Source organism: Vipera ursinii (assembly GCF_947247035.1).
Source record: "Vipera ursinii genome assembly, chromosome: 1".
NCBI classification, from domain to species: Eukaryota; Metazoa; Chordata; class Lepidosauria; order Squamata; family Viperidae; genus Vipera; species Vipera ursinii.
The window spans coordinates 237,220,099-237,341,532 of NC_139512.1; the positions used below are offsets into that span (position 1 = coordinate 237,220,099).

Genomic DNA, 121,434 nt, shown 5'->3' on the forward strand with positions numbered 1-121,434 from the left:
TTCCTGCCAGTTCATGTTAGGCTCCACTGAATAAATGAAAACTAATTTTAAGCTTGCTTTTGTTAAAGGAAAAGGAAAGGTGCTCAGATGTAGAAATCATTTTATGAACTCTGCAAATGTTATTTTAAGCTTCTGGGGAATCTGACACTTTATGATTTCTTAAAGAGGTCTCTGAGTACAAAGACATAATAGGAGACATAATACACCCACACAGAGAGAGACACACACACAAAAAGGACACCCACAGGGAGGAGAGTATAAGTTTTGGAAATGCTGCCAACACACTGATCAACGGATGAGAGTAGACTTGGCTTCCAATGTCTAGGATGCTCTTCCTGGATGGCAGAGCCTGCATTATTCCCAAAAAGTGGAGGGCAAGAAAAGAGAAGGAAGGTTTGCTTGGCCTGATCAGACCACCAGAACGAAATCCCACAAGAAACTCTTATTTTTCTGGCAATCAAATAAACCTAATTGCTGGAATGCAACCCCCATCCCGGTCCCCACCCTGGCTAGCCCCAGTGAAGTGACAAGGAAATAAGCAAGTCACTGAAGACTGAGTTAAAAATAAACATGGGTGCAGCCAAGAGAAGTAGTTAACTTTAATCATCTCTGGAAGGATCCTTTGGGCTCTTTTCCTTATACCCACGTCACACCTCAAGAATGAAGTTGGCCTGGCCTCCTGTCAGCATCTTGTCCCAAATAATCCTATGAAAACTTGAAGAAAATGAAATGCCTAAAGTGAAACTTCAGAGTTGAAAGGGCAAGCTTTAGAGGTTGTCTCTGGTTTTAGAGCGGCCATGTAAATGTTCATTACTTCTGTGGTGACTGGAAAACTGCCATCTGAGGGGGAGGCATTGTTTTAAGCTTGTCTTTCTGTTCCTGGACAAAGAGATCCCAAAATCCCTTTCTCCACAATGACTGAGGAATGTGCATATCAGCTGTGTAGTCACCGAAAGGGTCACATGCCAAGATGGAAAGGAAATAAACTTGTTCAGGGTTGCTTGGAACAACACAGGAAATACTGGACTGAGCAGTCGGGATTGATCACCCCTCCTGGCTGTCCTGTACTACAGGATTAACCACCTACTTGGATCTGCTTCCCTTTTTTCTCTCTCTCTCCAGTAAATATTTACATTGCATTTTTATGTATTGTTTTTATTCTTTTTTTTTCTGTAGCCTGCCCGGAGTCACTTCTTGTGAGCGGCCACATAAATTTGTTTAGTAAATAAATAAAAGTATTTGACAATTCTTTCCTAACTCTTATTGCAAACAGGTCTATTATCTTACTCACAGAGGTAAATGGGAAGGCCTACCTGTCATGCTGAACGGAAAAACGAGCAAGAAATGGTAGTGGAGAACATTCACTCAAACAACTCCCCCCCCCCCCCCGATAGTTTAGGGAACAAAGAAATGGCCTTTGAAATAGTCAGCAAACATGATGCCTAACTAATGTATTTACTAATATATTTTGTGATTTTAAGTCACAAGAACTAGCCAAGTGCTACGTAGCTATATCTACAATATCTGTTAAGGGAAGAAACTAGAAAGATTGTGCTCTGTAGCTGCCTTCAGATTCTAAGCGTCTGATTCGTAGATGCTGCTCACAGTTTATGTTTATTGCCAGTTTCCTCCATTTCAATCTTTTCCAAAAATTCCGAAGAAAAGTATTTATAATTTAATATATAATTTAAATTTGTTTGATCATATACCAGATAAGCATTTGTCAGGTGCTTCGGTGTGTCATATTGATAGTCCTCGACTTACGACCAGTTGCTTAGAGACTGTTTGAAGTTACCACAGACTCTGCCCCTCCCCCCAAAAGCAAAACAAAACACGTTTTGCCAGTTTCCAGCATTTGCTTCCATTTTTGGTAAAGACTGCCCATTGGATAAAGTGGATTTCCTCAATTACCATGGCGTTTGCTTAATGACTGCTGTAAAAAAAATAATCATAAAATCCGTTTTGTTTGTGTGATGTCCCACTTAACATTCACAATGACTTAGGACTGTAATTCCAGGGTCAATAATCATCATAAGTCTCATAAGGACGACCTGTGCTTAGAATAGTAGCGTATATTGTTTCTGTTAATCTATCTTTGGAGGCCAACCAATAGCACTGCAAACATTAAGTTTTGCTTCTCAGTTTTCAAAATGCTACTATTCTGTACCCTTGATCCAAGTCTAGGTTACTGTATGCTGCAATATATACAATATATGCTACAATATATAAGTGAACAGTTACTCTTAAATCACAGGTTTGAGATCTAACCACAAATATGGATTCGCTGGTAATCTGATAAAATAAGGGCATGGTGGACAAAATTAACTTATTTTTTTAATTCACATGTCAGCCCATCACTACATCTCACCAAAGTATTCTCAGGCAGAAACATTTACATTGTGTTTTATTTGGCAATTTTGTGCCATTTGGTTCTTTTCAAGTTAAAAAAAAAATCCCAGAGATGCCTTTTGGAGGAATCATATGATGCCTATAGGCGTTTTGTTGATTATCTTTGACTTACTTGACACTTCTAAAACTTTTAATGAAGTTGAGCTGCACATAACAGATCAGCATTTTCAACTTTTCCTAGCAGCTTTCTTTACCTTCCTGTAGTCACTCAAAAGGAAGCATTCACTTGAACAGCCACTTTTAGTAGCGTTTCCCCTAATTTCATGTCTTCCAAAAGTATAGGCACAATTCCCAGATTCTCCAGGTGATATGCCCATGCTGGGAATTCAACATATCTGGTAACAAGAAATTTGAGATATTTGATGATCCCCAAGAAGCCAGAGATCTATACAGGATGTATCAAAAGTTAAAACTTTTGGAGCACTGCGTATAGCATCAGATTTAGATAATACAACCTATACTGACTGCACTGAGCAAAGGGCAGATCTTTCCAAAGAATCTTGGATTAATTAAACTGGCATTTTAGGATATAAAAGGAGGCATGAGAGCCAGTCTGGTATAGTGGTTAGTTTCACATTAAAACCTAGGAGTTTTAAAGTGAGTTCTAGTTCCGCCTTAAGCACAAAGCCAGCTGGGTGTCCTTGGCCAGTCATTTCTCAGCCCTAGAAAGAAAGCAGTGACAAACCATTTTGTGAAAATCTTGCCAAGAGAACTGCAGAATATATTTATCAGGTGTCAAAACTGACTTAAGGACAGTTTTGGCACAAACATTTGAAAAGGAGCCACAGGTTCATAAATCTGAAATATGCTTTGAAAACATTTATTTTTTCCCCCTTCATAATGATTGGAGTTATGGTGACTGCAGTAAACTGGTGCCAGAAGGAGCTTCATAGCAGTTTCTTTCTTTTAAATAGAATTGGCCAGTTTAGGGAATTGTTGACTCTGCTTGCACTTTCCCCCACCTGGTTTACTTTTGTCATTTCTCCTAAATTTCAGCCTTCACTCTCCCCAATAAAATCTTACTTTAGAAAGATTTTTCCCATGTGCATGTAGTTCCAATATGTACCATATTGCTTAGAGATAATGTAAGTAAAAGTGGTGTTAAAACAATCACCAAACTTTTTTTTCCATTTCCACCAAGGGAAAGAGTTTTCAACTGAGAAAGGATAATGTTTTTGATGGTGTTATTTTTCCCCACATGAAACCACCTGCAGGAAAAAAAAAATTTCAAACTGGCTATGCATAGTGCTGGTGACCTCTTGTTTCTCTCATAACTCAAAGACATATGTTTATGGAATGTAACATAAACACAAATTACAACATATAAGTTGATGTGTTACTCTCAAGCGTATTACTAAATAATGAATCTCACGCCTTAAAATCTACCTGAAGCATTAACTGCCCTTGGAATAAAACAATGACACTAAAATAATAAAGTACTCCGGAATATTTGGAAACTGGTACAAAATGTGGCAGCATGGGTACTAAATGGTGCCAGCTGCATGACATACTGTATGTGACACTACTACTCTGTGAGCTGCACTGGCTGCTGGTGTGTTTTAAAGTGCAATTCAAGGGGGTGGTTGTTACCTTTAAAACCCTACAAGGGGGAGGGTCTTCAAACTTGGCCCTTTTATGTCTTGTGGACTTCAACTCCCAGAATTCCTCAGCCAGGTATGCTGGCTGAGGAATTCTGGGAGTTGAAGTCCACAAGTCATAAAAGGGTCAAGTTTGAAGACCCCTGGCTTAGCACATATAAAATCTTTATATTCTTGTTGGGTGCATTTTATGATAAGTACAAGTAAGGATGAATCCAAATTACTGCCTTCCTGAAGTTCAGTGAAACTTTACAGCCCATATGCACAGAACAAAGTTTCCTCCAAGGTGTAGACAAAAAGAGAAACTTAAATAACTTTCCTGAGAAAGTTAGTTAACAGTTCAGTTTTTTAGCAAAACGTGTTTCAGAATTATTTATTTGCTGTGGAAATCAAACAAGGTCACTAATACTTTTCAACTGTGTTGTTTTTGAACTTTTATACTGGTACTGGTTTGGCCTCTTGGATATTCATCATTCATCATCATCCAGAGTTTTGACTTGCAAGAAGATGTTCTTTCTCTGCTGCAGCCCCTGCCTTATGGAATATTCTCTTTTTGGAGATTAGAATGGCCCCAAACCTGTTGGCCTTTTGCAAAGCTTTAAGAACCTGATTATGTGCCCAAGTCCTGGGCTTGGAATATGTGAAGAACCCCTTTTATTTGGCTTTACTATTAGTTGGTTAATCATCATTGCTACTGTTTGTACTTATTTACTTTGAGTATGTTTTTATTGTCTTAATCAGGGCTTTTTTTCTCATAGAACGCTCAGAACGGAGTTCCGGCACCTTTTTTGGATGGAACCTTGTAGGGTAGGCAAGGCAGGTTGTATGACATGTATGAGTTCCGGCACCTTTTTCTTTTACAAAAAAAGCACTGGTCTTAATGTTTTTTAGATTGTGTTATAATTTCAGAACTGTAAGCCACCCAGTCATTTGGTTGAATTGAACAGCTATGGATGAATAAATACATAATATATCATGACCCTGGTCCCCACAAAACAGGATGTAGAGAAACTTTTAGGCTAAACAGAACGAGTAAATTTCAAGACCATTATTAGAGTGGGTGTTACTGTATCCCATACCTTAGCCACCTTTAGAGATTAGGAAAGAATATGTTAATTTTAGCAAAGGTTTGTGTGCTCCCATTTATTTTCAGATCAGCTGGGATTAATATTCAATTTAATAATGTGTTCTCATGATACATCATCCCACCGTTTATTTACCTGTTTAATCAGTTGACTGCATTAAACAAATTAGGAGAGAGTGTTGCATTCTGTTCAACACTGTAGAAAGAAGAAATATAGGTAATAAAAATGGTCTCCAGGGTTTTGGGTGCACTGTAGTATTTGTATTTTTTACACTGTTTTTATTTAGACTTATATGTATTATGTTTGTATTATTTGTATTTGAATAAAATAAAAATAGTTTTTTAAAAAAAAACCTGTAGAAATTGACCAGCCTAAGTCTGTACATCTCTTGGAGGCTCCCAATTTGCCCGTCACGTTTAAGTTTGGCTGGGATCCCGTTGGATTACGGCCTCTCTCGCACTAGGAGTCGTGCCTCGTTTCCCTAATTTTTGCAGTAACAATTTCCTGTAGTTCCTCCAGTACGATACACAGAAACCCCTGGATCAAGAGGAATCTTCGCCATCCAACAAGCTGCTTTCAGAGACTTCTCCCAAAGCGAAGGAAGCCAAAGCAAGCCGACTTCTTCTTAACATTTCTCGCCCGTCTTTTTAAGGGATATAACCATGATGGTTGCATTATGATTACGACCATGACTTATCACTTGTTGCTTTTATGTACACTTGAGAGCCTCTGCAGCGGAGACAAATTCCTTGTGTGTCCGATCAGACTTAACCAATAAAGAATTCTAATTCTGTTACGATGTAACTTAGTATTTATTGCACGCTTTTGGGGGGGGGGAGACAAAAGGGAACAGAGCTGTGGACGAATGCCCGCGCGGCTCAGCCGGCTTACATCCATTTCTTCTTCTCCACGATTAAACTATCTGAAGCGCGGTCTGTTCTGACCTAGGATGCCTGTAGAATTCCTGCACAAAAGGGGGGAAATGGAGCGGAAAGTCTTGCACTCCGTTGATGCTCAGGCGGCGTCTCAGAAGTCATAAATCACAGGGCTGGAAGGGACCTTGGAGGTCTTCTAGTCCACCCCCTCCCCCTCCCAAGGCAGGAGTCTTTATAACCAGGCCGGCCAAACGAAGGCCCAATCTTTTCTCGAAAACGAGAATGAAAATCTTTAGGAGCGGGAGAGGGATTTCAACCAGGGGGTCTTCAAACTTGGCCCTTTTATGACTTGTGGACGTCAACTCCCAGAATTCCTCAGCCAATGTGCATGGCTAAAGAATTCTGGGAGTTGAAGTCCACAAGTCACAAAAGGGCCAAGTTTGAAGACCCCTGCCCTAAAACCTTGCAAACGCTCCTTTTTTCTTATCCTGGGAGCAAGGCCGACGGTACCAAGCGACTGCGCATGCTCTGCCCGGCAACCATCGCATGCTTTCCCCCCCCCACCTTCTTTTTCCAGCGTTTGCATTTATTTATCCAGAGTTCTGCACTGCGCGCGCAGTTTCCATCAGCGGTCCAACCACCAGATTTAAGGGGGGGCGGGAAACGGCGGGAGGGGGGGCGCGTGGAGTGCTAAACTTCACTCCTTTGACTGCGCATGCCCAGAAATCCTGAGCAGGACTAAAACCAGCCGCGGCTTCTCTCGGTGCTTCCCTCTCCCTCGGGGCTTTTCCCCTTCCCCCCTCCCTCCCTGTCTTCCGTGAGGTCAGAGGAGACTCCGCCCAATGCAAGCCGGCCTCTGCTCTGAAGACGGCGAGGGCGGAGCTAAGAGAAACCTCCGAGCCGCGCAGCGCTGGAGTTGAGGCGGCATCAGCTGAAGGACGGAGCGACGGTCGCGGCAGGTAAACTTTTGGGGCAGGCGGCGAGCCGAGCTGGAGCCGCAGCCGGAACTCTCGGCCCCTCCTCTCCCTTCTCCCGGCTTGGTCGGCCGGCCGGCGCGGCTTGTCTTTCCTCCCGCTGCCCTCTTTGACATCCCGACTTTTTTTTTTTTGCCCGCCTCTTTCCCGGCCGACGCGTTTCGCCCGGTCTCTTTGCTGCTTGGTTCTTTTCTGGAGTTTCTTCGGATCTTCTTCCTGGATGCTTCTTTTCCTCTCCCTCCCTCCCTCGATATTTCCCCGGGAATTCTGGTTTGAGGTTTCGACAGGTGGAGGTGGGGATGCCCCGAAGAGTTTCAGGAGGTCTTCCCCAAAAAAGCTTCGGAAAAGTTTCTTTTAGTTCGCTTTTAGTCGCGGCACTCTTCAGAATAAGAAGAGGCTGAAGTCTCTACTTATCCTGAAGAGACTGGGCAACCGCTTGTCTGAAAAGATACAAGCTCTCCTGCTTGAGCAGGGGGTTGGACTAGAAGACCTTCAAGGTCCCTTCCAATTCTATTCTGATTCATGATTCAAAAGATCCGCTGGGAAGGGGCATTCACCTTCAAAAGCATCTGTAGCCAGCATATATGTGTATCTATCTATCTATCTATCTATCTATCTATCTATCTATCTATCTATCTATCTATCTATCTATCTATCTATCTATCTATATAATTGGGCTGGGAGAGGCTGTAAAACTTTTTTTTTTTAACCCAGAGAAAAAGTTGAAGTTCTGTTTTGAAAAATAATTTCAATTTTTCCCTCAGTTGCTTCCTTGGAGTAATAAGGTAAGGGAGACATTTAAGACAGAAGAAGAATCTAATCCTCCCAACTAACTGGTATTTGTAATTGAGGTGGAGAGTTTTTTTAAAAAAAGTTTTGTCATATGGCTGTGTCCAGGATTAGGTCCTTCTTAAGTTTAAACTCTTGCAAAATATTAAAAACAGTTTCAGGGTGAGGAGCCAAAGTTATTCAAAGGTTATTTCTTCATAGGGATAGCAACTCACCTATTTATTCCATAAACCAACATACCACTTGAGAACAAATTCAGAATGTGATGATTAGTGTGTAACCTGGGTTGCTGGTGTTAGAAGAAAAATCCTGAGCCTTGACCAGAGCAGACAAAGAAAAAGGAAGAGGAAATGCTTTGGGATTTATTGCAGCCAGGGAAAAGATAGACTTTCTTATCTTGTGCCAGTAGAGCACCAACTTTCTCAAGATATTTAGAAATAGATGTGCTTGCATTGAATGAATGGTGCTTTTCCCCCACTTTGCTTAATATTGTCTCATCTGCTGGAATTAAAAGGCAAGTGTCACGTTTCCTTGTAGACTATGTTCTAAGATGTGATTGACAGAATAAACTTGGCAGTTTAGGGATGACATGGCTCCACACAGAGCAGCTTTCACTGTTGGGATGGGGAGTTACAGCTTGCCTGGTGTTTTGTGAACATCAGAAGAGATGACTTTGTCAGCTCTGTCACAGGAAGAAGGGTGGAATCCAAATGCAAATAGAATGCATGTTGTTGTTTAGGAAATTGTTCATCTGAATACCAGGCTCACTTGAGCACATTCATCTCTAAGTTTGATCTGTTAAGGTGAAAATATCCCATGCATGCATACATACATTTGCATACTTCTGTGTCTGTTCTCTTTTGTGTATAGGAGATAAAATAGCTTGACCAGATATTTTGATGACCTGAGGGATTTAATTAATTACTCCCCATCAAAGGAGTAATTTGTAATATACTGAATATCATATCAAGAACTTTCTCCTTTGAAGGTCTTCATGAGTGGAGTGGAGAGGAGATTTGATGCATGGGAGAATGCTTCAAAACAAAATGGGCTACTCTGACTCCAATTTGGTGTTGATATATCAAGACATAAACTTGGCTTTAGCATCGTGTATGATTCTGTATGAATCCAGTCAGTTATGACTTATTGTTGAAGCAATACAATTAATAATAATTTAATACAATTAAATTTTAATGTCATGTGTTAACCACACCCTGCCTGCATAGCTGTTGATCGATAAGCCAGTGTATTTTGAAGGTACTAGTTTGGGAAAGGCTGAAATATGAGGTCTTTACAGGACAATTGTAATTTGTTGTATAGCACACAGTTGACAAGGTGAGAACCAACTACAGCAGGAAATTCTGTAAGTGTACTTTAAACTGCAAAGATAATTTTGAATTGGATTAATGAAAAAAATAGCTGATAATTATCTTAAATTTGTAACTGTAGTATTTACAATAAAATTAACCAGGTAATTATTTGCAGTTGTTGATATTAACAGTTTAGTCCAGTTTATATAATTCTGATTTCCAAAATTGATGGTATTTTTGTTTGTGCAGTTTTGATTGGCATATAGAAATGGAGCTTCTTAACATATCAGTAAAGTTCTTGTGTTTTCTGTGGCCAGATAACTCTGTTGATGTTGATGTCTCTAAATTCCCTGACCCCCCCCCCCAAACAAATTTCTTATACCCATCTTATTTAGTTTTGAATTAGGTAATTTAAAAATTATACCAGTAAATAAAATATAAGCGTGAAATGTTGTCTTGGAGCTAAAGAGGTATGAAACCACTTCTGTATCTCTCCAAAGTAACAGGACTGCTTTTTTGAACATCTGTTATCCACCTTTTCCCTATCTTCCATGTGACATCCTGGGGTAGCTTTCTCTCCAGTGTGATATTGTCCAACTGTGTTGGATGATAATATATTAAATTTATATTCCATTCAACTTTGAATGTAGTATTTGGAAATTCTGGAACTTCCATATGCCTTCCAACTTATATGGAAGGCATCCGATTGGGAAAGGCTGCTTTTTATATTTATAGAAATTCCAAATAACTTTCTCTTGCTGTTTTAGGTGTTTAGAGTAAAAGTCTTGTATTCTATATGTATGCACAAGAATCCCAAAAGGCTCTGAATGCAGGGCGGGAGTGGTGTGTGCAAAAAGCACACCTGTTACTGTAAAAAACTTGCATGCAGAATTCTCCCTAGAGATACAGGTCCCAGCAAGCAGGTCCCAGCGGTAAAATGACTGGGAATTGCTTTTCTCTTTTGGACAGAAGAAATAAACAAGCACCACCAAAATGTTGCATTAATAGGTTTAGAAGATGAAATATTGTTCAGTTTTTAAACCACAGCTTCAGCAGCTCATGTCTAAATTTGCAATTCATACACCAGGAAAAAAACAAGGCCATTTCTGAAAAGTGAGATAATTTCTCACACAGCTCATGAAACCATTAAGTTGTAAAATGATCCGTGAACCTGATCTGAAATTCAGGAGAGTACAAAGGTTGACATCTGAATGAAGTCTTCTTGTGCTGCAAGTATAACACATTAACAGCCCTTTGAAAAGTGATACTTTGCTCTCCAATCTACTTTCTGGAACAAAAGATCTGCCAACAGCAGAATACTGTTATAAATTCTTGATGGCTATTTGAACATCTGGTGGATCTCTCTCTCCTCCCCCCCTCCCGTTTTGCAGAATTGCACCATTATTTTGATCACAATTCCTAAAATGGATTTTGAAAAAAAGGGGTGTGTCTTTATTGGGAAGTTAACCAGTGGAAACAATGGAAGGGATGATAAATGGTTTCAGTTGCTAATTTCTCTCTAGGTTGAGATTAGGGAAGAATATTGTAAACCTATTTTAAGGCATGTATTTTAGTGTTTTAAGACAAAGAGTTGCTGATTTAATATTCTTGATGTATGAATCCTTTCACAACAGACGCTGTGAAATGGCTTAGTTGTTAGCCTATTGCGTTCTATATTTTAGTTTGTTATATGAAAAACCACAAAACTCTCTTAAGTTGCTGAATACCTATCCAAGAGGCCAAACCAGTACCAGTATAAAAGTTCAAAAACAACACAGTTGAAAAGTATTAGTGACCTTGTTTGATTTCCACAGCAAATAAATAATTCTGAAACACGTTTTGCTAAAAACTGAACTGTTAACTACCGGTAACTTTCTCAGGAAAGTTATTTAAGTTTCTCTTTTTGTCTACACCTTGGAGGAAACTTTGTTCTGTGCATATGGGCTGTAAAGTTTCACTGAACTTCAGGAAGGCAGTAATTTGTATCCATCCTTCCTTGTACTTATCATAAAATGCACCCAACAAGAATATAAAGATTTTATATGTTCTAAGCCAGGGGTCTTCAAACCTGGCCCTTTTATGACTTGTGGACTTCAACTCCCAGAATTCCTCAGCCAGCTTGGAGAGAAAGTTGGATTAGTTTTGGTTTGTAGGATTGTGTAATCCCAGCCGTTGTAGCTTCTTAACAGTGGTTTATGACTTGGCATTTCTGATCTTTTTCAAATGTGCCTTAGTTAGCAAGTTATGGTTAAATTAAGTGGCTTAACAGAAGTGTCACCATGTAAATTGTGCTTAACGCAGAGAGATACGCATTGGAGAGTCTTGCTGCTAACAAATAAGGTGGGGAAAAAGCAGCAAAAAACTTAGGATGTAAGCAGAAACTATTCCAATCTGTAAAGACAGAAGGGCATATCTATGTACCTCCATAACCCTAATCTGAAGTTTGAGAACCAAGCAGAATCAAAATCACTAAGAGAAGCTTTTGCTCAACAACCACAATTGGGACCAGCAACTATGTTGCTAAGCGATACGGTTGTTAAACAAGACATCACATGACCACAACGGATTTACAACTCCACTTCTGCCATAGTCATTAAGCATGACACTATGTGATCATGACTTTTTATTTTCTGCCAGCTTCTCCACTGACTCTGCTTGTCAGAAGCTAGTTATGAGGCATGGAAATGGTGGTGATGTGACTGTGGAATGGTGTGATGGTTGTGAAGTGCCCGAATCTTAATCACGTGACTGTGGGGATACTGCAACAGTTCTATGTGTTGCTTGTAAATTGTGAGCTGATTGTAAAGTTACTTTTTTGGTGCTGTCTTAATTTTGGTTGCTAAACCAGGGCAGTTGTTAATCGAGGATTGCCTTTCCCTCCTTGAGAGTTCGTTTTGAACAATGTGTAAGAGGAGGCATTGGCTGCAAGATGATCAGAGCAGTATCTGATAATCCTTATCAACCATTATCAAAGTGATGACACAAAAGTGCCTGTTATGCTCACTGGATTCTGTGTGGTTATAATGTTAGTTTTTATTTGTGGTGGTGGTGGAGAAGGCTCTCGTGTATTCCTTGGACAGCAAAGATGACCAGCATCACATCAGACATGTCACGGGAAGGCAAAATCACAAAACTGCATCTCACTTATTTTGGCCATGTCATGCAGGGGAATTCACTGGAGAAAGCAATCATGTCTGGAAGAATTAGCGGTAAAAGGAAACCTGGCCACCAAAGAAGACGATGACTGGACTCCGTTAAACTTGACACCAACAAGAGCACAGAAAAAACTCAAGGAAATAGTGCAAGATCTGAAGATGTGGACAGAGCTGGTCCATAGAATCGCCAAGAGTCGGACATGACTGGATAACATCATCCTAATGTTGGCTATAGAAGTTTCCATTCTTCATCAGACGGGCAGGATGGGATCTACCTGAACTTCTACTGCTCCCCTCTCCCTTTAATTAAAGGGCTTCTGGTTAGGCATGAAGGCATCTATTTTGGCTAACAGTCATAGTTGCCACATCATGGCTCAATGTATAATTCAGGTCAATCTGTAGTATTGTTTTTCTCTCTCTACAGAACTGATTAAAATGATGAATCTATAGTGGATGGTTTAATATCTCCCTGTTGGATCACTGCCATCCACCCCCACCACCCCCCTTTTTTTTTGCTGATAGAAGCTATTCTGTTGTATGTGATAACTCTCCCTTTGCTATTGGTAGATGCTGTCCTAACGATGGAAAACTCCACTTGGACTTCACCTTAGGCATTATTTGAAAACCGGGATGTAAAGAACAGCTTCTTTAGAAAGGGAAATAGTTTAATTAAGAGCCACACTCTCTTGCCCCAACCTTTTATCTTTTTTTTTCATTTGTTTTTAAAGATAGGACATATTTGGCAGATGTCTTTCAGACAAGGTCACGTGGCTATCAAAGGTATCTTTGCAAGCTGGAAATAAAGTTATGGGCAGAGGGACAGGGATATACGTTCTGTTTCTGTTGAATGAAGGGACTGATAAAAATGTGCTGACGTATGTGTAAAAAGGAGGCAGCTTTGTTTCAACCTTGGAATTGGCTTAGCTTTTTAAGTCAGGCAAGCTTGTGTTTTCCTCAGTATAAACCAGGGGTGTCAAACTCAATTTCATTGAGGGCCGGCATCAGCATTGCGGTTGCCCTCAGGGGGCCGGGTGGGCGTGGCCTACTGGGTGGGCGTGGCTAGAGTGCGTATGGCCTACTGGGTGGGCGTGGCCAGCTCTACATGGTTCACATCAAGGGTGCCTATGGGGGCCTGGGCAGGAGTGGGACAGATCTGAGGGTCTCTGGCAGAAGGAGGGTCTCTGGGCCAGGGCCAAGGCAGTGGGGGCCGTTCCCTCACTGTTTCCAGGATGGCTTTGCAGGCTGCATGAAACCACTTTGCGGGCTGGATCTGGCCCCCGGGCCTTGTGTTTGATATGTCTGGTATAAACCTTTGAGCAAAATAGCTTCTAAATGGCTTGTAGAGATGGCCCAGAGGTATGCCATGCTTAACATACGTTAAGACTTTGCTCATTTTTTTTCTATAGAGTTCAGGGCTCATTTTTAAAATAGTTATATTATGTTTTTATTGAACCCTTTTTTCAAGTTTGCCTGCATAGAAACTAACCTGGGTTGCTTAGAGATAATGAAAAACAAGCGCACTCTGCTGCACAACAACCTGCAGTTTCATGCTTGTTTCATTATTAAACGTTCTGAAAAATTCATTGGATTAGATGTTTTCATAAAAAAACCACCAGCCATATAAAAAGGAAAGGTTGAAGAAAATAGAATGTAATGTAGCTTCAAATTGGGATTGTACTGGAAAAAGATGAAAAGGACTAAGAATTAAGTTTTCAAAGAATAATTTGTATATATATTAAAACAGTAGATAGATCGTTTGTTCTGCTGGCGGATGGAAATCCTCACTATGATGTAGTTCTTTCTTGTAGTTCTTGGCCAAGTTCTCTCTATCTTATAATAAGTTCAAATTCTGCAATAAGAGATGCCAGATTTTGTCTGCAGTTTATATACTTTCTTTAAATTTGGCAGTTTGCATGATCTTACTTTGCATGACTAAGTTTCTTAGACGTGGGAGAAAAGGATAACAAAATAGAATTTATATTGAAATTTCAAACTTAAACATTGAATAAATGATTGTAAGAGTTAGAATATATTCATATTCTGTAGGAATACACAAAGACACCGTAGAGGCAAAAATGGTTTTAGAAAAATGTTCTTGTCAACTTTAACCACTTTATTTTCGTCTTTAGAAATATATCTATATCTATATATCTATATCTATATCTATCTATATGTACACACACAGAGACATACACGGAGAGAGAGAGAGAGAGAGACAGAGAGAGAGAGAAGAAGGAAAGTTTTGTTAAAAAATTGACTTGTCTCATTTAAGAAGGGTTTACATACTTCCCTTTTTAAGAGCTTCGAGTTAACAAAAACTTTATTGAAACAGGCATAGCTGCAAACTATGCACTCTTTTGAGCAGCTTGGAAGCATATTGTTTATTTAGGTGCTTTGCATGAACATCATAACCCTGGGATTTGGTCATCATTTTTTTGCACTGTCTGCAACAAGCTTCCTGTTTGGTGTAAGTGGAAAGGAATGAGTAGTAAATGTGTACCTGGTTGTTAAGTGATAGCAACATCAGTCACAGTTCTCATTTCTTAAAATTCTTTAGCCTGTATTATGGTATATATAGGAATTTTTCCCCATTTCAGAGTTAGAGCAGTGAAACTGAAAGTGATGTGTGTTAAGAGTTCATTCACTGTAATGTTCATTCATTGGCTGCGCTGTAATAAGGATTCTTTAATCCTGACAGTTACATGTTTTGAGCCATTCTGGCTTGTAAACATCGTGGTGGCTTGGTGTGCTGTGCAAATTTAGGCTGTAGCAATTTTTGATGGTGTGTTGGTTTCTCCAGTAGCCAATCTTAATTTACTGTATTATCTCCCAGCTCTTAATAAGAATTCATTCTAGAACCACGAATAAAGGGACTTAACATTGGTAAATGGGCGTTTGATTTTGGTCTGAATATTTGAAAGTTGGCATTGCTTGTACTTTTCACCTGAAACAGTCGGTAAAGAAGATTGTTTTGGCCTTCCCTTTGGGGCAGTTGTGTTGCTCTGTGCCATGCCCTTATTTTGGTGTAAAGTTTCATATTCAGTAGACAAGGAAGATATTCAGTAACAAATTTAGGCCAGGGATCAAAGACAAAAACACAATCCTAATTTCTCCATAGTAAAACAGCATGGTTTGAATGTAAATCAAGCTTTTCCTGCCTAGTGACTAGTGTGGGGCCAGGTTGACTGACAATTCTGGAAACTGCAATTCTCAATGTGTCTGGAGGAAATGTTTTGAAAATTTTTTTCGTGGAGAGTAGCCCTGTAAATGTGCTGCATTTTACAGCATTTTTCTTTTTTTGTATGCGTGACAATGCGTTGCCATCTTATTTACTGACTTAGCAAATCTTTGGCTTAGTCTGCCAAGTACGGTATATTCTTTTTTTTCTTCTTCTATTCAATAGTGTCCAATTCTTGGAAGCTACCTGGAAAAGTCCCTGAAGTTTTCTTGGAAAGTTTTTTTTTCTTTTTTCAGAAGTAGTTTGCCCTTGCCTACTTTCTAGAGCTGAGAAAAAGCGATTGGTCCAAAATTATCCAGCTGGCTTTGTGCCTAAGGCGGGAGAACCTCATGATCTCCCCGTCTCTAGCTACCAGCCCAAACTGTCTTTCCAAGGGTAATAAGTCAGGTTATATGGCTCTCTTAATGGGGTCTGATAGTGGTTATGGTACAAATTTAAGGCCAATTTCAGCAGTTGACAGTCTACTGACTGTGATGCTTGATAATTTCTGCTAGTAGCTGTTTCTTAGCTTATCTGGTTATTCATTTTCTTTTCCCACTTTTATTTGTTGCTAGAATTACATTTTGCCTTTTTCTTCAGGAGCCCCAGGCGGATGATGGAGAACAGCTTTTCCAGTTTCCCTCTGCAAGGTAGAATGGGCTGACGGACAAAATGACTGACAGGAAGGCACCCAGGGAATCTCCTACAGTCCTAGTCCAGCTCTTTAACTTCAACATCCATTATAGTACACGCTAATCCAGGTTCCTTCTTCGGGGCCTCAAAGATAGAAAAGTGATACCTTGGCCTGGTAAATTTTTAATGAAAGCTGACTAATAGGAGTAGAGAGGAAACTAATGGGCAAATAAAAATGTTAAAACTTTTGAGTTCTCATGGTGTATTGAATTTGACACGGATTTATTTATTGCATTTTCAACATGAAATGCCACTAGGAATGGCATGTAAGTGGGTTTTTTACTAGAGTAAAATTTCAGCAATACATTTGGGCCAAAATAGCTCTTTTTACGTACTATTTATGACAGGCAATGGATTATTAAGGAAAACAGGCACACTGAAACTGCCCTGCTTGTACTGGGTAGAATTACTGAGTAGCGTGCATTAATATTTTTGTGAATTGTTTTGTACACGTGTGCTTTAATGCAGAGGCAGAGTCTAAAAATAAAGTAATGCATCTTCAAGGTGCTAAGGAGGCCGGCCTCGTACGGTCCCTTTGCCCATTCCTGAATGCAGCTCGCTCACCATTTGCACCATGTTGGTCCTTAAAGGTCTGTTTGCATCCCAGGGTTACTCTGTGGCCAGTTAAGCCCAAGAACAGCTTTTGCTGCTCTGCCCTGGAAATGTTTTCTCTCCCTTAGCAACCTAGAACTAAGGAGAAATTTCCTAACAATGAGAACAATTAATCAGTGGAATGGCTTGCCTTCAGAAGTTGTGGCTTCTCCATCACTGGAGGCTTTTAAGAAGAGACTGCACAGCCACTTGCCTGGAATGGTATAGGGTCTCCTGCTTGAGCACGGGGTTGGACTAGAAGATCTCCAAGGTCCCTTCCAACTCCTGTTCTGTTCTGTTCCTTATGCCTGGTTTGAGATATCAGTAGGGCAACCCAGTGCAAACTAGTATGCATGGAGGTGAAGAATGGCCTCAGCTGTTGTGGCCTCCTGATGGTGCTCCTATTGATCCATGCACTGTTCTCTCCTTCCCCAGTCCGTGCTCCCTGCTCATTCTAACTGCTGCTCATTCCTCCTTATGGCAGAAGCCAACCAACTGGACTGGAATGGCTCCTTGAGGTGGCCTCTGCATTGGGGAGCGACTGTTCTCCCAGTTGCTCCAAGGCTGCTGTTCTGGGTCTATAATAGCATCCTAGTTCTTCGTTTTCATTTCAACCGCATTCTGACTCTCAAAATTTTGTTTCTTTCTATCAGCCTGGGACATGAGTGGTACATGTACATTGTGGGGTATGTTTCCATGGGAATGAGCAATAACAAAGAGAAGAAAAGGACACCATGCTTTGCTGCAATAATTACTAGCCCTAATGTCAGCGCTGTTGATTCATTCTCAGATGTCTTTACTCATGCAATTTCGTACGCAGTCAGGTGGTTAATAATTTGGTGACTTTGGATAAATCACTGCAGTTATTGCGAGAAGAATGTATAGAGAAGGGATTCAAGAGCATAATTAGTTAAATCCTGCTTTAAAACTTTAGCCAGCATGGCTCTTGCCAAAGTGGCAAAGGATGATAACTGAAGTCCAATAGATCTACAGTATGATAGGTCAGGAATAGTTAATATAATTTATACCCAAAAGAGTTTACTGCTGTGCATTGGATTGGATAAAAGTAATGCCTCGGTCCTTTTAGGAGACCGTCCTAGGAAGATTATTGCTGGAGGATCCATACATTTTGTGTCATAGTTGATAAATAAAATGCTGTGCAGTTCTTCACCTCCCAAACATCTACGCACGATGTTGTACAACTTGATGTTTTTTCATTTTTTTCTTTGACCCTTCCCACAAGATTCCCTCAGAATTCTTTTTATAAATCCAGTATAGGAAAATTATCCAAGTATTTCTTTTGATTTATTTATTGTGTATCCCTTTTAATTATTAAGACATCAGCCGGTTTGTTTTGTATCTTCAGTGTTACATCTTTTTCCGTGTCATTTTTTCTTTTCTTTTTCTTCTCTCCTATTAACATCGTTTAGACACGCTCTCTCTATCGAGGCAGACTTTTCTATTGACACCATTCAAATTAACTTCTGACTGCATTGTTCAAAAATATCCTTCAATATGTACAATGTGTTTCCTTTTGGGATGGGAAATACAGTAAACAGACAGTTAACGGTTTTGAAGTTTTAGTTGTTGGTTTTACCTGTTAACTAGGTTTCCATATAGTACATAGATGTCAGGCTGACTGGGTTGGGTAAATATTGTTCTAGAAATTTATAAATCGTGTGCCTGTTTCACAAGGAGGAAGGAATTGTTATCTTTAAAGTATATTTTATTTATTTATTTATTTTAATTCCGTTTATATCCCGCCCTTCTCCGAAGACTCAGGGCGGCTTATAAGCTTAGCAGTTTTAATAGTATTTTAATAGTATTTTAATAGTATTCAACCGGGGGAGAATTTATGTATATGTCTGTTTAATTTATTTTATGCACTCTTTTTTGTGTATCTTGCTTAGTTGTTTTTTGTTTTGTATTTTTTTTTTGGAGTTTGTATTTAAATGTTTTAAATAAAAAATAAAAAATTGTGAAAAAATATGTCCAGTGTTAGAATGTTTTGCTTCATTCTGCAATTTTAAGGCAGGTTTACCTGCTCTAATTGTAATCTTTAGTTTTCTCTAGTTCCCCCTAGTGTCCAATCTTTAAAAAACTTATTGTTTTATATTTTTGTAAAAAATGAAAACAAAAGCCAGGGGCAGTGGATTTTGCTTTTCTAACAGGTTTTGCATATCCCCTTGCAAACTCTTAAAATTTGGGAATTTCAAAGACGGTTTCTAATACAGCAGCAGTAGACTGACCAGTAAAAGAAAAGGGGTCTTGTACGTATCTTTTGTAAATGCCAACACAGAAAAGAAACTGGTGTATTTTTTAAAAAAAAAACGGGCTTTTTAATGGCCAACTTCATTTACTTGGATTTTATTTCATTTGGAAGCAGATATATGGAGCATTGGGCTCTGGATTGTTGAATAAGTGTGACAAGGATTCTCTGAGCAAACTCATTCTGGGAATATACAGAGAAGGTAATTTCTATGCAAAATAGCCACAAATTACTTCAGTTCTTTTTATTTATATTGAATATATAGAATTCTTCCCTATCTAATTATGGTTTGTGCTGAATGTGGTTAATTCTTCAGGTGAATTAACAGACTGCTGCTTAGCCAAGGCTTTTGATTGAACTTTTCCTGTTATATTGTATATTGTGGTGGTCCTATTTGAGGGTGCCTTTGAGGGTTTTGTTACCGTAGTTTGTTTTATTGTGGCCCATTTTGGCACTTCTTCTAGTGAAAGGCATCTTAAGCATAAAAATCAATAACATGATACTGTTATTCATACCATGGTTATACTAATCCAACACATATGGGAAGCAAATGTGATTTGAGAATGCTCGCCTTCTAGTTAATGGTGATCTGTTAGCATGGCAATTTAGATTCCTCATTGTCAGGCTGGGAATGAGAGTTGGCCATGAATAATACAAAAAATCTGGTGGAACATTTCTGTTATTGCCCTGGCTTTTCCCCTAAATACCAGCAGAAAGTAACTTTTCAAGCAGAAATGAACAGTGAAATAATTCTGGGTTCCTTCTGAATCTTGATCAGTGTAATTTGTTTTATTTATACTGATTTATTTACACTTAATACTTTATTTATATTTACATTCATATTTGTGCCCCAAAGAAGTGGATTTAGGTAAATCATAAAGACAAACGTCCATCTCTGAGTAAGTATAGTTTAAAAGCCTCTTATGTTTCCTGGATCTCACAAAGAAAAGCATTGGATTCCTACCGGTATAACAATGAAATTACGATAATTTAAAAAGAAAAAAAGACCTATGTTATTCTGGAGAATAATCCAAATCTTACAGACATGTAATTATGTTCTTTTTATAGAATCTTCCTTTATGAGACAGAGAAAGGCTGGAATTGTGAAGTTAACAGATTTCCTTGTACACACAAGGAAAATGAGTGATGTCATCTAAGTGGCTATTTTGGCAAAAGCTGGTGTTGTTATGTAGATAATGTTTTTCCATATATTTTTATTTCCAGACTGGGAATAGCTGCTTAATATATTATCCAGATACAGTGCCATATGTTTGTGCAATTGGGATACTAGCGTGCCAGTTTGCATACAGCAGACTATATTTGTTTTAGCAGGGGAGTACTTGATTGTGTTATGCATAATGGAAGAAGAAGTGTTGTAAGCACACAACACATTTACATAATGTTGAATAGGGGAGCAGATGGATGGGGCAGAATTAAGAGTTTGGGGAAAAAATTTAACAGGACAGGAAGGATTGAAATCATGGAGTAAAGTAGGCAGAACTACTGTTTAGCTAGGGCTGAGATTTTTCTTTTCTTGTATATCTAAAAGGTAGAGGGTGTCCTTTTCAAAAATACATATTTCTTAAAAAAATTAGTTCAAGAGTTTTACACTAATCTTTGGCAATTGTTCCAGAAAAACTGAGCAGTAAAATCACGGGAGCTTTTTGGTATTTGCAGTTGCCTACTGTGTTGCTAAACTATGTCTTGATGTTGCAGGTGACTTAATTTAACAGAGAGCCAGGTAGCTAAATTTTAAATAGATTTTTTAAATTGACTATTTAATTAACAAAATAGTCACTTTGGTTTTGTTACTGTACATCAGGAGGAAGTCTTCCATAATGTGGGCCCTATCCAGATGTAAGAACTGTAGGTTCCAGAATTCTCAGCAACAATTTATTGGCTTCAGAATGCTTGACGTAGAAGTTCAGCATCTGGAGGACATCCAGGCTGGAGAAGTTGGATATAAACCATTACTTGGTCTTTCCCCAGCCCGTTGACTTTCATATGTACTGGTTTATAATCTCATCATTTTCAACCAGAAGAAAGTGAATGATTAGAAGTGGTAGATTTGTATGTTTAATATTTTATTTTCTCTTTGCTCGTCTATCCAGCTTCACTTAAAAGGAAGCAAATTAGTTTTCGGTATAAAGCTGTTCTATGAAGCAGTACAAAGAATAGTAAAATTAATGAAGAAGAACAGGCTTTAATCTAATCCTCAGATTTGTGCTTTAGTCTTTTTATTCCTAATTCCAATGATACAGGAAGGCATACTACATGTTAAAATCTTCCTGGTAGAGGAAGACATACATGTTAATTCCAAGCAAAATATATAATATGATTTGCTGATTAATTTAACAGTATCTAACCAGGTTATTTACAAATAAGTAGGACACAGCCTGAACATGTTAATTATAGTTTTGCAACATCTTTTAATGCCACATAAGACTAGCATAATGTAGAGTCATAAACACTCATTTAAGAAAGAGATGATTAAAATATCCTATAGGCTTTCCTCTTCTTAGAATGAACCTCAAAATTTGAGAACCAAGGTGAATGCAACACAATTACTTTTTAACATTTTACCTTGAGGAAGTTTTCCATAACAGTTTTCTAATATATAATCTTGTTCTCTTGGCACATGAAAAATACTGCATCAGCTCATAGCCCTTGAAGTATTGGCTTATTTTAGAATTAGTAGCCTCATATATCTTGGAATATTGATGGCTTGATGGCTATATATAGCAGAGGATTGTGATTGATGAACCGCACACCAGGAAAGTTTGTCCTTTGTTGGAAAGTGTCAGACAAATGCTAACTGCAAATTATTGCTCTGATAAATTCATGAGTGTAAAATAATTACCTTTTTACCTATGCTTATATATTCCAAGAGAGGGTGTGGACATTTAGTTGTTATGTTATGAATCACAATGAAGTGTGGGCGGAAACTCGAGAATTACTTCTGTGATGTAAACAACATTTCCTCAGAATACCTACCTCATGTTAGCAGACTTGTTTCGGTGTTTAATTGTCCAAGAAAGCCTTACTATCGACATAGGTTAATTCTGTTTATCACAGTACATAATTTGTAGTTTTGCCTTCATTGTGACTTCTCATTTGTCACCTGAAACAATTACATAAATAATTCTCAAAGGATGAAGAAGCTGAGAATTTGTTGACTATGTATCTAAAATAAAATGAAATTGTTTTCAGATGTTTTGAAGGAAAAGATTGGTAGATGTGGTCAGGGAATTGTGACCATAGAAAAGGCCAGTTTAAAACAAGTTTAACTCTTTTAAGGTGGTTTACATATAAATTACAGAGATGCTTCAGTAGATGACAGCACTTGATTTAACCATCTTTTGAAGAAAGACTTTGGATTTATGGCTTTTTCCTCTGCAAAGTGTAAAAATTATTATTATTATTATTATTTATTAAATTTTTATACCGCCCTTCTCCCGAAGGACTCAGGGCGGTGAACAGGGCATATCTTAAAACTACAAAAATACAAAAATTAAAAAAGAATTAAACTATTGCCCACAATAAAAACAATAAAAATATATATAAATATTAAAACCCTAAGTGATTCCCCATCAGGCCAGGCCAGCTTGTTCAAATAAATGGGTCTTTAACCCGCGATGGAAGGAGCGGAGATCCGGTGCCATCCGGAGCTCAACCGGCAGCTGGTTCCACAAAGCCGGAGCGCCCACAGAGAAGGCCCTCCCCCTGGGGGCCACCAGCCGACATTCTCTGACTGGAGGCACCCTGAGGAGGCCCTCTCTGTGGGAACGCACGGGGCGGAGGGGAGTTGACGCCGGCAGCAGGTGGTCCCCGAGGTATTCCGGACCCATGCCATGAAATGAAGACGTTCAGATAGAAAAGACAATAGAAGAATTATAAACAATTGTACATCTTGCTGATTTTAAAAGTATATTGCCATGATGATGATATTTTAATGTATATTTTTAATAAACAATCTTTCCTAATCATTAATTGTCAATTAAAGGAATAAATCTACAAATGTAGTTATCTGCTGCTGATTGCCCTGTCATGGTTCCGACAGATGAAACTCTTTAAAAGAACTTCAAGGCATTGTTTACCTTAAAAAAAACTTATTAGAGAAACAAAGTATAGGCACTACATAGTTAAAGCCAAAAACTGAATCCACCACCACCACCACCCCGCACAAAGTAGCAAAGCACCATTCCCTCCTCCAATTAATAGTCATAAATCACATTCCCCAATTAACTTGGAGCGCAGGCTTTCTCCGCAGGTCTCCAGCCCGCCAAATCTGTATCAGCTCTGGGCGCAATAACCTTGATTCCCACGGCTGAGTTGTTGTTATGACTTACTGGACTCTCATCCACATCCCCCTTCCCAGCATCATCTAACTCTAAAAGCGAAAGAGAAAAGATGGCTAAATTTCCATCTTTTGTCAGAGCAAGAACATCCGATGTTAGCAGCGTGGACATCCCCCCTGAAGTGAAACAGATAAAAAAACAACGTTAGGTTTCACTTATTGCTGTGTTAAGAGATGGTACTTTTTTAATCCCTTCTCTGCTCATATTATAATGTCTGAATTCAGTTTCTCCTTTAAAACTGAATTTGGAAGATGCTCAAGGTTAGAAAGTGATTTTCATTGTTTCATAATGAATCTCAAAAGCCAGTGTGTACAAGAGAATTAGTCCATAGGAGAATTAGTCCATGGTGATCTTAGTAATGGCTAGCTAACCGGCTCAACTAAGCTTTGTTCAGTTAGGTATTGGGAACTTTTGACATCCATCTGGTAATTGTTTTCATATACTTTGTGAGGAATACTTGTGTGACGTGGAATAAGCTGCAGAAGTAGCTGAAATGGCTTCAGTCACATTATTGCTGCTGAAGGTTGTTTAATTCAGTTTGTTCCATTATTTCTTTCAATATTTTTGAGGTTGTACATACAATATGCTTTCCTGTCCTCGCTCATACCAGTTAAAAAAGACTATTCGTAATACCTAAAAGAAATCTACATTTATATTATCTCCCTTTTTTTGGTTTATCGACACCATACCCCCTTGTGGTGTCTTTAAGTATACATGTTTTCCAAGACTGTCTATGGGTGAAAAGTTTATTTAGGGACTGAAGCCATCTCTTGAACAAATAACCGTGGCAAATATCAGAGACTAAAGTTAGCATCAAGTCCTAAAGATAGTTCTTCCACACAGGCTTGCATTTTGTGCTTGTTTTGTTAACTGAACAAGTAGGGAAGCTAGTTGTGGCATGTACAAATCCTAGTTTACTCTTCCTAAATGAAAGCAGATGGAAAAAAAATGCAGTCATCTAATAAACATAGATCTTAATTGCATGATTGCAAAATGAGGCAATTTTATTCCTGTAAGTAATTCTCTAAAGGCCATTGTCACACTAGGGAGGAAACACCTACCATGCTTTTCAGAATTGTAATCTACCTCATGCTGCACTACTACTATTGTTAGATTGTGAATACTACTTTGGTTCATGATGATAAATTGATGTAGCTCTTTATGAGATGTGTACAGTGCTTAGTGACATTTTCCTTAATGTGTTGGTTAAAAGAAAAGTCTGTTTCAATCCAGATGGCTACACATTAGCCAACTGCTTTCTTTAGATGTGGGCAAAGGTCAAAAAATGCATGCAGCAGTTAATAAAACATGCACACACACAATTCTTGCGTTTCTTTCTAATTCTACACATCTCTCAACTCACAGTGCTGACTTCTAAGATTAGATTTTATCAATAAACTTACACATGTACTCTCAGTTACTCAGTTAAGCAAACTCAGCAATTGGACCGGAGCAACATTAATTTTTTAATACTGTCTAGGTAAAAAAACAAACAACTGTTGAAGGGGTAAAAGCATTTGTTTCTATTTTTTTATTTTAATGCTTTACCTTTTTTTCTAGTTTAAATCGCTTGTCTTACACCTCTCAAGGACACAATTCATCATTCAGAATCTAGTCCTTTCTGTCCCCCCCATTGTGCCATGAGGAATCAGCATTTTGGGGATAAATATCTTTCTTGTCTCAGTTTTTGACACATTGAAGATGAGCACATTCAGAATTTGATGAGAGTTGTTTCATAAGGGCATGTGATGAAAGAAACACTTCAGTTAGTCAGAGACTAATGAAAGGGGTGAAGTTTTTAATTGGGAACTTTAAAAAAAAACCAAAAACTTTAAATTCCTTTTGCCTGACCAGTCATTTGTACCTACTGGATTTGAATTTGCATAACTATGATGGCTACTCTTGGGTGTGTATGAAACAGAAAGAGAGAGCACTCATGTTTTCAGTTAACTCAAAGGCAAAAACAGTGTGTGTTTAACACAAACCTGTCTACCTATCTGTCTTTTGTAGAATGTTATTTTGGTGTGCTTCCCTAGCAATGGCTACCCATTGTATTTATACAGCATTTGCATAATGAATTCTGGCAAGAGTTTATAATATCTTTACTGAGGCCTTAGCTGGCAGAAAACTGGGAGATTTATGCACATTAAATTGAAATAACAGCAGAATTTGTAGGGCTTGATGTTTCATAGCTAATAACCAGATTTTTTTCTCTTGAGAAACTTGAGAAATATGCTGAGTCCAAAGATGCCTGCCAGCCTGTGATGACAAAAGTCAAATGCAACTTGTTGAATGTAACGCAGTACAACCTTTTTAATGCTATGTTACAGATGTTAAAATGGCAAAGGTAGCAATTTGCAAAATTATATGTACCAAGCTCTGAGAGGGAATGGATCCTCATGGCGTTATAAAAGTCTGTTTGTGCGGTACCTCCCTAAAATATGCAAACATACTCAATTTTAGGAGAGTGATTAGTTTTAGGGTTTTCTTTGCTTAAAATACTTTTTTAAACTGCATTTAATTAAGTACAAATGGGGAGGGGAGGAAATTGCTTCAGAAGACTCAAATCCCCCGAGCATTTAGAAAGACGTGTCAACGCTATGAGAAATAATTATATGACATTTAAAAAAAATGTTTGCTATTAGAATTGCAAATCTTAGATTAACAGAATCTTGCTTTTCAGTGGCCACAGTATCATTCAGTCGTGCTATTTATGAAAAATAAATAATAAGTTCAAGTACCTTGGACGACAATGCGTGATTGAATAGTATATGGTATGAAAGATCATTAATTAATTGCCTAGTTTAGAAGTGAATTAAAATGTAAACCCTTGCATGTCTATAGTATTTATTTATTTGTTTAACTTATACCCCACATTTCTATAATGGTGCATACTCAAGACAACTAACACAGTTTAAAAATATCATACAAAAATAAAACTATTAAAAATAACAATAAAATAAGGGCTTTAATCACTGAGCAGTTGAAAGGTTGGTGAAACAGATTTGATTCTTACAGCTTTGCTGCACAATGAGATGGGGTGAAACGCAGCTTCTCAGAGAGTGTTGAGTAGTCTGGTCCAAAGCAGGAAAAAGGCAGAGAGGCCCCTTTGACATTTACAGCTGGACAGATGTATGAAAACAACAACAATATCACAACGCTGAGCTGCTACATGAGCAATGAAACTGCACCAGATGCTTTGAAAACAAACAAGATTGTCAGAGTGGATAGTTTTAGAAATAAAGATTTTTTGCACAATTTCCTTTCCCTCAATAGTTCATCAGCCTGAAAAGTAGAAATGTTTGTCCTCTGGATGAAAGAAAGTTAGAGTTTTTTGTTAAAGCGGGTTGAGCATCTAGCAGAACAAGAGAAATATTTCTGCTTGAACTTTCTTTCCTGTGTTGCCTAATAATAGGCACAATGTGTCGTGTGCAGGAAATCAGGAGTCTGAGCAGTTCAAATGAGTATGTAGGTTTGTTGTATGCTAAAGCTCTCTATAAGAATCTGAACTACTAATGGTCAAAGCCAGTTGGCGGTAAATAAGAGTCAATGCAATTCAAGATGGGCTGGACTTAGCTTTCTTGTGGGCGCGAAGGGACTCGAGGCTGATGTCCCCTCCCTTAGATTCAGCCTGGGCTTCTACACAATGTTAGACAATAATACTAGACAACTTGTGACCCTTTTGGCCATTCTTTCCACATATAATGTAGTCTTGTGCCATTTTCCCTCCCCACACAGCCATCGGAAGAGCCCCAGTGAAGCCTCCTCTTTCTCCTTGGCTGACCTAAGGAACTATCTGCCGCTTTGCTAGGGCAAGGGGGAACCAAAGGTGCAGCAGACCTCAAGGAAAATTCTACCTTCGCTCCCCATTGTACTGTCCCTCCAGTAGGCCCTCCCTCCAGGGAGGAAGAGGGCTCATCTATCAATCACCTGCCAGTCTTATCTGCAGGCATCCAGGTTGCTCCTTCATTCTTCCCTTACCAGGCACTGCCATTAAGAGATTTCAGATTTCGGCCTCGGTTCCAAAGCAGCCAATGGCTGCTCATCCATCCCTCGTTGATTCTCACAGGGTCCAAAGGGAGGTGGGAAAGACAGTGAGGACACACCCCTCCTATCTTCCTTTCTTCCACACAACTAATGGGTTTCTGGGAGGTACAGCTGGAAAGCACAACGGTAGTCCTGATGTGGCCACAGCTTTGCCACATTTCAATTCCGTGGGAGTCATGGCTCCCAGATTTTAGATGTATTCTGTAAGCTATGTCATTTGAGCTAAGAAGATTCAAAAATGGTTTCTCTACAATGCACCATTTCATCCAATGGAAGGTTACAAAGTACCAAACAGACACAAAAGTTTTGGTATATATGTGCAATTCATTGCTGGAGGATAATGATACCACATTCTTAAAGAACAAGGTCAAAGGAAGTTCACTTCCAGGTTTCATGTAAGTAGTAGTTTTTTGGTTCTTAATGGCTATTTAGCTCCAAGTAGCTGATCCTAGGGCACATGAAGATTTCTGAATGATTCAAAAGCTTCCGTTGGAAAACAAAACGGAAGAGCTAATCACAATGCATGCTTAAAATGATGCCTTGTGTTCTGTAGAAGTATGAGCCGGCAGTGTGCAGCAGCAACCAAAAAAGCTAACAAAATCCTGGGTTGTATAAACAGAGGCATAGAAGCAAGATCACGAGAAGTACTATTACAGCTTTATAAAACCCCAGTAAGACCACAGCTAGAATACTGCAGCCAATTTTGGTCACCATACCACAAAAAAGATGTTGAAAGTTTGGAAAAAAAATCGAAGAGCAACTAAGATGATCAGGGGCCTGTAGACTAAAACATATGAAGAATAGCTACAGGATTTGGGTCTGGCTAGTCTAAGGAAAAGAATAAATAGGGGAGACATGATAGCAGTGTTCTAGTATCTGAGGGGCTTCCACAAGGCAGAGGGGGGCAGGTTGTTCACCAAAGCACCAGATGGAAGGATGAGAAACAACAGTCGGAAACTGACCAAAGAGAGAAGCAACCTGGAACTAAGGAGAAATTTCCTGACAATGAGGACAATCAACCAGTGTAACAGCTTACCCCCGGAATCATGGGCACTCCATCACAGGAGATTATTAAGAAGAGACTGGACATCCACCTGTCTGAGACGATATAGGTTCTCCTGCTTGAGCAGGGGGCTGGACTAGAAGACCTCCAAGGTCCCTTCCAGTTTCTGTTTCTGTTTCTGTTTCTGTTTCTATTCTATTCTATTCTATTCTATTCTATTCTATTCTATTCTATTCTATTCTATTCTATTCTATTCTATTCTATTCTATTCTATTCTATTCTATTCCTATTCCTATTCCTATTCCTATTCCTATTCCTATTCCTATTCCTATTCCTATTCCTATTCCATTCCTAACTTGGTATGTTTCAACTTGTTGGGGTTGCAGATCCCAGAATTCCCAACCACTGAGGTTTTGTAATCTCTACACATCTGGATGCCAGTCTAGATTAGACAGGCGCATTGTGTCCATCACAATTTTGACAAAAATGAGAAGTAGTAAATGATTGCACTGTAGCCTAATTGGGTACTAGCTCTTCACAATTGGCAGATGTGGTCAGTGGTTAGACTGCCCTTTTCAGAGGTCATTTATACAGATGTTAAACATAGTTAAAATCAGGTTGAAATGGCTTTAAGAAAACCATGGTGTAATTTCAATACTGATTGCCTCACCAACTTAAATGTGTTGGATCTGGAAATAAACAGTCTGCCTAGCTCATGAGAAAAGGAAGCTTCTTGAGTAAATAAATAAATTGTATTTTTTTCAGGCAGCTGACCTTTTTTTACTGTAGGTCTGGTTAAGAGATTATGCATTGTAATTTCAGGGTGTTTGGTGCAACCTACTTAAACATCTGACAGTACGTAATTTAGTAGAACATTCTTTTGGTTTTAGTGGTTGACTCCAATGAATATTGTTCTCCAAGAATGTTGAAAATAAACAACAAGCTGGTGAAAGTTATATTTTTTTCCCAAGGGCCAGTGTACTTTTCAGTATTTTATTAAACTATGATTATTCACAAGGCTGTGACCTTTTCTCTGTCTTTGTTTTGGAAAATAAAGACGCTCAATAGTGTTTTGAATAAGAGAAGACTTTCTGACTTCAATAGCAGCCTTGCAGCTGCTGTGGCTCATAATGCCTGGAGCCCGGAATAAAGATGGGTTTTCAAAAATATTTATAAGAAGATGCAGCCTATATCTGTAGACTTTGACATAAAAAAGTGGTGGCCAGCTGCCAAGTCTGACTGAATGCAGATGTTGTTTGAAAAGATTTGTTTTATCACATGATCAGGATAATAGGGTGTTATGAACTTTTTGGAATGTAGTAAAGGCTTCCACGTTAGCATAAACTAAATTTAAATTCATATTGTGCAGTCCCACATTTTCCAACCCAGATCCTTTGAAATGTTTCGGGACTTCAGCTTGCAAAATTTCAGTGGCCATGCTTGCAGAGAATTGGATTGATAGCCTCAGTTCTTTTTCTGAGATACCCAAACTGCAGGAGGTTGGTGTAGATATGCAGTCTTTTTTGTGTAGTAAAGCAAGCACTGTGTTTTATTACATTGGTTTATGCAAAATTCAATTTTAAGAAGAGAGAATTAAATCCCTTTGTGTTTTGGCAATAGATAACATCAGATTGTTTTTTCTATGCAGAATTTCTGAATTTAATAGTTTTGGAATAAAACTTTGATCTTGAGTGCTGATTGTAGTGGTTTAAGTGGTTTCAATATGCAAAGAGTCAGTGACACATAATAAAATGTAACATTTTTATGTGTTTTTTTTGTAGTTTTCTTATTGGTTTTGGGGTTTTAATTGTTGTGGACTGCCCAGAATCATATAGATGAGTTTGGCAGTTATATAAATTAAATGGATGGATGTACAAACAAAAAAATAATAATCAAGCAACATTTGTTTATTTGATGGGAAGGAGGGTTGCTGATAAAAAACTAAGAACAGTTTATCATATTTAAAACTTTTTGTTTTACTATGCATAATGCATTCTGGACTGGGCCAACTCATCCTGCATATAGACATTAATTATTACATGTTATCCTTTTTTTAAAAAAAACTTATGAATTTTATAAGGTAGCATGGAAAGAGCATGCAAACTTCATTTTAGAAAACAATCCTAAAGGACATGAACAAATACATGAACAAGACATTCTGGATTAATCAAAGTTGAAAGGAAATGCTGATTCTTCTGATTTGAAGATAGCTCCATGGGGTGCATAGAATGCATTTTGGATTCCTGAATGGATTCTTTTTGGCAAGTCACAATTGAAAATCTGTCCTTGCCGTCCTTTCTATGATTTTCCTTCAATAGCTGACAAATAAAACTTGCTATAGGAATACCGAGGGAGCATTCATAAAGAACAAGTATTATTAGAGTGCCCTATATCATACCTAGAGCCTTGATCTCATTGAACCACTTAATAGTAAGCTTTCCCACCTATCAAAATCAGTATTATGCGAGAGCATAATACTGATACATCTGAGAAGTTTGCAAGATTCCTAAACATAGCTATGGCCATTGGAAGCCATTGGATTTGCTCTGTAGCACAGTAAATCCATGTTTTTGCTTTTCCATCTAACCTCTTTCACATTTGTTGACTGCCATATGTCTGGCTCTCCCATCAATGTTTGTACAGAACCTGGATACTCTTCCCAGCATTCTTTATTCCCCGATGTTTGACATAACCACATCATATTGGCTTTTGCTGTGCATTACACACTGCTGTGTATATGTTTTTATATCTTTCTCTAATTATAATATAAGTTCACTGATTTTTTTTAAAAAAATTCTATTGGACTATTGCCACCTATTAAATAAATAAGTAGATTTTTTATAGCCCATGCCTTGTTTTCCATGATAACAGAGTAGAGCAGGGGTGGTAAACTACTGCCGGCCCGTGGGCTGGATGCATCATAGCGAAACCGTGCCCACCCCATTGCCGGCAATGGCAAAAAAAGTCACGATATGTCATGACATGTCATGTGACCTTGCGAGTTTGATACCCCTGGAGTAGAGGATACGTTTCAAAAGCTGTTTTCGGTAGTAAGTCAAAGTAGCAAGCCTATGAGATCCAGCAAACAAGTGTCAACCATGTTTGTGTTTCAGCATCTGTTCTGTCTTGGTCTGGGGAATAGGCATCTTCCCAATGTCCAGGTTGAGCCTCAATATACATAGAATTAAATGTCATGCTTAATTCTGGTGTGTTAGTAAGTGAAAGCTTTCCAGAAACTCAACCCCTTATTCTGGAATTGGCTGTTGACTTTCAGGGATGACTTGGCTGGTATAAATGCTTTGTAGACAAGATAAAAGCCAATTTCAACACAAGATTTGCTTATTGGAGTATGCAGCAATCAGTGCCTATATAAATGTCAGTGCTTCAGGGATTAGTCTCTTTCTCTCCCCCCCCCCCCCCGCCATTCTGAATTGATGTATATTTGGATATGTTCTTTAAAGATCACAGAATGCAACCGGGACTTGTTGACATAATTATTCACTAGTTAAATAATTTCTGCCCCCTGCTATGATAGCTTTATTCCTAAAATTTACTGAGTGCACTGGATATCCAAAACTAAGAATCGTACTACTGTACAGCAGATCAGATCCCTACATTTTTTTTAAAACTTCAGTGGGTCACAATAGCAGGAGTGCATTTCATTGCAATGTCAGTGCAGAAACAGGGCTAGTGTAAGTCAAATTTATGCCTGAAGTGAAAAGCTTAGGTAGCAGAACTCTCACCCATGGTGGTAAAAAAGTGAAAAATGGCATCCAATAAAAGAAAACGTTCTATATCTAATAGGAGCGGTGGAGGCTTGAAGCCAACCCATCCCACAGAATTGTTGCGGGGGGGGGGGAGAAGAGGAGGAATAAAGAGTATTATGTACGTTTGCCACCGTGAGTTACTTATAAAGTAGTAAAGGTGGGATTTTTTTTAAAATTTAAAAAATATCTAATAAATAAAATAAATCTAATTTAGGATTGTCTTCCCTGACTGGCAGCGTTTCTCCAAGATTCTGTCTGTCCTCTTTCTCAGCCCTGTCAGGAAAGTGAACGTGGGGCTTTTAGCAGATGCTCTGTCTCCCAAGGAGGGATTTTTTGCTTTGTACGAGAATTCCCTTGCTGGTTGACAGGATGTCTTTCCTTAGGAAGTGATCGCATTCGCTTTCCCATCCTTGGGGCAGAGAGCCAAAGGCTGATAGGCAGAGGTTTGTGGGAACAAATATAGATCATCTAGTTTTTCCCATTCAGCAAGGAAGGGGGCTGAGCTTGACTTTCAGCTCTGCAAGTGTCTGCTTCTATGAAAGAGAGTGGAGTTGCTTGTCTCCCTCTTTTGAAAGAAAAGTTATTTAGGAACTCATTATGTTAATTGCTATTTAAAATGGCTACAATTCTTCATTTCTCCATATATATATATATATATATATATATATATATATATATATATATATATATATATATATATATATATTATTTATCAATGGGACTTATATCCCGTCCTATCTCCCGAGGGACTCAGGGCGGCTAACAACAACAAAAATTAAAGGTCTCTGTACAGTAAATTAAAATTAAAAATTGGAATAAATTAAAGATTAGAGTTAAAATTGTAAACATAATTAAAATCCCGGTCAGTCCAGGTCAGCCAGGTGGAAAAGGAGTGTTTTGAGGCTGCGGCGAAAGGACTGGAGATCTTGGGCCATTCGAAGCTCAGGGGGGAGCTGGTTCTACAGGGCTGGTGCTCCCACAGAGAAGGCTCTTCCCCTGGGGGTCGCAAGCTGACATTGTCTAGCCGACAGTACCCTGGGGAGGCCTTCTCTGTGTGAGCGTACTGGGCGATGGGAATTCGTTCCCGGCAGCAGATGGTCCTGCAAGTATCCCGGGCCTAAGCCATGTAGGGCTTTAAAGGTAAGTACCAGCACCTTAAATCTCACCCGGAGGGCAACTGGTAGCCAATGTAGCTCACGCAGGAGGGGTGTAATATGGGAGTATCGGGGTGCTCCCATCACTATATATATGGTTAAAACAACTGCCTAATATGCAATCAGCCCAGGTTCGAATCTCAGAAAGGTATGACTGATGAAAACAAATAAGTTTGAAATGCATATCAGTCTCCCTTTAATTCTTTGTTAGCAATCTAAAATTTACACAAATATGAGCTGTCACTGTTGTGACTACTGCCTGTGGATGGCCTTTGGTTAGGCCGAAACAGGAAATAAAGATTTGTCCCATGTTTGGGGCCTAGCAAGGTAATCTAAATAGTTAACAAGCATTTAACACATAACAACAAATATATATATACAAAAACAAGTAAGGTGCAGCTCACAGACAAAAAAACAGTACTTCTTTGGGTGCTGGCTGCGTCCATTAATTACATTAAAATTAGAATAGTTGCAAAAATAAAATGAATGAAATCTTTGCCAGATCTTATGCAAATGTATGGAAATATATCTCAAGGTTGTGTTTCTGAAATATTCTGAAAAGCTGGGAGGCCTTTGAAGTGGGGGGGAAGGGGGCTTCTTGACCATGGAAAATGAACACACTAGAATTAAGTTTCATTTTAGCAGATTTGTGTTTATGATCATATGAAAACAAATGCTAATTGGTTTAACAAACCAGTAGCAGTTCTTGGTCAGCGTGCAATTTAGTTCATAATGCCTGCTTTGTATATAATGAGAAAATCAGGAATTTGACAACATGAGACTGAATTCTTGCCTGTTTTCTGCTTCTGGTTTCGGGTAATGGAATTGGATATATATGGATAAATATGGTCGTTTGTTACAAACCAAGACTACTTTAGCTTAGAGGCATATCATGTCTACCTTACCAACAAACCACTAGGGAAGAAGAGTGACCAGAGATTTTTCATTCAATTTAGAAAATGTGAATCAAATAGAATGAAAGTATGTACAACATCAGATCAGTATTGGCCTGTTACTCTCAAGCAGACTGTTTGTATTTTTGTTAAGTTGGCAAGACTATCTCAGCTGTGCAGTGTGCAAAATCTGTATCAGCATTTTGTTCCTGAGGCATTCCTACAACTGTTGTGGTTTTTCCCCCCCAGTAAAGTTCGCCAACAATAAAACTCAGTTTGGGATGCATTCAACTCAGAAAGAATCAGAGCCTGCCAGAAAAACAAAAGGCAACCTTTTAACTTAAACATGCTGACAGAATGGAACGAGATATACATCAATTGTGAAAAAACAATAGCCGGGATTCAGAAAAACAGGCAAAGTAATATGGAATTGCATTTTTTATCTTTTAAAAATACTGTCTTTTGTTTTTTTGACAGAACTATGTATCACACAGTCATAGTTGTGCTGATCATAACTCTAAAACTTAGATAGCTTGAAAGAACTTGAAGGCAAAAGGTTCCCTAGGTAGAGTGGTTGAAAATTCACTGAACCAGAGAATTAGACTGGGGGAAAAGGGGCTATTACGAGAATGGATGGCTACCATAATCTTTAGTGCTTCATTGAGCTCCCTATAATGCTGAAATAAAGATAGCAACAGTTGCCTAGCTGACTGTAATTCATCCTGTTATTGTCTACATAGTACATGGGGAGCCACTGACTTGTACACATAGTTCTACCTCTTTCCCTTCCCTTTTCTCTATCCATTTTTTTTTCTTTTGTGGAATGAAAATATGTATCGGTTTTTCTGATGTGCCAAATCCCTATGAAGTATCCTTGTTTAGCATTGGCTAATTGGTAAGGAATGGGACGTGGTGGCTCAGTGGGTTAGGACGCTGAGCTTGTCGATCAGATTGGCGGGTTGAATCCCGAGTGCCGCGTAACAGAGTGAGTGCCTGTTACTCGTCCCAGCTTCTGCCAACCTAGCAGTTCGAAAGCACGTAAAAATGCAAGTAGAAAAATAGGGACCACTAAAGTGGGAAGGTAACAGCGTTCCGTGCGCCTTTGGCGTCTAGTCATGCCGGCCACATGACCACGGAGACGTCCTCGGACAAGTGCTGGCTCTTCGGCTTTGAAACGGAGATAAGCACCGGCCCCTAGAGTTGGAAACGACTAGCACGCATGTGCGGGGAAACCTTTACCTTTACCTTTTAATTGGTAAGGACTCAAATTCATTTTGTACGCTCACAGGCAGAATTGCCTTTAAACCAGCGGTCCCCAATCTTTCCGGCTTTGCAGACCAGTGGGGGAAAGAGGGGATGGTTCTCTGCGAGTGGGTGTGCACATGTCCGTGCACTCCCCCCGCTGCTCGTGCAAGGGAAGTTGCACGCATGTGCATGCTCACCTGCCCTTCTGCGGCCACGGCTCAGGGGTTGGGGACTCCTGCTTTAGCCCACTTGAACTTGTTTTGGGGGTGCTGATCAAATTGCTGAAATAAAATAGCTGAGATAGGTAGATTTGGAATTATTTGATTTAAGGACTGAAGAATGGGCTGGTGCCAAGCAGTTCTGATTATGTTTTTTCCCCTTCTTTTACTTTAGCTAAATAAAAAGAATAATTGCTTAAAGTTAGGTACAGAGATCCAACAACTCTTGAGCAAAATCCCTATTTTAGCAATTTCCCCCTTCTACTCAAGCTCAATAAGAGAGTCTGTAATTTAAGAACTGTAATAGTGATCTACAGTGTGTCATGTATGACAGGATATAATGCAATGTATAATTTAACATTTCTAGTGTAATGTTTAAATAAAACTGCAGTTTTATGCCCTTGCATCATCTTCTGTTCCAACAAATTAATCACTTCAGGCTAATTTTATCAAAAGTGAGTGGGTTGGAAATATGATAAATAAATAATAATATGTGTATGGGAAGCACTCGTATTAGATTTGGAGTGCTTGTAAAAACACTCGTGCTGAAAGAAATATGTGATTGGGAATATCATTTTTAGAACTGAATTCTCTCAACTTGTTTTACTTTGGTCTTATGTGTTGGGGTTCTCTTTTTTTGGCTGTCCAAAATTAGAAGTAAAAAGGATCTCCCAGATTAGTAGTGCATTTGAAAATAACCAAGCTCAGCAAGCACCAAGAACTCCACAATTCAACCCTGTGCTACAAATATTCTCTTTTGTTAAAACCAATCTGTTAAATCAGAGACAACCTACTTGTCCATTGAAATTGTCTGTCTCCATTGATGTAATTTGATGGGGCAGCATTCCCCATGAAGGAATATGTCCATGATTTTGGGTCCTCCTGGCTTTGGAGCTCCTAGTGAAATAGCAGGTAGAGGTACTGGCTGCTGTGTCAATTATAGCCCAGCTCGAGACATGCCGATCTTGCTGCAGCCTTCCTCATCATTAATTATTGCAATGCACCCTATGTCGAGTTGCCTTTAAAGTCCACTCAGAAGCTGCAGTTCGGACAGCTGTGTTGCGGTCAGTGTATTGGTTACCAGTAGGCTTTCAAATACACTTTAAAGAACTGGTGCTGGCCTATGAAGCAGGGGGCCCCAACCCCTGGTCCATGGACTGGCACCTGTCCGCGGCACACCAGAAACCAGGCCATGTAAAAAAGCAAAGCCCCATCCATGGGATGCAGGCAGCACATAAAACCACGCCCTTTCCGGTCTGCAGAAAAACCTCTCTCCATGGAACCGGTCCCTGGTGCCCAAAAGGTTGGGGGCTGCTGTTATAAAGCCCTTTTATATCTTGGTGCTAAGCAATCCAGAGGACAGACTTCTCCATTAGAATCAATTGGACCAATTCAGTCCAGCTGAGATAAGTGAGCGGCACCTCCCACTTTAGGATGGCGAAGGAACCTGTGTCTTGGAGATGCATCGGAATAACCTCCCAGTAGGAATAAGGTGGTCTCCCATTTCAGTTTCTTTCTGGAAGCAGCTCGAAATGGAGCTCTTCCGGAGGGCATTTGGCGATGTCACTTTGGCAGAGGTTTATTGATTGGTCCCTTTTTGTGTTTATACATTTCTTTATTTTATGTTTTTACTTTAATCGGAATGGTCATTTTAGTTGTAGTTGGGCATTCCATATCTGTTAATTTCTGGCAGCCCTTTGGGATTGGAGTGGGGCATAATAAATAATTATTTGTAGTAATATATATATATATATTATGCAGAACTTGGGAGGGGGGAATGGGTGAGAGAGGGAATGCTCCTTTAGCACAAGTTTCTCATTTAGTTTTATCTCAGCATGAAGGAATCTTGGCTTCCTCCTTGGACCTGCAATTCATTATCCATTAATGGGAGATTGCTGATGAATTTCAGCTCAATAATACGTTAGTGCTTTGTTGAATGTGGACTAGAGGGGATGTGGGTGGGTTTAAAATGAGTGCACCTTGCTTTATTCTTTTAATGCATTTTAGAATTCCCTCTACCAGGTTTGATCTGATATTACTTGTTTTATATTTTTGACTTTCTTAGCAAATAGGGTGTTGGCATTGCCTGGTCTGCTGCTGAGTAATGTGCCACCATTCATTCCATTGGGTATTGTCTTATTTCTCATTTTAGGGCACTAAGTAGAAATAATTGCATTGGTTATATATATATATATATATATATATATATATATATATATATATATATATATATATATATATATACACATTGTTTTTCAGTTACAAATATTTCTTTTCTTTGTAGGAAATAGTTCCTCAAGATGGAGGACGGGAAGCCTGTTTGGGCTCCACACCCAGCTGATGGGTTTCAAATGGGGAGCATTGTGGATATTGGACCTGACAGCTTAACTATTGAACCTGTAAATCAAAAAGGCAAGGTAGGTTTCTTCAAAAGGCAATTAGTTCTTGTAGAAATTGTTTTACTGAAAGAGAAGATGTTTGCAGGGAAACTAACACAAACTAAACTTAAAGAGAAGAGGAGGAAAGAATAAAAAGTGCAAGAAAAAAGTGAAAATATCACACACACACACACGCATGGACGCACACACACACATTCATACAGAGGTGGCTTCCAACCTTCATCACAATAAGTATAAACAAATCTAGGCTCTTTAGCCTCTATAAAGTTATGAACAAATATTTCTTCATCCCATAACCCATCCCTCGTCTGTAGACAAATGTATTAATTCTTTTTTGTACCATTGCATAAATTTCTTCCAGGCTATCATAAGCTTCTTTTGTTTAATAGCGATTAAACATTTTATAGAGCCAGTCTGATGTAGTGGTTAAACCACAGGTGTCAAACTCAATCATGTCAACATGATGTATTGTGACGTATTCTGACATTTTTTGCCTTTCCGGAGCCAGGGTGGGTGTGGCCTGCGAGTGACGCATCTGGCCCGTGGGCCACCAGTTTGACACCCCTAGGTTAAACCATGAGGCTAGAAACTAGGAGTCTGTGAGTTCTAGCACAAAGTCAGCAGGGTGACCTTGGGTCAATCACTTTATCTCAGTTCTAGGAAGGAGGCGGGGTAAACTACTTTTGTAAAACCTTGCCTGGAAAATTGCAGAGACTTGTCCCAAGATTCTCCAAGAATCAGACACGACCGTTTTTTTTTTTTACATTTAATACCACAGATATAAATGTAGATGCAGATCCGTGCTCAAGACATTTAAAATGAACAAACAACAAAATAATCATCACAATATAGCATGTTTGAGATTTTGCTATTTTACTTTGAAATATTACAATAGATTTCGTGCCCTAATATTTTTTCCTTCTGAAAAAAAAGTTTCTAAATATTAATGTCAATCTCATCTTCTCCACCCAAGAAAAAGAGAAGAATAAAGTTTTTACTGAAAACGTATACAGTATGCACATTCATTTTTATTTTTATTTTTTTTAAATTAAGAATACAGGGTAAATCGCTGTGGAGATTCTCAGTCATCCAGAACTGTTGAAGCTTCTTGGATGAGGAGCGAAATGTTTTCCTCAAGGAAAAAACATTCCAGTTGCCTTTTGTAAAAGAACCTTTGAGTTAAAAATACAGGATTCCCCATTAATCCTGTATTTAATGTGGTTGTCAATTCCAAATGTTGGGTTTAAAAAATATTGATTTTAAATAGGCTGTTATTCTCTCTTTAAAAAAAAATTAAAACATTTACACCTAATCTTACCCTCTGGAGAATTCATGGGTAAGTTGAAGATGTACAGATGAGACAACAGAAATTTTGTTATGCAAACAAAAGCATCTGCTTAACATTGAATGTTGCCCATTAAATGTTGTCTTAAGGGCTGATATTCTATGACTGGGTTTCTCTTTTATGTTTTGAAGCATTTGTGCAACAGTAAAACAACTTGTTCAAGAAACTTAAAATATCAATGAGCAGACAAAATGAAACTTATTAGTATCCTTTTTAGTAGAAAATGAAAAAAAATATGAACATCTCTAGGTGCAATTCATTCTGCTAAAGTATCAGTATTGTGACAGAAATAGGCTTGAAAATGTATTGGGTTATAAGGACTAAGTACAATAGGCTCATTAAGTGTTTTTTTTAAAAAAAATAATGTCCTCCCTAAGTTTGTGTGATTTGTTCTTGAGATGCAACATGGTTGCAAACATTAGAAAACTGAACAGGTTATGCATTTATCATGGTTGTGATTTATTTTGGTATTTTAAGTAACTCAGTGTCCAAAATCAAGGGGGTTTCCCTATGAAACAAGATTTTAAGTTGTCACAGTAGATATAGTTTATAAGGACTTATTGTTATTCTTGTGGCTAACTGTAACCAGCACATTGTGTAATCACATTAATTTATGCATAGAATCCTTTGGGAAGCTGAAGCTAAATGTGTAATTGTGACTGAAAACTGAAGCCATGCTTTGTTCATTTGTTTTTTTCCTTTCTTTATATTGTGATATCACATTTTGCCTTCCATTCCCCTCAGTAATGCTGTGGATGGCATGAAAATAATTGAATGCCCAGAGTTGTCACAAGAGCTCTAGACTAGCATTTTCTGACCTGATGTATTCCAGATATATTGTGAATGCAACTTCTTAAAAGCTCTGGAGAATCTGAGTTAAGGAAGATTATTACATATGTTACCGAGGGAATTATAAATTAGACTGCTATTTTCATTTACACATGATCATCTAGATCAGGGGTAGGCAACCTCAGCTCTTTCATGACTCATGGACTTCAACTCCCAGAATTCCTGAGTCAGCTGATTCAGGAATTCTGGGAGTTGAAGTCCATGAGTCATGAAAGAGCCGAGGTTGCCTACCCCTGATCTAGATACTAGAATGACATGTAGCCTGGTCCCTGTAGCCTGGTCCAAACCTAGGTGGACCTACTAAGTCAGGCATGTCAAAGCATCTGGCCCACGGGCCAGATGCGTCATGCCAAAACCGCGCCCACCCCATTGCCGGCAATGGGGAAAAAGTCGTGATGCCTTGTGCAACGTCACGTGACGTTGCAAGTTTGACATGCCTGTACTAAATGGTTACTTCTCTATGCTTTGTGATAGTAGACTAGTTAGTAATTTGAAGAGCTGGCCTCTTCTTTGAGAACGTCTGTGGAGAAGAGCTGAATTCTGTGATGAAATTAAGTAGAAAAAAAAAATCCACGCACTTGGTATACAAATCTAGGTTTCTTTAGAAGAAAGTGTTCTGTTTTGAATTTGTAAGAAAGAACTTAAAATAAATACATTTTAAAACTAATGCTCAAATTTTTGAACCTGATGAAATAGAGGGAAGTTTAATATGTAGGTCAAGAGGTGATGTTACAGACTTCCTCTCTGAGGAAAGTCTAGTGTTTCTCTAAAGAAGTAATCTCAACTATGGATAAAGAAGGTGATTTAGTAAATTTATAAAGTACTTTAAAATATAAAGCATTGGTATGCATGCTGAAGACATTATTCAAAGGTGGTATGAAAAAATAACATAAGACACAAAGAATATACAAGAATAGTAAAGAGCATAACATAACAAAGAATACTTAACAATACTGAAGAATAAAAGAAAGGCCTTAGGCCTTCAGGAAACTCTGACTGGCTTCTGACTAGCTTCTGTAAGTTCAAAATCATAATTGCTTTCAGTGTCCTCATTCCAGTTGATTTTGCCAAGGACAAGGAAGACAAATTTATCTTATCCTGTTCCTGGAATGGTCTGCCTATTCCTACCAAGGATAGAGCATCCCAAGGTTAAGGAGTATTTATTTATACCAGGTGGCTATAAGACCATCACAAGGTTTTAGGCTGAAGATGAGAAAGATTCGCTTATTGTAGACATGTGTCCTGGAGCAAGAGAAGCCAAAACAAAGTGTATAACCTTTTGGTGGGTAAAATGAATACTTGCTGAGTTCTGTATTGCATACTCAGCCATTATATAGCAATATAAAGTTTATTCATTTATTTATTAATCAAATGTATGTCGTTGCCCATCACACAAGGAGCTACTCTGGGTGGCATATAACAATCAAATAAAACAGCAAAAAAAATAATCATTATAAAAACATAAGAAGCCTTATTAAAAATTAGAATGTTATTATAAATTTAAAATGTACAAATGACATGAGAAACTGAATATATCAACCAAAGTGGAGCTATCTAAGCATGTCATCAATTTTCTAGGACCCTTAGGCCTGGTGACACAATTAGGTCTCGAGGGACTTCTGTATGATTAACGGGGATGGTGCTAACCTGTCTTTGGGGGGAGGAGAATGTTCCATAACACAAGCCCGCCTCTTGGGACCCACCAAATGTAAATCCCTCGCAGATGGTACCCACAACATGTCTTTTCTGCTAGATCTATTGGGATGTAATTGGGGCTGGTGTAATTGGGGAGAGGTGGTCCTACAGATAAGCATGAAACACCTTGAATCTGACCCGGAAGCAGACTGGCAGCTCATGAAACTCATGGAGGAGAGGTGTCACATGTGCTCTTCTAGAAGCACACTTAACTGCCCAGGCAGCTGCATTTTGCATCAGATGAATCTTCCGTATACTTGTCAAGGGCAGCCTTGTGTACAGTGCATTATAGTAGTCCAATATGGAGGTGACTAAGGCAAGTGTGATCAGACCCTCCCAGTCCAGGAAAGGGCGCAGTTGGCATACCACACGAAGCTGTGCAATGGCCCTCCCAGCCATGACTGCCTCCTAATTTTGTTGAGTAGGAGTCGTACGTCTAGAAGGACCCCCAGGTTGTACACTGGGTCTCTGTAAGAGAGAACTGAGAGGCAGAGTGGTGCAGGGGTTAAAACCCAGGTTCAAGTCTTCTCTTAGCCACAGAAACTCTTGGCGTGGCTGCTGCCTTCCTCTCACCCCACCCTACGGCCTAGATTGCTGCTATGGGAAATGTTTGCAGGAGGGAGCGCTGTTTATACTACCTTGACCTCCTGAGGGGAAAAAGTGAGATATAAATCAAATAAATATTCCCAATACAGGAATCCTTATTTCCTAATGCTGGTTATAATTGTCCAATTTCCTGGTCTAAAAAGATGAGGCTGCTTTTGGCTCATGAATTTTGCACATGCTTGTTTGGATCAGATCTGGAACCTCATCTGCACAAGCCGCTTCAAATTTCTTCCGATGGAAGGTGATACTACTTTTTACAAAAGGTCGTTGTCCCCAGTGTAGAGAATGATAGGCAGCTGTTTGAATTCAGGAGCTGACCGAGGATTACTGATGGTTGGGTTTGGTTGGGTTCAAGGAGGATAAATGATCCTATAAGGCACTGAGTAGGACAGTGGTTTCTTGGAGCTGCAGCTTCCTGCATCGTGCAGAAGAGAGAGACTAATGAGAATTAGGTTTTTCAGGCAGGAGAAGGGACCGTTCCTGGATGGGGAACAGCTGCTGGGAGTCCATCAAAGTTTTAAAATCTGAATTAGATGTACAGGTTTATATTATCCTTTCCATTGGTTCCCATCTTATAAATGGTGGTAAACTCTCATGAAACTTCAGGGTTAGACACATCTCTGAATTACACACAGAGGGAAATTGAGATAGGTTCTCGGCACTTGATTATAACAGCCAGGAAATCAAGACAGGGTCATTTGGTTCTCCTGGTTTAATAAGGACTAGAGAAATGTGGCACTTTTCAGATTCCTAGCAGGGTTGGATGAGAACGGAGGGGTGCAAAGGATATTCAGAGTCCCAGGAGTCTCTAGTTTCTGATAATTTCTCTGCATTAGGTATGTACTCCTAAATTCTGAATCACTAGTGGTATAACTACTTTATTTGTACTTTTAAAAATACATATGTACATAGTACATGCTGTGTCAATTTGGCCACATTTACAAAAGTAAGGGTGTGAGTTCTAGTGGTGGAGGCACCAGCTAGAAACAGAGAGACTGTGAGTTCTAGTCCCTCCTTAGGCATAAAAGCCAGCTTGTGCCAGTGACTTCCTTTCAGCCAACCCACCTCATAGGGTTGTAGTTGAGGGGAAAAATAGAAGGATTTCTGCCTTGAGTTACTTATTAAAAAACAATAAATGTGAGATACTGTATAAATAAAAGAATCTTACATTGTTTCTCAGACTTTTAACTAAGATCAAGGGGAGTGATTGGATCAGACAGCACTGTTACCTTGCCAGAAGCTTGAAATTCTGACTGGAGCATTTGTCTCCAATCAGCTAATCTTAAATATACTACTGATTTGGACTCTTGGTGACCATAAGCCTTGGAGCAGTTAAGAACGAGTTAAAAACAGTATTGCTGAGTGAGAATAAAGTCGAAACTCAGTTAGTACTCAGTAGTGATTTATGTGGTAAGTTTCAGAGGTTTGTGCAATACTGTGTGCTAGTATTTATAGTCACAGCAAGTGGTATTACTTGACTGACTTTCTGGGCTTGAAGGTTGAGCCTAGCTATACTTGGATGGGAGACCACAAGGAAATCCTAGGGCAGTGGGTTCAACTGAGAAGTGAATTATCTTTGTAGAAGACGCCATTGGCAAACCAATTTGCATCATCACCAAAAACCATACATGGAAACGTTCAGATGATCACCAGGAGTCAAGTGCAGCTCAGAGACTTTGTCTTTTCTTTTATTTGTTACTTAAGGTGATTTGCCAAACTTCATCAAGCAGCAAAGTACTTTCTCTTGATCATAAATGCAGTGTTCCATAGGCTTGCCAGCTCTTACTTTTATATTTCACTTGCAACTTCCGAAAATGCATGGTTGCATTTCCTGCATTAGAGCCATGGTGGCGCAGTGGTTAGAAAGCAGTATTGCAGGCTAATTCTGCCGACTGCCAGGAGTTCGATCCTCATGGGCTCAAGGTTGACTCAGCCTTCCTGTTCTGAACCAGCCCTCTTCTATCAAACCCCTATTCAAAAGAAGAGACTGGAGAGCGTCCAAGGCTAAAAGGCTTCTGCCAAGATTTAATTACGCAGTTAACAAAAACACTAGAGCTTGTCTTCTCAAGCGGAAAAGTTGCTTTCAGCAACCAGCCCCTCCCCAAACACTCCTTTTATAGAGAGCTCAGGGCGTGGTCTCCCTGTGCCTCCTCCCGAGGAGTCCCATAGCCTTTCTTTGTTTGTTCCTGCTCGACTGCCTCCTGCGTCGGGCGTCCTTGAACAGGGCCAGCTGTGGGTCATCATCCTCCGCACTCTCGGGCTCACGCAGCTGAGAAGAGGTCCCCGGCTGAGGACTCTGCAAAGCCTCCAAACCATCATCAGCCGGTTCGTCTCCCTCCTCCCCCTCATCTGAGTCCTCCGATACATCGGAGCCGACTGTCGGACCCACAGACTGGCCCTGAGTCACAACACTTCCATCCTTCCGAGCTCGGTAAAATGAGGACCCAGATTGTTGAGGACAATGTGCTGACTCTGTAAAACGGCTTCGAGAGGGCTGTAGAGCACTGTGAAGCGGTAAATAGGTCTAAGTGCTATTGCAATATCTTTGCAGGAAAACTGAGCTATTATGCACGAAACTTGCCTTCCTGCAGATTTACACGAAGGTCCTTGCTTGTGTATTACTTCCACTAATAAGGTTTTCTTCAATTTCTCACAGAAACCAATGACTTACATCTTCTTTTCTTTGCCAGACCTTTTTTGCTGCTATCAACCAAGTCTTTCCTGCAGAGGAGGACATTAAGAAGGAAGTGGAGGATAATTGTAAGTGAGCCATGTAAACGTTATATGAGGTGGCAGGGGTTCTGTGCCGATTGAGGCTGCCAAAAGCACAGCTGCTTGCCTCAACCTGGGCCCTTCGCAAATGAATGAGTGTCGCCAGGGGATGTTTTTCAGAAGGGAACCCCTGGGTGATTGGTTTGGCCTTTTGTGTATTTAGAGCAGGGGTCCTCAAACCTCGGGGACCACCTGCTGCCGGCGTCAACCCCCCTCCGCCCTGTGCGTTCCCACAGAGAGGGCCTCCTCAGGGTGCCTCCAGTCAGAGAATGCCGGCTGGTGGCCCCCAGGGGGAGGGCCTTCTCTGTGGGCGCCCCGGCCTTATGGAATGAACTGCCGGTGGAGCTCCGGATGGCACCGGATCTCCGCTCCTTCCGGCGCGGGTTAAAGACCCACCTGTTTGAACAAGCTGGCCTGGCCTGATGGGGAGTTAATTTGGGTTTTTAAATATTTGTATATTTTACTGTTTTATCTTGGGCATTAATTTAATTCTATTTTAACTTTTGTAGTTTTGTACTTTTATTATCTGCCCTGTTCACCGCCCTGAGTCCCTAGGGAGAAGGGCGGTATAAAAATTTAATATAAAAAAAAAAAAAAAACTCGGCCACGTTAAGACTTGTGGACTTCAACTCCCAGAATTCCCCACAAGTCTTAACGTGGCCGAGTTTGAGGACCCCTGATTTAGAGGATGCCATTTGAAACATGTTGAGTCTGAATGAAGAATGTTACTGAAGTGGTGGCAGGAGTCGCATTGTTGGATTAGCCTTAACTATGACTAGAGCCAGTATGGTGTAGTCATTGAGCTGTGGTGGCGCGGTGCAGTAATGCAGGCTAACTCACTGCTCACTCCAGGAGTTTGATTCTGAACAGCTCAAGGTTGACTCAACCTTCCATCCTTCTGAGGTCAGTAAAATGAGGACCCAGATTAGATTGTTGGGGACAATATGCTGACTCTGTAAATCGCTTAGAGAGGGATGTAAAGCACTGTGAAGCAGGACATAAGTCTAAGTGCTATTGCTGTCAGGGACGCCATTGGTACTAGTCTTGCCTTATGCACAAAGCCAGCTGAGCGACCTCGGGGCACTCACTTTCTCTCAGCCTCAGTAAAGGAGGCAAGGGCAAATCACTTCTGGAAAAAGAAAAACCTTGCTAGGAAAACTACAGGAGTCTCCCAGAATTGGATACGATTGAACAGAAGGAAGAAAAAAAATGACTCTGGATTTTTTTCTATAATTCTCTAGCCCTGCCATAGATCCTTGAGCCCTTATGTCACCTCCTCTAAGTCTGCCACAGATTTCTTTCAGGAAAAGTGGTAGGATATGTGGTACTTGCGAAACTATTGTTGTGCTTTCGTTGTAGGTTCACTAATGTATTTAAATGAAGCTACCCTCTTACACAATATAAGAGTTCGCTACAGCAAGGATAGAATTTATGTAAGTATCACCTTAGCTTGTGAAAAATATGGTGGGTTTTTTTTGTCAGAAAGTGAACTATGAAATATGTATTGTTTATTTGGTCAATGACCAGTGAAGATTTTTGAAAAATACAACACCAAAATACTCAGATGAGATAAAATACTATCATAACAAAAATAAAATAACATAAAAATGTGACACAAACTACCATATTGGTGCATTAATTACTATGCAGGTGTAAATCTAAAATATTAAAGTCTACAAAGTAAAATATATCATCTAAAAACAAAATGGCTAGGATGCGTTAAACCTAAAATGATAAAACAGAAGTGATTATTTCTATAACCAGTTATGCCTTATTTTCGGTGGCAACACAGAATTTGACTACTGCACAAAAGATTGTGAATCTTCTAGAAGATGGTTCCCCTAGAAATTGTCTGGTCTCCCTGGAAATGTTCATAGTAGAAGTAGAATATAAGCAGATCTGACTTCCCTGTAGAATTTACAGTGCAAATACATGCAAAATGGCTTTGATCTCTTGTGTCGCCTCATGAGCAGGCATGCTCAGTTAATGGACTTTAGAGTATCTGCCTTGCAGCAGTGCGGATGGAAAGATGTTATGCCTGCTTTGAAAAATCAGCTTGGGGAAAGTTAGATTTGGTAGATATCTTCCAAGTGCTCCTATTTATTCAATTTCACCATGTTAGGGCAGCCTGTTAGCATCAGTCTGAAACTCCATATCCTCTTTATTGTTTGGCTGAGCAGAGTTGTTTGGTGTGGTCATATCCTAAAGAAATTAGGAACGGTGCAGAAAGCCCATATAACATCTAATCCTGCTCTACAGTCTGTTTCCAGGGAGAAGGAAAATCATCTATTAAAACTAGTGTCAGTTCAGCTGGAAGATTTGGATTTTCAGCCAGTAATGTATCCTCTTCCTCCAAGCCCTTATCTGGTTGCAAGCATTCCTGTCTCAAGCCTTAACTGGGCGTTTGCTGTCCTTGGGCCTGTAATTTGGCCTCAAGTGTTTTAATACTGCAGGGATTCATTGTCCTGCACCAAGTATAAAAGAAGTGCTTAATTGCCCTTTTAGACCTAAATTAGTTTCACTATGTGATTCTGGTACATGTTTCAAATGTCTTTAGAGCGGAAAACCTCTCCGAGGTGTTTCCATACAGTATTTCTATACAGTTTCCTGCTCTGATTTCTGTCTTTCTATTTTCCAGGCAAGGGGTCTTCAAACTTGGCCCTTTTATGACTTGTGGACTTCAACTCCCAGAATTCCTCAGCTAGGCACGCTGGCTGAGGAATTTTGGGAGTTGAAGTCCACAAGTCATAAAAGGGCCAGGTTTGAAGACCCCTGCTCCAGGCTGTTGGGGGCCTCTCTTAGCAAAGACCAGAATTTTAGATTTTTCAAAATGGGAACCAGGTGAACTGTAGTACCAAAATATTATTGTTATCGCTCTTTCCAGCCCTAGGGGGAATTGTGAAATTATACAGTAGTGGCATAAACGGTGTAGAGGAGTATAGGATTATTAAGAAGGTGCAAATTGATGTACAATTTGAAAAAAGAGGGGAGAAGAATATGTCTCTGTTGGAGTCCTTTCTGAACTACTGTGCTAGAGAAGGGACCCTTGGGGATTGTATTTCATTCTTAAGATTGTGTTGGAATATAATTTCTGTATTAGAAAGAGCTGGTACCTGTCAAGAGTTTCCCCCCCCCCAAGGCTATTCCTGGAAGTTGTGTCTAAGGCATGTTTAAAATCTAGAAAGGCCACAAAGAGGATGGATTTCTTTCTTTTTTTTTGACAATTATATCTTTCTGCAAGATGATAGAGCACCAGAATGAGGTCTGTTGTTGACCTCCCTTCTCTGAATCCTGCCTGCTCCTCTTGGATTATCCCCCATGTCTCTATCCAGTCTTGGAATTTGTGATTAACTGCTTAGCATATAATTTGCTAACCACACTCAAAAGGCTGATTGGCCTACGTAACGGCATGAATCATTCTTATTGTTCTTATTATAAATTGGGCCAATTATTCCCAGGCTCCAATGTTTTGGAACATAGCTAGTCTTATCTATGCATATAAACAAGGATGCTGATCTGTGAATGTAAACACGGAGGCTAGTAGAGACACCCACCAGCTGGGAATCTGGTTTTAGTATGGAATCATTACAGACAGAATATAATCAACACCTGGAGCCTTATGTTCTTCAGGGATGAGTTAAGGGTTACCTCTTGTACAGAGCCAGGGGGCCAATTTTAAACTTGTCAGGTCGATTTCTTTCTCATTTATGTTACTACCAAGGATCATGTACAACCTTCTGAAATATTCCACCCAAGCTTGAATTGACTGGGGAGATGAGCTGGGCTGGGCTACTGGTTTTCCTAGTCCTCGAGTAGTTTGCCAGAAGAGGGAAGAATCTTTCTTCTTGACTGATTGAATTAGTTTCTGCCAGGTCTCCTTCCTTGCCAGTTTTTTCCTATAGGATTTATTTTATTTATTTTATTTTATTAAACTTATATACCGCCCTTCTCCCGTAGGACTCAGGGCGGTTCACAAGGTTTTTTAAAACAATACAACAAATTACATAGATTAAAAACAATTAAAATGATTAAACTAACCTTGAAACTAAAAACCCCAATAACAATTAAAATACAATTAAAACCCCAGTTAATATTCTCAGTCCAGGCCAGAAAGCTCGAAGAGTCCCGGTGGAATGAGCGAAGGTCAGGGGAAGTCCTAAGCTCTACAGGTAGCTGGTTCCAAAGGGCCGGTGCACCCACAGAGAAGGCCCTCCCCCTGGGTATTGTCTGCCGGCAATCTTTTACCGGCGGTACCCTGAGAAGACCCTCCCTGTGGGAGCGCACAGGATAAAGGGAGCTTGATGCCGGCAGCAGGTGTTCCCTCAGATAACCCGGACCCAAGCCATTTAGGGCTTTATAGGTCATCACCAGCACCTTGAATCTCACCCGGAGGGCAACCGGAAGCCAATGCAGCTCACGGAGTAGAGGTGTTACATAGGAGTATCGGGAAACCCCCATCACAACCTGCACGGCTGCATTCTGCACCAGCTGAAGCCTCCGAGTGGTCCTCAAGGGCAGCCCCATGTAGAAAGCGTTGCAGTAGTCCAATCGGGAGGTCACGAGTGCATGAGTGACTGTGCGCAGGGCATCTCGGTTGAGGTAGGGCCGCAACTGGCATACCAGGCGAACCTGGGCAAAGGCCCCCCTGGTCACAGCTCCTATATGGTCTTCAAAACTGAGCCGCGAATCCAGGAGGACACCCAAGTTGCGAGCCCTATCGACGGGGGGTAACACCTCACCCCCCATCATTAAAGATGGAATGGTTAGTCCGAGATGCCAGTATGCACAGTCACTCAGTCTTGGCCTGATTGAGACGAAGCCTGTTTCTCCCCATCCAGACCTGGACCGCCTCCAGGCAACGAGACATCACGGTGACTAACTAGACTAAACTATCAAGCCTTTAAATTGCTCTTTCTGTACTGTACAATCTGCTTTATGACATGATCTTTTCAACTGTGCAAAATCCCGATAGCAAACCATTTTGGTTGTTACACCCAGTTACCGGATTGTTTCTTTGTCAAAAGCAGATTTCACACTAAAAATTAACAGAACATACAAGTATGGTTTTTGAGACTTGTTCTCTAGTAGCTATGCACAGATTTCTAAGGTTTCTGAGGCTGCTAGCTATTTAGTGACTACTTTTCTAGTTTAATGAAGAGAAGGACGAGGGGTGACATGATAGCAGTGTTCCAATATCTCAGGGGCTGCCACAGAGAAGAGGGAGTCAAGCTATTCTCCAAAGCACCTGAAAGCAAGACAAGAAGCAACGGATGGAAACTAGTCAAGGAGAGAAGCAATCTAGAACTAAGGAGAAACTTCCTGACAGTTAGAACAACTAACCAGTGGAACAATCTGCCTCCAGAAGCGGTGAATGCTCCAACACAGGAAGTATTTTAGAAGAGACTGGACAGCCATTTGTCTTGAAATGGTATAGGGTTTCCTGCCTGAGCAGGGGGTTGGACTAGATGACCTCCAAGGTCCCTTCCAACTTTACTATTATGATTATGATTACTTTCCTTCCATCCATTGTCACAAAACAATTTGGGGAAAAATTACTTTGAACATTCATTTGGTGAGTGGAAGTAATTCATTTTAAAAAACCCCTATGTCATTGCTTAACTGATTAAGAAACAGGACAGCTGTATAACCACTAGACTGATTTTTCACTCTAGCGTTCAGTTTTTATTAAATACATCTACTCAAATTGTGCACGCACATAAGGCGTAACTCATCCTTACATGCAATTCTTTTAGAGGCGCAGTACATTAAAAAGGAAAAGATGCATGCTTGTTTTCCCTTCTGTCAAATGAAGAATCCCATATCACCTCTGATGCGTCCCAGCTCAAACAGCCAGCTTAATATTTTATGGGGCTATTAGATTGCCTGATCATATGTAACAAATTCTGTCTAAATTACACATGGTCCCTGCATCTGCTTTGACAAATGCCAGCTGGGAAATAGAACGAGAAAACTTCTGAAAGATGTCAGAAGCAGGGATACAATTATGCTAAAATTTGTTTTTTCTAATCCTGCCTCTTAAATTCTGCATAGGGCCATTACTCGTTGTTGTTGTTTTTGTAAAGTAAAATAAGTCAGTCTAAAATATGTGTAATTTTGTGTTGATCATAATTTTAAGTTACATGCAATAATATTTCATCCTTGAAAAATGAGCAGAAGTGCTAAAGATTCTTTGTGTGAAAATAATTTTGCTACTGATTAATTTGTAATCGATTTGCCTGTATTGCACTTAATTGTAAGCATGCACTACATAAAAATCACAACTACTAGTACTGATAGTAATTTATTTAAAAGGTTTACAAAACATACCCTTATATATTCGGTGGCATTTTGCACTGTAACTTATCAGCACAAGGAAAGATGCTGTTTAAAATTATTAAACCAATATTACAATAATAAAATAAAAATTGTAACTGGGATTTGGTTCTGACTTCAAGACATTGACCTTGGAAATCCCTCAGAAGTCTGCCCCACGCCCATCGGTAACAGGCCTCCAAAGTTTACAAACAGAAATTCCAAAATCATGTGATTATAACACATTTTGTTGTGGGTTTTCTTTCCAGACTTATGTAGCTAACATCCTGATAGCAGTGAATCCTTACTTTGATATACCAAAACTTTATTCATTAGATGTTATTAAAAAGTATCAAGGCAAATCACTAGGGACGCTGCCGCCTCACGTCTATGCAATTGGTAAGGAACAGATTTCTCTGACTTCCAAATGTGTCAGTATTTTTTATTTTCTGTAGCTTTTATATTGTGTATGATGCTCTTACCTCTTGCTTTTTTACACTGATAAAAATAAGGCAAGATGCTGGAACTGGTGCAGTCGATCCGTATGATTGTGAACAAGTTGTTTGCTTGGATCACAGTTTGCTTTTAAAACTCCAATCTATATGTATTTTACCGTAGTTATTTTTAGGAGAGTAAGGTGTCCCTGTGGGTTTTTACTCCGCCAGTTGTGACCAACTTTAGGGGGCGGTGCTCATCTCTGTTTCTTGAACCAGTGCTGTCCAGAGATGTTTCTGCAGTCATGTGGCCAGCGTCACATCACACTGCAGCACAGAGTGTATGGCGAAACACAGAGTATTTTCACTTTCCCGCATGCTTACATGTGGTACCTATTCGTCTACTTGCATTTACATGCTTTCGAACTGCTAGCTTGGCAGGAGTTGACGCAAGTGATGAGAATTCACTCTGTCTTATGGCGCTTGGGTCTTGAACTGCCGAGCTATAGACCTTTAACTTTCTAAGTAAGACTCAGTGTCTTAAGGAGAGTGCTGTGGTAATACCGAACAGGTAGTCTTGACGTATGATCACAATTGAGCCCCAAATTTTTGTTGCTAAGCAAGACAGTTATTAAGTGAGTTTTGCCCCATTTTACAACCGTTTTTTTGGCCACAGTTCTTAGTAAAGGATCCGGCTTCCCTATTGATTTTGCTTGTCAGGAAGTTAAAGCAAATGATTGATCACATGACCTCGGGGCAGTGTAACCATCAAAAATATGGCCAGTTGCCAGGTGTCCTAATTTTGATCACATGACCATGGAGATGCTACAATGGTCATAAGTATGAAAAATGGGCATATAGTCACTTTTTCCAGTGCCTTTGTAACTTTGAACGGTCACTGAACGAATGATTGTAACTTGAGGACTACCTATATAGTACCAGCATTTTAAGCAGATCTTTTGTGGCACTGTTTTTCTTTTCATTCAAGAAATATAGGTAGCTGCAGACTGGAAATAGAAAATATATTTATTTTTGTGTTTCAAACGTTTACATAGAATAATACAGCGCTTCCCAAACTAATGCAAATATTGATCTCTGCTCTGTCGGAAACTCACTTTGTTGTCCTTTTCAATGTTTGCTTCAGCTGATAAAGCCTTCCGCGACATGAAAGTGCTCAAGATGAGTCAGTCGATCATTGTGTCTGGTGAATCGGGAGCTGGCAAGACAGAAAATACTAAATTTGTTTTACGGTTTGTATCTTCAGCTGAAAGTGTTTCAATTGAATGAGTCATGAGTGAAGCGCGGTCATTTTAATCCAAAGATCTTGAACTCATAATGGGTGTTCTTCCAATACTGAAAACACTTGTGAATGAAATGTGAACAAATTTTAAATCTAAAGAAGTCCTATAACAGAGTTTACAAAGGCTTGTTTGTTTACTTCAAGAATTTATGTGGCCGTACAACTCAACCGGTGTGACTCTGCGGAGATTAATAAGCCCTAAACATGGAATAAAACCAATCATCCATCCATTAAAAGATATGTCAGATGTGACTTCAGTCAATGGTAAATTTAATGGAATAGGCTAAAAACATCCGACAGGAATGTTCCCTAAGCCCAGAAGAAAACAGCCATATCTTGGATCAGTTTTCTAAAGACTAGCAGACCTCTCTTAGGGATATCTTGTTTCCAGACTTTTTCAGGGCCCTTAACCAATACAGAATAATACAAAAGCTACACTGCTCTATTAATTTCTTTCACTTGTATTACACTTAAAACCACTCTTGGATCGGAACACGGAACATTCTGGAGAAGAGTAGGGAGCTCAGAACAAGTCACAGCAGGCATATCCCAAAAGCAACACCGTCTCCTGCCTATAAAAGGACAAAATATTAATAATAATAACAATTTCCTCAGTTTCCTAAGCCGGTTTAGTGCTTAAGGCACCAGGTTAGGAAGCAAGAAAGCTTGAATTCAAGTTCTGCCTTAGCCACAAAAGCCAGGTAGGTGACCTTGGCCCAGTCAGTCTCTCACTCAGCCTAACACACTTCACAGGGTTGTTGTGGGGAAACTAGAAAGAGGAAGGTGTATTGGATATGTTCACCACTTTGAGTTATTTGTAAGAATAATAAAAAGGTGGGATACAAATAAATAAATTTGTATACAGCTCATTTAACTACAAGTATGCTTTATGATTAAAAGTTGAATAAAGACCCTAACAAAAATCGCTAACTGTTTTTTTTTCTTTATAGGTATTTGACTGAATCTTATGGTAGCGGACAAGATATTGATGACAGGATTGTAGAAGGTATTCATATATATATATTTATATTAATTGTGGCTAGTTAAGGAGTAAGCATTTTATGCACTTCATTTCTTTAAGTGAAAGGCTGCAGTGGTGTGTGATATCTCTCATTGGGCTCTGAAGGAAGTAGATGCACCGTTGGGTTGCATCTAGCTAGAAAAACAAGATTCAGGATTTTGGTGCTATAAAATATCAGTGCAGGATTGTTCCTGTGTGATCTGTTTGAAGATAGGGAGTTCAAAAGGTAGTAATAAGGAATCTATTGAAGAAGAGAGGGCGTATAATGTTACTTTTCTTGAAGATGAGAATTGCTATTGCATTTTGGAGGATGGGGTGGGGAGATAGATTTAATATTTTTTTCTTTTCCTTTTAAAAAGTATTAGCCTTCTTCTGTGGTTTACGATGCCATTTTTGTAAGCTTTCTGTCTCAGAACAGCAGGAAATCACACTATTGATTTTTTATGATTGCATTGGAATGGACTCCGGGGACCACAAAAACAGTTTGGGAATCTCTGATTACACATCCCCGAAATCTGGTGTCTAGTTCCATCAGAAAATAGAGGCCAGCATAAGGAGATCATGTTTTCAGGGCAATGAATGCAACCATTGCTGGAAGACGTTTGCCAGCACATTTTTCAATGTGGTCCCAGTTTTATTGTGGAATGAGGAGCGTGGTGAATCAGGTGACCCCTGGAGACATCTAGAAAGTTTTTGTGTCAAGTCTTTGGCACAAGTGTGCAGAAACAGAAGCTTTTTTTCTGAACTTAAAGGCACGTTTTGTACCCAATTCTCTTAGAAGTCTTTTCCGTGTGTTGAATGTATTTGTGGATGTGCGGTATTAGAACAGTTTCTAATACAAAGAGGTCCAAGAAGCATGGAGCTGTTTGTGATTTCTTTGAAGAAGCTATTTGAAATGGGACTTCGTTCAGAAAGCACTGATCTTTGTGGCTTACTTTGGGATCAGAAGCAGGATGTTAACAATAGCTTATTTCAATTTGCTTTCGGGTATCAAGACCTTAAAAGAACGGAAGCTATATAATAAAGGAGGAAAGAATTCTATCACTTTTTCCTTCCCTTATGGCACCACAATTCTTTACTTTGTGACAGAGTAAATACATTCTTTCCAAAGTATTTAGTTCGGCTATTATTAAACTGTACCGGAGGTTACAGTTGAATGAATGATCGGCGTGTGGGTTCACATACACGAGTGGGGTGTGTGTTTGTGTGTTCAGATGAATGAGTGGAAAATTCATGTGTAGGCTTGCTTGAAAAATGCAAAGTCTATGATATGTTCCCTTGCCCTGTGGCAAGATGCATTGAGGCTACCAAGGGCTACTGTAGCCTGAATAGTCCTAACTTTGACGGATTTCATATTGCAAAGCAGTGCTTCTAGTGAAATAATTGAGAATGATATTGCTTAATTACAGCGGAATATATAAGTATCCCATTATCCATGGCACCTATGAAAGTGGCTGACCATTGGACATAATGTCTGAAGCTGCATTCCCAACACTGGTACCCGTAGGTATTTCATTTGGGGGATGGGGAAGCTTGAAATAAATGCCTTATTCAGGTCATCTGCTTTTAATACACATTTGCTCCCATTTTTGTTTTAAGCACATCTTAACCTGCATGGGTGCATTATTACTACAGAAGGACGTACTCATCAAGCCTTTTTGTAGTGTGTGTATATATGTGTTTGTACCTGTAACCATTGAATCTTTGTTTCAGTTTTGTGCATTTTCCTGACAGGTTAGATAGTTTGAAAGGTCACTTCCCAACTCAAACTGTTTTAACTGAAACAGACAATCAACACCCACACACAAAACCTCCCCCCACCCCAGGAAGCTGTGTTTATCTGTGTGATACGCAAATTCAGTAATAGTTTGGATTTTTTGACAAATCTCCTTAACGACCAATTCCTTTCCTAATATTATGTCAGTTACATAATACTACGTGTCTTCCCCCTCAAGGTCCCATCACACTTGGGATTAAAAGAATATTAGATCGGTTTTGAGTTGAAAATCAAACATTACATAGTCCTCTAGTTCCCAAATGAAAAAAAAAAACACGAGAATGGCAGAATTGTTTATTTAAGAAGGGTAGCTAAATAGATTTCTATTGCCACTATGGCAAAATGTAGATAGCCCTCAACTCACAACCATTTCTAATGAAGGAGAATATTTATAGCTCAGGTTTGAAATGAGGGGTCCTTGGTGATCTCTGAGCTTGCTTGCTTTCTTGCAGATGTTTCATTACCTTAACTAGGTAACATCATCAGTGCTAATAAGGAGTGCGGTTTGCTGTCAGTTTGACAGGCAAGACCCCAGAATGTAAACTGACAGCAAACCGCACTCCTTACTAGCACTGATGATGTTACCTACTTAGGGTAATGAAATGTATGCAGGAAAACAAGCAAACTCAGAGAGCGCCAAGGACCCCTCATTACAAACATTTGTTTAGCAGCTGTTCCACGTTACAGTGGCACTGAAAGAAGTGACTGATGTCAGTCCTTGCATTTATGCTTATTACAGCATCCCATGGTCAAGCAATCCAAAATTGGGTCCTTGGCAACCAGCATGTATTTACCATGCTTTCAGGGTCCTGGAATCATGCGATCGCCACTGGCAACCTTTCCATCCGGCTTCTGACAAGCAAAGTCGGTGGGGGAAGCTGGATTTGATTAAACGATTCGCTTAACAACTGCAGCGATTTGCTAAACAACCATGGTAAATTGTAAAATTGGGGGTGACTCACTTATCAGCTTCCTTGCTTAGCAGTGGAATTGCGGTCCCCATTGTGGTTATAACTTGAAGACTCCCCATATAACTGTTTCCGCAGTCTGCTTAATAAAATGCCTGATAGTAGTTCATAGAGGCAGTTTTGATGGCAATGAACAGTCTTGGTGGGTTAGTTTGATCATTTGTAGCTCCTATCAGCCTTCTCCGATCTGCCATCTCCAATTGTCTTGGGTCTCCAGAATTTCCAGGTATTTTAGTGAGGGGTGCTGGCTGGGAATTATGGGAGTTTTAGCTACAGTGGTTCTGGAGAGGGTCACAAAGGTGGGCTCATACCCCTCATACACTAGTTTACATACGTTCTGTAGAAGTCTCCCTTCCTTGCGGTAGCTAAAGCAAATAAAATTACCACGTCCTTAAGCTTATCAGTGTTTGTTTTAGTGGCTCACTTGCAAGCATGCTTGCTTAAGAATACTCTTGTCTTTTGCTGCTGAGCGATGTGGGGACTAAGCTGAATCAGCATAGTCTGGATAGGCTCCAGGCATTTGCTGGTTCTAGGGCCACTGGCTATATCTGTGTCTTGTGGCTGCAGCACCAAAGGTTCACAGCTATCTTCTTCTCCAACATCTGGCAATTTCCTTGGTCTAGGAGGTCACAGGACCCAAGGCTAATTTAGTATCATCTTCTGCTCTCCAGAACAGGGAAATGTATGTGCTTTGCAATTTGTCTCTAGTTGCATTGACCAGATTATTACATGTGGATTATTTTGTTGTTGTTTTCTGCTTCATTTTTGGGCATCCCCAATATGCATGTTCTCTGGCCCATTGCCAATATCTTAACCACCTTTTTGAATTTTTGCTTGAACTGTACATTGAATCAAGTAGGGTTGGTTTATTGCATGCACATATGTTGATGGAATATGTATTTTGAGATAATCTAGCATTATTTTATTAACACAGAAGAGTTAACATGGAGCTATTTAATGCACTTCCAGACAACTCAGTTTGATTTAACATTAGGTTTATTAGGAAAATATTTAATGAAGTGAAACATTGACAGCTGTTAAAATACTTTGTGAAATTTCACAACTAGAAACTAGAAGACCTCCAAGGTTCCTTCCAACTATTCTGTTCTGTTCTGTTCTGTTCTACTCTACTCTACTCTACTCTACTCTACTCTACTCTACTCTACTCTACTCTGATACAGCAAAGGGTAATATTTAAGTGGAAGAATTTCTATGAAGACTGTACAGTAATTGGAACCCAAACTGCTGCATTAGGTGCCCTCACGTAGTGAGAACAGAGAGTCTTCTTCCCTTTAAGATTTGAGGCTTTAATTGACTGATACTCGGTGCTAACTAACTTTAGCTCATCTCCAAAATCTAAGCAGGGCCATGTCTGGTTAATACTTGTGCAGAAAAATAGCAAGGAGAACAGCAAGAGCTTTAGGCAAGATTGTGAAATAAAAAAAGAATCTTGGAGAAGGTAATAATAAACCATTCCCATATTTTAATAAAGAAAACTATACAATATGGACGTTTCCATGAAGTCACCCAGAGTAGAGTTAATCTGAAGGAATTTTTATCTTTAAACATTGAGAGAAGCTTTTGTTTCTTCACACATACAACGGAAGTGATTGTATGAGCCTTTGGTTCATGAGATGGTTTTTCTCGCATTAAGAAAAATATGCTAGTCAACTTCTGTGTGCCTTTTTTTTATTAACACCTATTATTTCAGATGGTTCAGAAAGATCTTCCAAATCTCTGGTCCAGTTTTTCACTGGGTAGAGAGAGTTAGGATTAATGTCTTTATTTCTTTGTTTTGGATATTAAAACATGCTTTTATCCAGGTTTTGTTTCTTAAAATTTTGCTAACCTTGTTTCATTTTTTTACAGCCAATCCACTGCTAGAAGCATTTGGAAATGCAAAGACTGTTCGTAACAATAATAGTAGTCGTTTTGGAAAATTTGTAGAAATCCATTTCAATGCAAAGGTATTTGTATTTCTTCATCTATAGAGGAATTTCCTTTCTTCTCCTTTTGATAGGTTCTATCTGTTCATTTAGCATTTTCTTTCTGCCCTTCTATATGGATCACTCTTATGTCATGTAGTCCATTTTGGATTACAATATGTTGTTTGTTGTTTACAAATTCTTTTAAATTCTGTTTCAGAATTCAGAGGTCTCTAAAGGCAAAATTAGTTTTATAGTATGAATTGCATATCTTTATCATCATTATCATTTCCAATCTCATATCTTCTAGCGACAACTCAAACCTAAATAGAGAAAAGTCAGAAAAAATCTGAATCATATACAATATACTAATTTGCATATATAGACCTGTATACCATCTACCTAGTTTTTTTGATCACTTAAACACCAGTTAGCATAAAGCAACTTTGTTCAATTTGGTGTCCTCTAGATATGTTGGTCTATGCCTCCCAGATAGTTTCTGCCAGCTTGCGACTTTGACCATGCTGGCAGGAAATTGTGGGAACTGTCTAGTCATAACAATAAGCTCATGGCAAAGATGGCAAAGATCTCAGCGTATTTGAAAGACCATTCGCAACAGATATATTGTGGAGTGGAAAAAATGGATTGATTACATCCAGAATAAATATGGGATTAAAAAGTTTCATTTAGCATTTGAATAAGCACTGATGTGATATTTATATTGCTTGTAGTCATTTTATAAGAGTTAAAGTGCAATAGATTTAATAGTTTATTGTTGTTTGCATACGGTAGATTATGATTGTTTCTACTTTTATACCTTGTATTTAGCTCTGGGAAGTCAGGGAGGGGGGAGGGGGAGGGAGGGAGGTGTTGGGGGGGTTGGGAGGGGTCTTGTTTTGTTTTGTTATAAATAAAATATACTGTAAAACTTTTCAATAAAAAAAACCAATAAGCTCATGCCAAGAGATTAATCAAATTGCAGTTTTGGTCTTATGAAGTTAACATTAAACCATTTAAACATTTCATTTACTTGCAAATGTATTTAAGAAACTATGGATTAAAAACTACATATAATGTAATTAAAAATCAAGGTCTTGTGCTTCAGAATCATAATTTTGCCCTTTTTTAACTCTAGAATTCAGTTGTTGGTGGATTTGTGTCACATTATCTCCTGGAGAAATCCAGGATTTGTGTTCAAGGCCCAGAAGAAAGGAATTATCACATATTCTATAGGCTCTGTGCTGGAGCCCCTGAAAATATAAGGGAGAAACTGTACTTAAGTTCACCAGATAACTTTAGGGTGAGTTGATCTAAAGTATTACCATACTGAAAATTCATTTAAACTACTTATAGTGGACACTTAGAGCAGGACTATTCAAATCAATGTGGTTAATGGATTGGAAAAGACATTACATTGTAAATTTGGATCTGTGAATCTGTTGAGCTGAAGCTTGATTTTGGCCCAAACGTGGTTCAGACATTTTGTCATATACAGATAGTCCTTGACTAACCATGGTTTATTTAGTGACCGTTCAAAGTTACAACGGCACTGGAAAAAAGTGACTTATGATTATTTTTCACACTTACGACTGTTGCAGCATCTCCATGGTTCCATGATCAAAATTCGGACGCCTGGCAACTGACTCATATTTATGATGGTTGCAGCATCCCAGGGTCACGTGATTACCTTTTGCGACCTTCTGACGAGCAAAGTCAATGGAGAAGCCAGATTCACTTAACAGCCAGTTACTAACTTAATAATTGCAGTGATTCGGTCCCCAAGCATCTGAAAGGCACCATACCATATATTCCTGTCTTAAATTCTGGAATAGATAATGTAAGATGGTAACTTTGGATAGTGTTAGATATCTTAGAATATTATAATAAACTGATTTATCACAAGCTGCACATTCCTGCTGCTTTTGATATATTGCCAGTTCACCTTTTGTTCACATTTTGCAGTGTTGCCTGGCAACCTGGTTTATTTTAACCAGACTTTATTACAATATGCTAGCTTCGTACTGTAGTGTATGCTTCTCTCTTGGTTTTACAAATCATGATTATGATTGATTATGAGTCTGAGTTAATGTAAACTATGATTAACTTGAGACAAATTCTCTAGTCTGCTTGGGATTGCTCAAAGGAGAAGTGACTCTGGAAAAACACTGGCTTTGCTTCTGTCTCATTGAAGAACACATTATTACAGCATATAACTTTTGACAATGCTAAGTGTTTGAATCTGAATTTGAGTGCCAAGAAAGTGTCTCTGAACCTTAATAATGTAAAGCTCTATAGATTTCAACTCTCAGAATTGTGGCTGGCTGATGAATTCTGGGAATTGAAGTCCACACATCTTAACATTTCTAAGGTTGAGAAACACTGGTGTAGTTCATAGGAAATTAAAACTTTGCATGTTTTACGTTATGCTTAAAATAGTATTTTTAAAGTAGTTTGCAATTCAGTATGTCTGTAGTGAAAAAAATTGCTTTTAATAGCATTATTTTTTTCAAACTCTGCATTGATACTCTTTATTTATCCTGTACAACATCATTTTCTGCAGCTATTTGTTTTTACCAATTTAGCTGAAATAACCTCTGTTAAATGGTTTTCAGGTTCCAGATAATTATTCCCATTAAACTTTTGAATTCACAAAATATCCTACTTTGCTCTTCCAATTTTTTTATGGACCCAGTTTTGGGGCATTGACTGATACAGGAATAGTTGTCTTCACAAATTGAACATAGTCTAGAATGTGAACGGAATGATTGACTAGACTTTTAGCCAAATAATATTGTCTTTGTACATGATGTGTATTCCAGTTTCTTTTATAAGGTTTTGGGTTTTTTTCCAATATAATTTGGCTCTTTGCCAGAGGAACAGAGAGGAGTGGATGTACCCCAGAGAATTAGATAAGAGAACTCTGGGTTGGCGGGGGCACTCATGAAAAAGAAAACAAGGGGCATTTTGCTACTGGAGCCTGATATTGAACATAACCTGTTGAGGTTTTGGTTTGACTGGTATATTTTTCTTTTGTCTTAAAACAGTATTTAAATCGTGGCTGCACTCGCTACTTTGCTACTAAAGAAACTGATAAGCAGATTTTACAGAATCGCAAAAGTCCTGAGGTAAGATACCTATTTCAAATGTTTCTTAGATTCAAATATGGAACTTCATATTTGCTGGCAATATCTTGTTGTACAACTTTTTTCAAGTGCTAAATGCTCAGTGCTGGCAACAGGAGACTGGCTCTGTGTCAAAACTATCACCCACGGTCAGTTAATAGGGTGGATTTGTACAGATATCCACTGCTATTGTGAAGAAGTGTTTCAGATCCTCTTCTTAACAATTTGAACTTGATGAATATTTAGCTGGATTGATTTGTGGGATTTTGTCCATGTGTGGAAATTGTAGCCAAAATTGGCCTCTGTATCTTTTTTTTTAAAAAACAGAATCATAATTAAAAATCCCATTGAATTTTTCCTTCATTGCACAGCGAGTGACATACAGACAAAACGGAAAATGTTTTCATTGTGACCTGAAACAAAACATTGTAGTCCAAAAGTTCTGCTGAACTGTTTGGGATCAGTCATACTCTGGAAGAAATAAGGACATATGAGATGTTTTGGTTTTCAGTTGAAACAAAATATGGAGAGCTCACAGGGCAATTAAGGCAAAGCTGCTTTTCCAGGATCTTGCCTTCCATCTCTCTCTCCCCTCCAATCACCTGCCCCTACGGATGGCTCAGAGTGGAATATCACCCCCACTCCACTCCCAATCTTTTCTTCCCTTCTTCAGCCATGGATGCTGAGGAATTTCCACCTATTCTGTAACCAAAGAAGCATCTCTTTTTTCCATTCTTCCCTCCTCCTTCTTCCCAATCTGAACATGTGTGCCCAGAATGATTGATATTTTTTTTTGTTTGTATACAGAAGAAAACAGAGCAACTCTTAAACCAAAATGTCTGAAACACACATTTCAGTTCAGATAGGGATTGTCCCCAAGCAGCTATTTTGTCTTCCTTCACTCTGTGTCTCTGTCTGTGTCTGTGTCTCTGTCTGTCTGTGTCTCTGTCTCTGTCTCTCTCTCACACTCTCTCTCTCACTCTCTCTCTCTCTCACACATACACGCTAACAAAAATGAAAAAAACAAAGCAATTTTAACAAGGAAAGTACAAAAGGTAAAATAAAAAAGAAAGACGTCAAAAAAGAGAATTAAAAAAAATAAAAAAATCAGAGGCTAATTCAAGATCTTATGTATCTGTCCTTCTACTTTCAGATCTAGAATAAAAGCACAGTATCCATTCTGGATCTAGAGCACTGTGTATAGTCTTCCTCCAAATTTAGGCATGTGTGTGTTTGTTTTTGTTATTAAATTCCTGCTGTCCACATTCATAGTGGTTTTGATCTGAATTGGATTATGCTTAGTAAACAAGGAAAAATAAAGAAAAAGCAAATATGTCTTAGAGGTTTAAAATTACCAAGTAGCTAATAATATCTATTCAAATTCTACTTCAATCAAAGACCATTTTGCAAATGTCTGCTTCCTATCTTAGTCATAACTGACCTTCGCTCATTCCGCCGGGACCTGAAGACCTGGCTCTTCGAGTTTTCTGGCCTGGACTGAGAGTATTAACTGGGGTTTTAATTGTATTTTAATTGTAATTGGGATTTTATTTCAAGGTTAATGTAATCATTTTAATTATTTTTAATTTTTGTAATTTGTTGTATTGTTTTTTAAAAAAACCTTGTGAACCACCCTGAGTGCCACAGGAGAAGGGCAGTATATAAGTCTAATAAAATAAAAATAAAATAAAATAAATAAAGATAGTAAAGCAATAGCTCTAGTCTATACCATTTAACTAAGAGTTTATTTGAACAAGCATTTTGTACTCAAGATGGTCAAATTAACATCAGTTATGGGTACAGCAGGACAGGGAGAACCAATAAACAGGATCTTGACTGAATTTTTTCATACTATTGTCCACAGAGAAGAATCTATATAACATGGGTTTGTCATCTGAAAAGCTAAGCCAGCCTCAGCTTGGTGAATGAAAAATACATCTTTTGTATAATTGATTTGGTCCCCAAGTGAAAGGAACACCTGCATGACAGTAAAAACCTCAATTTGATAAAATTGTTGTGCCAATTGGCCACAATATCTTTTTGGTAGATAGGTAGAATTGTGTAATTCCTCTTTCTGTTCTTCTCCCTCTTTGTATCTCAGAAGATTTGGATGGCATTATGATTGGGGAAGGGAAGAGTTCTAGGTAGTATTATAGAGGTGAAGAGAATAATTATAATTGATTTCCAGTAATGTCAGCTGTCCTAACCTTACTATTATTAATCTGAGAGAATTATATTATTTATTTCCCCTTTGATTCATGTTTCATTAAAATAATAAAAATAGTCAATTAATGTTTGCATTGTTTTTGTCCTTTCCTGTCAGGAAAATGAGGTGATCACTTTGTATAATCTGGGATTTTAATTATTGTGTGGTGTGAGTTTAATAGATGCATGTTAGTCTTTTTCCCCCTTCAGATTCCTAGAACAGTTTTGTTTGGGATTTCATGGGCTTTTCTCCATACTCTTTAAGATGAACAATTATTTTGAGCATGCTCTCTCTGTGCATGTATTAGTTTTGTTTTTTTAGTTAGAATCTTTAGAGCCTCGAGTTGATAGTAATGTGCTCTGTTTGAAATTGAAAAGATAAATATTCAAAACTGTTGGCATGTTTATAAAATATACACTTTGGTAAAACAATGCCATCGTGCTGAAATGAATGCTTGGTTCTGTTTCCAAGGATCATTATTTACTGTCATCTTTCAAATGTTGTGATCTCACATTTCATTCGAGGTATCCATTCCTGGCCTCAGGTAAAGGGTTTTCCCTCCAAAATGATGCTTTAATGGAGCCAGAGCATCAAAAACCCACCACTCAATTTATATGCAAAACCTCCTGTAGGAAAAGTATATTTCTCTGTCAGCCAGTGGAAGAGATGAGCTAGGTAAAGCTTTCTATGTTCCAATCAATTCATTTATTTATTGTGTAAGTAACAATTGTTCGGAATACTTTATATGCAGGCTTGAGGAGCTATATCCTGCAGCTGTGACCCAAAGCACTTAGACTGGGGATATATTACGTATGCAAACAGATTCAGTTGTATTTTTATGAAGTAAAAGCGAGCCAAAACAAACAGGATATGAAGAACAGAAATTTTAAATTCTTCTTAAAATCTCAGGATTTTTAGACAAGATGGGGGCTCTATCCAGAAACAAAACAAACAAAAAACAAACAAACAAGGCGATCTGGGATGAATTTGCAGATCCCCAGATCCCCAATTTTGCATTATGTCATGTTCCTGCCCTCCTGTTACAGTACAGTAGACTCTTCTGTGATGACTCCTTCTTGCTAAATTTGGGACACATTTTGTTCCCCACAGTGCCTTTTTTCATTCATCCCAGATCTCGCTGTTGTTTTTATTTCTCGATAGCTTCCCCATCTTGTCTAAAAATCCTGAGATTTTAAGCAGAACTTAAAATTCCGTTCTTCTTCGTATCCTCTTCTGTTTATTTTGGCTCTCTATAAATCAACAGAAGTATAATTCCTTGTCCCTTTGCATTTACTTAGTACAACTCTTGTTTTTAGTACCAAAAATCAGGTTCCTTGAAGGACCCTCTGCTAGATGACCATGGAGATTTTACCAGAATGTGCACCGCCATGAAGAAGATTGGGCTTAATGATGAAGAGAAGCTGGACCTCTTCCGAGTGGTTGCTGGTGTTTTACATCTGGGGAATATTGATTTTGAAGAAGCTGGCAGCACATCTGGTTAGACTGTTTTGCTGATTTGATGGCACATGATCAATCATTATTTGCATTTCACTGAAAGAGCAGTGCTGAAAGTAGAAATCGTTGCCACTTAATTCTGAAATTGAAAGTTTATTTCCTAGCAAAGATTGAAAATAATTTTTAAAACTATTTGCAATAAGACATGCTAATTCTCTGCTAGTTCTTTCTCCTAAGCTGGGAAAAAGTATATGTAATTAAAAGGGCCAAAACTATTTTTTAATTGCTTGGAGAAATTAAGACAAGTAAAATTACAGATACTGTAATGTATCAAGAGCAAATTCCTGTGTGATTACTATAGAAGAAATTAAGAAGCAACACATAATATAATTGTAAAGTAATTGTAATACATACTTACATATAACATTTATAAGAATCTAGTAAGGTATGCTATATCTTAAGAATAAGAATATAGTAAGTAAACATAGGAAATAATGCACTTGAGTCCTCAACATCATATGAAACCCATGTATTACATGTAAGATACACTGTTGGTTTAGGAAATAATGGTCTCTAAATTGTATCTCTATGGCTTGTTTTACTCCTTACTGTTTTACTCCAAACACATAATTTAAAATAATAATAACAACAACAATGTTGGAAGGGACCTTGGAGGTCATCTAGTCCAACCGCCTGCTCAGGCAGGAAACCCTATACCATTTCAGACAAATGGCTGTCCAGTCTCTTCTTAAAAACTTCCAGTGTTGGAGCATTCACCACTTCTGGAGGCAGGTTGTTCCACTGGTTAATTGTTCTAACTGTCAGGAAGTTTCTCCTTAGTTCCAGGTTGCTTCTCTCCTTGATTAGTTTCCATCCGTTGTTTCTTGTCCTGCTTTCAGGTGCTTTGGAGAATAGCTTGACTCCCTCTTCTTTGTGGCAGCCCCTGAGATATTGGAACACTGCTATCATGTCCCCCCCTCATCCTTCTCTTCATTAAACTAGACATACCCAATTCCAGCAACCATTCCTTATATGTTTTAGCCTCCAGTCCCCTAATTCCCTAGTCCCCTAAATGCTGAGTGAATATTGAAACGAAGGGAATTAGAGAGGTATTTTGACAATGTGGCAGGCCAAAGTGAAAATATGTTTGTAAGATGTACAAATAGAAAGAAACACAGTGGTATCCAAAGAAGATCAATGAATATCATATATCAAGTGTACATTGATTACTTATTTGAAACCACTCCTGATTTTTAAAATATGTATTCTGCTGTTTAAGAGGAACAGGAATAGATAACACTGAGGAGATATAAAATTATCATGACCGCTTGTGCACAGAAATGCTTTTAAATTGAATTTACATTATACCCTGCTCTTCTTGGGAAGTTTTTTTTAATACAGTTTATATGTGGATTCTGATATTTTGGGCAGAGGTTTTTCTTATTACTTCCTCCTTTTTTAATGGACAGTGCTAGGAACTGTACCACAAAACACTTAACAACTTTTCCTTGGTGTTACCACCTTTCATTTTCCTTTGCAGAAAGTCCTACTATATATAACATAATGGATGCTGGGCATGTTTTTTTTTTCATTGGCTTGAATGCCAGTGTTGAAGGTATCCATTAATTCTGTATAATTTCTTAACAGTTGGAGCGTTCAGACAATTTAATAAATGATTGTCGATAAAATCTGTCTAGAAATTGGTGTTAGTTTTGTTCGTGCTTTTCTAAATAGCTTGTACCATATATATATGGAACACACACACACACACACACAGAGAGAGAGAGAGAGAGAGAGAGAGAGAGAGAGAGAGAGAGAGAGAGAGAGAGATACATTCATACATACATACATACCCATATTAGTAAACCTTTTTTACTTTTTTTTATCAGGTGGATGTACACTGAAAAATAAATCTGCCCAGTCTCTGGAATATTGTGCTAAGCTACTTGGCTTGGACGTGGATGATCTCCGTGTTAGTTTAACCACCAGAGTTATGCTGACAACAGCAGGGGGCACCAAAGGGACGGTTATCAAGTAAGTTGCAAGAGAGAACAAGCAAATATTTCTTGCTGTCCTCACCAGGTTTTACTATGACTTGTACCTAAAGTTGTAAGTATCAACTCTAAAATATCTTGTTTGAGCTGTTTTGGAATTATTTAGGGTATAAAAGAAGAGCAAGCCCTCCCTTCCCCTGCCCCGTTTCTGCTTTAAGGTAAATTAGTGTTTTTCTTAAAGTAATATAATATCTGTCGTTATGTAAAATGTTTCCTTTCATCCCAGCGTGTGAGGGAAAATGTATTTTGCATAATAGCAGTAAGGATTTCTTTTACCTGTTAATACTCAACTGTCAAGTATTAGTAGAAGTGAAAATGCCTTACAACGGGGCTCAGCTCAGCTTGAATCCCTATCTATGTTGCAATATTAGTTTAAAAGCAAAGAACAAATGTGAAGTTTATGTTAAGAATAGTCTCATGGCCCCTTGAAGTGTTTTTGCAAATAACTTGTAAACATGCAAATAACCTACAGAGTTATGTTGCTGTCATGCTTCCTGAATGGTGGACCACCCTTAATGGACCACAGGGAAGGACTTCATCTTATTATGAGACAGCTTTTTATCCCTTTAAGCATACCAAATTTGGCTGATGGTTTTTCAATGCATCTTCCAGATTTCATATTTTGATTTTCATGTTCTACTGTATTACCTCTTGCTATAAAACAATATCAGCTGTCTCCCATAACTTATCTCTTTCTAACTTTTGTTTGTATAATTGAAGATTTTTAAGAAGAAAATTAAAAATGAATACAAAGTAATGCAAAGTAAGAAAAAGAAAATAAAGAGGAAAAAATCAAAGGAAAGTAAAGGAGAAATAGAAAAGAAACAAAAAAAAGGGGGGAAAAAAGAAGTAGCTGAAAGCTACACAGAACCAATGGGCTGCCCTTTTGTCATATATAGAATACCAAAATGGGATCCATATTTACAAAACCAGACTTTTCTTTGCGAGAAAATGTTGGGAAGGAAGAGGGGCTGCAAGAAGGAGCAAGAATTATCTTGTGTCTGTTTCACTCATAGAAACATCTTACAGAATTCCACCCATAATGAGGAAGAAATAGGCCAGCAGAACGATCCAAATATTGACAGAATGTATGTCAGAATCAGGAGTGAATGTACCTCCCCAGTGCTGTGTTCTTTTAGCAGTGACCAGTGACCTTAGAAGTGTCCATATTTCTTAATATGTATATCTATATCCATGTATATCTTTAGCTACCAGTCTTTGTTAACAAACCTGTAAAAGTGAATTTCAAGGCCTAGGAGAAATAACTATAAGTCGCATGAGTAGGCCTTTCCTTTCTCTAAATTGCACGTCCCATAAGGAGAGATCCATAATTATGCTTTATTATACATGTCAGTAAACACAAAACAGAAATTTCTGTTGTATTTACCTCATGCTAAGATTTTTTTTTTTGTTTTGCTTTTTTCAAAACAGCCCAGAGTTTAAAATCTTTTCAGGTTGGAAACAATGGTACTGAAACGGAATTGAACCTACATACTGCTAAACATTTTAAGATTCCCATATTATATTAAGAATAGGTTTTTTTCCTCTTTAAACAGTGTACAAACAGTCAATTGAGTGGTTGCATTCACTTTCTACATTTTGTAATTATTTGTAGAACAAATATCTATAGTTGCTGCTAAACTGCACGTATCCGTTAACTTCTGTTTTTTAGCTACTTAATTATTTCTTCTGTTTTAAATTTTATCTACTATTTAATGTAAAATTAAAGTGAGTCAAATGCCATATTTAAAAGATTGGCCATTGACATGAACTTTGAGGATTACAGTGCTGAGCTTCTAAATGCCCCAGGAGGAGTATAGAAAAGAACCTTCTCTCTATTTTTAAGTTAAGATTCTGTCAATGCCAATTACCATAAGATAAATCAAGAGATTATGCATTAAAGCTGTTTGTACTCTAGTGAAATGCAGTTGTAGCCATTTTCTAGTAAGGAGAGGTTTCACTTCCTTGATCTCTTACTTCCAGTAATAGGGAGGGAGCATGGGGTCCATCAGATCACGTTACTCTTTCATAATAAGTAAGTTCGCCTTAAATGAATTAATCAAATTAGAGAAGACAGGCTGCCTTTGGCTCTTAATGGTGGCAGTTGCCCTACAAGCCTTCTACACTTCTTTTTCTGCGCTGACTCAGAGAACAGCACACTGCAGCTTTCCTCAGACTCTTGTCAGCGCATCAGTTCAAATAGGATTGTGGTTTTCAGTAAGCAGGGCTTAAGGTGACTGAAACAGTTCAGGCTGCCGTCCTGAAAGCAGGGAAGGGCAGTGAAAAACAAGTTGCTGGATTCTTTTACTTTTTGGTGCATTACCCAAAATTTGTTAAAAGTGGTTTTTCTTTGGTTAACGATACGGGAACCTATTACCTAATTACAACAGGGATATTTAAGTTGACTTGTTTTACCTACGTTGGTTATAAAGGACTTTTTGATAAGTGGTTTTTGAGTAACGAAGGGCAAAGCTGGTTTAGGGCATACATGTCCTAAAAGTAAGGCTGAGCCAAATATGCTCTCACCTAAGTGTATTTTTCCCTCATGGTTAATGTTTCAGGGGTATTGACCCCTTTTTCGTAGTCAGCTGTTGCGGAGTGGAAGAAAGTAACTCCACAGCACAGATTGGAGCTTGTTTAGTTCCTAGGATTTAGGTAGCAGCAATGCCTTTTCTGAACCTAATTGCCTGCCCTAATTGGGTGTTACCTTTTCCCTCAGAGATCCTACTCACCAAAGTAGATAGTGACTTTAGCACATGGCCCCAGTGAGGCTAATTCAGACAGAAAGAATGTTATCTGAACAGGCACTGATGTAACCTCATTTGCCCTCATTGGCATAGCCACACATTCAAACCTTAATTGCTGTATACAGATAGTCCTTGACTTATGCCCACAATTGGGAACAGAACTTCCATCGCAAAACGAGGTGGTTGTTGATTGAGTCACATCCAATTTTACAACATTTTTTTCTTCGCTGCGGTTGTTCAAAGAATCACTGTGGTCATTAAGTGAGTCACATGGTTGTTAACCGAAGCTGGCTTCCCTCACTGACTTTGCTCGTTGGCAGTTGACTTCTAAAAAATAAGAGGCACTGAAAATAATAGTAAAAAATAAATAAATGACCCTGAAATTAAATGGCAATTTTAAATAAATGGCATGATTGTTGCAATGGCCTGGCATCCATCACATGATCAACATTTGTGACTTTCTCAGTCAATTGCCAAACAACTGGATTTTGATCTGGTGACCGTAGGGACACTGCAATGATCATAAGTGTGAGGACCTGTTGTAAGTCACATTTTTCACTACCATTGTAACTTCAAATGGTCACTAAACGAAGTCGACGGCTACTGTAATGAAAAAAATGAGTCTGGGCTCAGCATCCCGTTAGAACAGAAAATACCAGTGAACTGATTTCTAGCAGTAATCTTTTACGGGTCTCCTGGAAGCCTTTCGAGGTCCTTTGGAAAACATTATCTAGGAAACATTTACCTCAGTCCTCAACAACATTCTTTTGGGACGGTGTATCTTTCTAGCTTTTTCTTCTTCTCCTTTCGAGTTGCTTCTCTGGATTCAGTGTTTCAGCACAAGCTTTTCTTCTACTTTTTTTCATGTTGTTCCAATGTTGCTGGTTCCGTCTTTTTCTCTCCATGCAACCTTTCACTCCTCTGTCAGATGTGAACTGAAATCCTTGTCGGATTATGTGTCCCAAAATTTCTGTCTTGTCAATGATGTCTTAATGTCGCATGCTATTGCATCCATCTGGTTTATTTTAAAGACTTTTTTTTTTCTTTAAAAGGCCACATTTTATCTTATATGATTGGTTTCACAGGAGTGGATTTTTTTAAAAAAAAAGTGGTGTAGAAAAAATAAATGAAAATAAATAGCACTTTTAAATAAACGGCACTGAAATACTATTTCAACACTGCAGAAAAATCAGCAAAATCAGCATTGCAGAAGAAAATCAGTACCATTATTACTGAAGAACAATGCTAATGCTAGGAGATATAGCAGTGACTAACACATCATTCTTTGCTATTTTTTTAGTTTTTCATAAAAAAGAATGAATTTATTTGATTTAGTCTCTCCACATTTCCAGGGAACCTAGAAATAAAATGAGTGACTTCAAAAAAAGTTTCTTCCCTCTGAGGAGGCCTTGATAAGTTGTATGAAAAGTCTTTTCTCTCTCTCCACTCTTCCACCTCCGTATATATAAACATTCCCACAATACAGAGTCTGGATATATGAGAAAGTACAATTTACATAAACTTGTACCCCAGTTCTTATGATAATAGCAGACATGTCAAACACAAGGCCCGGGGGCCGGATCCGGCCCGCGAAGTGGTTTCATGTGGCCCGCGAAACCGTCCTGGAAACAGTGAGGGAACGGCCCTCGCTGCCTTGGCCCTGGCCCAGAGACCCTCCTTCTGCCAGAGACCTTCAGATATGTCCCACTCCTGCCCAGGCCCCCATAGGCACCCTTGATGCCAACGATGTAGAGCTGGCCACGCCCACCCAGTAGGCCATACGCACTCTAGCCACGCCCACCCAGTAGGCCACGCCCACCCAGGCCATACCCACCCGGCCCCCTGAGGGCAACCGCAAAGCTGATGCGGCCCTCAATGAAATTGAGTTTGACACCCCTGATAATAGCCATATTTTTCCACTGTTCATTTGCAACTGCTGAACAGAATAACAGAATAACAAAGTTAGAAGGGACCTTGGAGGTTTTCTAGTCCAACCCGCTTCCCAGGCAGGAAATCGTATACCATTTCAGTTTGGTATCTTTTAGTCTATTTCCTTATTATATAACTTCATCAGGAACTGGGTTGACTAATATGGTAATTTTGCTGCTCTCTGACCTATTGCTAAGGTTTCTTAGATTGGTGTCTAACAAAGACAAGACCTTCCATTAGCTTCTTATGTAATTCTTCCCTTGGAGTTTCACTGTTTTTCTTGTAGTGTTTAGGAGGAAGTTTATCACCTGCCAAAGCTTTGATTGCTGGAATCCCACATAGTTATGTTGAATGCTATTTCTATTAAATATTAAGTTTATTTAAATTTTGACCCTATTATTGTAATCTGCCTTCTTTTCCCCCACAAATATGGAGCGAATTGATAGTAATTATAATACTTTTTTTCCCCTCCAGGGTTCCATTAAAAGTAGAACAAGCAAATAATGCACGTGATGCTTTGGCAAAAACTGTCTATAGTCACCTCTTTGACCATGTGGTAAACAGGGTAAATCAATGTTTCCCATTTGAGACATCGTCTTTTTTCATTGGTGTTCTGGATATTGCAGGTTTTGGTAAGTGTTTTACCTTTTAACTATTCAGACTGTGTGTTTTTCATGTTTACCATTTCTTACAAGAAATCCTGGACATGGAATGACACAATCTGAGAGCCAATTGTAGGTAGCAATTAAAATATTAGTGCTGGATTCGAAATCAGAAGACCCTGAGTTCTAGTCCTCCCTTTAGGCGTCTGGGTGACTTTGGGCCTGTCATTCTCTCTCAGCCCAGCCGTCCACATAGGGTTGTAGTTGTGCTGTCAGTGGGAGAGAGGAGCATTATGTACAGTACCTTGAGTTCTACAAATAATGGTGGGATACTAATCTAATAGTAATAAAAATAATAATGAATTGAAATTAGTTACAGAATGATTTGACTTAAAATGTGTGTCTGAAGTGCACTTCGTAGACAGCCAAATAACGTGGCAGTTTGGAAATGCCTAGATATTTTAGAGATCTTTTCTTAAACCCATTTTTTAAAAAACTGTTTTTAAAAGGAGTGTACTTGACTCAATATGGCCAGCAAAATAGCCAGCCTAGTTCTCTCGATAGCTGTAGCCAACAGCCTCCTAGTAACAGCCACTGTGAGAATAAACTGCTGAACTAGATAGGCAAGGAGTCTGATCCAGCAGGGAAATGCTTATGTACGTATACCTATTTTTGTTTTCTTATGTGTTGCTTATTGTCTGGACATGTTAAGCCTTATAGAGTTTCAAGGTATCAGCCAACAGCTCTAATAAAGAATCCATTCATTTATGCTTCTCATTAAGGCTTTCCCCCCAGCAAATATATGAAAATGGGGAAGAGTACTCTTCATTTAATTCCCCGAATTCTAGCTGCACATAATTTCATGTTTGCTAGAGAGAGATTTCATTCTTGATTAGCTTTCCTTATTCTAGTATCCTCCAAATCTCTTGGTTTTGCAATTTCAAGCATTGCCAGCTGACAGGATGCAATATACCCTATGTAGTAGTAGCAGCAGCTACTACTGTGTAAAGCAGATGCCAGCTGGTTTCAGACTTGCAAATCTATTCTTTAAAAAAAAAGTTGGAATGTACCAGATTGCTAAACGGGGGTAATTTTTTCAAGAAAAAAAATCCAGTCCAGGTTAGCCAAAGCTCTCTTTGCTTCATGTGTGATATAATAAAGAGTTGCTATTATTTAAACTACTGGCTGTCAGAAATCCTTCTTGACCTGCAGCAAATTGAGAGATCTACCAGTGCTTCTAGATCCACCTTCTGCCCACCTCGATGTAGAAGGCCTGATGGTGGAATGCTGTGCTGTAATGGAGCATGAGATGATACTTCTAAAGCTGTCCACCATTTTGTTTTGCAGAATATTTTGAACACAACAGCTTTGAACAGTTTTGCATTAATTACTGTAATGAGAAGCTACAGCAGTTCTTTAATGAAAGGATCCTCAAAGAGGTAATGTAGAACATGCCAAGCAATCAGGAGGTTCAGGAATATGCTGCTCTAATTATGTGTTGATTTTTCTCTTAATCTTGGTCAGCTTCACATGAGAAGAGTTAGAAAATATTACCTACAGCATTGTTAGGAGCTATTTCACTGAATCTCACAGAACTCAGTCATCTCCAAAATAATCCCACATGGCACGCTGCTCTATCCAGGACTTAACACTAAAACACATGCCACATCTTATGACACTCACAGCTTAGCTTGACTTTTCAGCTAGACAGAACATTCAGAGGTCCAGTTTGGCTAGAGTAGAATCTTTATTGTAGACAAAGACATACGCTGTAATTTAATTTAATTTAATTTAATTTATTGAGATTTTTATACCGCCCTTCTCCCAAAGGGACTCAGGGCGGTTCACAGGGCATAAATATAAACACCAATACAAACATTAAAAAATAATTAAATTAATGCCCAAGTTAAAACCAGAATACTAAAACAAACCAATAAAAAACCCAAGTACCCCCAAGTAATTGACTTCTCCCTGGCAATGAGAAGATAAAAATGACTTTTAGAGCCTTGGGATTAAAACTCCTGGCTTCTTCCTTCCCTAATTTATGGATACTTGGCAAAGCCTAATATTCTGGGTGGCTTTGAAGACAAGTGGCTGTTGTGTGTTTACATAATGCCCATCTTTAGCCTGGAAATCACTGATTCTGGTTTCAGTCTTTTACAGCACAGAACTTGCAGCATTCTTTTTCTTCTTATGTGGTGACTTGAAAACTCTTATGTGAACACTTGTTGAGGATTTATGTCTAAGTTGGTGTCATTATTATCTAGTGGCATTTAGAGCACATGTGGAATGCTTGCAAAGTCCTTGAGAACTTGAAAGTGACAATATTCTAGTATACACTACAACAGGGAATGCTGTGTTGCTATTCATTATACCATTAACATTCAAAAGAATCAACTTTATTCATACCTCTATCAATCAGATGAAGGCAGAGTGTTCATGATCCTAAATGTCCAGAAAAAAATAAACATGTTAGACAGGGATATTCATGGCTTTATAAAAAGCTTGAGGGCTTTTTTTTAAAAAAAATAACTTCATTGATTTTCAAAAACACAAGATTAAAAAAGTGTGAAGAAAAAAGATATGAAAAAGAAAAAAGATATGAAAATGAAAAAAAGATATGAAAATGAAAAAAGTCTGAAGGGAAAAGATATGAAAAATAAAAAAGACCAAGAAAGAGATAAGATAGAGGTGCCAAAAGAAAAAGTTAGAAAAATAGAAAAAGAACTTCAGACTTTCTTTGTTACAGATATGGATTAAAAAAAATAAGCTGGAGTTTTTCAAAATAAGTTCCAGCTATTTCAGTTTTGGAGTTTTATGTTCCTAATGTCAAATTGCTTACCACAGTAAAACTGCTCATTACAGCTTTGGAATGACAAGTTCTTTTTGAGTGGAATCAGCTTCATTGGAAATAAGTCACATTGAGTCAGAAGAACAGCAGTGCCATTAACAGAATCTGACATCATGGGCTTGGGTGCTTAATCCCATTGTAGGTGCCACGATCAGACAAGCTATTATAATTCTGTTTCTCTTACAGGAACAAGAACTTTATCAAAAAGAAGGTTTAGGTGTTAATGAAGTACATTATGTGGATAACCAGGACTGTATAGGTATGTAAGTTGAGTACTGGCATAATGTTTATATACAAAGGTTTTATTGATTATGGCTTCTGTTAAAACTATGCAGAGCTACATCTAGTTTGTTTGTTTTTTTTTCTTATTCTTTAAAGCAATTAGGAACAATGACTTGGGGAAACACTACCTACCCCCAGGTTAAATTACTTTGAAAAAAAATACTGTAAATTATATGTTCTGGATGTAGCAAAAAGTCTATATTTTGTGGCTAGAATGGTTGGGTAAGAGAAACCGTAAAAAAGTATTTTTTAAGTTGGATGGAAACATTTTAATGTTTCAACTTGAGTCTTCCCACTAAAATGGATTGGGTCCATCAGGCCACAGCCTGCAGTTAGTAGATTAGCCTGGGCCATTCACCTCAATAGTAGAGAGTTCACTTTAGAGTGTATTAAACAAGTCATAATTTCACAGGCTTAAAAGTCATGTTTCCATGAAGAAGGAGTGAAGGTTCCTGCTTTGTTAACTCAAAGCTCTTTCAGGTCAAAGGCAGAAAGAAGGTTACTTTTTATGACTTTCTACCTGCAGCCCCAGCTGTATTTCTCGTGGTTCTTCTCTCAGACCTCCAAAATATACATTTTATGGCAAAGTCAAGATCAAGAATGGTGTTATTTAGTGGGATCTGAAAAGTGTGCCTTCTCCCTTTCTGTGCCTGCCCAGTGGAACAGAAGATCTGTTTGAGCTTTGGATGTCCATCTCCCTGATAGTCTTCTGTAATGCATTATTTTTCATATATTTAATAATTAAATACATTTATATAGCCATACATTATATGGCCACCCATCTTGCAGATATGGACCTGGAGAGCTAACAAAACAATGTCGGCTGGCGACCCACAAGGGGAGGGCCTTCTCTGTGGGAGCACCAGCCCTCTGGAATCAACTTCCCCTTGAGCTTTGGATGGCCCCGGACCTCCGGTCCTTTCGCCGCGACCTCAAAACTTTTCTCTTCCATCAGGCTGACCTGGATTGATGATGGGTTTTTAAATATGTTTTAATTTTTAACTGTAGTTAATTTATTTTGGGGCTGTTATTTAATTCTTTTTTAATTTTTGTATTATTTTTTTATTGTTGTAAGCCGCCCTGAGTCCTTCGGGAGATAGGGCGGCATATAAGTCCCAAAAATAAATAAATAAATAAATAAATAAATAAATAAATAAATAAATAAATAAATAAATAAATAAAAAAACATTAAAAAGGGGGGAAAAAGCCATGTCAACAAAACATTATAAAAAAATCTAAAAGACGCCGAGAGTCAATCAAGAAAATTTTCAGAAGAACATTTCATAGGTCACCTAATCTACTAACTGCTCAATATGCTGGAGCACTTTTGGTTTTTCAGTGCTTTGTGAAAAGCTGGTAGGGTCAGCCAATCTCATATTATTTTGGGGTATGCCTGAGGACAGGTACTGTGACAGAAAAGCCCTCTTCCTACATCCATTCTTTACTTGAGGAGACTTAGAGGATGTCCCTCTTACTGGACCTGGTGAGACAGATAGCAACCAAAGAGAAGCAATCTTAACAGACAATCTGGCCCCATGCTAGAAAGAGCTTTATAGATGACCACTAACACCTTGAATTCCTTTGGAGGTACACGAGGACTTAGGGAATTAATGCTTGGCTTTTTTTTCTGAGCATTGGACCAAGGAGTTTAGTAAGTCCTTTTTTCAGGGTATTGTGCATATGAATATACTGTATATATTGCCCCAGTCACAAAGTGTCTCTCTGTGTGTGCAGGGGTAGGAGGGGTTGATGATGTTTTATTGTTAATTTTAATTGTTCAACTTACAGAAGTACATCAAGAACCTTCTTGCTGTCAGTACTAATGTATTTCTTGATCACTACTATTCCAGTAAATTCATAAAATGTTTACATTATATAAAGCGTTTCTGTATTTCATGTTATCATAGGTTTTTTTTTGTTCTTTTGATGCATCTATGTAAGTACCTTTGAATAACATTAGAGACATGGGTATTAAATCTTAAAAGTATATTATTTTAGTTGAGAATTTTGTTTAATAATTTGCAAATAATAATTTGCATTTTAAGTAATTTAATGTTAGATAGTCGTCTGCACCTCTTTTGCGAGGCTAAGATTTTTATGGGACATAGAAAGTATAGAAAGTACAACATCAACAGGACACATGCAAGTATTTTCTTTATCATTGCATATTGTTCTTTTTATCATTCAAACAGATTTGATTGAAGGAAAGTTGATAGGAATCCTTGATATTTTGGATGAAGAAAATCGTCTTCCGCAGCCAAGTGATCAACATTTTGCTTCTGTGGTGCATCAGAAACAAAAAGAACATTTCAGGCTATCGGTAGGTTTATTTTTTTAATTTAGATTGGTTCATCTCCAGATAAATCAGCTTATATAATCAGTTGTTTCCTTATTGCATTCTATCACCTTCCCTTTAATTCAGATGCATACATTTCTGGGAACTGCATGGCTCCCTTGTGAACACAGAAAAAGACCGTGCTTTCTTTAAGGAGGTAAAGACAAGTGCAACAAGTCTGCCTACATTCACACAAAAGCAAATGTTTCAAAAAGCAAATACCTGTTTTAAAAACAAATGGCTACACTTCACTAATAGAGAGGATGACTATGGTAGGGAGACAGTGAAAGGGGAAAGTCAGTTCAGTTTGGCGAAGTCCCTGAAATAAAGAATTTTGCGAAGACTTGATTACCATGCCACCCTAGTTGTGAAATTACTTACTTCGTGGCATTCATTGCCACAGCTCCTAAAACAATATTTGTGACAAATTCTTTAGATACCTTTCTACCTACCCATGTGGTGCAAGAGTTTGATGCCAGTCGTGTTATATTAAAGTCTAGATTGGTATATTTCAACCAGAGTAACACAATAGTTTAGATCAGTGTTTTTCAAACTTGACAGCTTTATGAGGTGTGGACTTCAACTTCTGGAGTTTCAAGTTTGAAAAACACTGTGGCTGGTAATAGCCACATATAAATCCATTCTCAACAATGGAAACTCAATGGAAACTCCATAGGTGAGTTTGGGCCAGTAACTCTTCTTCAGTCCAATCCTCATTACTGTTTGGGGGGGAATAAAACAAAGGGGAACCCCTTAAATTTCCAGGGGGAGACCCAGGAGAAGAAATGGAAAAATCAGTCTAAAGAATAAGGAGAAATACAGTCTGGAGCCAATATGGCACTCTTTCCAGTGAGAGATATTTGGGATAGAATGTTTCTCTCTATATAAAGGTAAAATGCTTTGAACATTTAAATATGTAGTGATTAAAGACTGATGAGTTTGGGGTTCAGGTCTACCCTCAGCTGTTGAACCTTGCTGAATAACTTTGAGTCATTCTGTCTCAGTCCCATCTATCTCACAGAGCTATTGTGGCTTTTAAACGAAGGGAGAGTCCCATGTAAGGTGTCCTGAGCTCCTAGAGAAAAAGGCAGGATTGAAATGCAATGTATCAGTAATGAGTAAATATTTATTTGAACAGGCTGGGACTGAGCATTGAAGGGCCCTACATCTTTATGTCTAAAAATGTTGTCATTGAATACTACCTGCAAAATCTACTGTGGATTAGGTGAAGCTATATATACGTTTTAAAGTGAGGTAAACGTGATCCTTTAGGCAGGAAATAGAAATTGTGATGGCAATAGAATCATAGAACAGAACAGAACAGTATAGAGCAGGGGTGTCAAACTCAATTTCACTGAGGGCCGCATCAGCATTGCGGTTGCCCTCAGGGGGCTGGGTGGGTGTGACCAGGGTGGGCGTGGCCTCCTGGGTGGGTGTGGCTAGAGTGCATATGGCCTACTGGGTGGGCGTGGCCAGCTCTACATCGTTCGCATCAAGGGTGCCTATGGGGGCCTGGGCAGGAGTGGGACAGATCTGAGGGTCTCTGGCAGAAGGAGGGTCTCTGGGCCAGGGCCAAGGCAGTGGGGGCCGTTCCCTCACTGTTTCCAGTATGGCTTCGCGGGCCACATGAAACCACTTCGCGGCCAGATCCGGCCCCCGGGCATTGTGTTTGACATGTGTGGTATAGAGCTAGAAGGGACCTTGGAGGTCTCCTAGTCCAGCCCCTTGCTCAAGCAGGAGAACCTATACCATCTCAGATACAGTAAATGACTATCCAGCCTCTGGTTAATTGTCTTCACTGTCAGAAAGTTTCTTCTTAATTCCAGGTTGCTTCTCTCTTTGATCAGTTTCCAGCCATTGTTTCTTGTCCTGCCCTCTGGTGCTTTGGACAATAATGTGACCCCCTCTTCTTTGTGGCAGCCCCTCAAATACTGGAACACTGCTATCATGTCTCCCCTATTTCTTCTTTTCTTTAGACTAGCCAAACCCAAGTCCTGCAGCCGTTCTTTGCATGTTTTAGTCACCAGGCCTTTGATCGTCTTAGTTGCTCTTCTCTGAATTTTTTCCAAACTCTCGACATCTTTTTTGTGATACGGTGACCAAAATTGCCTGCAGTATTCCAGGTGTGGTCTTACTAGGGTTTTATAAAGTGGTATTAATACTTCGTGTGATCTTGATTCTATGCCTCTGTTTATACAACCCAGGATTGTATTAGCTTTTTTGGCTGCTACTGCACACTGTCACATGCAAAGATGGTACTCTGAGGGTTGCCTTCAAAAGGCTCAACAGAAGTTATAGGTGGTCTAAAATGTGTGTGTAAACTGCTGACTTGGGTAGATTGCAGTACGGTTGATCTTGAACTAATTCCAGTGACCACTTTGTAAATTCAGTTCAATTGCCAGTCTTTTTAACATTTAGAGCCTAAACTGCCAGGGATCAGGTTACTAGAAAATCTGTCTTCATTCACATGATTGGATCTGTTTGTTAAGATGTACTTTAAAAGCTCTTAAGATTCCTTTGCCTTTTTCTCTATTTTTATGTATTTAAACTAGTGTGATTTAACAATACTAACTGAGAGCCAATTGAAACCCCTTTAATTAGTATATTCCCTCTGGATGATCTTGCTGCTGGATTTTCTTCACAATTTAGTGATTTTTTTAAAAAAAATTGTCTCATTTTTATTTGTTGTGAGTTCTGGCAGCATTATTGTTAACGTCTGGATATATCTTAAATTATATTTCTTTTGCACTTCAGATACCCAGGAAATCTAAATTGGCTATTCATCGAAATATTCGTGATGATGAGGGATTTATCGTCAGACATTTTGCAGGAGCAGTTTGCTATGAGACGGTAAATTAATGCTGTTGCTCTTTTTTAATTATTTTTTTTAAAAAGAAATGTGTTAATCAACCACTTGTTATTTTTATGGATATTCTATAAATATTTTAAAAATAAGTTAAGTTCTCCCTTTGCAATGAGCATTTGGTATTACACAGCAGTTACTGTCCATAAAATGTGTACTACTGTACTGAAGGACAATCAGGAGATCCCTCTGGAAATTAATTCCCAAATAAATAGGTCACTTGAAAGCATCCATTTTTAAGGGAACTCCTACTCTCTTTTTCAAGGCAAAAGGAAAATGAACAGTGTGGGTCTTGAAGCCTTCCACAAATGCACAATCGTCACCATAGAGCTCCTGTTTCTTCCATTTTTCAGTCTCTGCTCAGGACTAGAGAGATGACCTAAGAACCATCCTTTCTCCAAGTGATAACAGTAAAGGTAGTTCTCGACTTACAGCCATTTGTTTAGTGACTGTTTGAAATTACAACAGCACAAAAAAAAATGACCGTTTTTCAAACATAGGACTGTTGCAGCATCCCCGTGATCAAAATTTGGACACTTGGCAACTAGCAAGTATTTGTGATAGTTGCAGTATTCGGGGGGGCAGGGGCGGGGGGCGGGCATGAGATCACCTTTTGTGACCTGACAAGCAAAGTCAATGGGGAAGGCAGATTCACTTAACAGCCACATTACTAACTTAACAACTCCAGTGAATCACTGAACAAATCTGGCAAGAATGGTCGTAAAGAGGGGCAAAACTCATTTAGCAACTATCTTACTTAACAACAGAAATTTTGGGCTCTATTATGGTCGTAAGTCAAAGAGTACCTGTATGTGTGAGAGCGGTAGCAAATAGTTGTTTCTTTGGTTTATTATAATTCACCAGAAATATAAACTATTTAACTAGGGTTTTCATTATCAAAGGAATAAATTTGCTCATTGTGAGCAATGCCATTTCAATATATAGTTGTTTTAGGAAAAGTAACATTTTGGAGAAAAATACTTGAAAATATTGTAGGAGTAGAACTAAATTAATCTATTGTAGCCAAAAAAATAACAGCCCCTTTGGAAAAGTAACAAATTTTATTATAAGGCTTAAGCTTTTCTGAGCTCACTTCATCAGATGGAGGTATTGGCTGACAGATGTAGAGTTTAAACTGGTGACACAGAGAAAAAACGAAAAGCAAGACAGTTTATATCTGAGACAAATTACAAGTGTCTCACTAATTAACAATTGTATTAAAATCCCATAGGGTTTGTTCAGGCCTTCCGAGATGTTGATGCTTAGGAGTCTTCCATGGAGTGATAGTATTGATGTTTATTTGCCCCAAAACTGCTATTTGAAAATAGAACTGGTCTATTCTTCCACAACCAAACAAACCGCAGAGGTTTTATAGCATTGCTTTTAGAGAGAATGGGTTGTTGCCAATCTCTTTCATATGTGCTTGTTTTAATTCCTATATATGATCTAGAGCAGGGGTGTCAAAATCAATTTCATTGAGGGCTGCATCAGCACTGCGGTTGCCCTCAGGGGGCCGGGTGGGTATGGCCAGGGTGGGCGTGGCCTACTGGGTGGGCGTGGCTACAGTGCATATGGCCTACTGGGTGGGCGTGGCCAGCTCTACATCGTTCGCATCAAGGGTGCCTATGGGGGCCTGGGCAGGAGTGGGACAGATCTGAGGGTCTCTGGCAGAAGGAGGGTCTCTGGGCCAGGGCCAAGGCAGTGGGGGCCGTTCCCTCACTGTTTACAGGATGGCTTCGCGGGCCACATGAAACCACTTCATGGGCTGGATTCGGCCCCCGGGCCTTGTGTTTGACATGTCTGATCTAGAGATAGCTCGAATCTGTATGGTCTCCAGAATGACTTAAATGTTTCTGTTTTTCCTCAGACCCAGTTTGTGGAGAAAAACAACGATGCTTTGCATATGTCTCTGGAGTCCCTTATATGTGAATCCAAAGATAAATTTATCCGACAACTTTTTGAGTCCAACACTAACAACAATAAGGATACTAAGCAAAAAGCCGGAAAACTAAGTTTTATCAGCGTGGGCAACAAATTCAAGGTATGGTAGTTTTATAAGACTGCCCTTAATAGTCCTATAAAAGGAATCCACACACGATAGTGGATTCAGTTTCATTCCAGTTACCTTTGTAGCATCTACTGGAGACCTTTCCCTTATAGTAGGAAATGTTAATGCTGTGACAGGTTTTCTACAGACTCTGCAGATTTGGGGAGACTTGGTTTTTTTGGGAACATTCCAGCTGTACTTAGACTATTTTGCTGGATCAATTTGTAAAGTCCTAGATAGTTTCCCAAACAGTTATTTCATGTATGCCTGTCTTTCCTTCATTCTTTGATCATCTTTTTATGACTAATGAACAAAGGAAATTGTTTCCACGTTATCTTTTGTAATGACGTTCTCTCTTATTTTTGTTGTGCCTTTTTGGATTTTCTTATTGTCCTCTTACTTACTTTTCTATGCAACTCATGGGACTGTTAAAATTCTTCTTGATAATTTTAAATCAAAAATTCAATTCAAATCAATTTTTACTATGGCTTAAAGCTAGCACACTTAGAAATAACCAGACAGACAAGCAAAACACCAACCTATCTACATAAGAATTAAGATATACAGTAATTAAATTAAGAATACAACAATGCTCTTAATTTTTATGCTACAGAAATCATTATCCTCCATGTTGTAAAAGCAAAATTTGCCAACATTATATCTAACATAGAATTCTTATCAACTAAAACAAAAACTTCATAAACATCTTTTGTCCAGCCTTCAGTTGCTGCTAAGGAAGGAAAGCCCAAAGGTGCTTTTTTCCCCCCAAAAGGCAAGTGGTTTTTTCTTTTGAAAATGTTTCACTTCTCATCCAGAATTGAAGAAGCTTCTTGGATGAGAAGCAAAACATTTTCAAAGGAAACACACACACACACACACACACACACACACACACACACACACACAAGTCCAGTTGCCTTTTGAGAAAAAGCACCTTTGGGACAACCACGACCTGGATAAATTGAGAATCTCCATAGACATTGAAGGAAGGAAAAGTTAGCTTGCACCATAGATCTGAATTAAATTCAGAGTGTTAATTCAGCCCACCTGTACCAGGTGTGCATAAGCAGTGCTGTAGGAATTTTAGCAGGCAAAGAGCAGACTGTTAGCACATGCCTTGTACTCCTTAGGAGGTTTGCTATGACTATGCTGCATGTTTTCAGGAGAAATGAGCAATCCTCAAGGACTCGGTTAATAAATACCTCAGCGGTAGAATCACACAAATGACAGGGGCTGTGGAGAACAATTGTTTTGCCAAAGCCAAATGGAAAATGTTCAGTTCAAAGGCTTTCCTCTCCACTATACTGTTACACTGTGTGGCCCTGATTAACTTGCAGGGATGTTCCATTTAAATAGCGAATGCTATCTGTGAAAGCAAAACATGACCAGTTGTTCTAATGCAGCGAGAAGGAAAAAAGAAAAAGAAAAGCACTCTGCTTTTAAGGGCACCGGGAATTTGTTTTCTTTCTTTTTCTTAACTAACTAAAGAGTCTGATATTTTTCCAATTTTTGTTCCTTTGTTATGCTGTAAATCTGACTTCTGACTGCCTTCTGTTCTTGATATGTGAAGCCAGTGCTTCCCAAACATTTTCCTTCAGTACCCAAAACTGCTTATCAGAAAGTCTTTTTTTTCCAATTTAGGTAAAACACTTCAGGTCACTTTAAATGTCTCTGTTGTGATTGCATAATGGGTTTGTGTGTCATTACCTGAAGAAAAACCACTTTGACCCAATTCTGGGTAATTTGTCCAGGTTTGGAAGCATTGTGTGAGGCCTTCTTTTTTTTTCTCTTTCCTTTTTCTGTCAAACAATTTTTCTGTTATGTGGTCCTTAAACGCTCTCTGAGGTTGATTATTTTCTTGCAGTTGTCTCATTACCCAGTTGGGTAACATCATCAGTGCACTGATAGTATTACCTAGTTGGGTAATGAAATGTCTAAACAACCAACTTTGGAGAGAACCACAGACCCTACAGTTAAATTCTGAGCTACAAGTATTCTCTTCTGTTAAATTTTAGGTTAGTTGGTCTTTATAGCTCAAGATGGCTGGCGCAGAACTATGCAGAGATTGACAGAAAAAAACAGGCAGAAGCCAAGCAAAGGTTGAAGGGAAATTGGTCGCTCTGTGGATTCCTTAATATTAATAAGATAGAGATTTATTTTTCAGCCGGCTGATTCTGCTTGGTGAGAATGAGAAAACATTTCTGCTCTAGAGCAGGATTCTGATTTTCTTCCAAGGATAATAATTATGTATTTAGTACCATAAATAATATTGATTTTGTCTTTCCATTATGTTCTCTTTTGAATAAGTTTTAAATTTTGTTGACGGCCAGTTTGGTCTAGTGGTTAAGGCATCAGACTAGAAAGTAGGAAACTTTGAGTTCTAGTCCCACCTTAGGTGAGTGACCCTGGACCAGTCACTCTCTCTCTCATCCCAATCCACCTCACAGGGTTGTTGTTATGGAGAAAATAGGAGGAGGAAAAAAGTATTAGGTATATTCACCACCTTCAGTTATTTATAAAAGTAATAAAGGTGGATATGCTAGAATGCTGCAGATGTGCAGAAAACTGGACTTGTGATATTCTAGCTGAACTTAAAATAGACCAGTGGTGAATATGCATGCATGAACAGTAGATTCTTATAGATGAAAGCAGGTTGAAGCCTGCCTGGATATTTGATTGTGGTGTGGTGGCGCAGTAGTTAGAATGCAATACTGCAGGCTAATTATGCCAACTGCCAGCAGTTTGATTCTTACTGGCTCAAGGTTGGCTCAGCCTTTCACCCTTCTGAGGTCAATAAAATGAAGACCCAAATAGTTGGAGGCAATATGCTGACTCTGTAAACTGCTGAGAGGGCTGTAAAAAAACTATGAAGCAATATATAAATGCGATTGCCATTGCTATATTTCCTGCATAAATCCAGGGCAGCTGGGAGAAGGGAGCAATTCATAACTTTTTCATTACTGCATTCCCCCCCATCTCCTTACTTTTCTTACCTGGCCCTTCTATCCCTAGGTGGGGAATGAGAGCTACCATACTAGCATAATGTAATATAACACAATGGGATGTAATATAAAACATTTAAAACAGAGGCCATTGGCTTACATCAAATAATGCATTCCTGCTGGTTATTCCACCTGCCCTTTGAGAGAGAGGTAAATTGGTTGCTTCCTTCCTTTTGTATGAGTGATTTTGATTTTTGTTGTAGGCATTGCTCCTCAATTTTGTTAAGTCTAATCCTGTTTTGAGGCAGCAGGATTGTAAGACACCAGACTCTGTATTTGAAGTGGCATTTTAACCTAGTGAAACGAAACTAATTAATTAATTAACCCAACACAACAACCCTGTCAGAGGAGCCAGTTCAGGATCATTTACTAACGTGAGACAGAATATCTGTTTCTGAGGTGAATGGATAGGGTTTCAACACAAGCTCAAAATAAGCAAACAAATAATGCTCTTCAGTTACATACAAAGATTGTAGCCAGTGAATACTATGACAACAGCTCTAGTTTACAAAAGCAGGAGAGAAATATTTTAAGTGTACTGACTTTAAAAGTTTAATGAGGGAGGTTGCTATATGATATCACTGCTTTTCTTCTATAAGCAGCATACTCTCTCCTTGATTCTTTACACGCGGCTGTCATTTTGGTTGATTATTTTTGTAGCAGTGACATTGCACAATGTGTTAAGATGAGTTATGTACAATTAAAATAAATGTCCCCTCCTAATATTTTCATAAATGATAAGGAGGGGAAGAAGTGTAATGGACGGAGGTGTATTTTGTCCTAGGAACCAAAAGATTCTTATATGCAGAATCTGGTGAAGTCTAAAAAAGTAGGATGCCGCTATGGAACTTTTCCTGGACTCTGCAGTTTTTGCCTGTTGGTGGGGAACTGAATATTGAATTTATTTATTTAGACAATTTATATGGCTGCCCACTCATTTTCAGTGGCGCTGGGCAGCTTACAGAAAATAAAAACCCAAGATACAAGAATAAACCCCTTCCCCCAATAACAGCAATCAATCAAATGAGGTACTTGATAGGCTCCATCCCACTCTGGATTCTCTAGGCCCAATGGCAAAACCAGGTCTTTAGGGCCTTGTGAAAGAGTGTCAAAAGTGGGAGCCATCTCCACGGGGATGATATTCCAAAGGGAGGGAGCCATCATGGAGAAGATCCTTCTTCTGTGGCCCAACAGATGTGCCTCCTTTGGAGAAGAGCCCCCACATTCCCTGTCTCCCCACTCTGCTGGGTTGGGTGGATATAAGGAATGTATTCTTACGATACTGGTAGCTTATTCTGCATGTAAAAAAACCTTAGCCGTTATTTATTACATTAACCGTCTGATTTTCCATCACTGGCCCAGCAGTAAACAGGTGTATGTATTAAGAATTGATATAAAAACTGTTATTTGAAGTAAACCAGTGTACCAAAATTGTCATTTTATAAATCAACAACTGGTAGCCCAGGGTCTCCTGTCTCAGTTCTCATCAAATGCTTGGCAGAAGATATTCCAGCAAGGCAGGTTATGTCAGATACCAACCTAGCAAGATTTACCAATAGAAGAGAGTATTTGTAACTCAGGATGTGAGTTACAAATTACAAATTACAAGTTACTGTGGGGTCCTGGTGGTCCCTGAGCTTGAGTGTAAACAACAGCCTAATCAAGGAACTACCAACAACACTCACTCCCAGGGCAAGCCACTTGTATATAAACAGAGAGCAAATCCCATTCCCTTATAGTGCTGATGATATTACCTAGTTAGGTAATGAAACATCTGCAAAAAACAACAACAATCAAGTTCAGAAAAGACCAAGAATCCTACACTAAAAAGATATATTTTGTGTTTTTATGATCTTTGCTTGAAGGCAGACCCCAACTGAGCTTCATCTGCTCTATATAACAGCAGAATTAAGATTATTGGGTAAAAAGCTCTCCCAAAACTATTGTGAATAAGGTAACTATCAATGGAAAGGCTTGGCCAGGTATTGAATTGTATGGCGTTCATTAGCTATACAGTCTGGATGTAATAGGAGTTATATTTCAGGATATCTGAAAGGTATTTCATTGGGAAAGTTGCATGTGATGTTCTGCTGTCAGGGCACAGCTTTGTCTTCTGCCTAAGGGCATTTTTTCACAGGTGGCTTTGCCATCTTTTGACAACTTGACCTTGACATTCATATTTCCCTCCTGTCTTTCGCTCCCAGACATTACCGTTACCTCTTGGTATGCAAAGATGTAAACTTCTTTGTGGTTAGAGATGTTCAACCAAGAATTAGAAGTGCAGTAATTGACATTGTTGAGGCTGGTCAGGCCCGACATATGACTTTGCCTTTGTACTCCATTCCAGCAACAGATTATATTATGCAAAGAGCCAGTGCTGGGAGATGCATGTTGATAATGAAGTGTCCTCCCCCCCTGTGCTTTGTTTGTGCTTGTGTAGTTTGACACAATGCTTTTCTTTTACAGACTCAGCTAAACCTGCTTCTGGAAAAGCTTCGTAGCACTGTAAGTAAATAGTCATGGAAAATTGGTGCCTTCTGTTACAAGGTCGCATCTATTTTTATATTTTTGCACTAGATCTGTTAATAAAATAAACCCTAGATTTATTGTACTAACACAGTGATGGAGATGTGTTAAAGCCAGGACATCAGTTAAATTTGAACAGAATTGTATACATGAGCATTTTGCATATTTGACATTTTTTAATGCGTGGAGCAGATGGGAACTGTCACAACCAATATATTTAGCTTTAAGAGTAACCTTGGCTAAACCCATGTACTATGGGAATCTTTTATTATTTTACAGGTGTAGTCATGTAGTCAGTTCGTCAGTGATTCTGCATCAAACCAAAGAATAAGGGAAACATGCTTGCAAAAAACTGTCCAATGTACAGTATACATATTTAAAAAAAAGAGCTAGAGAAAGATTGAAGTACTTTGGGGCCAGTAGTTTACCTGTAGCCCTTAACATAAACATCTCAAAACAAATTTATTTATTTAGAGAATTTATATATATAAATTGTAAGCAGGTAAATGTTAGATGACGAATTAAAAAACTTAAAGATGGGAGATGACACATAACCCATCAACTCCTTTTTACAATCCTCTCTGAGCCTCCGCAATGGACCAGAACAATAAATTCAGCCCTTTTTGTAGGTTTCTGATGATTTAAGAAATAGAATACAATAGAGCTGGAAGGGACCTTGGAGGTCTTCTAGTCAGCCCCTTGCTCAAGCAGGAGAACATATACCATCTCAGACAAATGACTGCCTAGCCTTTTTAAAAAAATCTCCTGTAATGGAGCGCCCACGATTTCTGGAGGCAAGCTATTCCACCGGTTAATTGTTCTCACTGTCAGGAAGTTTCTCCTTAGTTCCTGGTTGCTTCTCTCTTTGATCAGTTTCCAACCATTGTTTCTTGTCCTTCCCTCTGGTGCTTTGGTGAATAATGTGACCCCCTCTTCTTTGTGGCAGCCCCTCAGATACTAGAACACTGCTATCGTGTCTACCCTGTTTCTTCTTTTCTGTAGGCTAGCCAAACCCAAGTCCTGCAGCCATTCTTCGTATGTTTTAGTCTCCAGGCCTTTGATCATCTTAGTTGCTCTTCTCTGATTTTTCCCCCCCAAACTCTCAACATCTTTTTTGTGATATGGTAACGAAAATTGGCTGCAGTATTCCAGGTGTGGTCTTACTAGGGTTTTATAAAGTGGTACTAATACCTCATGTGATCTTGAGTGAGTGCACTTTATTTTGTGCTTATTTTTGGAATGCTGCACTTCATATGCCACACTAACTTTGGTATAGGCCTCAATCCAACAGAATTTACATGCTGCTCAACTGGAGGAAGTTCTTGCTAGGCTATGGTCCTCGATGAATTGTGCAGGATAGCAAAAGGATAATGCAGAAGACCACCCTAGCCAGTCTTGTGCATTTTGCTTCCAGTTCCAGAGGTTAAATGTCAATCAGCCATGGTTCTGAATTCATTGTAGCTAGTTCATGCTGGCTCAGGAATTCTGGGAGTTGAAGTCCAGAGGTCATAAAAGTGCCATAGTTGCCCACCCTGGGTTTAGAGCTCTAAGTATAAAAATGTTCCTCTCTTTCCTCCTTTTGTCGCCCTTTTAAATGGGTTCGAATAGATAATGGCAATTAACTCCTCTTGATTCTTTCATGCATTTCTCCACATTTAAACAAAAAAAAAAACATTAGTTAAGCATGAACTGAGCTCCTAATCTCCCCACCATGGGAACTATAGTGGCTTTAACAATACTCTAGGCCCTCTTTTTCAAACCTCCATGGCCTGATGATGTTCACTCCAGAAGAGTAGGCATCTTCCTTCCTGTCAGCATTTGTATACTGCTACAACCAGTATCAGAAACCATAGGACACCTAATTTTCCAAAGGCTCTTGATTCCTTTGTGTAGAGGTCAGGTAACTGAGAAGTTACGTGTTTCTGCTAGGTATTAAGCTTAGTATGACATGAATGTTATTGATGATCTTATGGAAAGACAATCTTTGTGCATAAGCTTGCATACAATATTTACTGTATTTTCCGGCGTATAAGATGACTTTTTAACCCATGAAAATCTTGTCAAAAGTTGGGGGGTCGTCTTATACGCCCAGTCGTCTTATACGCCGGAAAATAGTACATAAATCAATCGAGCGTCCCCGTTCATGCAAAGCAACTTCAAGCCTCCTTAGTCCAGTCCCCCCTCCCCCAAGAGCCTCTAAGCCCCTTCTTCCCCGTGCAAATGCCAGACCCCGGGAGCGGCAGGAAGCTCCTCCCCCTCACCCAAGCGGCATCTGAGCATAAGCAGAGCATGCCCTGCTACCCGCTATCTCTCCGGGCAGTTGTTTTCTACCCCTGCAGGAGGACCCTGGGTAGAGGGGGCGGCATGTCGGGCCCGGCAGGCCCGACATTCAGCGGGGCCTCAAGACCACTCACCGACGATCCGGCAGACGCCCACATCCGGCCTCACAACCAGCCGCAGAAGCCCGCGCCCGGCTTTCCCCCCACCCGCACCCAGCTACCGGTTCTTGGGCCCCGGCCCCAGCCGCGGGCCAGCTTGCCAGTGTCCAGGCCGATGGACTCCCGGCCGCCAGACGCTGCGCTTTGGGAGACGCTCCTCGGCGGGTTGGGGACGGAGCGCCCGCCCGCCGCCAGGCCGTTCCAGGAACTTCCGGGGACTTCCGGCGGGCCTGGTGCCCCTCTCGCCCGCAGACCACGCAGCGGCCCTCGCCAGCCGGCCTCAGCATGGCCTCCCCAAGCCCAGCTCTCCAGCGCATCTTCTGAGCCTACCTGGCTGACTGCCTCCTGGGCGGGGCTTGGCTCCAGACGCGCGGCTGCTCCATCTGCAAATGTGCTCTCAAATGGGTGGGTGGAAGGAAAAGCCCCATTGGGCTTCAAAAGGGAGGCTTTGCACCATTGCATCAGACGGGGCTGAATCGGGCTTGTGTCGGACACTTGGCAACTGGCATGTAAGTATTTTCCGGCGTATAAGACGAAAAATCTTGAAAATCTTCTCAAAAGTCGGGGGTCGTCTTATACACCGAGTCGTCTTATATGCCGGAAAATACAGTATAGAGATTTAAAAACAAGGGCAGAATTAAATATTTCAACATATTTATTGCATCTATTAAAAAGGTGGGGAGATTTAATACAAATATTTTAAGGAAAAAGTATCTAACTGGTGGCATTAGATAGGAGTATTGTCAGATGAGTTGTCTCTAACATCCTTTTCAGGTATTCTTAATCATGATTATGCTAATCTTCTGCCTTTACAATAGGGGTCAAGCTTTATTCGCTGCATTAAACCGAATCTAAAGATGACCAGTCACCAATTTGAAGGTGCTCAAATCCTCTCTCAGCTGCAGTGTTCAGGTAATTTAGTGCATCTTCTGAAGATGATATTTTAGATCTCTAATAATATGCAAATGACGATTCTGGCAAAACCAAATCACAGGGCTTTGTATAAGAGGTTTTCAGTCAGAAAAAAAACGAGTGAGCTTTTTTACTGCTCTATTGCTGTAGTGAAGTTATGCTGCAAAATAATACTGTTAAAAGATTTTTTAAAAAAAATAAACTAAAAGGTGGTATTCTATGAACTTAAAATGTAATTTATTTAGTAATATGTGAAAGCCACCCTGAAGATCAAAAGCCATCCTACAACCCAAAGGAAACGGAACACTATTTTTCTGAAGATATAAGAACAGTGCAGCATCCATCTTTCCATCATCATTGAACTGTTGCCTTCCCCACTACTGCAAAAACTGGATTCAGCTGTAATGATTTAACTTTGGACACTATATTATCAATCTACCATTCAACAGTATCTATATATTAGCTATTTCTAAAGTATTGTGGTAAAATGTTCTTAGTAAAGTTCAGGTGTTTATTTAATCCCTCTCCTTCCACAAAATAAAAATAAAATAATTGTACTTTGTAGATGTACCACTCTAATGGCAGAAAGTGAAGAGGAACTAAAGAGCCTCTTGTTGCGAGTGAAGAAGGAGAGTGCAAAAGTTGGGTTAGAACTAAACATTAAGAAAACCAAGATCATGGCATCTGGCCCTCTCAATTCCTGGCAAATAGATGGGGAAGAAATGGAGTTAGTGACAGATTTTATTTTCCTGGGCTCCAAGATCACCGCAGACGGGGACTGCAGCCAAGAAATTAAAAGGTGCTTGCTCCTTGGGAGGAAAGCCATGGCAAATCTAGACAGCACACTAAAAAGCAGAGACATCACCCTGCCAACAAAAGTGCATATAGTCAAGGCTATGGTCTTCCCAGTTGCAATGTATGGCAGTGAAAGTTGGACCATAAGAAAGGCTGAGCGCCAAAGAATTGAGGCCTTTGAACTATGGTGCTGGAGAAGACTCCTGTGAGTCGCTTGGACTGCAAGGCGATCAAACCGGTCAGCCCTAGAGGAGATCAACCCTGACTGCTCTTTAGAAGGCCAGATCCTGAAGTTGAAACTCAGATACTTTGGCCACCTAATGAGAAGGAAGGACTCACTGGAGAAGAGCCTAATGCTGGGAAAGGTTGAGGGCAAGAGAAGAAGGGGACGACAGAGAATGAGGTGGCTGGATGAAGTCACTGAAGCAGTAGGTGTGAGCCTAAATGGACTCCAGAAGATGGTAGAGGACAGGAAGGCCTGGAGGAACATTGTCCATGGGGTCGTGATGGGTCGGACACGACTTTGCAACTAACAACAACTTTGTAGATGAGAATACATAATAAACATAATACATTATGTTTATAATGTACTATAAATACATTTCCTATTTCTGAACCACTCATCTGGTTCAAAGAGGAAGCGATGACTTCCCATGTATTTATTTATTTCCCTCCCTGTAATTGGGTGACAATTCTTGGAAGGTTCTTCAGGTTTGCAGTCAACATTTTGAGGATTCCTATTGGCTCTGGGACACTCGATAGTGTACCTCCCAGTATTGTACTATTCCTATAGTGCTTTATAGCCATAGTACAACTTAAGTAATTAGTAGGAGGTGATCCCTATCCAGTCTATTCTATCTGTCTCATCCTTTTCTTCCCAGCTGACAGATCTGGAAGATGTTCAGGTGTTCTTGTTGACATAACAGGACTAGATGACATTAATATAGAATTTAAAGATGGTTAAGACCTAATTAACTAACAAAATTAACAATTTCACAGAACTGATTTTGAAATTTATGATTATAATTATCCTGAAATAAACCTTATTTCAAGTTAAACTGTTTGTTTTCATTAGCTGCTATCCTAGTATTTCTATTAATTTCTTTACAATTTTTGCATCCCAGAGGCTTCAAGCATCTGTTCAACTTGGCAAATATTCCTATTGCTTGTCATGTCAAGTTATGTTTAAAGTTTAATTTAGCAAATCAGAAATCCTTAACATCTTCACTTGATTAGTGTTTTGTTGACCCAATTTTTGGCTGATAATCTGAAGACTGAGCAATACTGTACTGTAGGAAAGGAGACGAGGAAAGTAATGAAGTTCTTTCCCTCTGTCTTAATCATGAATTACATTATTTTTAATATATAATTTTTATTAAGGATTTTACTTACAGTAATAAAAACTAAAATAAATTTAGAGAAAGAGAATGGAAATTAAAAATGTAAGAAAAGAGAAAAAGAAAAAGAAAAGAAAAGAGAGACTAAAGAAAAAGAAAAGAAATAAAGAAGTGAATCAAACCTTCGTCACAAAAAGAATAAACAAATGTAATAATTCTTCACCCCCGTAAGATTAAACAGATATCTCTTCATTCCATATCCCATTCCTTATTATAAATCCATAAAACATCAACTTTTCAACCCTGATGTCAGCCAAAAAGGTCCGTAAAGGGTTGCCAGAACATTGCAAAAAAATGTCTATGAATTACATTATTTTTCATCTAGTGTTTTTTTTCTGGTTTAGAAGTGAAAACAAAATTGTATTTATTTGTTTGCCTGCCTTTTACTCCACCGATTTTTGGCTAAACCAGTTGAAAGAGATTAGGGTGGGATTCAGATATGTGAACAACCGGTTTTCTGTGTGGATGCTGCTTCCGGAAGTCCATTCTGGGCCTGGGCAACAAAAAATTAGCTACCGGCTCTGCCGAAGTGGTGCGAACTGGCTGAATCCCACCACTGGGGCTAATATTTGGAAACGTCAACTGAGACTCACTCAAACATGAAGCTCATTTTCCATCTTCAATCACAATGACTTTATAAGGGTTTATGTTTCTTGTTTCAGCTAATGTTTTATGTTTACATCAGTCTCAAAAGACTAACAATCATGTCCTCTTAATTTAGTGGCGATTCTTTTGTTGCCTATCTTTTACTCTAGGCATGGTGTCTGTTTTGGACTTGATGCAAGGTGGTTTCCCATCAAGAGCCTCATTCCATGAACTTTATAACATGTATAAAAAATATATGCCTGCAAAACTGACCCGTCTGGATCCGAGACTCTTCTGCAAGGTATTTATATTCAGAATGCAAATGCTTTTATAAGTGCCCTTTTCATGGTGGGTTGATATTCATTGATATTTTCAAAGGATTTGTAAAACTGTCTTTCTTTTCTTTCAGGCTCTCTTCAAAGCCCTTGGCTTAAATGAACAAGATTATAAGTTTGGACTAACCAAAGTGTTTTTTAGACCTGGCAAGGTACATAGTGTTGATATCTCTGAAGTATAAATGAGCACAAATTGATTTTTTTAAATTAATTTCTCTTCAACTTGCCTGCAAAATAATTGAGATAAAGGATAGGTAAAGGTAAAGGTTCCCCCGCACATGCGTGCTAGTCGTTTCCGACTCTAGGGGCCGTTGCTCATCTCCGTTTCAAAGCCGAAGAGCCAGCGCTTGTCCGAGGACGTCTCCATGGTCATGTGGCCGGCATGACTAGACGCCAAAGGCGCACGGAACACTGTTACCTTCCCACCGTAGTGGTCCCTATTTTTCTACTTGCATTTTTACGTGCTTTCGAACTGCTAGGTTGGCAGGAGCTGGGACGAGTAACAGGTGCTCACTCTGTTACGCGGCACTTGGGATTCGACCCGCCAAACTGCCGACCTTCTGATCGACAAGCTCAGTGTCCTAACCCACTGAGCCACCGCGTCCCCTTGAGATAAAGGATAGCATTACCTTTTTTGAAAGTAATTTCATAAGAAGATGCATCGTAATGTGATCACTGTTAGCATCTGAATTGACATGGCCATCTCTATGTTTAATGTATTGGTATAAAATCTTTTGTTTATAGCTCCACTTGTGCTAAGACTGGTATTCCTGTGCTCAACGTGATGGTTAACCTCCCTATAATCATTTACTAAGACTATATTCCCTAAAAGGCAGATAAATAAGACTTTTTTATTGCTTCAGTTGTGCTCTTTAACTTCATCCCTAGCTTGAAGTTGAGACTCTCTAAATTACTATCAGAATAGGTAGTCACAATTTGTACTGTGTGACAAATATCTAAAATTAGGCATATTCCAGATGTAATAAAGTATCATGACTAGGGTTCAGAACCTCATGGCAACCACTGGGGTCTCTGTACACACATTGTCATGACTGCCACATTCTGTTTACAACAGAACTCTCCATCTGTCAACATTCTTGTTGGTTATCTTAAATGGCATTTCCTCCCCACCCTGTGTTCAGTTTGCAGAATTTGATCAAATCATGAAGTCTGATCCCGATCATCTTGCTGACTTAATTAAACGTGTGAACCACTGGCTTATCTGCAGCCGTTGGAAGAAGGTTCAGTGGTGTTCTTTATCAGTTATCAAATGTAGGTATTCAAAATGCCGCTTGGGGGGGCGAAAGCCCTAATAAGCAGGCATATACATAGAATGAAGGCTATTGCTAAGCACATTGATTTGTGCTTTAGATTGTAAGCCACCCTGAGTCTTCGGAGAAGGGTGGGATATAAATGGGATTTTAAAAAAATTACCTTGTGAGATGGGGTGGCGCAGTGGCTAGAATGCAGTATTGCAGGCTAATTCTGTCAACTGCAGCAGTTCGACTCTCACTAGCTCAAGGTTGCCTCAGCCTTCCACCCTTCCAGTAAAATGAAGACCCAGATTGTTGTGGGCAATATGCTGACTCTGTGACCCGCTTAGAGAGGGCTGTAAAGCATTGTGAAGCGGTATATAAGTCTAAGTGCTATTGCTATCATGTCAGCAAAATTTAACAAACTACCCACAACTGTCTCTTTTTGTTTATTTGGAAGACTAGAATATTTTCTTTTCATAAAGAAATGGCTGAAATGTTGTGTGATTGTCAAAAATTACAACAATTTAGGAATGTTGATTTTGTGTTTATTTGTGCAATAATGCTGAAAGTTGTGTCCTTTTCTGAAATCCCACAAGAGACTTGAGAGAACACCAAAATCTTGCAATATTTTGTGATCTTGTGAGATTTTGTCCATTTATTTTTTTAAAAAATCCTGTGGGTTTTTTTATAGGCACACACGCAGTACAGTAGACACTGTACTAATATTTTCCACATGCTTTGTTTAAGGGATTATTGTCAAAATTGTGAAAATGCTACTAATCAATCAAATCAAATATTAAAATGAAAAAGTTTCTGAACTCTTCAGTTCCAGTCAGGTTTTATACAAGAAGTATTGAGAATTGAAGCACGAGTCTCACTGACCCAAGAATTGTTAGTAACCCTTGCATCTTAATCACATATAAAAGAAGGAAATAGTATCCATTAGTATAAAATCTAAATCTGTGTCTCTGCTTGTTAGTCTGTCTGTCTGTGTATCTGCCAGTGTCTGCCTGCCTGCCTGCCTGCCTGCCTGCCTGCCTGCCTATCTATCTATCTATCTATCTATCTATCTATCTATCTATCTATCTATCTATCTATCTATCTATCTATCTATCTATCTATCTATCTATCTTATATCCCTCCCTCCCTCCTCTGTCTCTGTCTCTCTTTGTCTCTCTGTATCTTTCTCTCTCTCTCTCGGTGGGTTCTATATTTAGACATTTGTTGATAAGGTTTCCCTTACTGTTTTTCTCCTTTTAATTTCAGTGAAAAACAAAATCAAGTACAGAGCTAGTGCCTGTATTAAAATACAAAAGACAATTCGTATGTGGCTATGCAAGAGAAAGCATCAACCACGGTAAGTAGAAGACCTATATAAATACCTGCAACGTCCTGCTTGCTAGTAAATCTCGTGAGGTGCTGAATAGTAAAATCTAATGGGAAGGATTTCCAGGCACTCATATACCTGGACTAATAATATGGCATTAGTGCAATCACAGTTTGTGGAAACTGGTAACAAAGGATCAGCCCTTACTTGGGCAGGATATTGCCATATCTTCTTCAAAGCTTCTACTTAAAAATAATATAGACAGTTAAATCTTCTCATTTTTGCTGTTAGTGTTTATTTATCTACCAGTGGCAAGTCCGTCTGGGCCACAAAGAGGAGAACCACAACATTCCTACCCTTGCTTACATGGCAAGCTAGTTTTGCACATTCACATAGGTATGCCATACCCCAGATGTATGCCAAAGCAACTTGGAAATGCATCTGTTGCCATACAGAGGTTAGCAGTACTATCTACATTCAGATAGAAGAGTTGGAAGGAGAGGGGAGAAGAGGAGAGACAACATGACCTAATTGTTCTGAAAGAACCATCTGAACAGATCCGTTGCACTCAGTAAGCAGAAACCGGAGTTTCGCTGAATTTGAAAAAATAGCCCCAAGTATTATTGACACTTCATTTGTGCTGTCCCTCATACTGACCCCCCTCCCAGGTTTTCAGTACTAGAGGAGCTTAATCTCCAGTCCCTGAAGTTGGAATCCTTCATGACAATCTTGGACCTACCCCACCAGAACACATATAATGGGAATCATTTGTGCAAAGCATATTTTTAAAATGTATCTACTTTTATGTTTGTGAGAGTTTCCAAAGCTACTAGTCCATATTTTTTTGTTCCAAATTTTAATCTGCCTGCAATTAGTGCAGGTTCGCATCCCACCAGGCTCAAGGTTGACTCAGCCTCCCATCCTTCCGAGGTAGGTAAAATGAGGACCCAGATTGTTGGGGGCAATTAAGCTGACTTTGTAATAATGCCGCTTGGGGTGTGTGTGTGAAAGCCCTAATAAGCAGGCATATACATAGAATGAAGGCTACTGCTAAGCTTGTAAGCCGCCCTGAGTCTTCGGAGAAGGGCGGGATATAAATGGAATTAAAATAAATAAAAATAAATAAATAAATTGCAACACAGACCAAATGGATAATACGAAGCCCATTGTAATCCTACTATTATGACTGCATTCAGAAGTAAACTGAAGGCACAGAGTTTGAACAATAGCTGTTTTCTTATCAGTCTCTCATATTTAAAATGTTAACATTCCTTTCACAGCATAGATGGTTTAATAAAGCTTCGCACACTGAAAAAGAGACTAGATAAATTCAATGAAGTAGTAACTGCTCTGAAAGAGGGGAAGGCAGAAATGAGCAAGCAGGTCAAGGACCTTGAGATGTCCATTGATGCCCTGATGGCCAAGATCAAGGTAGGAGGACACTTAATGCTATAGAAAAAAGAACTTTGTATCAGGATCCAGCAGAGGTCTTTGATTCCAGTGTGCACGACCAAAAGGGAGACCATGGAAATATTTTTATCAGTTAGAGACCAATATCTGTAGGGTACCAGATTGACTTCCAGCTATAACATTTCAAATCCTAATTGTTTTACTTTCTTTTGCTATTTTGGCAATCCAAAACTATTAGCGTTGACAGAATTGGAATATGACATCATTTTTTTTAAAAAAAAGCATATTATCTATCACGTGTTTATATAATTCAATCAATTTTCTATCACTTGATTTTCCCTCCCCCATGGGTTAGGTGAAAATGCAGAGATTTTCCCCACATATAAGACTTTAAAAGTTTATTCAACCATTTTCTAGCATCTCAAATTTTGACACACGTTTCTTTGCATACTTTCAAAAGCATGTATCTTCTACCAAAAAGGCAAGTGACTTACTTTTTTTTTAAAAGGGATATTTTTCAAGGGCTGGACACAAACCCCATTTTATTCCTTTACAAATGTGATGGTTTAGACATAGCACTTTTTAATAAGAAACAGAAGATGTAGACTTAGGGTTACAAGCTTTGTGCTGTATTCAGCATTCATGAATAACAATTTGCACTATACCAGGGGGGCTGCTTGTGGTTGGAAGTATAAGGTTTATCCAATCAAAATAGGTGGGCAAAGCTTAGGAAAATCTAACACATCTATTTTGCTGCTTTGATGGATGGACATCGTTCCTGTGTTCTTGCTGTGGTGCATTTTCTTTCTGCCTTGCTTTTTTTAAAACCTGCGTGAGATCTGCAAATTACTGGGATTGTTTTTAACGACTTATTTTACAGGCCACCGTAATGCCTAGGCAACAGATTCAGAAGGAATATGACACCCTAGTTAAAAGCTCTGAGAAACTTTTGAGTGCCCTTCAGAAAAAGAAGCAGCAAGAGGAGGAAGCCGAAAGATTGAGACGCATCCAGGAAGAAATGGAGAAAGAAAGGAAAAGGCATGAGGAAGCAGAGCGACGTCGGAAGAAGGAAGACGAAGAAAGGCGACTGTGAGTATGAAATAATCTAGATCAGGGGTGTCAAACTCAATTTCATTGAGGGCCGCATCAGCATTGCGGTTACCCTTGAGAGGCCAGGTGGGTGTGGCCAGGGTGGGCATGGCCTACTGATTGGGCGTGGCTGGAGTGTGTGTGACCTACTGGGTGGGCATGGCCAGCTCTACATTATTTGTGTCAGTGGTGCCTATGGTTGCCTGGTCAGGAGAAGGACAAATTTGAGGGTCTCTGACAGAAGGAGATGAGACGGGGGCAAGTGCCGAGGCATGGTCCACTGGAGGAGCCTCACTGTTCCTCTCAGGCCATGCGGGGGGGGGAGGCTGGACGGTGATGCGGAGGTCAAGTGCCCAGCCTAGCCCTCAAGCACTTGCAGCACTAAGCCCACCCCCACTTCCCCAAGGGGGTGCCCAGCTGCTGTGCTTGATCTCCTTAGCCAGGTTGCTCATGATGGGTATGAGGGCAACGTGAAGAGGGAGGCCCACTTCCTCTCCATGTGAGGAGACCTAGCTTTGTTTCCAAAGCTTCCTTAGCAATAGGATGGGAGACCACCCAGGTTAGGCCAGGAGGAGGGGCCAAGGGGATGGTAAAAGGGCAGCAGGGAAGGACTAAGGCAGGACTTCCCTCAGACCCTCTCCCTCCCTCCCTCCCTCCCTCCCTCCCTTCCTTCCTTCCTTCCTTCCTTCCTTCCTTCCTTCCTTCCTTCCTTCCTTCCTTCCTAAGAACAGAGTGATGGGAAAATATTTGAGATGAGGGAGGGAGAAAAACAGGCAAGAAACGCAGCTGGGGAAGTGTCATCCTTCATGAGGAATGAAGAAATGTACCATTGCCTGGAAGTGGCCAGCACATGGCCCTTTCCTCACAGCGCCAAGAGGCTGAGCCGGGTAGCACAAATCTGAAGAGAAGCACAACGCTGCCCAGCCCCTAGCCTGCCCGAAGTAGGCAGGGCCATGTGCTGGTCACTTCCAGGCGATGGTGCATTTTTTCATTCCTCACGAAGGGTGATACCTCCCTAGCGTGCACCCAGGGGGCGGGGCCGATGCGGCAGGGGCCAGTCCCTCACTGTTTCCAGATGGCCTTGTGGAGCTAAGACTGAATGTATTTCAGCATAGATGACCACCACAAAATTGTACATTGGCTCCTGGCCGGCCTGGGCCAGAGCCAAAGCAGTGGGGGCCATTCCCTCACTGTTTCCAGGATGGCTTCGCGGGCCACATGAAACCACTTCGCGGGCCGGATCTGGCCCCTGGGCCTTGTGTTTGACATGTCTGATCTAGATGGAGAGTGATAGAAGCAAAGGCAAATGTCAAGCACTGGGGAAAATCAGGAGATTCAGGCAGTTCAGATGAGTATAAAGATTTATTGCAAGCTTAAGCTCTTGACAAGAATCTGACCAACTAGCAGTCAAGGGAAATGAGTGGGAGATAAGAGAGTCATTCAAGGTGGGCTGGACTTAGATCTCTTGCAGGCATGCAGGGACTCGTGACTTATGATGCGTTTGACTCCTCCCTCAGGCTCAGTCTGGTCATCTCCAACGTCAACATTTTAAACAAATGCCATATTTTGGAAGTGACTGCTGTTTCCAAGCAGAAACAGAATACTATTACAAAGGGGGGAAAATAAACATTTATTGGAAAGTGAGCGAAAGGGTTTTAATGTTTGTCTGTATCTAATGGGCTTTCAACTTTTCCCACCTAGGAAATATGAGATTGAAGCAAAGAGAAAACTGGAAGAAGAAGAAAGGAAAAAAAGAGAGGATGAAGAAAGAAAAATTCAGGTGAGGCTGGATAAAAATTTATTGTGCTGCATTTTCCGTACCTTGATTCACAGATATAATGGGCTGTGCACATGTATGGGATGTGATGACTTGGGCTTATTCTGATTCCCGGTGTGTGTGTGTCTTCAAACCATCCTTGCATTCTCACCACAACCTTTTGGATGATCCAACTAGACATACTGCCATCAACTATTTTACTCCAGAGAAATCTGGAGGGAGTGGAAAGTGGCAATAGCAACAGCAATACCACTTAGACTTATATACCACTTCATAGTGCTTTACAGCCCTCTCTAAGCGGTTTACAGAGTCAGCATTATTGCCCTCCACAATCTGGGTCCTCATTTTACTAACCTTAGAAGGACGGAAGGCTGAGTCAACCTTTAGCTGGTCAGGATCGAACTCCTGGTAATGGGCAGAGTCAGCCTTCGTTATTGCATTCTAACCAATGTGCCACCCTGGCAATCCCTTTATATTATATGTTATTGATGATGAATTATAAAATCTAACTGGGAATGGTCAGAATTCAATGCCTTTTGTGTATACTTAATGATCAATACATACAGTGCCAACAACTGAAGTAGTGAACCTAATTTTCTGTTTGTTTCTTGCCCAGGGATTTTTCTTGGTTATGTCAGTCCTGTATGCCTTTGTATAGAAATCTGTAAAACATGCTTTGCCAAGCCTGGGCAATAACTTTTTAGTAGACTTCCTTCCAGTCTCAGTAGCAAAGCAGATGTTCCTTTCTGTCGAGTTTTCTCTCAGGCCATATTTAGTCAGCTTTTCTTTTGATGAATGCTACACTGAGTAATCTAAAACAGAGATCTGCATAAGAAAACATCCGTAGCAAAAAAGAAAGATTACATGGTAATATCATGATCAGAATAAATTGTGATGCCAGCTCATCATTCTAGGAAGCCTGCTAGGATAACTTCATGTATTTGCTCTTGGAAAAAGGAAGTTCAAGTGAAATTTTCAGACTGTATCAGCACAAATGTTTTGGCACACCATTGCCTGAGTCTTAAGCTGTCAGTTTCATAATTTCCATAAGATGTACAAAGTTCATGCATTAGAAGTAGGAGCCTGCAGAACACTACAATATTCTCTACAATTTTACCACTTAAGCCAATTAAATATATCATCTTAGGATGAATCTGCCTTTCAGTACAATAAAAAAAACAATTCCCTTATGCTGCCATTCTGAAACTAACCCCAAAGCATATTTTGAGGCCAAGTGTCTGAGATGGCCTTGAGGTAATGCCACAGTCAGCATAATCATATTCCTTAGGCAGGTGTTGACAATATAGGATAATTTTTCAAGTAGAGAATGGATGGGTGCGTGCCCAGTGAGATTATCAGAGTTGTGTTAGGATCACCCCTTTGCCCAATGGCAGCACCTGATGGGTTCAGCTGCCTACTGCTTAGAAACTATTCCTGTTAGGGCTTCAGAAGTATTGGTTAGTCTGCCAGATGATACCTTTACAGTCCAGTCAACAATAACAAAAAGGAAGTTGCTGTTCTGGCCACTCTTGCCAACTGTAAAAGCAGAAAAAAAATCAGATGATCAGAAGGGGAATTGGCTACAGGAGAATTAGCCCAACAGATTCTGTTGTCCATGCCCCCTTCAGATCTCATGGTACTTTTTCCTTGATTCATTATGTAGATATATATATGCATTTTTGTCAATGTCATGATCAGAAGCTATCAGAATAAAAGAGCTGAAAGGGATCTTGGAAATCTTGTAGTCCAGTTCCCTGCTTAAGTGGGAGGCCCTTATAGCATTCTGAACAAATGACTGTCCAGTCTCTGAATTCACAAGCATTTTAATTTTTTTAAAACAAAGACTCTATTTTGGTTTTCAGTATGCAGTTCTAATTCATTCCTGCATTAAGATTTTGCTTCTATCACTAAACCTTAGTCTCCTACATATATTAGCTCCTCCTAATATATGTCCAGTCTCTGAACTTCCTTCCTTCCTTCCTTCCTTCCTTCCTTCCTTCCTTCCTTCCTTCCTTCCTTCCTTCCTTCCTTCCTTCCTTCCTTCCTTCCTTCCTTCCTTCCTTCCTTCCTTCCTTCCTTCCTGTAAATTTTAATCTGCTTTATCGAAAACAATTTTCTGAGCATAGCTCTAGGAACTGCAGCATTAAAGGATTTAATTTTTCTCATCTTTCAGTAGCTCTGATTATTTATCTACCTCAGTGGACATAGGGATTTTAATTATTATCAGAAGTAGTGAGCTGAGTTACTGAGTCCACTTACCACTCCAAAAAAAGTATTTAGCTAACAACTGTGTTACTTTTCAGCACCTTTCCAGATGCGGACCAATACACAGGAAAACATTAAAAATCTTGAGCCAAGAGATTTATTTATTTAGCTAAGTACATGCTACTTTACAGTTTGAATAAATATTCAGACACAGTGTAGTAGGCAACATACTACATAATCAAAATAAGAAATATAATAAAATATGGTATTAACAAAAGTTACAAAATAAAATATTTTGAGATATTGACCATCTGATATTTTATGGATGATGCAGAAAAATCTCTACCCTCCCGAATTTGAAGTCAGGGTTGTTTCTGATATAGTTAGTCTATTTTATAGCTTGTAGCACAATTTTAAGTATCAGTCAGACTGGACTCCTTAAAGTTTTATATCTTTTGGATTAAATTAGCTTTAGGGTAAACTAAGAGACTCCTGTGTAAACAGGTCTCAGTGCCTGGCCAACTTGTTTGATGTTGGTATTCAGAGAGCAGAGGAACTGCAGGGAATGCAAGGCTACAGCACGAAATAATAATAATAAAAAAAAAACAGAAGACAATGGCAAGTTTTTCTTCAAGGTTTTTTTTTCCTATTTAATGGAGGAGTTAAAATTGACTTAAAGGAGATTGTTAAGATTGTTTGAACCTTAGTTTGCTTCATCTGTGGTTATAATGAACTATGACTGAATAGCAGTAACCATTTTTACACAATTGGCCTAGATTGTAACTGCAAACCACAAAGTGGTGTTTCTTAAGATGTTCTCCTAGACTACAAGTTCCAAAAATCCTAGTTGCGTGGCTTCTAGTGTGCTATATGGGATCTAGCATCACTAGACAGTCCATCTACCAATGGGAAAAATAGACATTTCAGTTAAATTATCTTTTTCATGGCTCTGCAGGCTGAAGTTGAGGCTCAGCTGGCCAGAGAACGCGAAGAAGCGAGTCAGCAACAAACCATTTTCGAACAAGAGCGTAGAGATCATGAGCTGGCTTTGCGAATTGCCCAAAGTGAAGCTGAGCTCATCAACGATGAGGCTCAGCTGGACCCAAGTTTGCGCAGGTATTGTACTTTATCGGTTATGCTGCTGGAAAAGGCAGTTGTATAATAAGCTGCATAATAATGATGATGATAACGAGAACACTGTCATTAAATTAAGCAAACATGATGCTGCATGTCTTCCTGTATTTGAACACTCACAATCTGGAGGCTACTCTACACCACAGCTTTCCTCAATCTTCTGCCAGCAGCTGCTCAGATTCCCAACAAGGATAGCTTTTAGCCATTGCTGTAAGCAATTCTGGATGTCGTGTTTTGAGTTCCAGAAAATCTGGAGGGTGCCAATATGGGAAAGCTGCTATAACAGATGTTGCTTAGGCATCTGTGCTAGCTGTCTCTTTCAAAGATTTGGGAGCATAGTTCAGAAAACGGTTTCTGAACTTTGTGGAAAGAGTAAAAAGGTAAAAAAAAATTTTTTTAAGAATTTTGCTATGCCTCTCCATCCCAGTTCAGTCTAAATGAGGGATCTCAGAACTTGGCAACTTTCTGAGAATTCTGAAATCCACAAGTCTTATAGCTGGCAAGTCTGGAGTCCCTTGGTCAAATAGTGTCCTTTGATACTGTGTTACAAGCAGTGAAAGGATTTGCCATTTGAGAATTTTCCTCATTGACCCATATTGGTGTGGTTTAATTCCACTTTAGCTCCTCATAAATTGCTCCTCAAGAAGAATTAATACTGGGATTCATACATCAAGTTTGGAAGAGGTTTGTTTATTGAATTAAATCACGTTTGGCTGGATTCACCCAACATGCATATCAAATACCAAACAGATCACATTCTTTATTAGTATGGAAAGCTATCTAACATTTAGACTGCCTTATTTATTATTTTTGTTATGCTTGCAGCACTAAAAGGCAGATCAGCGTCATATCAAAAATGAGACAGCATTTTCTTGTTCAGGGAATGTTTTTCTTCCCTCCCTCCTTCCTCTCTCCCTCCCTGCCTGCCTAGAATAAATCATATGAGCACATGCATTCTTTCCTAGTTTCCTAGATGTTCTCCCAAACACTTGGCCTAGGAAGCAGCTTCTTTTTAAGCAGATATGTTTATATAGGTATTTATTTTTCTGTTGGGTTTGAGTAGAATTTCACCATCATTGAGTTTTGTTTGATGGAAGCCATAGCTTGGGATTGAAATGGATGGGTTCCTAGTGCCTCTATTCTGTGATGTTCATGGTGAGTCTTGAAGCCAATCCCCTTCTTACGGTGTGAAGTACCTTATGGGATGATTGTGGACCTTTAATGGTGGTGAGAGAAAGGAAAAGTCAGTGGATCTATCACTTAACAACTTAAATAAATAATACCACTTGTTGAAATCAGATTTCTGGTGATCTTGTAAGAACATCATTTTGTATCCAGGATGATCTTGTAATGTAGTAGATCAGTGTCCAATTTGGGAGAGCTTCAGGCTAACTGAAATATGTTCTGTTTGCAGACTCAGTGGAACAAGGTGTCAAATGACTGCGTATGAAAACTTTTTTTCCCCTTTTGCGACTTTCTATAAAAATTGAGAGCGGGAGGGTAAAATTATTCTAATGTTCACTTTAAAAGCAACTTGCAAAATAATTCACTTTAATTTTTCCTAATTAATCACAATTTGAGCATGCAACCAATACAATCCATTTGAGTATCAGTCTATCAGATCAATTATATGTAGGTGCAAGTTCTTGTGATTTAAATATTGCATACTTGAAAGGTTATACATACAAAGAACTGGTTAATTCAGAGTATTTATTATACTATGTATCAGTTAATATTGTTAAAATAATGCATTAAATCTTGTATCCTAACTCCCTAACATACATTCCTCATGTTTTTATAGGGAACAAATGGCCATAGAAATGTCAGAATGCTTATCTAGGTGGGTGTAACAGATTGCCAGAAAGAAATCAGTCTAATCACCAAATGCAATAAGAATAAGATAAATTAAAAGACAATTACTTTATAAATTATATATATGTGTATATGTATATTCTAATCAAGATTCATTCACTGCACCACTTTAGTACCAATTTCCTTTCTAATTCACTATGAATTGCATGAATAGAAATTACTGTTTGATAAAGTTTTGCCATTATTTTGATCTAGGCATAATCATTCTGCTTTTTTAAAAAACTGCATTATCAAGCATCCCAAAATTTAGAATTCTTAATTCCCCAGCATCAGTCCCTTGCACACAGAGAACTTTTGTTGTTGTTAGCTGCGAAGTCGTGTCCGACCCATCGCGACCCCATGGACAACATTCCTCCAGGTCTTCCTGTCCTCTACCATCTTCTGGAGTCCATTTAAACTCACGCCTACTGCTTCAGTAACTCCATCCAGCCACCTCATTCTCTGTTGTCCCCGGTCTTTACATAATGTGTCCATTTGGTTTTTTGAAAACTGTTTAAAAATTTGAGTTGTTTCAGATGGCATTTATGATTAGTTTGTAAATTACGGTAATAATTTACAATCTAAATTTCCTTTTCTCTTAAGTAAGTATGCCTTAAGAAGCATGCCATGGATGTCACCAATCTTTGCACCTATCTTTTTTGATGACTCCTCCTTTCCTCTTTGCATTCATGACCTCACTTGTTTCTTTCTTGAATATTTCTGTATTTTTTGTTTCTTTGGATGTGTTTAGGGGACCTTCAGTCCAAGCTAACAAAGCTGCAGCTGGCATTAAAAAGCATGACCTTAGCAAGTGGAAGTATGCAGACCTGCGAGATACAATCAATACCTCTTGTGGTGAGTGTGGTCCTGTTTGGAATGGAGGGAATATCAGGATACATCAATATTTGGATTTCTTTTCTCTCATAGAAGTTCAAAAGCCTGAGTATATAATGAAGTCCTTGATACGACTCAAAAAAAAAAGAAAGAAAGAAAGAAAGAAAAAAAAAGAAAAATCAAGGCCTTGGATCACTAAATAATTCTTTATTCAGCTCTAAAGGAGAAAATGCTTTGAGCAAAGTTATTTCAAACAGCTCCATATGTCAAAAGAAAAGAAAGGCTGAAGCATTCAAAATTAAGTTACATGTAAGAACCAGCAGGGCTAATTAACTGAATATTATGCAAAGTCATTACATTCAAACTTAATCTAAAATGATTATTACTAATGGCTTTTAAATAGTTTGCTTTGTCTATTGTCAATATCAAGCATTTACATTTAAAGTTGTGTACCAACTTTAGCTGCAATTCATGGACCTAAAAGCTTTCACTCTTTCAAATGTCACTGGGAGTGTTGGGGATAAGAACCTGGAGGGCTGTATTCTGCCTATATGGCTTGTATCAGATGTTCCTACCTTTTGCAGAGTTGTTTCTGGCAAACTCAAGATTGACAGATCCTGATTAACCAAGAAGCAACTTAAAAGCATTGAAATCTTCTTTTTTTTCCAAGCTAGGATACTAGTTCAGATCCACCCTCATGTCCATTTTTTTTTCTGAAAAGGAAAAACGTGCCGATACTAAATTGGATGTGATATTAAATCTTCCAGTTAGGGATATGCCTTATACCTAATTAATCCATTAGTTTTTCTAGCCAGTATTATCAAGCTGTCTGGCAGTAGCTTTCCATCCCTCCTTGCAGACGATGGGGATTACACAGTGCAGGCAAAGCAAGTGCTGAGTTACTCAGCTCCTAAATAGGCAGCAGTTAGAAAAGTAGATGTTATATATTGCCTCACTGAGAGCCATTTTAGTGTAATAAATGCCCTGGGGGAGAAAGTGTGAGACCACGAGTTCTAGTCCCACCTTGGACACAAAGCCAGCTGGATGACCTTGGGTCAGTTACTTTCCATCAGTCCTAGGAAAAATACTAGAACAAACCACTTCCAAAACTGTTGCTAAAAACACTTGTCCACGCAATCTCCAAGACTCACAGAGAGAGAGAGAGAGAGAGAGAGAGAGAGAGAGAGAGAGAGAGAGAGAGAGCGAGCGCCAAATTGCCCCATTAATCAGGTTGAAATTGACAGCCCCCAAATCCTGATATTTCGGTATTGACTATTTCAGAGCTTGGCACGATGTGTATGTATGTGTGTGTGTGTGGGGGGGGGAAGGGTTATAGAAAATCAGAAAACACACACTTTTGTTTGATTTTTCCAACTTCTGAGGCTGCAGTTTTCTCTCTACCAGGTAACTTAACGCAGGTTCAGTTGGATAGGGATCTAATGGCTGTGCTCTCTGTACCTAAGCCCTCTTTTCCACAGGTATATGCTAATCTAGCAGGAAGGGTGGACCAATTGGGCTGAGTCTCACACTTGAAGGGAATCCAAAATTTAGACAACAGAGGGGTGTGTCGGTATGCTCGTTTACTTCAACAAAATAAAATAAAGTTTCTGATGTGTCAGATACAAACAAACACACATATCATTATGAGCTGGAGCCTCAAAAGTTGGAGGAGGCCTTGGTTTTTCTTGATCTCTGAGAGAGCCTGGCAAATAGCAGAATAATTAGATATATTTGAAAATAACAACATGGATATTTTATGAATGTCAGCTTTAGAAAATACCCCTTCCTTTCCCCCCCCCACAAGTTACCTGTATATACTGTACGTGTGTCATATTGTAAATATAAGGAGCTGTAAACTATTTTTTCCCATGTCAACAAATTCATAAACATATTCATCTATCTGCTTTTCTCACTTGTTTCTCACTTATTCCATCCCTGGTGCTTTTCCTGGATCAAAGATATTGAATTGCTGGCAGCTTGCAGAGAAGAGTTTCACAGGCGCCTTAAGGTTTATCATGCTTGGAAGGCCAAAAACAAGAAACGTAATGTTGAAATGGAACAGCGGGCTCCCAAATCAGTGACTGATTATGGTAAGAGAAAATCTTAATTTAATCCTTCCTTTCCTCCTCCCCCTCCCTACAAAAGTCTTTCTGTGGAGGGGAAGTGTCCTTGTGAGCAAAAGTGCCTAGAGAATACTGAGAAGCTTGACTTAAATTGTCTCATGGGCAGCGTCCTAATCCAGTAGCATTGTATGGTTTGCAAGTTGAGATAGTGTCAGTTCTAGGAGAGAGATGAAAAGCCAGGCTGAATATGATGGACTAAATGAAGGAAGCTAGTAATAAAGTATTGCTATTTAGAAAGAAGTAATAGCAGTATATTGCTAATTTAGTAGTAATTGGTGCTTAACTAAGAACCACCCAGTTGTTTGTAGCTTTGCTTTGCTACAAGCTGGGTGATTCTTAATTTCTTCTTATCACAGTAGTTTAAATAAAAGTCAGATGGCCCACCAAGCTTGTCAGGAGCCATTGAAAAGGTTTCTGCTATTTCAGCAAACCAAATTAAGGAGCCATGTGACTTGTATCAGATAGTACACGGGTTAGCCAAATGGACTTTTCTTAAGAAATGACTTGACCTTTGTTGTACATGTAGCTGAGAAAGAGTGAGATTTTGGGGAGCAGAGAATTATCTCAAGCAGCTAGACCAGATTGCTTAGATTCTGAGACTGAATATTAGGAGAATGGGAACCAGGCCGTTTCTGTTGAAAAAAATCCAAGGTTGATCTGATCCAGCATTCTCTGTAGGAAGTCTGTAAGCAGGACAGGAGCAAATAACACATTTTCCCTTGTGTTTCTTAAGAACTGCTAGCTATTTCAAGGTACATAGATTCTATAATAGATGTAATATATAGTCATCGTATCGAATAGCCCTTGAGATAACGAGAGACCACCTTAGGCAGCCAGAAGTAAGTTATTAAAGTTATTGTCTTCCTTTGTAATTTTTCCTAGATGGCATTACATTACATACAATTGTATGTAAATGATGGAATTATTACGCCCATGCACGGGCGCGCGCGCACACACACACACACACACACACCGTATTTTCCGGCGTATAAGACGACTGGGCGTATAAGACGACCCCCTACATTTCCTGTTAAATTATAGGGTTTGGGCTATACTCGCCGTATAAGACTACCCCTCTTCCAACGCACACCAAATAAAAATTAAAAAACAGATTTGATTTTAATATGGTAATTTTAATTCAAATGCTTATGACATGCAGGTACTTAGTAGGAAAACTGTCACTTATAAACATAAGGCTGTTTGTCATCAAACATGTAAACATAAAACAGTGCAAGTGGATTAAACATTAATAATAATAATAATAATAATAATAATAATAATAATAATAATAATAAAGAAGAAGAAGAAGAAGAAGAAGAAGAAGAAGAAGAAGAAGAAGAAGAAGAAGAAGAAGAAGAAGAAGAAGAAGAAGAAGTTCGAAGGGACCTTGGAGGTCATCTAGTCCAACCCCCTGCTAAGGCAGGAAACCCTATACCATTTCAGGCAAATAGCTGTCCAGTCTCTTCTTAAAAACTTCCAGTGTTGGAGCATTCACCACTTCTGGAGTCAGGTTGTTCCACTGGTTAATTGTTCTAACTGTCAGGAAGTTTCTTCTTAGTTCTAGGGTTGCTTCTCTCCTTGACTAGTTTCCATCCGTTGCTTCTTGTCCTGCTTTCAGGTGCTTTGGAGAATAGCTTGCCTCCCTCTTCTTTGTGGCATCCCCTGAGATATTGGAACACTGCTATCATGTCACCCCTCACCCTTCTCTTCGTTAAACTACACATACCCAATTCCAGCAACCGTTCCCTATTTTCCTAATTCACCTTTTCACTTTTCCTAATTCACTCTAAAGCTTTCCCTGCGCAGAGCCTTAAGTAACACCAGCTGCCTGCAATTAGTGCAGGTTCGCATCCCACCAGGCTCAAGGTTGACTCAGCCTTCCATCCTTCCGAGGTAGGTAAAATGAGGACCCGGATTGTTGGGGGCAATAAGCTGACTTTGTAATAATGCTGCTCATGGGGGGGCGGTGAAAGCCCTAATAAGCAGGCATATACATAGAATGAAGGCTATTGCTAAGCACATTGATTTGTGCTTTAAATTGTAAGCCGCCCTGAGTCTTCGGAGAAGGGTGGGATATAAATGGGATTTTTAAAAAAAAGACCAAATGGGAGATCCACTCCAGGTTTTCCAGCCAGCCCGCCCAGTTCCTGAGTCAAATGTGTCCTTAGAGCTAAGCCGATGCTCTGGCTGCTGCCTTCCCCACCTGCCTTTCAAGTTGGGATAGACTACAACTGCTCTTCAACTTTAGAAGGAAAGACGCCCAGACCCTAGCCTGTAAAAAATCACAGACTGCAGCTTCTTCTCCAATTGGTCCCACTTTCCCTGCGCAGACTAAATGGGAGATCCGCTCCAGGTTTTCCAGCCAGCCTGGAAAATCTATGTATATATATATATATGCGTGTGTGTGTGTGTGTGTGTGTCATGTAAGTCACAACAATAGAAAAACACAGTCTGCTTAAAATAATACTACACAAACATTAGCTGTTGTCATGTTTTAATTGAACATAAGATGGAAACATTCACAGTGCAGGGTGGAAAAGTATGTGAACCTTTGGACTTAATAACTGGTTGACCCTCCTTTGGCAGCAATAACATCAACCAAATGTTTCCTGTAGTTGCAGATCAGACCTGCACAACGATCTGGAGTAATTTTGGACCACTCCTCTGCACAAAACTGTTTCAGTGTAGCAATATTCTTGGGATGTCTGGTGTGAATCGCTCTCTTAAGGTCATGCCACAGCATTTCAATTAGGTTGAGGTCAGGACTCTGACTGGGCCACTCCAGAAGGCGTATTCTGTTCTGTTGAAGCCATTGTTTTGTTGAATTACTTGTATGCTTTGGGTCATTGTCCTGTTGCATCACCCATCCTCTGCGGAGCTTCAGTTGGCAGACAGATGGTCGTACGTTTTCCTGCAAAATGTCCTGATAAACTCTGGAATTCATTTTCCCATCAATGACAACAATCCGTCCAGGCCCTGAGGCAGCAAAGCAGCCCCAAACCATGATGCTCCCTCTGCCATATTTTACAGTGGGGATGAGGTTTTGATGTTGGTGTGCTGTGCCTTTTTTTCTCCACACATAGTGTTGTGTGTTTTTCCCAAACAACTCAATTTTGGTTTCATCTGTCCACAGTATATTTTGCCAGTAGTGCTGTGGAACATCCAGGTGCTCTTTTGCAAACTTCAAACGTGCTGCAATATTTTTTTTGGACAGCAATGGCTTCCTCCGTGGTGTACTCCCATGTACTCCATTCTTGTTTAATGTTTTCCTTATTATAGATGTGTCAACAAAAATGTTAGCATGTGCCAGAGATTTCTGTAGGTCTTTGGCTGACACTCTAGGATTCTTCTTTACCTCATTAAGCATTATGCGCTGTGCTCTTGCAGTCATTTTTACAGGACGACCACGTCTAGGGAGAGTAGCAACAGTGCTAAACTTTCTCCATTTGTAGACAGTCTGTCTTACCGTGGACACATGAACATCAAGACTTTTGGAGATACTTTTGTAACCCTTTCCAGCTTCATGCAAGTCAACTCTTCTTGATCGTAGGTCTTCTGAGAGCTCTTTTCTGCGAGGCATGGTTCACATCAGACAGTGCTTCTTGAGACCAGTAAACCCAAAACAGGTGTGTGTTTTTAAAGGGCAGGACAGCTGTCAGCAACACATCCAATATCATCACTGCTTGGAGTCAAGGTTGGCTCACTCCTGGCTCCAATTAGCTCTTGGAGAAGTCATTAGGCTAGGGGTTCACATACTTTTTCCACCATGCACTGTGAATGTTTACATGTTATGTTCAATTAAAACATGACAACAGCTAATGTTTGTGTAGTATTATTTTAAGCAGACTGTGTTTTTCTATTGTTGTGACTTACATGACGTTTAGAGCGCATTTTATGGCCAATTCATGTAAAACTCCACGTAATCCCAAAGGGTTCACATACTTTTTCTTGCAACTGTGTGTATATATATATATATATATATATATATATATATATATATATATATATATATATATATATATATATATATATGTGTGTGTGTGTGTGTGTGTGTGTGTGTGTGTGTGTGTGTGTGTGTGTGTGTATGTATATGTATATGTATATGCAGGGCTTTTTTTCTCATAGAACGCTCAGAACGGAGTTCCGGCACCTTTTTTGGATGGAACTTTGTAGGGTAGGCAAGGCGGGTTGTATGACATGTGTGAGTTCCGGCACCTTTTTCTTTTACAAAAAAAGCACTGTGTATATGTATATGTATATGTATATGTATGTATATATATTGTGGCTGGTCATGGCCATCAAGACACAACTTATTGGGCACCGAAAAAGGGAGTTTTCCCCATTGATCAATGGTCTTGTTTTCTCTCGCATGCTCAGTATTAAATTTTGTTTTCAGATTTTGCACCATTTTTGAACAACTCAAGTAAGTGGGGGGATTATTTCATCTAATTTGAAAACAGGGGGGAAAAACAGAAGCCACTTTACTAATAATAACACCATAATTGTGTTTTGCTACAGTTACATTATATTTGTTCTTTAGAAGCATTCATGTGGTCTGTTTTTAATATAATTAAAGAATTGTTGGTAAAGACATTGGACAGCAGGAATGTTCACGCTCTTTTAAGAATTTTGGCGTTATTTACTGAAATGAATAATTTATTTCAATAAAAATATGTATACAGGTTTAATTTTAATTCCTTTCTTCTGCCAAGAGGAAATATTTTCCCTTGTAGCAAAACATTGAAATTGGTACTAATCAACTAACATTTGGAACAAAACCTAACACTTAGGAGCTTGTTTTAGGGAGGGAAAATCATTGCCTTTGTTATGAGGAAAGTGCTTTTCTTCACTCTGTTGATTATCTTTTGGGTGAGGGCAGCTATTCATAAGAATGAGGAAAAAAGACCTCTACATAAGAGCTCAAGATGGACACTGTCCTATATGTTAATTCAGGCAGTGGGTAGTCAGTCTCCATTAACTGCACAATGCGGCCAGAGGATGTATTGAAAATGTTGAATTGCCTGGCAAATCGATTCATCAATTGAAAACCAATCCATTTTTAAGCATTTTTTTTAAAAACAAATAAAAGTATATGGGGTATTGCTTAGGTTTGTGATGTCAAGTGATACATAATTATGACTGAAGGCTGGTTAATATGAAAAAGGTCTTTTTTGCTCATTTTCTTCTCATGGATGAGCTGCTTTAATGTCCACTGATACTAATGATGAGAAATATTTTAACAGATACTGCCTTTTATAGCAGGATAAACAAATGCTATTTTAGTATGTATAAACACAATATTTTGAACCCTTTTTTTTCTTTTCCAGTAACCAACAGTTTATCTTGAAATAAGGAGGGCAAATAAGCACATTTGATGTGACTGTAGCTTCATCCCTCTTTATTCAACTAAAATCCAAAACCAGATTTATTATTTATAATTATTTAGCTCATAGTTAAATTATTCACTGTTAATTCCTTCCATAAACTGGAATAGAAAGAAAAGTGTACTCTCATGAATAGCTGAACTGTTTTTTCTGCAGTTGTCCACAACAACCTTGCATTTGAAATCTCCTATTTGAAACCTGAAAAGTCAGAAAATTCCCTTTCTTTCTGTTTTTAAGGTGAGCCTGTGCAGGGAATTGCGCCGCAGGTGTGCAAATGAAGTCAGAGATGCTGACATGAACTTGTAGTTTTAATAAATAAATGCATTTAATATCTATATTTACAGCAAATAAGATAGTCAGGCACACACTAACTAACATGAGGTAAATCGTCAGGTAAATCACAGAGCATACAGAGCACAGAGAAGAAAAAGATGGGGGGAAAAGGGAAACTCCCCCTTTACACCCACAGCGACCAATCATAACATAGATTACCTCATACAGGAATCAGCACTCTCCAACCAATCAACTATAACTGTGTGTTCTAGCCCATCACACACTTTATTGTTCTAGCTATTAAATTAAAAATCTTAACAGTCTGCAAATGACTCAAGTGCTTCTTTTTTCTCCATCTATAATGATACTTTATTCTTTATTTTTCTCCCAGGTTGGGAGACAATTTACTTTGCAAAAAATATGCTTTGAGAATTGTATTCCAGCACTATGTTACTCATTCGTTCATTGATTCATTCATTCATTCATTCATTCATTCAATTTCCATGGCCACCCATCTGAGTCAATGATTCTGAGTGGCTTATAATTCAAAAATTGTAAAAACGTATTCATTGGACCTTTGCCATTGGGATTATAGTGTACTTTTAGTAATTTGGACTGTTCTTTCTTCTTTTGCCCAGCATACCTAACTTCATTGAATAGATTTCTCAGCTGTTTTCCATGATCTAAACATTTGTTTCCATGGCTGAAATGAAATCCATGTTACTTCAAAAAAAAAATGTTGTGGGCAATGGAAGATCTTCTTTCACTGTTTACTCTTTACAGAAAGTATTTTCTAATTTGTCTTTTCTGCACATATTTTTTAAAAAGGTGATGGTAGTGAAGACTGGTTTTGATCTTGGCTACAATTTTTAACTGTGGTTATTCCTTACAGCTCAGCAGAACCCAGTAAATCAGTTGTCTGTTAGACAGCAGCAGGAGATCGAAACGAACCGGCAACAGCGATATTTCAGAATTCCTTTCATCCGTCCGGCAGATCAATACAAGGATCCTCAGAATAAGAAAAAAGGCTGGTGGTATGCTCACTTTGATGGACCATGGATTGCTCGTCAAATGGAACTTCATCCTGATAAGCAACCCATTTTGCTAGTGGCTGGTTAGTATGTGTTTCATTTTCTTTTTTTTTAAATGAAGTTGGAAAGGTAGGCTTTGTTTATTGACAAAATGTCCTAAAGGTAAATTTGAATTACAGCGCAAAGCAACGTATTGTTTTATTTTAAAAGATTGTCTTCACTTTCAGAAGAATCTGAAAAATAAAGCCCAAGTTCCTTTGGATAATAAGATGAATGGTACATAAATTTAATAAATAAAAATAAATCAAAAAGTGAATTTGCCAGCTTGTCCCTTGAGAGAAGTAGCAAGCAGTATATTAACATTTGTTTTTTACTGGGTTTTGATACTCCAAAATTACTCTTAGAAGTGTATATGTTATATGTAAAACATGATAAAAATATGAAATCAGTGTCTTTCTTGATATGAAATGCATGTTCATCTGTGTAGGTTATTATTTTCTGCTATCAAAACTGGTTGTGATGCAAAGTTGATTTTTAGGTTACAACTTATTTTGTCAATCCACATTTCCTCTTGCATTATGGGTCTCAAAGATACCTAGTATTTGAGATACAGGTGATTGGAGCATTAAATAAGCTGAATTAAAAGAATTTGGATAGTTGTAGGTTTCCTTCTCTAAAGGCAATAAGTTTAAGAAAGAAGCTGTTGTTGTTAGTTGCAAAGTCATGTCCGACCCATCGCGACCCTATGGACAATGTTCCTCCAGGCTTTCCTGTCCTCTACCATCTTCTGGAGTCCATTTAAGCTCACGCCTACTGCTTCAGTGACTCCATCCAGCCACCTCATTCTCTGTCGTCCCCTTCTTCTCTTGCCCTCAATCTTTCCCAGCATTAGACTCTTCTCCAGTGAGTCCTTCCTCCTCATTAGGTGGCCAAAGTATTTGAGTGCTTGTTATAGTTTTGTTCTCAATTTCCCATGTGTCCAAAACTAAAAGAGGAAGGCTTGCATTATAACTTTTGTAAAATCTGGGGTTTCCTTCATTCCAGGCAAGGATGACATGGAGATGTGTGAGCTGAGTCTTGAAGAAACTGGGCTGACTCGCAAGCGGGGTGCTGAAATTTTGCCACGGCAGTTTGAAGAGATTTGGGAACGCTGTGGTGGAATCCAGTATCTTCAAAATGCAATTGAGAGCAAACAAGCTCGGCCGACTTACGCAACTGCTATGCTGCAGAACTTATTGAAATAAATAGTTATTTTGCACCTTCTGAGTACAGAGGAACTTTTAACATTCCATAATCATGTAGAGATGTTTAATATAAACCGATTTTATTAATGTGTCAATTTTTAGTTTGTACTTTTGATGTCTTAATTTGTGTAGTGAGCTCATTCGTTCTCAAATCTATTTTTTTCTTTCAGTCCACTATGTTGTTTGCTCTGGGACAGCATGTGGTAATACCAATAATATTGTAATGTAGAGCAGAACTGGTAAATCTGTATCTCTTTCCTGTTGTGCTGGATTCCAACATATGTCAACCCTAGCTAACATAATTAGTGCTATGAGGTAAAAGTCCAGCAGTGGTTGGAGAACTAGAAACCCCCATCCCTGATGTCGCATTACACGCTACCAACATTAGTTTAGAACTACCCAAAGTGGCATTTTATCTTCTGTAACACACTTCCCAGATACTATCTGGAAAATGAGTTTCCACAAGGTAGAAGATGCAGTGTTTTCTTTACACTAGGCTAACTAGAACTGTGAGGCCTTAATATTCTTAACATTTATTGTACATAAGTTAAAGTAGACTCCTATAAAGGTGAAAGACAACCCTTCAACATCACTTACAAACAAGCATTTTGGGAAAATGTGTCTTAAGGTAGATTGCTGAGTGTCATATACTGAATATAGAATAACTTGAGCCTGAAGTGCTTTAGCGATTCAGAACTGAAACGGCTTGATGCACTTTTAAGCAGTTGTGCATGTGTGTGTTTGTCTTCTTTTTTTAAACTGCTTTATTTTGTACAAAACAGGTTCCTTCAGACAATTCATGTTTAATTTTTTTTGTCACAACTGTATTGGGAATCCTTTCTCAGTCAAAGTGAAATGTAATTCACAGAGATGGTTATATATATTTGCAGCAGTATTCATGGCTGGAACCATCAAAGAAATGAACTCCATGAATTATGCCAGCAAAGTTGAATTTGAGTGTGGGGAGCTGGACTGTGTTGTCTTTCTAAACTTCACTGAAATGAATATGGATTAAGTGGGTTCTTTCTGGCTTCTGAGGAAATGGCGGAGCCCAGGCATTTCTCGTTACATCATGCTGCTTCAAATGGCTTAACTTCAAAGTGTTCAAGTTGTTTTTTCTCCTAATCTAATAGATCTTTTCTCATTGCTAATCTCCCAAATTCAGCTTTTGTGGGCTTTTCTTCTTTTCTTTTTGGCAGGGTTTCCTTAACAGTAATTAAAATACTTACAGCAATTATTTCAGACAGTTTTAAAATTGCCTTTGGTTGATGTTGCAAAATAACCTAGTGTCAGCATTGATGTTATCATGGTTTTGGGATCTTTGGAGAAATTAAGAAATGTCACCTAATAATAATAATAATAAAAGTACAGACCACACTCGGAGAGACTTTCTTTCCTTTATTAGAGTAATTGCATTTCTCAGCTCTGATTTTTAAATCCTCAAATAAGAATTTAAAAAGAAGAATGAGCTGAGTTTATATTGACTCCTAAGTTTGGACCAGATTGGGTGTAAAAAAAGGCATATTCATAAATATTCTTACTATGTTTAAGATTGTTGAGATCATCAGTTTATGTATTCACATGTGTAAGTATCATTTTCAGATCCAAATGCACCAGTCCAAATGTAGGCAGGTTTGACAGCTTTAGGCTAAACTCAGTCTGTTGTCTACCACAGGGGTCCCCAACCACCGGGCCGTGGCATGCCAGAAACCAGGCCACACAAACAAGTGAAACCCATTTGTGGAATGCAGACAGCACACAAAACCATTCCCCCTCTGGTCCGTGGAAAAACCTCTCTCCATAGAACCGGTCCCTGGTGCCGAGGTTGGGAGCCGTTGGTCTACCCCATCAAGATGATCAATAGGAGCAGATTTGTCAAAACCACAAATATATTTCGCCAATGAAAAGCTCTTTAGCTTGCAGTAAGGATTTCTGCTCCTTTCCATTTCACAGGCACTCTTGCTATCAGTAATAACTTTTACTGATAATATAGGTGGCAGAAGAGAGTAAAAAAAGGAATGCAAGCCAAGTGGGCCTTTGAATCCAAGTGGGTATTTGTATCTTTTGAGTTTGGCTATAGAGTTCAAGAAATCAGAAATCATGCATATATATATATATATATATGTGTGTGTGTGTGTGTGTGTGTGTGTGTGTGTGTGTCTGTGTCTGTGTCTGTGTGTCTGTGTCTGTGTGTGTCTGTGTCTGTGTGTGTGTCTGTGTGTGTCCATATATAAAGCTTGACTGGGAGAGCCTAGTAGCCGCTGTGTCTGCCCACAAAAGCCTCCGATCATGTGGCAGAATATAAGATTAAGTTCCATTAAATACACAATCATTATGGTGAAAAGGTCTGCTCAAGGGCAGAAGACAAGTCTGTGTGGCCGGATAGTTTTCAAAATTGTCCCTGTTTGCTGAAATTGGATTGCATTTGTGATTTTTCTTCCCCATTTTAAAAGTAGACCTTATTGAACATCAGTCTACCTGCCTACCATTTTCTGCATTTAAGTTGTGCTTTCTACAGTTTGTGAAAGTGCTGCTTGATGAGCAGTTGCGATGGGAAGGAACATGCACCGCTTGCCCTGTCACAATCCTGCTCTTTCTCTTTTCTTCAAAGCATCAGGCCTGGCACCGAAGAACTTCTAGCAGGTCTCACGAAAAGCCTCCAAAGGTGGTAGATTTGTAGAATCCCATAGTAAAAGCTCGGTTTAGATTTGTTATGCAAAAAAAAATATATATTCATATGTTAAATCCATAAAGATTTCTCCATCTACCAATGTATCCGATGTTAACTTTCATAGTGTACTAGAAAATTCAGAGGCAAAAAACATATACGCAGCTTGGTGGTAAGGTCTAGTTGACTTTGGTTGATCTCAACAATCTAATCAGGATAAAACCTAATTAATACTGGATGGGAACCAGGGAATACCAGGACTAAGAAGGTGGGAGAAAAGAGACAGTGATGG

General features: G+C 39.1%; 1 protein-coding gene across 5 annotated transcripts; it reads left to right on the plus strand.

Moving 5' to 3' along the window:
- The first annotated feature begins 6,870 nt into the window (after window positions 1–6,870).
- Window positions 6,871–119,828, plus strand: MYO6 (myosin VI). Of its 5 annotated transcripts, XM_083376975.1 has the most exons (35): window positions 6,871–6,926; window positions 37,935–38,067; window positions 45,235–45,304; window positions 46,676–46,749; window positions 51,898–52,027; window positions 53,207–53,312; window positions 54,313–54,368; window positions 58,998–59,095; window positions 60,189–60,353; window positions 62,098–62,178; window positions 65,698–65,878; window positions 67,726–67,870; window positions 73,041–73,198; window positions 74,516–74,607; window positions 76,206–76,278; window positions 78,494–78,621; window positions 81,391–81,486; window positions 83,367–83,540; window positions 89,015–89,053; window positions 92,331–92,424; window positions 95,372–95,502; window positions 95,611–95,688; window positions 96,679–96,808; window positions 98,059–98,149; window positions 99,400–99,550; window positions 100,410–100,618; window positions 102,320–102,398; window positions 105,556–105,716; window positions 107,149–107,178; window positions 107,536–107,574; window positions 108,337–108,440; window positions 110,378–110,509; window positions 114,939–114,965; window positions 117,092–117,313; window positions 118,275–119,828. In XM_083376975.1, exons 2-35 carry the CDS (start codon window positions 37,951–37,953, stop codon window positions 118,472–118,474), a joined length of 3,861 nt encoding a protein of 1,286 aa, XP_083233101.1. In that variant the 5' UTR covers window positions 6,871–6,926; window positions 37,935–37,950; the 3' UTR covers window positions 118,475–119,828. The 5 variants fall into 5 exon arrangements, 3 of the variants coding, with proteins under 3 accessions (XP_083233101.1, XP_083233102.1, XP_083233103.1); XM_083376976.1 differs by lacking the exons at window positions 107,149–107,178; window positions 107,536–107,574; XM_083376977.1 differs by lacking the exons at window positions 107,149–107,178; window positions 107,536–107,574; window positions 114,939–114,965.
- The last annotated feature ends 1,606 nt before the right edge of the window (window positions 119,829–121,434 follow it).

Bases quoted from the DNA above. Each gene is read 5' to 3' on its own strand.
- MYO6 (XM_083376975.1), top strand. From the start codon at position 37,951: ATGGAGGACGGGAAGCCTGTTTGGGCTCCACACCCAGCTGATGGGTTT. The intron at 83,541-89,014 runs GTATGGTAGTTT...TTTCTTTTACAG, and splicing joins GCGTGGGCAACAAATTCAAG to ACTCAGCTAAACCTGCTTCT. The intron at 100,619-102,319 runs GTGAGTATGAAA...TTTCCCACCTAG, and splicing joins GAAGACGAAGAAAGGCGACT to GAAATATGAGATTGAAGCAA.